This window comes from Homalodisca vitripennis, chromosome 2 (assembly GCF_021130785.1).
Source record: "Homalodisca vitripennis isolate AUS2020 chromosome 2, UT_GWSS_2.1, whole genome shotgun sequence".
Lineage (NCBI taxonomy): Eukaryota > Metazoa > Arthropoda > Insecta > Hemiptera > Cicadellidae > Homalodisca > Homalodisca vitripennis.
The window spans coordinates 20,767,383-20,889,278 of record NC_060208.1 but is presented as its reverse complement, the minus strand read 5'-3'; the positions used below and the strand labels follow the sequence as shown (position 1 = coordinate 20,889,278).

General features: G+C 36.8%; 2 protein-coding genes across 6 annotated transcripts; one reads left to right on the top strand and one right to left on the bottom strand.

Annotated features, from left to right (window-relative positions):
• Positions 1-10,323: 10,323 nt before the first annotated feature.
• On the bottom strand, positions 10,324-79,471 carry LOC124353659 (ADP-ribosylation factor-like protein 4C). 2 transcript variants are annotated; one of them, XM_046803602.1, is made up of 2 exons: positions 78,758-79,471; positions 10,324-14,582 (listed from the first exon to the last, which is right to left on the bottom strand). In XM_046803602.1, the coding sequence occupies exon 2, from the start codon at positions 14,553-14,555 to the stop codon at positions 13,935-13,937; it is 621 nt and encodes a 206-aa protein (XP_046659558.1). In that variant the 5' UTR covers positions 14,556-14,582; positions 78,758-79,471; the 3' UTR covers positions 10,324-13,934. The 2 variants fall into 2 exon arrangements, with proteins under 2 accessions (XP_046659558.1, XP_046659559.1); XM_046803603.1 differs by lacking the exon at positions 78,758-79,471 and adding an exon at positions 32,427-32,459.
• An 11,996-nt stretch (positions 79,472-91,467) lies between these two features.
• LOC124353657 (UDP-glycosyltransferase UGT5-like) lies at positions 91,468-108,124 on the top strand. Of its 4 annotated transcripts, none has more exons than XM_046803600.1 (6): positions 91,468-91,558; positions 102,327-102,574; positions 103,463-104,052; positions 104,156-104,375; positions 105,472-105,691; positions 107,810-108,124. In XM_046803600.1, exons 2-6 carry the CDS (start codon positions 102,334-102,336, stop codon positions 108,108-108,110), a joined length of 1,572 nt encoding a protein of 523 aa, XP_046659556.1. In that variant the 5' UTR covers positions 91,468-91,558; positions 102,327-102,333; the 3' UTR covers positions 108,111-108,124. The 4 variants fall into 4 exon arrangements, with proteins under 4 accessions (XP_046659556.1, XP_046659557.1, XP_046659554.1 ...); XM_046803601.1 differs by lacking the exons at positions 91,468-91,558; positions 107,810-108,124 and adding exons at positions 99,470-99,626; positions 107,023-107,140; XM_046803598.1 differs by lacking the exon at positions 91,468-91,558 and adding an exon at positions 99,471-99,626.
• The last annotated feature ends 13,772 nt before the right edge of the window (positions 108,125-121,896 follow it).

The following is a 121,896-nucleotide window of genomic DNA, read 5'->3' as shown; positions in this document are numbered from 1 at the left end:
ATAACCAAATAACGAATAGTAGATAGGGATAGAGTGGCCTCAGGGTAATTCTAAAGTAGCGCAATTATTATCTCGGGTTCTTTTAGTACAGTTTATTACTGATAAAATCATTTACTAATTTCTCGGTGCTAGTCCCACATTTCGAAATACATCCTGTATCTTAAATAGTAAAAATCAAATTCACCTTTGCCTCAAAATTTTTTTCCACCTTTTTCTGTACAATGATCTAAAACAACTTCATACATTTTAAACACTACTGAGAATCAGTTTTACGTCGTTATCAGTGAAACTATCAAACGCCTTATCGCTATGAAGATAAGGGACTTGCAACTGGACAGTTTGGAACTCTAACAATTTCTTTTGGAAAACATCTACTCAAATAAATTTATAATATTTGATTGCACTCTCAGACATTTCTGATCTAACCCTTTAGAATTATATTCTGTTGCGTGATAAGCCATCTTAAAAGGTGTTGCTGAAGGTGCTGTCAGGTTCAGGTTCACGCTGTTGGCCGGAGGCATTATTGTTAGACCTCGGAAACTAGAAACTCACTAATACTGTTCAAACAATCATAAAGACTATTTTCCTTGGTTTGAATTAGTATTTCTGCAATTTCAGATAGTCATGTGTCTACAGAAAAAGCTCAACATTTAAGAGCACTGAAGGAATTTATTGATACTGTGACAATTAATACACAGTATTTAAAAATGCGTTGTTAATCTAGCCCCCTCCCATGATTTATGGGGCCCAAGGTCAAATCTTAGATACGTCACTGTTAAAGACAATGTAGAAACCTAATGTCGAATGACTCATTTCTAAGACGCAACGATATCTTTCAGCACGTCTTCAGAACAAAAGCTGTCTGTCCGAGAACACTCTCTAAGGCTGAGCCCCAGACAATCATGAAGATCCTTAATTGGAGAATGGAAATGAGTTGGGCGGAAATCCTCAAACCCTTATAACGTAGGCTATAAGGAATCCAACAACACCATTTTGGGCGAGTAACAGATAGTAACAACTTGACTTTTCAAAACATACAATGAATAATTTTTGTTTTTCTTACAATAGAGAGTTATTAATTTCTTCATGCAAAATGTTTAAAGATTTCTGGATTTAAATTTAGATTATTCCTTTAAAAACAAATACAAACTAAACTCTCTTTCGGCCACTGTACCTAAAAAGCCAGTAACCGTACCTTACTAAGTAAATAATAGCTTAAAAATTAAAACTGCTACTCTCAATGTCCAGTCGGTATACATGAGTCATGTCGCAGTGAAGTAATATTTTTGGCTGTCACATTGGAACTAATCAATCTTTTTAAATGCATTTTTAAATATTTGTATATCTCAAGAACGAATACAGATATCAAACAACGGGGTTGCGGCATCGTGTTCAGAACAAATAAATACATTAAAATCATGCACTGCAAACATTACAATTTTTTATCTCATTTCGGTCCGATTCCGTTATATGCCCCCAACGCTTAAACATTTTTCAATGAACTTAGAACGTTATAAAACGATGTAGTTGAGTAACAGAACTAGCATTATGCCCCCAACGCTAATTTTTCATTCACGGATGATTATAATGAATTACAATTGGTTACTAGCTAAGAAAAAAGGGTACTTTACGTATTATATCGACCACACCCCTACATTTCTCCAAACACAAAAATTCAACAAAAACAAACATTACCTAACAAAAACTAAACTATTTATTGACAAAAAACACACAACACTTGTTTTTATGATTGATCACACTCCGCCACCCAAAATGCAAATGCCTTCGGCCACCGAAGGTGCTGGCTGCCCCGCGCTGATGTCGACGAAAGAAAAACATCCCTCGAGATAGTACGTATCAGTAAAACATCAAATTCTAGAGGGGCTGATCAGAAATATAAATTGAATTGTAATGGAAAGGCAATTATGTACGGTGTAAAAAACTTAAATAATCATGTGATGCCGCGCGGCCTGCCGTAATCGGGATTCTCGAGAAAGATAGGATAACAGCGACAACAATACCGACCGCAATACCTGGAAATGCTTATTGATTAATGGAATGTTAGTTCTGTTACTCAACTACATCGTTTTATAACGTTCTAAGTTCATTGAATAAAGTTTAAGCATTGGGGGCATATAACGGAATCTGACCCTGATTTCAATATGGCGGTTCCAAGATGATAGCTCAAAGTATGGACGTTATCAAAATGAAGCAGCGGTAGTCTGGAGCCAATATACTCGTATTAAGAAAATCTGGAAAAATTGGGGGAGGGAATATTTAAAACTCATTTTGTATGAAATGTTCTTTTCCAATAACACAGTATTGGTCTGTGAACGGATATGCTTAAATAACAGTGCAACTTCTAAATGGTCAACTGCGCATTATAGGACATGGTCATTACAAAGAAACACGGGTTATCGGTTTTCGGAGAAGGGGGAATGTAAAGTCTACCAATATTTTTACAAAAAATGACAGATAATAAGGTTTACTGCTTTATGAGGCGTCATCAGCTGTACAAAGTACATTGCCATACATTAATGAGTTTTATCACACTGATTCATTTCTGTAATTAATGTCTTCTTTACAAGGCTTTTTAATATGAGATAAATTAACTATCAAAACAAGTTGTACATATACAAGGTAACTGCAATGATTTTGGCCTATATTACATATGTATTTTTGTAATCTACACTAACAACGACGATTCATATTTATTTTTCTTACATTTTGCTTTTTAACGTACATAACTATTGAACAATTCAAACTGTAATTATTTTTGGACCTCGCCTCTGGAGTCGAAAACAGACTTTTGCAAGATTAATGGTCAAGGCCTACCACATTTACTTGAATTCCCGTCTAAGTACGTATTCTTCACTTACAACCAGTGGCGTATATAGAAAGTTCTTTTTTAGGGGGCTGACACAATGGGTGGTTTAGGAGGTATAAAATACCCTTCAAAAAGAGGGAATCAGGAACTCATCTTCCAGAAAATTTGTGAACTTTAAGATCTTATAAATAAAAGTTTGTTATTGTTCCTGATGATTGAAGGTTTGAATGGGTTGTAGGATTTCGGACATTTACCATCGTTATGTGTTACCATTTTTTTGTAACAATGGCAATTTTCCTAAATCCTACTATCCTAATAAATATGTTATAGTTTAAAAAAGTACCGGGTGCAATTTTAATCTTTGTTTTTCTAATTTTAATCTTTGTTTTTCTAATTTTCGATGCGCTTGATCCCCCTGAAAACCCCCCCCCCCCCCTTATATGCACCCATGCTGTTGACTCCAGAATTTTTAGTTTTGGATTTTCATGCTACTTAAAAATGAGGGGTTACACCTCTAGGAATAGAAGTATCTTACCAACACCTTGTTACTCTTAATTAAAACAAACCGTATCAAACAAGGTAGTTTGCCTAAATGAAGCTGAAGTTAGCTAGTTTATTATCAGTATAAAAGACTAAACATTAAAATACTTTAATTTGACGAAAACACACAGTTTGATAAATGCTAGTGTATTCATTTATATGTCTAGAAAATTTAGATAAATTCGTGAATACAGTATATATTTTACAAAAATCTTGTGTAGTCAAAGCGCTAAATATAACAAAAAGTCAAATTTTATTGGCAGTTTAGTTTTAATTTATTTTTTTGAAACAAAATCTATTTGTGGTATTTTATGTTAGCTACTATGCAATTTTAATTTCTAAAACAATGACCGTTTAAAGAGCGAACATATGTATTATTAATGTATGGACACCAAGTTAAAAAATTAACATCGATTTGTAGAATGATCTATGGTACGAATACCTATAATTATAGAAGAACTACAACTATCTCTGATAATTTTAGTGTGGGCTAGACCAATTTGACCCATTCTTCAGAAGTTTATCGATAGTGAAATTGGTTTCAGTCCCTTTATTTCAATAATAACATGTTATTAGACCCACCTCTCCGCATCTTTTATTGGTCTGAATTCCTTCGCTCAAAATCATTGCCGGTATTTTAGTTCATAATTAAATTAACTTTTTATATTACACACTTACTTATATGTTCTATTTTCGTGATATTAGCAAAAGTAACACTAAGTTGTATCGTCTTTTAAATTCAAAAAGAAAATTAATCATAAACAGTTTAAAATATTATTAAGTAATGGTTTTACCACATACAAACACAAATGCCAATATTCACTTACCATTTATTTCTTTGTTGGCTGAGCGTTAGCGAAGCCTATTTCTTGAAGCCTTCTTCTAAGCTTGAAATTCGACTCGTAGATTGCACAAACCTTCATTTTTACATAATAAAGATCGAAGTTCTATGAAGTCTTGTGATGGCGACTGTCCCTCAATGGGATATGGATGAGCTTTAGCAAAGCCTATTACAGACGGATACTTTAATAATGACTTGAAATTTTGTATAATTAATTTCTACATAGGTAAGATCGAGTTCTATGACAATGCATGTCCATCTCGGTAAACTGACCTAACGTGGACTGTAGGTCCACGTCATAAAACTGCCGGAAGCATTTCTTACCTACTTCTTGAGGGGTGGACAGTAGGTCCACGGTCCCGGCCTGGGACCCACTGTCCGACTCACGGGTTTCTTTTTGACGAGGGGTTGATAAGGGATCGTCGTACTCACTGTAGCACTTGAATGGATGTTTCGAGATCCAAACTCTATATCTGCTAAATACTTTTCAGTACACTACATAAGACAGCTGCAAAAAGAATGAAACGAAATTATATACATAAAATAAAGTCAGGTTAGTTACGCCATTTCTAACTTAAGAATGTCTAACCATTATAGTGTCTACTGGTATATGCAGTATTATACAAACGATGGTCCAATATAAGGAATAACTAATACAAACTTACTGTAGATATTTATGATTCATTAGGACAATGCCAAATTAATCAGATAGTAATATAATGCTATATGGAATTCGTTAAGATATAATCCCTATTAGTAATCCACTTCATATGTGATAGCTTGAGTAAACTGTTGTTAATATTTGCTGCTTTAGCAGTACGCTGTGTCCATCTCTGTGATGCCTCTTGTTCTATGATCCATGAACAGAATTACACTGACCTAACTTGTAGCTGTTATTGTGTTTGGTAAATAATGTTATCAAGTTCTGTTATACCTATTTTATTTATGCTACTTTGGTAACTACCTTACTTTACTACTATTATATTTTCATATAATACCGTATGTGATTATAAAACCAAGAATACCAATAGGAACACATATGTGTTGAGAGAGTTTCCTTAATAAAATATTAACTCTTTTGTTTTATTGACGAGTACTAAACAAGAATAAATTATTATGAATAAAATAATTACTAAAGTACCTAATACACTTTATACTATCTTTACTCTAAAATGTCTTATAAATTTGATGCACACTGAATAGATCTGGGAAACTATTAAGGCATACAGGAAAGATTAAATGGACAAAGTTTTACGTAATGCCAAGACCAAAGAAATAATTTGCTCAAGTTGATTATTGTTTACCTTCTTCAGTCGCTGCGCTCTAAAAACTGTTTTTGGACACATTTTTTTAAATGTCACAGCAATAAATTAAAACGTTTTTCACATGAAATCTGCTTGAAATGTCTTATATTTTTAAATATTGTAATGAAAAATTGATAAAGACCCGCAAACAAGAGGCGTACGGTTCGAGTATATGTTTTTTAAAACGCAACGACCTATTTTTTTATATGATGAAAATAAATTAGATTTCTTACTGATTTTTGAAATACCATATATGCTACACTTTCCTCGTGGTTTTCATCAAATAATTCATATAACTTTTAAATGGTTGTGTGAAGGTACACAGTTCTTTGATCACAGCGAGTGAACGACACAACCAATAATCATCTCGACCACATTAATTTGTTTGTCATGTTATTGCGCACAACTTTGTCCATTTAATCTTTGCTGTAGCCTATCTTTTACAGTCTCCAAGATCCCTTCAGTGTGCATAAAATTTGGAACACACTGAATATTCAGTATTAAGCAACGCTTCTACATTCAGATAAGATAAATGTTCGTTGGATACAACACAATTACGATTTAGTAATGACATTTATATAAGACTACTCTTATTTAGAGATTTCATGAGAAATGAGACCACAGATAAGCGTGCCGATAAGTTATCTATTCCTTGATAGCAGTGAGTCATTAGATATACGCCATTAGTAACTATTAGTGTATTTTATAACTAGATAAGGAGTGGAATGATTCTTGTGGCTTTTCCTTGAATTTAACACGCATTTCCTTGGTTAAGCAACGTTTCTAGTGATAGTATAATTATTACCAAACTCCCATAAGGAAAACGATCCATCAGCGTAGTAACATAAGGCTCGGGGGGTAAATTTGGATTCGTCCTAACCTATAGAAAACATTTTGAGTTTGTCTTTGGGAAATTTTTGCATCGACGAAGCAGACAACCTCCCTCCTTTCTCGGAAAAAATTAGCAGCGATGATTCTGTCAACAGTTTAAAAATGTTAACTGTCGCTTAATTTTTGGTGCTTTATCTCGTTTTTTTACGCTGATGCAACTATCATTACAGTCTGACGATTAGTTTTGAGTATTTCGAGTAAAAATGACTGTAAAAAAGTATCATTTCATAACTCCAACCAATTCGCTACCTCCCCATTCAAACCCTCCAACACTAGGGTACCTGACGGTCGATTTATCTTTAGGTGAAATTTTACGAAGTTATATTTTATGAAAGACTAAGTTCTGTCATCATACAATGCAAAACAGGTATAAATGCAGTGGCGTACCCAGGATTTTAGTTTGGGGGGTCCAAAGGTATGAATTCATTTTAGAATGGTGGGGATATGTCGATCTTGCCTTTTTTTAACATGATTTATTATTCTCAGTTTAAAGTTTGTTATTGAAGATGGAATATTTGAAAGGATGGGGACACATTTGCCATCGTTATGTTACAAACAAGTACAACACCACGTTTCGGGAATTGAAATCTGCCATCTTCCTCAGGTTAAAAGACCCTAATGCATTAAATACAAAACCAATGTGGCAATGCACTACAACTAAAAATAATTGATACCTGAACGCGTGCTTCACCTTCGCTAGTTCAGGTGTGACTTGTGCTCTTGGCTCCTGTACAGTGACATCACTTGGGTTCATTCTCTCCAGTCTGGACTTCATGCAGTTCGTCAGGTATCACTTAATTATTTTAACTTTGAGTGAGTCTACTGTCACATTTTTATGACCTCTAGGCTCAAAGTAGGTGAGCAAAACCACTCCACGGTTATCTAAATATCTGAACAACATTGAGATAACAATTGAGTTCAGTAGTTTCTGGAGATTCAAAATGGTCAAAGTCCTTTTAAAACTAACCAAGAGATACGTAAATGAAATTCTCAGCATCAGCCTATCATACGAAGACCTATTCAAAATTGCGACTTTCCATCTCTTCCTCTCATTTACTAATGGTAATATAACCAACCATTAGCAACCGTCTGATAGTTTTAAGTGTGACAAGTGAAAGCAATGTGATCTGAAAAACTACTGTTTGATAAATTTAACTTGGACTTGCTATGTCCAAAAAAAAAAATGACTAAAGAAAACAATGGCTGATCATAAATTTAATCGGGATATCCTCCTTCGATCTCAATAAAACTAGGTTGTTTGCTCACCCAGATCACCTAAGCTCGTAACAATGGTAATTGAAAATACTATACAAATATAGTATTTTCCTCATATTCTGATGAATTAAAGCAATTGATGAATACATGAAAAATACTTCATAAATTAGTATTTTGTTGAAAAATAACAATACAGTTGACAAGCTGGGAATGTGTTGTCACTAAATTATAAATATGTTCCACTTCAGTAGTCATGAAGGTTTTCAATAGAACGTTTGAACAATGGATCCTGGCAATTGGAGTGGTTTGATTGGAATATCGGAGAACTGCTCTTGAACCTCTGCTCAAATGCATTGTGTTAAGTCTCATTAATCAGGGGTTTGAATACGAGCAAGAATAGGATACTCGAATGTATCGTTCAATACAAGTTATAATGCTGAGCGCAAGCGAAGCCTCTTCCATAGATTGGTTGGACAATATTAATTTTGGCACTTGAAATTGTAAGAATCTCACAGTTTACAAAGAAAGACAAATAGATTTTGTTGAATGTATGCAAGATCGAGTTTGGCAGTGGAGACAAACCTTTAATTTCACATTTCGGAGATGTGAGGTAGGTATATACATTTTTTTCTTTTTCAATATTATTTTTAGCATTTGGGCGCAAATGTTTAGTGAATTCGTATTTAAAGATTAATTAAATATTTAGTATATTCATTTGAAAAATGTTCTCTTATTATAAAATATCTTCTCAATATATATCCTATGTAACGCACATGAATATGTATCCCTATTAAATTTCTTTTAATGAATACAATGATATAATTAACATATCTACTTCCCTTCATCTTATATAATTTGCGATCATCGGAATGCTAAGTAAGGTAAGGTTCCTACTGTAATACAAATCAACATGTGTAAGTAAATGAACAATATAAGTACACCTTTGAAAGTTATCTCAGTCGGTTTAGGAGCCTCGAATGTTCTTCATTAAGTACGCCACTGTTCCAAATAATGTACTCTATTACCAAAAAATTTCACATTACATCGAAGCATTGCTAACACAATTAAAATCATGAGATATTTCGGTCCACTGTGGATCGTGGATCATCGACCGTTAAACCAAAACTGGCAAAGCCAGTAGTGTAAATCCTCTCGTAAGTGGTGATTTGCTGAAACTGAACCAATCAACGATCACATTGATCACCTATCAAAAAGCTGACAGTCATTGATAAAAAAGCTACATTTGTGCGTAAGGCACGCAGATATTGTTCATAACATTTACATTCATATGGTTGCTGGGACCAACGGCGGTCTCTATCAAATACTATACAACTGTAAGGCCCAATCTTCAATCTTATGGATGTGTTTGAGATAACAAATTTTTTATTATTTTAAAGTTTACCGGTCTAAAATTGTACGATTAAAAAAAAACAACCTACATTTCAGGCCGTTATTAATCATAACACAGAATACAGAGTTTACAATCGTTCCCGAGTATCTCCAGCATGAATACATACAAGATTGAAAACGTAAAAAAAGTATTTTAACCCTTCCTTAGGGTAGTTTAATTTACAGAAACCCCTATTGGGCCATATCCTGTTGAATTGTAAGTATCAAGTAAGTAAAGCAAAATTATAGCAGAGTTTTCTTTTATAATAGGATTGTTCTCTTAATATGTCAAGCGATATTTCAGGTTACTTGGGTAGTGTTAAGAGGTTAATGTTGAACATTGATGATATTGAAAGTCTATTCAAATCTCTAATTTAATTGTGGCGTGCGTGTTTTACGATTAATGTTAATGATTTGTACAAGAATTGTTAATTTTCTTTAATAGTTTTGAATTATATATGAGGAATTTAGTAGTGTTTGGTCTCTCACTTGGATATTGTATAAGCTTATATGAAAGTAGGTAATAAAATAGCATGACTTTATGATAATGTATGTTAATGTGATATATGTATATCTAAACTGTATGTACGTTTTGGGTGTTTTTAAATACTTTGTGTAGAATGGAATGTTCTTTTGCAGTTGAATATGCATAAGCAGCGATTTTCATATATTTAATTTAATATTAACTTTTTTATGTACATATAAATGACAGTTGGCATTACTTTCCTCATTAGGATTAATATTATGAAGGTAACCCTAAACGGGCTAAGCCTAGGGGAACCGATTATTTATCGAATTTAGTGCAATAATGTAATTAAAACTATGTAAATTGATGTATAACATTCATTTTGGTAAGTATAGAGGTATTGTTATCATACGAAAGAAAATAGAGATAAACAACCAGTTTTGTGATTTATCAAATTTGTGTGCTTCTGTCTAAAGCACAGCACTACTGTCAGATTATGCACAGTTAAAAATAGTATTCCCGAGATTTGTGCATTAAAAGTTTATGACTGTCATGCTGTACAAAGGTTTAAAATTTCTCCCACAATCATTCGATGTAACTGATTTCAGTACTTTTCTTATTAAACGGAGGCCACATATTCAAAGCACGCTACGGCTGTTGTGGTTAGGCGATTTAGGTTTCTAACCTAACCGTTAGTATTTATTGTGTAACTGCCCAACAAAGTTACTAAATCCCGTTTATTATCGGTGGCCTCCGTTTAATCAGAAAGTACTCTGATTTCATGTCTTCTTATACCTCTTATTTTGATTTTGATCCCTCCTTTAGAGCCACAGGGTTGAATAAAACAGCATTTAAATATAGACTTTTATTTTTATAAACATGATAATTTTAAGCATATTAATTACAAAATCTACAGCTAAACATGTACCACTTTGGACAAGGGCCTCTTTGTCACAGGCGGAAAATGAGCAAACATAACTAATTTAAGTCATAATATATACAACAAAATGTACAGTAATCGAACCAAACATGACTAGACCGCGGACACTGCAGGCCACGACATGTCACAACATGCCGGATCCGGCAAAGGATGCAACACACAACTGAACAGGACGATTTCACAAAAGATGAGAAGCTAAATACGTATCAGTCATTCGTAAACAAATACATTTTATATAAAAATAGATATGGCTAATTTTGATTGATACAATAAAACTCCTCATGATATTTTCGTACTTAAAATTAATACATATATATACATATAAATCGATAAATACCTGAACATATTTAATTTTTGGATTTCTATTTCAAAAATAGCACTGAAACTATATGAAACACCTGGATGTAAACGGATACCATTGTATAAAACTATAAAAACAGGTTATATGCCTAAATTCCGTCAATTTATAAAATTGGCATTCTTGAAATCTGTTAGCTCCAATCATTTATTCCAGACAGCATGAGTTACCTTTCCGGAAGAGCAGAAGAGTAGAAAAACGGAGGAAATAGAGCACAAGAGAGAGACGGCGCAGAGACAGAGAGGGGGAAAGTAAATCAGAGCTGTCTACAGGGTACGAGCGGAACTACATTTGAGCGCGAAGTTTAAAATAATTCACCACAGACTTAATACGCTGATGTAATTGGACTTTTAAAACCATAGCCTAATGTGAGATTAGGCCTATAATTTGGACTGCAGAACAACAGGTATTCATAGAAATCTAATTCAATAAATTCTTTACTTTCACAAATGATATTTTTGGTTTTAAATGAGCCAAAAGGATGGATCCATACACGACTATCATAATGAATAACATCCCCACAAAAATACTTGTTACAATTTATAATTTAATTAACCGTTATCGAACTATTCAAGGTATAAAGAATCGGAAGGTATAAAAAAATGTTGCCTCAACAATCTTGGTAAAAAGGGCCCAAAAATTAATCTCAAAAATTTAGATTGAAGATCGAAAATTAAAAACTCCTATCCTTACAGATATATAGAAATATAGGATTTAAAACGCCGCTTAAAACTTGTTCTGGAGGTTAGAATCGACATAACCGAATTCAATTCACCCTTTCGAGCTTGGATGTCACACCTCCTGGGTTACTTCGAGAGCGACTGAAATTCTCTCATATTCCTAATAAGATTTGTCTAACGAGTGACAGAATTTTTGGCATAACACCTATTTTTATACTTATAACTTCGGTAGATATACTTAAAAGTATTTTAGAATTTTTACGACTGCTATTCTGCATGTAAAACTGAACGCAAAGCGAAATGTTGCGCGTGACAGAAAATGCTACCCCTATGTGCTACCTATGTCAAAGAGAAGACGGTTTACCGAGTACTCGTTATTGACGTAACCGGCCGATTTGTTCGTACTGTTGAAAAACCGTGTGTACCTAAAGTCGACTAAATTGATCCACTATGTGTTCTATGCTCATCAGCTAAATTGATCTAATATGTAATGAAGGTTATACTCATCCAAGCAAAACGAGTAGTAAACGTTTAGTTTGTTTCTTATACGGTATTTCTGTAATTTCACACAAGATTACACCTTTGTTTTGCTTAATATGGATGCGTTGCTGCACTTTAAAAATGTTCCGTAACGTTTTCAAAACGTACACACCAAACGGCGGTATCATTAACATTTGTACAAGAATTGCAGAGAAACAAATGATAGCATTTTGTTGCTAGGAAATGGAAAAACAAAACTAGCAACACTGTGGGTACTCTAATAAACGATATAGGAGGCAGTAAGAGTAAATAAAGAGGATAAATTTACTCTTAATTACATAACGTAACTTAGAGGAGACAATCGCACCAATGAAAAGATGGTTGAAAAGGTCGGCAGGGGTACTTACGGTTATGCAATATTGTGTTACATAAGAGGAGAGATTTCCCACGAGTACTAAGCCCGACACCCCCCCCCCCCAACATCTTTCTCTCTTTTCAATTCGTGACCTGATATCGATTCGCTTCTCGGTTCGCATTGCCTGGACCCGCTGTTCCACTTCCTGAACGGTTTCTCCAATCCGGGGAACATTTCCGGATCCATTTGCCAACCTAATCAAAACCTCTCCTCCCCTTCGGTTCACCACTTCGCTCGCGTTATTTGCCACCCTCGCTCGTACTTTGGTGCTCAAATTAAAACTAGCTAAATCAGCATTATATGACAGTTTATTGATATGAACATTTGAAATGTATATTAATTATCACAAATTTCAACTCAAGTCTTACACTCGCTAGGACTATAACGGAAACAAACATTTATTTTACGCAAAAAACCCGAACAAGTTACGGTGTGAGATAATTAGTGTATGGTTAATAGTATTTCGTATACTTTACAGTAACGGTTTACCGAAAACAAATTACTTTTTTCGACGCAAAGTCCGCATTGATCATTTATACTTCTTTCCTTTTAAGGCACAAAATTAATGAAACTCCCCTAGAAGGTTACTACATCGATGTCCGTTTGGGAAACAAAACAACGTCGGCTGTTGATGAATTTTCGATAACCCGCGTGAAAAAACATGTCGCCCTAGCATATAAAATTGGTCTTAGACGGTTAGGTGGGTGTTTCGAGTACACAGTCTAATATATGTACTTACACTACATATCAAAGAAATATTTACAGAGACAGTAACTTCATATACACTGTACACACACAGAAGAACGTGGGTAAGGGTTGAGTTGGCAAAGTGTCTGTGCAAACGTTTACAACAAAAAACGACAAATTGGAACAGACCCGAGACAGAGTGAGCTGTGCAGAAGTATTGCACGCGATAGTGCAGTGCTGTGCAGATGACACACACGCTGACACTGAACTACATACTGGATTTCTCTTTCACAAGTTTCGGTTTCCCAACACAACCTCAATGGTATAACTGGCCTATTTCTCAAACCTACAGCTGCGGTGGCGTGCGAATCGAGTATAACGGACAATGTTGGTTTTTACGTAACGCGTGGGACAGTTCCAGATCTCAATTTACAGGAAGAGACCACAAAATCGAGTAAAATAATTAGATATTTGTAAGTTACAAAAAATAAATATATTCCAATACTATATAATCACAATAGTATAGCTTTAGATATAATTATAATAGTACAAAACATAAAACAAGACTCCATGTACGATAATAAAAAATAAAAATGGTACTCCATGACAAATTTTCCAGTTCAAAAGACGCTGTTAATCCCAGCCACTCGGTGTCCCATTAACAAAACATTCTTATATTCGTGTTTTAGACACTTTGCCAAACGTGAAAATTAGTCAACAAAACGTAGCAACATTCAATCGTATAGGTAATTCCGATCTAAACATCTCTTGAGGATCAACAATAACAAACGCAATAACTGAGCTCAACCAACAAAACGGAGGAAAACAGTCGAGAGAAGAAAATAAAGATTTCACACTGTACAAAACACTGCTTTCAGCGAAAAGCTAACTACACAAGATTTTATCTGGTCTTCTTCTTGCACTGTTTCGCCAGTTTCCGTCTCTTGAGGATCATCTCGTAGAGGGCCTCCATGCCTTCGTGGAGACCGTCCCCTGTGATGGCACAGGCGGGCTGGACGTGCCACATGTGCGTCTGGGAGGAGCTCCCGCCCAACTCGTGGAGTCCCAGGAGCTTCTCCAACTCCTTGGGTTCTCGGGCGCCCGGAAGGTCCTGCTTGTTAGCGAGCACCAGGATCGGGACTCCCGCGTTGTCCGGGGACCTGGCGGTCCTCACAAGCTCCATCTTGGCCTCCTCCATCCTCTCCACGTCCACAGAGTCCAGCACGAACACGATCCCGTCCGTACACCGGGTGTAACTCTTCCACAGGGGGCGCAGCTTCTCCTGGCCCCCCACGTCCCACACGAGGAAACTGATACCCTTGGCGCGCCCCAGGGTCCCCTTCACCTTCTCGCAGTTGAAGCCGATGGTCGGTACGGTGTTCAAGTACTGGTCGAACTTGAGTCTGTACAGGGCCGTGGTCTTGCCTGCGCTGTCCAACCCAAGCATCACCACGTGGAGGGTCGCCTGAGTCGACGGCAGAGAGTCCAGGAAGGAGGAGTTCTTCCCCATGTTTGCTCCCATGTCCTGCGCCTGCGCGCTCTCACATCACTGCAACATACCACCATCGAGGACATTAAAACAAGGTTTTTTCAAGGGCAAACTAAGGCTACATTTAAAAAAACACACAATGACAAATTCGATTAACCAAATGAAAGATAACCCAGTAGAACAATCCTAGTCTAAGTATTGAATATAAATTTAGGTTACACAGGTGAGGTTTGGGAAATTAATTTAAACTCATTTGGCATTTCGTCCAAACCCAGTAGTAGACTATGCTAGTCTATGCGTTGAATATCACTTTAGATTACACAGGTGAGGTTTGGCAAATTAATTTAAACTCATTTGGGATTTCGTCCACATGTTGAACGGCCAAAACGTAAATAATTCCGGCACGTGCGACAGATTCTGAAGCGAGAGCAGTCCTAGATATAGATAGTCTGGCTGCGGTGGCAGTATGCCCAAGGGACAGTCCGATCTCAGTCGTAGATCCTCCGACGCGGCCGGTGGCGGTGAGTCGTGACATACCAGGCCGTGCCAGGAAGTAATCCATTGCGGCTCCATTGGCTGCGAGCGGTCAGTGAATGGAGTACAAATTACGGCATCAGCTGACCGACCACTCATTCACCAGTTCGATCCGGTGTACCCTTGCGCCAGCTGCTGGCACCATGCTGACAGTATGGACTACCGCAAGAGCCATTGCTAGTGACAATGTTTTTTCTTCAAAATTATATTTTAAAATTTGTTATATTGAAACTGTTTACGCAAGCAAGCCTAAAGAACAATCAGACCATCCTTAATGTCAACCCAAGCATTTAACTTATCACAAGTGAGACATACTTTACTAAAATAATTATGAACAAAGTGGCGTTGTTTCTTGAAGTTTTTAGTACATACGAAGACTTTGAACTCATTCACATCACTTATAATACACAGAGGTCGTAATATTATGCAGCCTATTTAAACAAACAAATGTGTAGTGTACCGCAAAGGAAACACTTTACCTCGAACTGTTACGTAATGCATTCTTAATCGAATGATAATGACACGGTTGAGAGGCATTAATGTAAAGTTGGGTTATGTAAACAATAAACACGTGTTTACGACCCTGCAATAAACCGATATTACAGGGTAACGATGTAATCAGCTGATCGTGACGAGCAGTAGTAACCCACAACAGCTGATTTACCACAACAGCTGTTTTACCTCTAGGAACGTATACGGTGTACTGTAGTACTTTTGAAGCGACATATACAAAAATTGTCTTTCTTCGCAGCCAAAGTATACACTACACCAACTGGCGTGATTACGCTTTTACGACATCTGTATATAAGCGACGGTAAGAATCGAACAAGTATTAAAATTCGTCTATTATTTTACTATTATTATTCGACATTTAGGTGATAATCGATTTAACGCTTAGTGCAACGTCTGAAATCTGACACTGTCACAAACTTAACTTGGATCTGGAGTCCAAGTCCGTCCGAAGAGGTCCAAAAAAATAGGCGAAGAATTCTGCAACTAAGACTATAAATGAGTTTGTCTAGTTTATCCAGCAACCACCGAGTGTAATCTAGATGAAGAGGTGTTCTTATTACCAACGGATGGTGAACTTGAAATAAACTCAAAATGCACGTTAAAGTAACCCTTCCCACAATAGCTGTGTTATCTAAAACCATAGATCAGGACAAAAAATATACAAAAAAGTAATTGATAGAAACAACTAACTAATTGAAAGTCAGATCAGCTTTGTACCGTACATACAAGCTGGAACGGTCCAAGTTTACTTAACGTGATTTGATCACCTGTGTACTGAAAGGTCGGTGTTTAACTAGCTCTGATCAGGTGTACTCCATAAAGGGCTGATCAGGACTGTTTCGTTCCATTAGCTGATCAACCCAGTTGTTAATTCAGTGATGTGAAAGTGTACAGGGAGTTTCTGAAACTATTTTACAGCTCACACGATCGTGTTTTAGGGAACGCAATAAAACACGATCTTCTAATGAAACATGACCACAGTGTCCCCAATTGAGCGTACTTTAATGTTTGCTCCGTTCGAAAACCATTGATATTGTGAAAATCATAATCAACATGTGGCAATATGTTAAGCCAAAAGCAAGATTTTACACAAAAATATTTATGTCACCTCTTTAGAAAACTTTTTGGGGTTTGTTGTGATTGCTGAATAATTAGGCTACAAATAACTATTCAGGACTGATTCACTTTATTTTACTGAATGCATACTGAAAGTTCAATTTTTATACGTTTATTTTTAATGTTGTCCTAATGTATTTTATGAAAACACAAAAGTTTTATTTCCAGATAATTTTTCAAACAATCACCGTCTTTTAAACAACGATGCATTTAATAACACTTCCTACATTGTTACGGTGGATAGATTGTTAAGGTGGTGCAAACGGAGATCAATTGAATTTAGTATTTAACAAAAAATGGTTTTAGCTAATGCACTCATACCTATTCTGAAAGCAAGATTTAATCCGTATATACAAACAAAATACACAAAATTTTTGCAGTATGTATATGGAATAATGGAATGTTTTTTTCTATATAAAACAATATAATTTAATTAAGTAACATTTTCTTTCAAACATTTAATTCCTTCAATTACAGTGTGTTTCATAAATTAATTTCCATAGGTCTTAACTCATTAGAAGATACGTCATTCCATCATATACATTACTGTAAAAACCACATGCGTTTCCAGCTACAATTAATCTGGTATGGTTACAAATGCCGGAAAATTCCTATGCCTAAACTATTCTTATAAGGAAAACAAAAATCATTAAATATTTTTGTATTTATAGAAGTAATTTTAAATGAAAGTTAATAAAAGACCGGACTATCCAATCTATAACAACAGCACATCTTACATTCACCCTCACTGAATGTTACAAAAGCAGAACACTGTTTCGTAGATTGGAATCTATTCTTTCTCAGATGTCAAAAAATAATAAAAGGCATACGGATAAGCAAGCACAATAGTCCTAATTTCCATAATTGGGTTTGACTTTCTTTGATTTCAATCGTCAAAACCATATTTTTCCATGGAGATTTTCCAATACCGATATCACCCTTAAAGGAGAAAATTCTAATTATTTCTTTTCCTGACTAGTATCATAATTGTTTACTCTTCCAACAATACACAAATGTGTTATCCGTCGATGTTGAATGCAAATATGTTTGTATTCAACAACATCGGGATCTCCATAATCTAAACCGATCGAGAGAAGACGAGTCTGTCTCTAGTGGAACACGACGGACTGGTAAACAAACTATTAATATCAATGATGAGACGCAGTGGTGTCTGCTTTGAGTCATAAATCTCTTGTAATCTGTTTGGACGGATTTAGGATGATTCAGTCATCCAATAAAGGCTTATCCCCTCCCGAGGCGCACACTCGGATCCTGATATCGACTACGCCATGCGGGCACCATCATATCACGGGGCACAAAACGTAGCGGTCTGTAACAAATTTTACTCTATACAATTGTAATTGAGGGGGGGTATCCAGAAAATTGATTATTAAGTGAACCGACTAGTGCGTTTGATTCTATTTAATGAATCTTGGTTTACGCTATTCCTGGTTTATAGAACCTACAGCATTTTTCATGAAAATCATGACCGTTTTACATAATACATTAAAGTAAGATCATCATTAATGTGAAGTATACGTACATTCTATGCAGGGTGAGTTTTCTCTCTTTGTATTTAAAAGAATTGAGCAAATTTTATGCCTATAACGGGCTGACTCTTGAGAAAGAAATTATTGACTCAAAATGCCATGTGAAATTCGTCTTCAAGTAAAAAGTCAGTATTTACTAATTAACAATTAGATAGAGCATGTATATTTGGCAAATAAATCCATGATCTTATTGTGCCACCCTATGGAAGACACATCTATTTCAATTCTTCCACAAGATGAAGAACAACGTTTCCTAAGGCTCCAAGGAAGAAGCTTCCAGAAGTCAGATTGTTCTTCATATATTATGTTCAGAACTAATGTACTCTTGTAGTATACTGTTTTCTGGTTGCAAAGAGACTCAAGGAATTGCCATGCAGATACTTTGCCTGACGATTTTAGAAATGGCCGTGCCCATTGTCAAGTGATGAAATCTGAAGTAACTCCTTACTTGCCTAAAGACTCCAAAGAAGAAGCTTCTATAAGTCAAACTGTTGTAGCATACCTCATGTTCAGAATCTACTGTACTCTTGTAGCAGACTGTTTTATGGTTGCAAAGTGACTTAAAGAATTGCCATACAGATACTTTGTCTGACGATTTTAGAAATGGCCGTGACCAATGTCCAGTGACGAAAGCAGAAGCAACTTCTTACTTGCAAAACAGTCTAAAGAAGAAGCTTCCAGAATTCAAACTGTTGCAGCATACCTTATGTTCAGAACTAATGTACTCTTGTAGCAGACTGTTTTCTGGTTGCAAAGATACTCAAGGAATTGCCAATACAGATCTCCACCTTTGTCTGACGACATCAGAAAGAGCTGAGCCCATTGTCCAATAACGAAAGCTGAACTAATTACTTATTTGCTTAACTAAGACCGAGCAAGATAAGTATTCCAAGTCCCAAGAAATCTCTTGCTAATTCTGCAACCTAATGGCAGGCTACCTTCCTATGACCGACCCTTGATCAACAAAGGATCTAGGGTTCATTTTAGCCCAGAGACAAGCCTTGTCATTGTCTTCAACTTCACTCCGCTCTTGGAGCACCTATTTCAGCTGTCGTCACATGACAATAGTGCTGAAATAATCTGTAACAATCCCAGATTAGTTTCAAGGCGATTCCGTTGGACTCTAGCCCCAGCAGGATAGCCAACTATCATGGTTGATTACGATGCGTTTATGAGAATGTGGAAAAAAGAGGACTAAATCTCTGTAAATTTGAGAAAGACCTCGGATCTGAATTCACCGTTACAGACGCCGTTTTAAAGAATGCTGCACATAAAGTAAACTACTTGTTACTTTGGAATTTCAGATATGTGTTATAAATTCAGTTGTAAACGAGTATAAACGTTGATGCAAAGCAAGACATGTCATGTCTAATACACAATTAAGGATAATTGCCCTACAGGACAAAGCAACTCCATGTGGCAGATGTTGCTGATCTGTAAGTGACCGTCCTGACCACCACTTTGGCAGAGAAAATACAGCAGCAGGAGTACTGATGAAGGCCCAGAAATACTAGCACGGATCAGTCAGTCTTAGAAGGGTTAGTAAGTTCTCGCCAACATTTACCTAACACCAATGCGCTGTAAGAAATCTGTAGTCTGCTAATTTAAGAATAGTTCTAATTGATAACAGCAGCGACCATACATGAAGAACTGCTTTGCTTTATTCGATAAATGATTATAGATGTGACAAATAATTTATTAGGAAATGAGCACGATTAATACCAACAAAACCTTTCTCTTCATTACACTTATTAATACCGAAAGCACAGAAATGTCATTATCAAGAAAGCACGTTTTCTATCAAGAAAAACAACTATGAACAATGCCATTTTGTTCCTCATACTCGAGAAATCGGTCATATCAGTTTTTCAAATTATATAGAAATAGTAAGTAAGCAGCCAAATAAAATGTGATACTTCGTTTAAAAATTCGAGAGAATATTTTGGGATATTTAGTGACACACAGAGAACAACACAAAAGTCGATAAAGCAGTTTTTAATAATTGTGACACGAAATTCAAAGTTCACAGGTCGTATCGAGGTTCCCTGCCGAATCACCGAGCTCCACTTTGTTAATTGCAATTTAACATGCAAATGCAAGCTCTGCCTTGCAAACAGCCGCTGAGATAAAAAGCTCATTATAAGACTGTTTACACCTACTTCGCCTTGCTCAACGACGAGAACACCTCTCTCTCTCTCTGTCTCTCTCACACACACCCAGCGATGGTTGACGCCCACTTTTCGCGGCAGATTACTAATTTACTTTCGCAAATAGCTCTCACCTGTGAACGCTGATGAGTGTGTTCATATCTCACAGGGTAAATAACAACTTTACTAAACTCATCTCACACTCACAACGGGTGTTTCGCAAAATAAGAGGGTTGGTATAATACGAAAGATAGATGAATAGTCATGTACAGGATACATATATCGTTATAAAACCTGACGCCTTTAACTGCACTTTCTAGGTGGTTTCTTCCTTCTGAATATTTAATTTTACTTTATATTAGACCTACACTGCTTCCAACACGATACTGATAACTTATCATTGCGTAATTGTAACTTTTATCCGTCAGACTACACAAACACTGAAAAAATCTGCTCTTAAAATGTTCAGTGCCACGATTTTGATACTTACCAAGCTTACAAATTCAATGCTTAGTTTGGCTTGCTTGTAGATTTTCTTACTCTTAATTACTACTTAAATTAATTATTGGTATATTCAAAGTTTGTCAAGAAAGCATTTCACCAGAAAGTTTGGCTCTTGGAGACAGAGGTTCGTAGGCAACCACCCCTAGAGACAGATCAGGACTGCAGTGATTGGGAAGGAACTGCTTAGAGGGAATTTAGTTTTCATCTATGCTGTCCATGTAGTGAACAGCTGTACTTTAGGTTTTGAAGCAAGGGGGTGAAAACGCGTGCTCCTTTATCAATTTCCATGTCCACAATAACTGTTTCCCATACTAAATGTGTGATGTTTTCCATGCGTAGTACATCAAATCACTACGTCCTCCATTTGTAAAAGTTTACACAGATGGGTTCATAACTTTTTAAGTCATAAAAATCTTTTAATAACCCGTGTTTACACGTTCGGGAAGTAACTTTGTGAACAATTCTGTTCAGTTTTAACTAGAGACAATACACACCCGTTGTACACAAAAACAGTCATTTAGAGAGGATGAATGAACCGACCACATCGATTTCTAGGTTAGGAATCACAAGTGGGGCGGCCATAGCGCAATTATCTCCTGCGTACCACCGACTATCGCTAGATGACACCGCGCATGCGCACAAACACCGGCCAGTTCGCAATCAACCACATTCCACCTTACATTCTCGCGCTGTCTAACGGTAGGACCGGTCCCTGCTCGGTTCTGGCCCACTTCCTTCGCTCGACGCACTTTCCACGCGCATTCCTCATTCACGCAGCCCATTTCCTTTCACGTGATAGCCCTACTTGCCGTTATCGCCTTAACGACCTTTCCCTGACTGACACACCCTTTGTTTTCGAGCATGAATGGATCGGTCCATTATTCAACTTTCGTTCCAATTCGTGAATGTTCGGCGATCAGCCGAGTACTGAATGAGATTTGGCATGCATCTAACCATTTGCACTGTAAATAACAATCACATCTTTCGTAACATTTAGAACCAAAGTGGTTTTTTAACTGACTTCGGCTATGTTAGTTGCCATAGAAGTTTAAAAAACTCAACAAAATATAATTAGTAATGCACTTCTGTAGTTGCATCCATTCAGAACTAAAATCTAAAAATAAACTGAAAATAATATGGGGTCCCTCGAGGTTTTGAGATTGCCCCGACTTTTTTATATGCTTCTCTGGTATTTCATGTCAGTAATTTTTTATAATATTGACGGCATCATTATAAGATTCTATAGAGCTTAATTGGCCGAACTAAAAAATGCATATACCAAATCAGACGACACTTAAATCTAAGCTCATTGAAAATTACTAATAAGCTTATTATTACAAATTGATTGTATGATACGAAAAAAATCGTTACTCTTAGAGTATATACGGAGTATTATAATCAAGAGTACTATCAGTTGAACAAAACATACTCGTTCAATGCCACATAAGAGACTAAAAATCATACGGCATTCTTTACACCTTTGATGAGATTCAATTAATTGTTACCTATTCGTAAAGAATATGTAATTACATTTATTCGGTATATACGAAATTGTCATAATATGTCCTTATAAACCTATTCTTCTTCACTTAAAGCAACAACGGTGAAGAAATTTCTCTTGTGCTGTGTAAAATTATTATTGTTCAATAGAATTACGAATCTAAATTATGAACTAGAGACTAACATTGAAAAAATAAGCACTTTAGAAGACGTAAAGGTCTATCCATGGATGATTGTAATAATAGTGGGTGTAACCATGTAACTAGCTAATATTGAGTGTCCACAAAGTGTCAATATTTAAAATGAGCAATGTATTTACATGGAATCCGAACCACGGAGATTCCGAACTCGGATTGCTAATATTCAGATTCCCATGCGGATTCTATTCCTACAGAATGTCGACAGCTTAACGAGGCACCTTGTCAATGGAAGGGTTATTCCTAACGTAAGATAACACAGGAAATAGGTTTTCAATATGCCCTAGCCTCAAACCATACTCAGTTCCAATATAGTCTAGCCTCAAAACGTCGTCAGCTCGATTAGGAAGTCAGTTCGATTACATCATATCCTCAAACCATCCTTGTTTCAATACATCCAAGTCTCAACGCATTCTCAGTTCCAGTACCTTAGCCTCAACCCATCCTCAGTTCCAAAACATATTAGCCTCAATCCATCCTAGTTTCAATATACCCTAGTCTTAAAACTATTCTCAACCCCAATACACCTAACCTCAAACCTTTCTCACTTCCAATACTCCTAACCTCAAACTATCTTCAGTTCCAATGCACCTTAGCCTCAACTCATCCTCAGTTTAAATAAAACATAGCTTCAAACCATTTTCACTACAAATACTCCTAGCCTCATACCATCCTCAGTTCCAATACAACCTAGCTTAAAACCATTATCATTTCCAATACTCCTAACCTCAACCCATCCTCAGTTCCAATACAACCAAGCCTCAAACCAAGCCAATACCCTAGTCTCAACCCTCAGTTCCAGTATGACCTAGCCTCACACCATCCTGAGTTCAAATTAAAGGACTTAGTGATGGAAACAAGTAAGACTAATCACTCTCTCTTCTCGCTTCCCACCCACCCACACAAAAGTCCAATCAGTTCCTACTGAGCTGTCAAGAGCACAGGCATCCTAGATCTAGCCGTCCTTTGTCGAAACGTATTCATTAGCCTCGCATCTCCCTTTGAAGTCACTTCAGGCTCAGCTATCTTCATCAATTGTTTAATTACTCTTGCACGTCGAGATGCAGTTACACGTGTTATTAACCAATCCTTGTTTCGGCTATCAGGTTGTTATTAAAACCTCAGTTTGCTATCGTTTAACAACAACGTTACTAATGCCTCTGTTACTTTGTGGGGAAAATTCTTGATTAAAATTAGTAACGTAGCTAACATATTTTTACTTAGAAGATCAGTAAATAAACTATTTATATTATTGAACACGTATACTTGAGCGCCAAGATACACTGCAATAAAAAACATTAAGTGATGGCTAATATTAATTGATTATAAACACAGAGTCCAGATTAATTTAAATAGTCAACTTTAACAGTCCTCAATCATTCATACTTTAATAAATATTTTCCACGAGGTCTGACATAGCTGTTTCTTAATTTTTGAAGATACCACTTCTAACCGAATATAATAATTTCTAATCTTTTAAAACCCGATATCTGCTCTGGCTAACTTTACTACGCCTATATGAGAAGTGCAGGAGGTTCCTTTTACTGTAAGTGTTAATGACTTGGGTGAATTAAATGGTACCAGTCAATAGTTCATTTTCAAAAATGTTTTACAATTATTTAATCATAGTATTCGTTATTTCAGTACAAAAAGCCCATTTGAGTACTAATTACATCCTAGCCTGAAAACCATCCTCATTTCAATACTCCCAGCCTCAGCCCATCCACAGTTCCAGTACCTTAGCGTCAACTCATCCTGGTTTCAATACTCCCTAGCCTCAACCCATTCTCACCTCTAATAATCCTAGCCTCAACCCATTCTCACCTCCAATAATCCTAGCCTCAAGCCATGCTCACCTCCAATACTCCTAGCCTCAAACCCATTTTCAATTCCAGTACTCCTAACTTCAAACCATCTTCAGTTCCAATACATTTCTAATCAAGGCAGCTAATAAATTACGACGGTGCACAAAAGCTAGAAATTTCACAATTTGACTTTTATGTTTAATTTCGACTTCAAATTTATTACAATGGTTTTCATCACTATATGACCAAAGACTGTACATTGAACAAATATATCTAATTTTATAGCGGTATCAAACTGTCCTCAGAGACGACCTTGGGACGCGCAGATTTCCCGGAAACATTCGACAATGGCCCGGGCGAGAGCTGAGGTGACATCAACAACAATACAGGTGACGCGCAGGCGCGCAGCGAGGAGGTTATGTCGCGCGGGGAAAGTCGCGCAGGAATGCGCCGGCGCAGGACGTTCACCTGGGAGCGGCGCCTGCGCAGTGCAGGGAGTAACGGCAGAGCCCGGGCCCGGTCGACCCGCCAAACTGACGGTGTACTACAACTACGGGTATTACAGCTGACTGTAATAGCTCGGATTGAAGACGGCTATTACACCGGTGGATTGGACAAGGAGACCGGCGCGATCACAGTTATCCGAGCTATCTAGGTTAGATATTGCAGCACATCGGTAATTTTTACGGTGTCGCAGATTAGAATTATTACCAATTACCGGCTGTTACGCGTGAAAAGGTGAGGTGTAGTTTCTTTACTAGCCAAGATCAACAATCTCTCAGCAATTGTCTTTGATTATCATTGAAAATTATAACAACAACAGTTTCATGTGGATACCAAATTATTTAGTTCCGATTTTGGTATAGTATTGCTAAGCCATGGAAATCCAGCTACCAATGAGCAATCCTTAAATCTCAAAGTGAACAAGGACATTTCCACGGCTTAATTTTTAAAACATCCTAATCTCAAATCATTTCAAAATCTTATGTCACACGATCTAGACTTCATATCCAAGACTTCAGTAGTTGCACAACAGAAGTTTCCATCAGGGCCTGGCATTTTGAACTTAAAGATAATCACACGATAAGATTTGGTTTAGATGTATGCATGTAATTTAAGTTTACAATAAAGGCGTCCTACGAGACTTGATTTCTACTGGAATGCTTTGCACCTACAGACGTGCAGAAAGATGCTATAACAAACTCGAAGTCATCGATTCCGACCCAGATTTCACAGTCTGAGCTTGTCTTTACGCAATGGCAAACAGAGCGAAGCACTGTCACTATGGAATAGTGTGGTGAATCCAGTCATGGTCCAGTAGTCCGGGACTGAGCGGGACGTGACTGGCAGGGGCGTAATGAGAGAGGGCTCGGGGGGGGGGGGGGCATGAACCGACTCTCCCACACAAGCAAAGGGCTAGGGTTGGTACAACGTCTACACTCCCAAAAGAAACATGGCGTATATTTCAAGTCTCCTCTTGCTTTTCTATCTAAATTCGGATGCCATATTATCCGAAGCAATCCAAAAGCAAAGATCTCTATCAACCTCTCCATCCAGGGGCCCACCCATCTCGTATTAGTCACAACGAAGGAAGACGGACAACGACCATCAGTAGCTGGTGAAGTGTAGCAAACCAGAGCACCAAGTGATCAGGAACTGAAAAATGCAGGAAGAGAAAACAGAACTAGAGGTTTTAACGGTTTGGTGGATGCATGTTTTCTGAGCAAGTTAGTTGCGTTATTGGGGAGCTTCGATCTTCAGTATCGAAACGTAAGGACGTTCTGACTGCAGTGTTGCCTGGCATAGTAAAGTAAACTAATGTCTTATTTTACCAGGCGAAGTTAGAGCTAAGAAGCCCTCTCTAACACTTGTCATGGGGACTAAAGGCTTCCTGAACCACCACCAATGAATGGCCGGGCAGGCGGGCTGCTTGCAAAGACAGGATCGCTCAGCGATCACCCATCCAAGCAGCAGCCATGGTCGACGCTTGATTTGGTTATCTCGCGATAACCTCCGTACCCGGTACACTACGCAATTGAAATAACATGTATTTGGAGATTTGTGATGGAACTTTCTCCAACATTTACGGACACAACCAAAGGTGGGGCAGAAACATTTGAATCTCAAGTCTTCCAATGCTTGTGTCTTTAATAATCCAGTTTCGAAAATGACAAGTTTGTAATTTTTTTATGGTAACTAAAGGGTAACACGACCATGTCAAGAACAGCCGACCTATCACTGTAATCCAAAATGCGTGTTTTCCACAAAATAGAGTGCGGCTCTAATTACAAAATTATTAATTTAAAATGTTATCACATCAAATTACATTACTACATTTTGGATTTTGCCAAGATTGATACAGAGCTATATCGAGAAAATATTATGGGATAGAGCACTTTAACTTTAAGTGCTATATGTCTTTTAACAAATAAAATTTTATTAGATGAAACACCTGCTAAGAAAAAAGCGTACCAAAATATTCTCTAAAACCTCGGATATTAAAAACACCCCGTTATCCACATTTTGCTACGCCCCTGTTCTTCTCTCGTACACGTCAACTGTCTCTGAACAGCTGTAAACGGCTGTTATTGACATCCGCCCCTAGAAGGATATCCGATCCGACCACTGCCGCCATCAAAGCGGTCGACGCATGCGCACAGCCGCACGGCTGACTTTGATGGCGGCCATAACTCTTCCGCATAAACAGCCAGCTGATGGCTCAATCAATCCTTGACCTCTGCGATCAGCTGTTTGCGATGACGTCACGACACTTTCTGTTTATCTCATGGCGTCTATTTACAGAGAAACCCGATACCGGGAACTCTCGATAACTTAACCAATTATCTCGATTCTCCGTACAGGCGAGTCTTTGTATAATTAATTGGAAGGGTCTTCTATAGCAGTATTTTTGGATCTGGCGTCTGTCAAATGATAATTATCTTCATTATATGTCAGATTTCTCAGTGACCTTATCCAGCATAGTAGCTCATTGAAAAAGCAGACGAACCAGTACGAGTGGAGACGTAACGTAACGGCCATGCACTGCGAAAAGGAACAAAAAAAAAAAAACACTTCTAAAGTTAGATTTTGGAATCCTGAGGGAAGAAAGTCACTACTACTGGCCAATCAGTGGTGAAGTAGACAAAAATTGAGAGCAACCACATAGATGCCAGATAGAGAAGAAGGTGGAAGGCGATTGTTAGAGAAGATACCCTAATTGAGACATAGTACACGTAATAAAAGAAGAAGGTGGAAGGCGATTGTTAGAGAAGATACCCTAATTGAGACATAGTACACGTAATAAACACTATTCGTTTTAACTTATAAAGACTCTGGGCAATGCCAGCTAGAGGATGTAATTTCAATGAAGAAAACATGATGATGCATTTAAAAATTGTTACCACCGATGAACAGGGAAAATCAGATAAAAACACCTAACTTCTATCTATGCATTGGTGCCTAGAAGGGTAAACTTCAACTAGGCTCACAGCAGATTCAAAATGGAAATTTTTACAATATTTGAGATATCATGAACTCCAATATGAACTTTACAAAGCATCATTTTTTTACAAAGAAGACGTATCTTAGCTAGGCTGTTGTTTTTCTCTGTCTTCTTTTTATGTGAGTGTATTTTTATTTTTGTCAACGGGCCTTGTATGCCAAGTTGTGCTGTTTGTGTAGACCATGTTGAATTTAGACCATGTTGCAGACCCTAAAAAGGTTTACAACATATTTTAAAGACTTTTGAAAAAAAAAAAAAAAAAAAAAAAAAAAAAAAAAAAAACATAATGTTAGCTGATATTTTTCAAGGATCATTTTTAAATTAAGGAAAAAACTAGACCAACAGTTTTAAACAGTCTTTGGAGTGCTCAATAAATCCCAAAGCAATCCTAGTTCTTTACCACTTTTACTATTTAAATTCAAACTACATCCCTTCAACTTTTAGTTTAATAATAGCCTAACTCATTCCCGTCATGTTTTTGTTGGCTCGCGATCAGTTCTTGGAGATCAGTTACGGTTGATCCAGTAGATAAAGAAACCTGTTAATGATGCCGCCTGTTGTGAAACAATTGTTACGGCAAGTGAATAGAAGGGTCGGCGCTTGATACGTCACCTAAGGCCTTTCCTGGAACTGTTTGCTTGTTTTTGTTTTATTGTTGGTTAATAGTCTGAAATGCCATATTTATTTGTTCATGAACGAAATAACAGTTCTGTTTTAATTTGCATGGCGATTGTAACATGCGCCTTTACAGAAAACAATCAAAATTGCGCCACAAACACAATATGGTGTAATCATTGTGTTACCTTTGTTGATTTTATGACCAATAACCTTGAATCAGTTCTCCAGAACAACTCCCGAAACTGAGTGTCCAAATTGCCTTGAGGCCCAAGAATGGGAAAACACTGAGGCCTCACTTGAAACAAGCTGTGTGCGAGAGAAACGTGAGAAACTAAATATCCAAATATCCCGGAGGCCAGAGAATGTGATAACATAGACCATCCATATTATCACGTAGATGATCCATAAAAACATTATCTAAGTAGCTTTTTAAAAATAACACATACTTTTAAGTAGTGTTTGCAGTGTAACTAAATATTAAAATAGAGACTAACAACAATCTCGTGTAAAACAAAAATGCACCGCGGAATTTTCAGACCTTTATTTTGTCCAGTTAGATCATGGCCATTTACAACTTAAAAAGACACAGGTTTACACTACAACGACGAAGAGGTCACAGTACGCTTTGCCCATCCGATACACAATCGAACACTAGCGATTTAGGTTTTGTGCCAAATACCGATGGCACTCTTCCAAAGTCTGTTGTCATTTCAATAATTATTTATTTGCTAAAATTAAATTTCAGGAACTCGTCTTTAGTCAGATGCAAGAAATGTGTCACTTTTCCAAAGTATCGATACGTAATTTTGTCACTCAGCAATGGGGACCACGAAAATCAATGAATCAACTACCCTTACCTATCCAAAACCACAAGGGTGTTGAGACTGTGTAACCCTAAGATGAAAACATACCAAGGAACTCGAAATGTACCATGAAACTCGTGTGGCAGCAGGTTTTGTCCACCCCAACACCCAACGTAGGGCCCCACGCCATTGCCAGCGTGCGCAGCAGGTAAGAATAACTTCATTGTGCATGAGCTTGCAAGGGCAAATCATCTTCGGCTTCGCGACCTCAAGGCCAAATCTCCGCACATGATTAGCAGAGGAGAGTCTGCCGCCGGTTCATCACTATCATCAAATAACCAAACCGCGAACTAAGTATTATCAAGGTGTTAATTTTATAGCTGGGCACAAACAAGTTGACGAAATTGCACAGAATCGTGATGTTATTTCCTCGGAACATCTGAAAAATTATGTAAAATATATAAATAGTGTGATGGGAGGGGAACATTTTTAACTCTTACTCTGATCACAGGTACTTAAAAATTGGTGTTTACTTGTACATACTTAATAAATTACATTGTTCAATTGTTTTAAAATTCAAATAGCTATAACTACTGAATGAATCCACCTTTTGAAGTCCGGTTTGCGGCATTGTACTCTGCTAAGTAAGACCTTTAATTTGATACCAAACTTGACCTATGCTGCTATTTAAGAATTTTGCCTGACTCCTTGTGGACCGTCCCCCAAAGGGATTATCCGGTCGGTAATTGGGCAGATGTGTGCGTTACTATCACCAGTAAGCACGTGTGAACTTTGGTATTTCTTTCTATTGTGGTTCAAAAATTAAAAAAGAGGTTCCAGACTTAATTGACACCCTGTATACGTATAACGTAAAAAACCTTAAAAAAAATTTGTTAAGCTCTGCGAAAGCGAGATTTATTATGCATAATCTGTTATACCTACTTTTGGGATTAATGTAGTTATAATCTTTAAACTAATATAACTATTAGTTATGTCTGACTGATCGTCGTCTATCAAGTTACATCAACCATAAGACGATTATAGTGTGATATTGTATCACCTTCGGTACTTTACCATTTGAACACTGCCAGGACGTTGCTGACGATTTCTATCTCTGATTAAATCCCTTTCGTCTTCACGAAAAACCTACATTGTGTACTTACATAATAACAGTAGGCCCTCGACTCCCGAGTAAGAACGGGTCGTTATTTGTTCAAATCTTCTCCCCTAACACGGTGTACTTTATCGGATTCTTTAGTTGTATCTTTAATTCCTTCGGGTGCACCTAAAATTTCGGCCGTTCTTTATAAAAATATGTTGACATTATAAAAAACACATTTATTATGATTGCATTGTTACAGAGAGAATGTGTAGGTTTAAAAGACACGAAGTGATAGTTTCCACAAGAATTTAATACATACTAAAATAATTACTAATACAATTTTAGTGCGAGTCACAAAAAAGGAGACACACATGGAATATAAAACTACCGTCCTATAATATTTCTAGCAATTGCGTGTATAATTTTTATAATTATACCCGTCCTGGAACTTTGTGGACACCTTGTACACTAGATCCAAATTTCAGTCTGTAAGACAGGTTTTTTTTAAATTAAATTTTGTTTTGTTTTGTTCTTCAACATTCCAAGTCTAAACCAATCATCGTAAGACTAATATGTGTTTAAGAACTCAAATTATATAACGATAAAAAGAGTTTCCAATCAGGTTCTCTTCTGAATAACGAAGAAAACGTTTCTGAATTTAACTAGCTACCAAAATATTTAATAAAAACTACAGATCTTGTTGTGAGCTATTATTTACGACAATGTGTGGAGACATCGGGTGGAAAGACGTGAAAATATTTGGGGTCATTAGCACTACAGAGGGGGCCGTGCCGGACCAACACGTGTCGGAGGGCCATCTGGTCAGCGCTGGGGAGCCGCCCACTGGGAGCTGGGAGAGTGCACGTTGACATACATAACAGGCTGATGTCGGATCGCCACCGCTCTGATACTTCGTGTTAATGTAACAGTTGCGGTGGCCGGCTTCGTACCAGAAGGTTTTGGAACTTGAATTTGGCACAAGTGAAGTAGGTCGAAAGTTATACTTTTGGTCTTAAGTAACTCCAAAAAAAAGAAAGATGATGAAAATCCCCAAAATTCTTACTCTGACATTCTTCTCAGAATAATATCAAAAAAGAGGGATTATCTGAGTTGGGGTCTTCCTGCACCTCTCAAGGAAGGGAATTGGGAGTAAAGTACCTCAAAAGTGAAATGCACCAACAGAAGGACTAATACGACTTGATTTTTTCTATTTGCACCCGTAAAACGATAAGAGTGGAAGACTGCAATATGATATTATAACTTAAACAAGACGACTATTACGTTGTAGTTAATCAATACTTATAAAATGTAAAAAATATCACGATATTTTGATAACTTTAACTGTCATAAAGTTCAATCTCACAAAGTACACAATAATTTTAACAGAACGAATCTCAACACTGAACACAGAAACAAAAAGAATAAAACGGACAATATTTGTCCTTATATTTGCACCAATTGTTGAGTAATATAATATATTACTGCATATATATGCAAAACATTAGGCCAGAGAACAACGGCTAAAGCGGAGAAACTCTTATAAGGTGTTTTAAAAACCACATTTTTCTGGGATCTTCCAAATATGCAAGTAACAATACTTCAGAAAAGCCTGCTTTAAAATTCCAATATAACCGTAATCCCAGATGTAGATGTTAATAATCTGTTAAGAGTTTTTACTGCATATTATCAGCCTTTGTTTGTCTAACTTTCAAATTTACAGCACTGCACTCCGATTTCAATGCAACAACAAGTCCGCCTGTCATACTTCTCCATCATTTGAATTTAAAATCACTTCAATTCATTTGATATTCATGAGTCCAATGTCGAGCCCTAATGCTTTGTCCAATTAGGAAAAGAATACATTAAAATGTATCCTGCTTAATTCACTGAAGGGAATGGAAATTTGTATTCGTTATCGTTAAAGGCTTCCACGTTTTGTTTACAAAACTGGAAACCTTGTAGCGTACGACTAGAGATAAAATGATTATAGAAAATTTACAAAACTAGGTTTACCTTACAGTAACCAGCATTTTCTCCCACCTGAAACAACATGAATTATTATTACTAATTGCATTATCACTAATATTATCATTGTATTAACTGCAGTATACTATTATAATATCTGTTTATATATGTATATTAAAGGCACAGCACTTACTCACTCGTCGCTATTAATTCTGTAATTTCCAAACAGCTCAAAGAGTTGAAATTTAGCACACGTATGCCCAATGACTTGAATAGCAAAAGAAAAGTGTTTTATGAAAATAAAATGTCCAAGTGGATTGAAACGGCGTTGATTTACTAATTTATTTTTTCAAATTCATGATGTCTCAAAAAGATGAACGATGATTCTCATATGCTCATTAGAAAGAGTAAAGATTACTCATCAAGATCAGCAACTCTTAGGGTTTGAAACGTACTGGAACTCCTAGAAGATATATGCTGTTATTTTCCAACTTCCCTAAGAACTCGAAAGATAAGATTTGACAAATGTTTACAAAATGCTCTGAAAACCCCCTAATGGTTTCTCAGGAGAACCAAACACCCATAATGGATTGATATTGGGTTGCAACGGAAGTTGATTACAAAGGAAGGAGGTTGATGGTCTTTGACCGAAGTAAGTATTCCAGACCAACTATAAGTAAATATATATATATATATATATATATATATATATATATATATATATATATATATACATAAGGAAAAAGTAAGCGCTCTGTGGTGTAATGGTAGCACATTCACCCGGCAAGTCAGAGATCCGGGTTCGACTCCCGGCGGAGCAAGTACTTTTTGCGATTCAATGTTTATTGAAATTATATATATATATATATATATATATATATATATATATATATAAATTTCTTGATCGGGGGAACAAGGCAATCTCAGCTGTGGAGTAGGAAATATACTCTTCTTACGAGCTAAATCTGAAATTAAAGCCCAGTCAAAATTTTGCTTATCCTCACTTCCTCTTAACTATGAACACTAAAACTATGAACTATGAAATAAAAAGTACCTGATATATGCGAACTTCCATTTGAAAAATATCTTATATTATATTATAAAAGGAGTTCTCACAAAGAAAGGTACGGAACTCGATTTTGAAAATTCCGTTCGAAGCTAGATTGTAACTGCTAGTATTTAATAAATATCCTGTATTGGTTTCATATAACCTATGTGTATTAAACCTCCGAATTTCAAAGACTCTGTTTTTATTAATAAATATTTTCTGAAGAATATGTATTTACAATATTTTTAAGAAGGGGTTTTAAACAATGACTCCTTGATAGAATAGCTTCACTGCCGGTACGGAAACTCATCCGCCTCCTGTGAATGGAAAATAATACATACAATATTCATTGAATATTCTGTTTCATCCAGTATTTCTGAAATAGCGCGTTACAAATTAACCAGTTCTGCGCTTACTTCAGAGAATGTACGTGTACAGTGCAAGAGACTGTGTGAATGAGCAGAGATAGAGAGTAAGAGAAAGAGAGGGAAAATTGCGGCGCTCCAAGAAATGGAGAGACAGATGTACTAGGAAGGAGTGAGAGGGAAAGTAGGTTATCAGCGCTATTTATCGAGTAAACAATAACAACAAGTTTCGGGAGGTTGGAAACAACTGATTAGATAAAATTGGGCCAGCGACAAATCGAGGTACCAGGTATTCAAATTCATAGCGGTTCGGGCCAATTTTTCAGCCAGGAAACGAAATGAAAATAAAAGAGAAGAAAAAACATGTCACTCACTGAAGTTATACCCCATGTAATTATTGTTGGAATGACACATTTTATCTTACCCATTATTATCTGGGTCTGATAACGAAGTGGCCTAAATTACCTACTTTACACGCCTGTAATTCCCGTTGGTGATGGAAAAATTGCTTTTACATTTCCTGTATTCAGGGGCTACGATTCCCCATAAACAATATTTCCTAACCCAAAAATTAATTACACCAAAATAACCATAAAGACTCTCGTTACCTTACAAGTGATACCTATCATATTACAACATGCGTTCCATTAGATTAAATCCAATCCATTCCCACTCAGTGAACCGAGTCTGTTAACAATCTGCCCTGATTTCTCCCCGTAGCGAGACACTGTTAACTCTGCAATCAGACCATTATCGCGGACAATCAGATCCGCGGATAAGTGTCTTGTGTGCGGTTGGTAGCGGTAGGAGGGGGGAGGGGTGAATGAGTCTTGCCTTGCCCAATAAGGCGAGGTCAACATTGGCCAGGACAATGGCCAATTAATTGTCATTACCTGCTAATTGGCGAGGGGGCAATGGGTTCGGTTTTGCTCGGGTATTTCCGTCAGGTCGTTCAACTCCTCGGAGGCTACTTTCACCAGTTCAGGCGCTGTGCTATGATACTGATGAGGGAACGAATCTTCAATTCGAGGGAGGGCTTGTATAGCTCTAAATTGTGGGGAAGGGGGGGGGTCTAACCATGCTGAAAGGCAAGGGAAGTATGGAATAATCCACAGTAAACAAGAGTACTGGGATACGTTATACAAAAACATAAAACTCAATCTTTATTTTTGAAAAGCTAACAAATATTTTCTCACGTTAATTAATTAAATCTTAATTTTTTAATTAAGGTCTTAAAAATAGGTTGGTAGTTTAATGTTAAGTACTAAAAATTGTAAAATTACTATTAAAATTATTTCAACAGTTTAATGGTAGGCTGTAAAAAAATACATTTTTTGAAAAATAACCCATAAAGTTGAAAATTTCTAGAACTAACGATTTACCTACATATTGCAAAAGTAGAGCACATGTTTCCGGATGTTGGTTGGATCCAGAAGAAAATGTGGTCATCATTACGGACACCAAAAAGAATCGGAATAGTACTTCCGGGGGCAGAACCAGCTGGTACGTAATAATTCATTACCCACCTCCTGAACTAACTGCTACTTTGAAGATTTTGCCTGTCATTTTAATTTACAATTGTTATTGATACTTGTTACTTAAAAAGTTTACTCAGTCGCTTGCATTTGAATTTTTGTAATGTAGGCACTTATAAACTAATTGGTCCTAGTAAGGAAGACGTAGATCTTGCCGACATATGGCGAAGGTGCATGCGCGTGCGCGTGTGCGTGTACAAGACTACACACACTGTGGCATCTCCCGCAGGGATCTGGCATTGGTTCAACATTTACAGCTAACAACTATCACTAATACATACAAGTTCGATTTCCCCTCCTCCCATGGGGGATTTTCCTCCGAATGACGAATTTAATTTCAAAGTAAGGATTTTAGTATGACTCTAACAATATTTGTATACTTTAACAATAGGGCTATGGAGTGAAAATTTGAAAAAAAACTATTGATGAAACTCTACACATTTTCATAGGGGTTTCAGTTGTAGTTTGAGTTTTAAGAATATGTTAAAACGCCTTGCACAAGCCGGGAGCAACAAACAACTGATACCAATCAACTGTGACGTGTTTGGCGCTCCCAGCTTGTGCAAGCGTATCTTTAAAGTGGTCATGCTCGCTTAGGCGTTGACGGATTTCGTTGAAACAAGTATCGTTGGAATTAGAATAAAATTGTTGAAATAGTTGGTGTCTAGTAAATTTTTTATAACTATAATGGTATCTTTGTTATTTGAATATTTAAATAGGAAATGGCCTGGAAGGACATGGACTCCTAGGAAAAATGACATCATTTTAAAGGCATTATGAAAAGAAGAAGAATGGCGCATACTAGAAGTCTCTAATGTTACTCTACCAAATTTGGTAGGGATATTAAAGTTTGAATTGGTTTATAAAACCCCAACAATTCAAGTTACATTTAAAGTTATGCTAAGGCAGATAAAATATTAACTCACAAGTTACTTTTAAAAGCTACGATACCAAAACGTAATTATTACAAGAATGAACAAATATCAAAAACCGTAAATAAAGTACCATTTATGAGGTTTTTGTTTTATCTGACCGACGTACCGAAAATACCGGTGGCTACTTTTGCGAAGTTATCTCTTATTGGTTACCAACTACTATGAGACACATTCAGTCCAGTTACTGTCTTCTGGTAACCAATAAGAGATAATATGTTGGTAACTGTTGATATTGTTTTGGAGTTGAATGGTAGGGAGGACTCAATCTTAACTCCGTTTTATTTCATTTTTAATGTTTATTAACTTTTCACGAAACCTTCACTTCCAATACTTTCTCTGTGCATAGCCAAAATACACGGTGTAATTCTAATTTCATTGTAGGAAGATAAAATAAGAGGAGTTCAACAAAGAAAGTGTATCTATTTAGTGACAACACGTTCCCAATTTCAGAATTTTCTATTTTTAGATGATGAAAACGCGTTCAGAAACGCGTACACAAATAGCATATTGTAAATCCGTTTAGCCGCATGCTCCCAGATAACGAGGGATCAGCGTGACAAGTAATTAGCGACAAAGACGCGTTGGATTTAGCTGCAGCCGCGCGACGCGTCAGAACTCATACTGGGGTCTATTTCTGCCCGACTATTTCCGTGGGGTCGTCGGTCGACACACAGTCAGTGACAATGGCGACTGAACTGTTTGGGAAGCCCCACGTAGAGTTCCAGCCAAGTGTTTTACCCATGAATTCAGTGGCAACGCTAGGGAATCATAGAAAACAAAATTCGTCCGCATTTATTTTGTTGACATCCACATTGACTAATCATCCTTTCGAGGATTTTGAGTTTTAAACCATATGGTCTCACGCAAAGGTTCAAAGATGAAACTACCAAAGGCAGTAGGAACTACTTTATAAATTTCCTGTTGGACAACACTATCCTTTCTGTGGAATGGTGCCACAAGTATCTCACAATCCCTGACGTAAAGGTGCGTCCTCCTTTCCTGGAAGGATGGATGACCTTACCTGGAAATTCTTGACAATCAGCGACCCCAACAAAAGCAGATAAAGTAATCTGCGCGTCTGTGACAAATTCACCGATAACATCTTCAGCACTCTGCAACCAGTCAGCCCTACCCACATAGTCGCCCTCTCTCTTTCTCTCTCCTTCTCAGACGCCAACAAGCTCGCCTTGAAGGTAAGGTCGACTGACTCGTAATGCCTACCGGGGTATCGGCCGACAGTTGCTGAGCCGTGGGAAGACGTGGGAAGAGGACGTGGTGAGTCACCGCAGAGGAGAGGACATCAACTCTGCGATCTTCCACCACTTTCCCTGCCTCTCAATGGGCTAATCTGAAAATCTTATTCCTTTTGTTTGGTGGAGCAAAAAAGAGCGCACTTCTTAACAAGCATGCTCTGTTGTAGCTAAGAAGTCCTTGACTTAATGATGTCTTTACGCTGTGAAAGTAGTACCTCTACGGCCACGATGGGAATCGGAGTTTCATTACTTCCTTGTGCTTGTTCGAGCTTTCGTCAAGTAAGCAGGAGTTGCATTGAATCTATCTATTCGTTTATGACCTAGCGAATGGTTGATATTGCTGTGTTTACCTAAGTGGGAGACAAAACACAGCTAAAAATATTTTGTTAAGGGATTTCCTTTGAAATCAGTTTTATACTATACTATTATTGTCTTAAAACTAATAATTTTCAATAATAGTTTAACATTTACAGTGACTGTAATTTATAAATTGTACTAATGTTTCTAGAAACAATTATATTTAATTTTTTAAAAATGCTCACAAGGGTTTTTAAGCTGAAACATTTTTTTATAAAGAAAGTGATAACAAACACTATTATTTAAATAAATGAAAATAGAAAAGCGTCATTCACGGATTAAGTTCAAGTATGTCAAAACAAGGATAGGTAATATATCTGTTGCAGTATTGACTCAACTCCTTGTTCAACAGCGAAAGTGCTATTTCCTGTAAACGGCGACCTCCAATGTCGGCGATGAGGCCAATTCGTAGAACCCGAGAAAGTAGAATATTCTTGCAGATTTTCCGAAGCCCTAGTTTATGACTAACTGCCTGTTTTACACCGTACCTGACGTCCACAGTTCAGCAAGGTACCTAGGGGCTCATTATAAGACCCGAAACGTTTGAAAGCCTAAATACTGAGAATTTTGCCTAGTCAGGCGTCCCCTAAGAGCTTTTTACGTTCTACCTGTAGAGAGACAGTTGAAGGTTGGGGGGGTTCTATTGAAGAAATGAGTTTTCCGTGACTTTTGTTGATGGTGCAGGCACCATCCAAGTTGGTATAATGCCATGCTAATGTCTTCACCCATTCCCATGAGTTGTCCACTACCTGAAGAATATCTTTTCTCTAACCTGGAGATCTCTTAACTCCATGTTAGAGTAACCAATGTTGCAACGCGAATTTAGAGACGACCCTGAAGTGAGTTGGATAACGAGAGAAACATTAAGCAATTTGAGGTAACGTGTGATATTACTGCCACAACGTTGGCCCGCCCCGAGTCAATATTGACACAGATAAACAGGCGCCTGGGCACCGGTGACCTTGACCGACCCAACTAAGCACACACCGCACAGACGGTACTTATTGACCCTGGAGTTACTCGACCTTATTCAGTAAAACGGTTCAGTTGTTTATCTGCTATCTTTTCTCCTAGAGAAAAAGTGTTTCCTTCCTGCAGGATACATAATTGTTTGTTGAACGGCCGCGTACCATTATACAATATGCTCTGACTCTGATGTAAGATACCTGAATCATGATCATCAAAATATTGAATACCTACGTCTGAACAACTGAAAATCAACGCTCGACTGAATGTCCTGGTTAATTCTGAAACCTTCCAAGGACATTTTTTCACATTTTCTTAAGCCACTATCAAGAGAACCTTTTGTTTTAGCAAGGTTTGGCAATTTACAAAGTTCTTGTCAGATCAATAACATCAGCACTTTTCAGAAAATCTCAATTATCACGATTTTTTGTGCCTTTTCACACCTGAAAACAACGCTCAACAGACTCCCCTGGTTATTGTTTTAGCAAGGTTCGGTATTTACACCACTATTTTCAGATAAAAAACATTACCACCTTCCAGAAAACCTTAATCCTCATAACCTTTTTGTGCCTTTTCACAACTAAAAAAAAACACTCAACAGACTCTCCTAGTTAATTCCAAAACCTTTCCTAGGACATTTTTAGGCATTTTCTCAAGCTACTATCAAGAGAACCTTTTCTTTTAGCAAGGTTTGGCAATAAACAGCGTTCTGAATCAACTGAAATCAACGCTCAACAGAACCTCCTGGTTAATTCTGAAACCATTGCAAGGACATTTTTCCACATTTCCTCAAGACACTATCAAGAGAACTTTTTGTTTTAGCAATGTTCGGCAATTTATACTATTCTAGTCAAATCAATAACATTAGCATCTTTCAAAAAATCTTAATCCTCACAACCTTTTTGTGCCTTTTCACAACTGAAATCAACGCTCAACAGAATCTCCTGGTTAATTCTGAACCCATTTCAAGGACATTTTCAAAAATTTTACAAGCCACTATCCAGAGAACCTTTTGTTTTTTTAGCAAAGTTCGGCAATTTACACCGTTTTTGTCGGATCAAATACATTAGCACCTTTCAGAAAATCTTAATTCTCATCATATTTTTGTCCCTTTTCATATGATTTTGCAAGAAGAATTCATAAGAAATCGATAATTACTGTACAAAGAGATGCTTAAAATCTATATAAAAGGAATTCTTCAAACGTCCAGAATGGGTTTAGGAAAAAAGATGAATTTTCATGAATTCAATGGAAATTCATGAAACATTGTGTAACTAATATAAAGTTTTCTCTTGGACGTTTTAAGACAGATTTGCAAACTGTAGATCCTTGGAGATTAAAATAAGCATTTCCTTTAATTATCTGCACATGTTTGAGTGCAAAAACGATTTTCCAGTTTGGCTCACAGAAACAATTTTAAGGCCTGAAAGTACTCCAGCATTAATTAGTATTCCTACTAACATATGTCTCTAGTTCAAGTGTGCAACGTTATTGTAACTAGGGCGATGTGGAACTAAACCCAGCATTTGCATAAGTAGCTATTGCTGATCTGTGATAAAAACCAGCTCAGCCTGTATTCCACTTGATAGCCGCTATAATCCAGTAACTCGAGACTTGCTAACCCTATTAAAGTTGCAATGCTGTCTTGTTCAATCCAGCGCATTACTAGTAAGCAGGTACTTGCATAATTGTCACTTGATATCTTCGACAGCTGATGGCAAGATACGCGTTTTGCTCACTAATGTATATTCTGTAACGATTTTTGTATGCCGATGTTGATTATTATCAAAGAGACCCAAAAAGCAAAGTTTACTATGGCTTTAACCTTTCGAGCGTCCCTCATCAACAGTTTTACGACTCGTACCTTCACTATACGTCACCATCAAACATTTTAACGATAAATATCCATCTCTTTAAATCTGGAAGCTAATACCGGTCAAATCCCATTATAACCTATACCACTCGAACGCCCATGAGTTTTTCTCTATGTTAAGTGGTCTTTGGATTTCTCGTAGTGTGTAACGAACATTTGTCTACATCGTTTTCATCAGCTGTTGATTCCAACTTATGCATTGTTTGTTGTTGCTCAGATATGAACGTGTGAATTTCGCTATTTACAGTCTATTTTGTGCTTGTTTTCTTTACAATTCGTTGTTATATAATTACTAAAAATGGTATTATTGTATGTAAATATTGTTTATGATTTTCATAAAAGATAATCACTATTTTGACTTTCCTATGTATGTAAATATTATGAATTCCTAAAACAAACTTACAGCAATGTATATTTCTGTGATCATGGTAAAATTTGCTACTAGTAGGCTATTCTAAATGTTGTATTGCTGCTATAATTGGTATAATATAAGGTAAGAACACTGTTTATCAATGTGTTATATAACTACCGCAGGTAGGAGGAACAAATTTCAATCAAGTTTGCAATCTTTAATAAAAATATCTAAAAAGTTTTTATTAATATAAACTGTTCAACATTATACAATTCTCTTATACAAGTCTTCAGAACAAAATTTCTTACAATTTGGCTATTCTGAATTTGAAATATATATGTATTATTTTAAACACAAGTGCATACCCTTTGCAAATTGTGTTTTTCTTGTTTTTTAATAATTATTTTACTTCTAAAATAAGAAATTTGTTTTTATAACTTCAAAATTACACAGTCGGAAAGAACAGGTCACTGCAAAAAAGTGGTATATGACAGTTTATATATAAGTTACTGTTTAGATTTATTATAAATTGTACAAGGAGAGCCTGCAAAACCTAACAAAACGAGTATGCATTTCACAAAATATGATGTACGCTTGGGGGGTTAATTCAGCGCATTACAAGTAAGCAGGTACTTTGTCACTAAGCTTTTTGCTCACTAATATTAATGCCGATGATGATTATTTAAAGAGATCCAAAAGGCAAAGTTTGCTATGGCATCAAGTGTATTAGAAATTTTCAATTCATCCCTAACACCTGGATAACATCTTCCCTCACGGGAAAAACAAATTTGAATTGAATCGCCAATTTAGAGACCTTTCCAAAAGTGAGCAGTGTGTTGGAATGGAATTCTACAGAGCGTGTCCAGTATTGATTTTGCTGGAGCCAAGGAAAGGCAACAACGGCTGTATCATTGTCTGAAACCTTTTCAAAGCCAGGAGAGAACCCTTCCACCGCGGCAGGTAAGTGGGTCCGACCAAGGGCACAAAAACCAGCAGGTGACTGAAGCTCGGGTTTCCATTGAGGCCCGCAGGTTGCCGCTCCTCGGCTCGTCTGGCAGGAGAGAGCGTCGTGCTACTTTTTGTCCTGCCGCAGACTTCCTCGAGCCGACGCACTGGTCCATCGACACACTTCCACACCAGTCATCGATGGGCTTGGCACCTGAGACGGTGACGTAACCCGTGCACCTTTGTCTTCACAAGAGGTTCCAGATGGAAAACAAAATTTTGGGAATTTTTTGAAGGAAAGCAATTACATTTCTGGGTGGTCTTGCTAACAGATAGTTTAAGGACGTGTTCTATAAATTAATAAATTCTGTAAAACTAAAATTCTCTAAATTTATATCGTAGCGTAGGATTTGAAGATTTGCCGCGCGTGGGCTATCCACAATTTGCCTCCCCCTCCCCACCAACCGTGTAGGCTTACTTACCTTGGTACCGCGGTGGGTCGACGCGACGTCGGCGGCAGCGAGGCGGCCACGCTAAGCTTGTAATAAAACTCAAATAAAATAGGTTGAATTTTATCGAAGTTACGCTTCTTATAATTGCAATTATTGTTTGGAACAGCGACGGCGCATGGCACATGGTGGTTGGTACCGCGGATCAGATAGTGTGGGGGGATGGCAATTAATTTTCTTCAAAGATTTTTAACTTTTGAAATAATTTATTTTTTACCAAACTTTGCCGGCCCCTGAATTTTGAAGCCCTGGTAGCTTCCCAAAATCTCCATCATGCCCTTTGGCGATGGACAAAATGTTGTTGCAGGAAGCAAATAACCTAAATCCTAAAAAAAGATTTTTGCTACGAAATAGTTTTTAAAAATCAAGCCTCATTCTATCTGTCTAGTGGATCCCTTGAGAAATAATAAAAAAGCAACGGCCTCAGATCTAAAGTCCTAAACCTTAAGCCTCATGTTAGTCAGTAGTCAGGTATACGACCCCACTTCTTGAGGAATTGTTTGAATAGGCTGTAAAAGAATGTTTGTTGCATCTTATTCACACCAACTCAATCTTGTCTGTACATGATTTGAACAATTTAACACACACATCTAAATATCTTTTTCACTAAAACAGTCGACCAGATTGCATGGTACAGTCTGTAAAATTAAGTTCGGGCTCAGACATATACTGTAGTTTTATAACAGAATTTGTACTTTTTTAGCATACAATCGAAATCAAGCGCCTTTTATTGACTATATTGTTTTCCGCGCTTAACAATAGGCCAAGGTACGATTACACCACACAACGAGTAACAGGTTTCGCTGAGGTCGCATGCTCAATTTCAATTCTATAGCTCACTTCATTCTCCAGCAGTCCTGCAGACCATAGCAGAAAGACAATCCTATGAAAAAGAAAGTTAATACGAAAATGACGCACCACAAAACCCATTGTTCATTGTTGAAATGAAGTTTCATGAACATTTTAAAGCCTACATATGTTGCCACATGATACATTCAGTGTTTAAATAATAAAATGCTACACACCAACACACTATAAAATTATGTATGTGTCGGGATAAATAGACCACATTAATGTGTCACATGTTTGAATCTCTTATGGGTGTATTGATTTTGTTTACAAATTTATTTATTCTGCTATTTTCTCCTTGCCATAAAGATTACCCTTTAAACCAATGTAAAAGTATTTGCTGACGCTCAGCCAAATTCCATGGATTAACCAACAATTTTAAGTTTTAAGTCTATAGGTCAGTTCGATTTCGAGAAATCGTGCGGACAGACAGACAGACAGACAGAAATGAAATTGTCCATCCCCACGAGTGGCAGGCTTCGCTAAAGCTCAGCCACTAAGTATTATTTTGAGATGTATTAATCTATTTACAAAACAATACGAGCATTGGCAGTTCAGCTAGCAGAATTTCATAATTCGATTAATACAAAAAAGAACAAATGAAAAAGTACTTTACAATTTGCAGTACACGCAAAACTCTTCATCAATCTCCACAGTTTCTTGTCGGATTTCTAGACAGGTACGTCAATGACTGTACGTACGTTACTCTAGAGTACTATTATGTGCTGTACAGGCTGATCAATCATTTGAAGGCCACGCGAGACCAATATCGTGAAGGTTAAGGATTTATTTTCAACCTTAACGTTTCACTTTCATTTTTTTACGTTTTGTAAATGTACCCATATAATTTCGCGTTCATCAGAAAAACTGACGTTCATATAAATGTTCCGTTTACGACAAAATTGAGAATTTGAAAACACCTCCTTATAGGCAACACGTATTGTTCAATGTATTGGACAAACAATATTTACATTCACATCCTCTATTAACTCTGAGAAATGCGCATTTTTATCGGTATCACCCGGTACATACTCGTATATCATTATTTTGTGTGCAGTCCCGTTATTAGTCAAGGTCAACTGATACTCAGGAGTTAATTACAAACACTAATATACCTATAGTTCAATGGACGGATATAATTATTTAGATATGCCTCATTATATAGACTCGTGTTTTGCTTTAACCAATTTGTTCCTAATCAGTAAGTAAGATAATTTAATCAAATTTATGCTGTGGTAAGTGGCATTATTGATTGATATTTGAATTAGCAACCCTGTTTACTTCGATTGCCACCATGCAATTGTCACTGTGTTTTAATATTTAGCCACAACAAACTTTTATGACATGTATGAGATCCAAACTTAGATATAGTAAACAAAATAGCACTTTGTTATAATTTTTTTAATAATAGTAAATCAAACTAATGTAAAGGGCTCTTTCATCGAGTGTAAGTTATCGGAACAAATATTTAACCGCAAGTCTTCCATTTTTCTTGTGATAAGATATTTAATAATTTGTTATCTAAAAATCAGACAACTTAGGATTTATATGCGCATTAAACTCCCAGTTTACACACAGTGTTCTCAAGTTTAGGATAAATGTTTAAAACAGCAAAGGGGCAGACGACAAACAAACACACATGAAACCCCATTTTTGACAACGTAACGTTATTCTTTTCTTTGCCAAAGTGTGAACTTTATTATTTTAGTGTTGATTTCAATGTAAATCCACATCGGTAGAAAAAGGAGAATTTTATTGGAAATCTGGAGGGAATACTCACGGCTGGAGAAATAACGAGTCTGGAAGCAATGGTCCGTTGGTGGCGATCCAACCGCAGTTTGTCGCTCCGCCGAATCCAGCTTTGTGGAATTTACCGACGTGAAATCTCGTTCCGACGTATTTACTCGTCGGGGTGCTGATTTGCGTTTGAGAAGTGGAAGCAGTTTCGGAAATAATCATAACAACAAAATATACGTTTACAAAAGTCGATGTTTTTAACGAAAAACCATCCTGTGTTTTGAATTATATCTATAACAAGAAAAAATAGGATAGATCTGATTCAATCATCCGGTTCGCAACAGCAACTACCGACTTTGCGAATGGTTATTCGATCATTTCGTAGTTCTTTATTCCGAGGCTAGTCTCAGATAATTATTTGCAAAAATTCCAAGCCCAAACTTATTTACTGATTCAAGATAACCTCTTCAGCAACAATCGATTTAAAAACAAATTGCTTTAACACAAATTAAATAAACACAAATAACCGGTAGTAAAACAATCGGTTATATTATACAGTTATCGAATTTACACCAATCACAACATTCCATCGCTCACACAACAATCAATAGAGGAATCGATAATGCAGGCTGTACTTAAGACAATCGATTAGATGCGCCATTACCGTCGGGATTGTACAATGCACTGATATTCGTTCGGTATGACAATCGATTCTAGCTGTTTTGGAGGTTAACTTTTCAACTAAAAACGACGTCTTACATAATCATTGTCACACAATTCTTAAAATAAAATGACCTATATTATGAGCCCCAAGTAGGTAAATAATGACATGGCTTCAATCGAACCTTTTGTCACAGACATATGATCGATTCAAAAGTCATAACAACTCATTGACACCGAATGCTAACTCAAGTATCGATAACGGATGACAAACTAAAGCATTAACACAGAGTTATACAGTTATTGACAAAAACATTGACAACGGATGACAAATTAACGCATTGTCACACATGACGTATGTATTGACAGACACACTGACGAACGGTGACCAAAGCATTGATAACGGATGAAAATAGTTAAGCATTTGCAACAAATTATAAACTTGTTGACGAGCAAATAGCCAATAGAGGCGTACTAACATATCGACAACAAATGACAAACATACGTACAACTGATGTCAACTGATAACGGGTAAAGAAATAGATGAAAACGTATGGAAGGCAAATGTACGACTGAACACGTTTATAGTACTAGGACTTTTACGAAGAGCATTGTCAGTCAGGTGTTCATTTAACTGCCAAATCTTATTACTTCATTTACAATTCATAAAGTTCTTATATGAGGCTAGTAAAACGTAAATGTGAGATTTTTCCCAAAGAGCGTGTTTTGAGCGCGTGATATACAGTCGTCTGAACATCTGCGGCGGAAAAGATAAATCTTCCTTCTTTTCATCCCAAAATTAGTGGGTGCTTCCATCTCCTACGACCCACCCGCCACCACCAATGCGGGCTCATATCCCCGGCGTCTCATTATATCCAGACACCTTTTTGCTTTTTTAATTCCCTTTCAAACTCGCTTTTTATTTAGCCTCGCTTGGGTGAACAGACCATTTATTACGTTTTTGTGCATTAAAATGAACCTCTCGCCTGGGACCCGTTTAGGTTTTTGTTGGCTTATAAAAAAGTCTTGCAGATTTTCTCACCACTACGAAAACAAAGGCACTCAACCTTTTCAACGGTAATGGAAGTTGTTGTAATGAAAGAAAACACGGTAAGTAAATAAGAAAGAGGACAACTATATATTGAAATGAATGTAGACTTTATAATATGTCCTATTATGCTGTAAAAATAACAGTGTAGGGTGAACTGCAACTTAATACGCTGTTCAATTAAATTCTTAAATTGTATTTTTCCTTGTGAAAATAATAAATTTAAACTCAATATTATCGCGTAAACCTATAATTCACATAGACTCCTCCGATTCAAGTAACATTTCCAAAGCGTTAAAATAAATATCTAAAGTTAATCGTATAAACAAGATAAAATTAACGGGAGCTACTTTTTACTCAGCATCTCCATTGTAAATTTCACTGCGAGAATTAACTGAAGACTAATTAGCAAAATACGCTTTGATGGCGTTTCGTTGCTAATTGGAGACCGGAGACGAGAGGGACTCAAGCCTTAAGGGCATCTGATCTGTTGCATGTCACAGCTGCTCTTTATAACGTCTACAGTATTGTTCTTTAAGGGTTTTTCTTCACAGTGCACAAAATTAAAACAAAAACACCTATCATGGTTGAACTATTTGAATTGTTCTTTGATATCATAAAGGGGCACAGTTACACTTTTATTGAAAACTACAGCACAATCTCGTTTATCCGGATCGGCTGAATCTCGTTTATCCGGATAGACTAAATTTCGTTTTATCCGGATCGGCTGAATCTCGTTTATCCGGATAGACTAAATTTCGTTTAACCGGATCGGTTTGGAAAGAGTATAAAAAATTATAATTAGACATATTTATTTAAGGCATATAAATCTCGATGGAATATAACCGAATAGAACCGAATATACGCCCTACTTATTAAAATTCGATTGCGATTTCATTGCAACGAGTAAAATATGCAATGCAGTAGAGGTGTCGTATAACAAGGCAATTTGAGTTACAACATACGAAGAATTGGTTCACCTTATCACACCGTATTCTCGCCATGACGTAGGTTCACATCCAGGTCAAGAAGCGGAAAAGAAGGCGGCGGTATTAGAAGAACTTTCAGGATTCATAGGACCTTTTATAGATACAATTAGACGGTTAGCACAAAATATTTTCACTATATGTTGCATTAAAAATATTAAAGTGAGGTTAAAAATGTAAAAAAAACTCCTTTAAATTACAATAACCCCTGATCCTTTCAAAGATATACGTACGTTATCGTAGCACATTTATTTTTTTCAAAATATTTTTCGTAAAACTAAAATGTCTTAAAAATTACTCCATTTTGTTTGGTATAAATAAGCTACTACTATATTCATACCATGCTAATATAATATCTGCAGTCGAAATAAGTCAGAACTTACAAAAACTAGTAACGGTTTAACAAATTGTAAGCGATCATATGGCACATGTGTATGCTGCCTGGATGAAACGCAAATAGGATTCCAGTTGCAACCGATACGACCGTGTAGCGCACATAAGATAGTTAGTGTACGTTGACATCCTATTGTGGGCTGGAAAGCTGAAATGTGTCCGACCCGGCCGAAGCCCAACAACAACGCTATTGGTCTGTAGATCTCCAATACTGCATGAAAACGCAAATAGGATTCCATTTGCAACCGATACGACCGTGTAGCGCACATAAGATAGTTAGTGTACGTTGACATCCTATTGTGGGCTAGAAAGCTGAAGTGTGTCCGACCCGGCCGAAGCCCAACAACAACGCTATTGGTCTGTAGATCTCCAATACTGCATGAAACGCAAATAGGATTCCATTTGCAACCGATACGACCGTGTAGCGCACATAAGATAGATAGTGTACGTTGACATCCTATTGTGGGCTGGAAAGCTGAAATGTGTCCGACCCGGCCGAAGCCCAACAACAACGCTATTGGTCTGTAGATCTCCAATACTGCATGAAACGCAAATAGGATTCCATTTGCAACCGATACGACCGTGTAGCGCACATAAGATAGTTAGTGTACGTTGACATCCTATTGTGGGCTGGAAAGCTGAAATGTGTCCGACCCGGCCGAAGCCCAACAACAACGCTATTGGTCTGTAGATCTCCAATACTGCATGAAACGCAAATAGGATTCCATTTGCAACCGATACGACCGTGTAGCGCACATAAGATAGTTAGTGTACGTTGACATCCTATTGTGGGCTAGAAAGCTGAAGTGTGTCCGACCCGGCCGAAGCCCAACAACAACGCTATTGGTCTGTAGATCTCCAATACTGCATGGAACCCACAAACGTAATTGTCTTACTGAAATCCAATAATCCGCAGACCACAGCGTGGGCGGACTCCGGGTGTTATCCGGGTTTAATTTACATACCTGGTTCCCTGTACAAACATTCATCATTGCAGAGGCATTAGGCTTCAACAGTTGAAGCATTTGCTTTGTGTAAGACATTCGTCTTATCGCTTAATCTTGCAATGCTTTAATATTATTATTAGGCAACGCTAAATTATATGTTGTATGGTAGCAAGGTTAACCCCAGCAGGGATCACTTCTGGCTGGTTTATACCTACCAGTTGAACCCACCACTGGGCACAGCAAAAACCGATGTGCCACTTCAATCTGGGCAACCTTATGGATGTCCAGTAGCGGCACATCACTAACCGCAAATGTTGAGATTCTGGGGTTCATGGGCAATTCGATAGGTCTAGTCTACTGTGGAAGATGACTGTTGGAGTTGGTGGGGTTTGTTCCCTTACCTCAGAGGCTTCTTGTTAACCTCAACAAGGGTGTGCCACCCCCTGCCTACTTTGACTGGAGAGGCTGGTTCAGAGCTGGCCTCCCCTTCATTCCGTGACTTTGAGATGTAGTGCCCTAATTCTTCCTCATGGATCTCAATAGGAGGCGGCCTCTACTCCCTAACCTTACCCATCCTGAATATCCTATCACTCTGGAAGCAGCGCAAAGGTTCTTACAGAACTAAGTCAGTGCAATTTATAAGCTTTTTGTCCTAAGAAAAAAAAAAAAAAAAAAAAAAAAAAAAAGGTTGCAAGGTTCCAATTGGAAAAAATTATCCAAACAGTTTTTGTTAGTCAATCGCTGACTATATGAGCAACTGGGTACCATAAACTCTTGGGAGGACGAATCCAAGAATTGTATGCAGATGGTTAAATACAATAATTATGGATATTCTATAATATTAAATTCCCTGTACTTTAGTAGCAAAGCATTATTGTTCGGCAACTCTTATATTTAAAAATTTCGGATAACGGATAACATAATCTCGGTAAATTGGGAGTTAACTGAAAATCCACTATTACGTCAACTCACATAAAGTGGAAATTATTAAATTTACTTTTTTGAATAAAAGCTTTAGAGAATTAAGTCAGGAAAATAGCGAACAAGTCTTTCGTTTGAGCTAATACGTCCCAAATTCGAACTAAAATACTAATAGAAGATAAGTTACAATCTAGAAATAAATGTGCTTTAAAATTACAACACACTAAAGAGTTTTGTACATACTGATAATGCTCATATTCGGACTAAAATACTTAGAGAAGGCAAATTACAGTCTAGAAATAAATGTGCTTTCAAATTATAATCCAGAACAAAAGTCTTGCGTTCATGCTAATAAGGCTCATACTTTACTAAAATAATTACAAAAGACAAGTTACAATGTAGAAATAAATGTGCTTTAAATTACAACCCACTAAAGAGTTTTGTACATACTGATAATGCTCATATTCGGACTAATATACTTAGAGAAGGCAAATTACAGTCTAGAAATAAATGTGCTTTCAAATTATAATCCAGAACAAAAGTCTTGCGTTCATGCTAATAAGGCTCATACTTTACTAAAATAATTACAAAAGACAAGTTACAATGTAGAAATAAATGTGCTTTAAATTACAACCCACTAAAGAGTTTTGTACATACTGATAATGCTCATATTCGGACTAATATACTTAGAGAAGGCAAATTACAGTCTAGAAATAAATGTGCTTTCAAATTATAATCCAGAACAAAAGTCTTGCGTTCATGCTAATAAGGTTCATACTTTACTAAAATAATTAGAAAAGACAAGTTACAATGAATAAATAAATGAGCTTTAAAATTACAACCCACTAAAGAGTTTTGTACATACTAATAATGCTCATATTCGAACTAATACACTTAGAGAAGGCAAAAGTTATTACAACCTAGATAACCAAAATTTAACTTAATTTCTATTGACAAATTATACCAAATTATAACTATAAATGAATCCAAATAATTCAATTTAACCGGTACAATTTTAAACCATCTAAATAAAATCAATGCTGACAAACATTTTACAAAACCTCTATTTTTAGACAGTCGGCCTTCAACAGACCAAATCGTGCCGTGAATAGCTAAGAGGACACTCGACAAGTAATTATTAAAAATAAATAACCAGCCTCAATCCCACTCACAACAAATAAGCATCAATTAAACTCCCCCGGTCGTGGATTGATGAAAGCTGTTCAATTTATGCAGACGGCGGCGTAGGCTGTGTACAAATTGGTCTGTTAATGGAGCAAGTCTATAAACCGGAGCTTTAGAAACCAATATCAGTTCATTGTCGTATCAACTAATTCATGAACCGATCTGTGCATCATAAAGCTCTGAAAATTATTCTGATCATTTAAAATTTGTCACAATTTAAAAATTTGTAATTACTGTAATTCGCCTTCACTACATTCATTGTTAGAAGTTTATTTTTGACGATGGAAGGATTGTGAAAGAAACAGGATTTTTCCGGACATTTGCCATCGCTCAGTGAAACAAAAAATCAGTAACACTACGTTTCGAGATCTGCAATCTGATCTCTTCTTCAGATAAATAACTAACCAAATACATAATACATAACCAACCACCTATGACTCTAGGTGGTATTCGTTGTGTATAGTTTTTTTATTAAGTGCATGTTTTAGAGTTAGTGAAGTTGACACACATGTTGGTTTTGATTCCTGACAGGCGTGTCAGAACGCTTTGGTATGATTTGTTTTTCTTAACCTAGTTTGTAATTATATATTAGGTTAGTTATTTACCTGAAGAAGAGATTAGATTGCAGATCTCGAAACGTAGTGTTACTGTTACTGATTTTTTGTTTCATTGAACAAAGGCAAATGTCCGAGAAAAATTGCTGTTTCCTTCACTACATTCATGTGCAAAGTCCTACTATACAATTTTTTGTCTATGAACCGAATAAATGGACAGTACTAAAACATGAATGGATGACTTCTAATGGGCATGAAAATATTGCCAAGGTATGGGTGAAGAACGACTGGCGGAAGATGGTGGATGATCTTTCCAAGAAAAGACGGAATGGAAAATTAATGCCACTCAGTTTTAACCATCCCACAAAATATCCCTTGTTCCCACAAATTTCCTATTCCCTACTTTATCAAGAGAGATTGCATGACGTAATGTATCATAGGATGCAAGAGTAGACTCTGAAGCACGAAAGTGGTCAATTTGATGACTGAATGCTGGGAACTCTTACTTACCATCATCTACCCCATACGGGGGCGTAACCGTTGAGGCTTTTTCTACGTCTCAGTACGCTTTGCTACTTCATATAATGGATGAAATGAGTAAAACTGATGATAAAAAAACGTCAATCGTTCACTACCTATTACAACAGCAGATTATTACGAACATTTCAGACATCAACACTGCAGCCTCTGGTTAGCCAGAAAGTTCTGCACCCTTCTGCATCCCAGTAAAATGCGTGACATCCTCGATTGTACTGTGAACCGCCTCGTTCTGTGGCCTCGGTCACGCTCTGTGGCCGGTGCGGCCTCGGCCTCGGGTATCACACCGTGGCGTATCGTCAAGGATTGGAGACAAGGGCGAGGTCTAACCCCTGTTTGATCACGCACTCACTGTCTTTACTAGGGCGTTTTTTACTGTTCGATGCGCATGAAATAAATCACCAATTGGGATCCAGTTAATTTTCTTTCGGCTTTCAAAAGAGAAGTAGATACGTGAAGGAAACAAGATATTCCCGGACATTTGCCAACGTTCAGTGAAACAAAAAAATTAAAGTAACATTACGTTTCGAGATCTGCAATCTAATCTCTTCTTCAGGTAAATAACTAACCTAATACATAATTACAAACTAGGTTAAAATAAACAAATCATACCAGAGCGTTGTGACACGCCTGGTATATAAGTTGGGTATTTACCTGAGGAAGAGATCAGATTGCAGATGTTAGTTTCTGGAAGAGATCAGAAAAGTAATGTTACTGATTTTTTGTTTTACTGAACGATGGAAAATGTCCGGAAAAATCCTTTTTCCTTCACAATCCTTCCATAGTCAAAAATAAACTTCAAACAAAGAAGAAGTAAGTATATTTTACCTAAATTATAATAACAACCATTCAAACTGTCCAGAATTCTAATATTTTCACTCTATGAAGAGAGAATAAAAAAATTAAGTTTTTAAACTCTGAACTGTCCTCTCTATTCTTATCCATTTTTAAATTTCTTTTACATTTCTAAATATAGCAAGGCAATTACAACTAATTATTTCCTTAAGAGAGAAATCACTAAACCTTTACAGACATCTTACAATTTATCGGCTATTCGTAGCGCAGTGCACAAACACAGTTTTAAAAGGACAATTTTTATTACACACGAAAATGTAAAAAAATTAAAGCACATTGGCCTTAACTGGAGGGATTGGATTACACGTGGGACAACAGGACTAAAAGGATATGAATGAAAGTGAAAGTGTAGTGGGATAAAACATGACAGCAAATGCTAAAATAACAGAATGTGATTATAGTGAAATATGTGAGAAAGACTGTCCAGAACAGAGGACATTAACATGATGGCATATGTAAGAGTAGAATTGAAGAGACCCAAAGTGGATGGAAAGAACAATACTGGGATGAAGTAGAATCATGATACGACCAATAAAGAAATTGGACCATTTTTCAACAATTTGTCTGCGGGTGGAAAGTTTCTAAATACACAATTGTACTTTGTGAAGATCGAAAGACGAAAGATCTGCAATGAAGAGGCTACTGGGAAAACCCAATATTGACAGAATTGTTTTCCAGCGTCCATACTTTTATTATCATCACGACCTTATCCTTTTGACGAACACTCCACTTAGTTTTCATTGCACACTTTTGATGTCTACAGGAACTAATTTCAAACCTGACATCAATTCTTCATCTACTTTCAACAATATAGAAGTATTAATAAAACTAAACAACGGAGTATCACTGAACCGTCAAAACACAAGGCAAATCTATACTGAGCCGACCGCAACTTTTCCTCGGATCATTGCAACTTTGCTATGGGCACTACTTTCTGCTCTCTCAAGATGACTGATAATCCTTCTGAGAAATGGTCTAGTCACTAGTGAATCGTCTCAGTTTTTTTCTTCTTGCCAGGCCGGTTGACGTTATTTGACCTACTGACTCCAAAATCAGGGAGAGTTCTTCCATGAATCATGAGGATCCTATGTTAAATGACCTTTCCGTCTTACCCCATACAATTTTGAGAAGGACATGTCGGACCCTTGATGAAATTAATGCTTCAGTTGTCCAGTAAGAGCCAATGGGAGACTAGTCTGAATTGAGTTGTGGAAATCCATCCTGCACATTACACTAAAACTGCCGGAGACGGGGGCTTCCACCGGGCGGGGCTCGGAGCTCTGCCTCGCGGCTTCCCCGCAACCGACCCCCCCGCTATGTCTGGTCCCCCGCAACCCCCCACAGGCCCCCCGGCTGGAGGGTTTATCTCCTTGGCCTCAGACCTTCCCGGGGCCAGCAGCAACGTGTGCTCCGTCTGAAGACCCCAGGTGCAGGCTTCCCACTGGCTCTTGTGTCGGAAATCATCATCAGCAATTCTGTGACCTCAATAAAAGGAACCAAATAAAAATCTTAGTCTATTCTGCTTGCTCACAACACGGAAGATCCTTTTACTAACAGATTTACACACCTTAGTTTCTCTGCCCTGCCCCTTTCTCCTCTCCATGGAGTAAGCACTGGTCCTTGTTAATTTCACTTTTTGTCATGAAATTAATGTACACCTTCATGATGATGACTTGGAAATACCATAGAGATGTGTACAAAGAAGATGACATTGCGTTAACTAAGTTACTGATACTAAAAACTAAACCATAAAATTGTCTTTCTCTTAGGATTAATTCCGTTATTTTGTTAGTAACAAACGAATAAGGATGCTTAATCCTCTAGATATGCAATTAATACATGTCATAACCTGTTACAGCTAATTGCAACAAACAAAAGACGTAACTAATGTGCATATCTGTCATTAAAAGTTTCAATAAGTTGAAACACACGCTTCAAAGGTTTATGCAGTCTATATCGATTCTACTTAGTTACAGCCACGAGCAGCACTTTCCGAGAAAACCACTCGAGACCACTTGATAACGATTCCGAGGCTACACTTGACATCTGACTTTGTTCTATATCGGTTATGCTATCTCGGCATGGAGTTTTTCAACTGAATCCATCGTTCGAATAAGTTGAACAAGACGCTCAGTTCAAATTAAACGATAAAGAATGTACAATCTTTCAAGTCTTTCCTTCTTAGCCTTAACCTGTCTATTCTTCAAATATTAGAAGGGAAACTGTAGTAAGGGCCTATTTCGGTTTGATGTTTCAGGGTATTTACAAAGAACATAAACTAATACTACTACTAATACTGGACTGGTAAACACATTCACGCTGATAAGGACATCAGCAATACTGACAAAACCCACCCACACTGATAAAACTCTACCAATTAGAACACATTAAATTTGTACTGATACAAATCCAGGACAATGATAACGTACGAGTTTTTTTTTACTGAGTCAGATTCCGTTATATGCCCCCAACGCTTAAACTTTTTTCAATGAACTTAGAACGTTATAAAACGATGTAGTTGAGTATCAGAACTAACATTCCATCAATCAACAAGCATTTCCAGGTATTGCGGTCGGTATTGTTGTCGCTGTTATCTTATCTTTCTCGAGAATCCCGATTACGGCAGGCCGCGAGGCATCACATGATTATTTAAGTTTTTTTACACGGTACATAATTGCCTTTCCATTACAGTTCAATTTATATTTCTGATCAGCCCCTCCAGAATTTGAGGGGATGTTTTTCTTTCGTTTCGGAGGCACTCACATTTTGAGTGGCGAAGTGTGATCAAGAATAAAAACAAGTTCTGTGTGTTTTTTTCAATAAAGAGTTTAGTTTTTGTACATAATTACCTTTCCATTACAATTGAATATATATTTCTGATCAGCCCCTCCATAATTTGAGGGGGTGTTTTTCTTTCGTTTCGGAGGCACTCGCATTTTGGGTGGCGAAGTGTGATCAAGAATAAAAACAAGTTTTGTGTGTTTTTTTCAATAAAGAGTTTAGTTTTTGTTTGGTAATGTTTGTTTTTGTTGAATTTTTGTGTTTGGAGAAATGTAGGGGTGTGGTCGATATAATACGTAAGTACCCTTTTTTTCTTAGCTAGTAACCAATTGTAATTCATTATAATCATCCGTAAATGAAAAATTAGCGTTCGGGGCATAATGTTAGTTCTATTACTCAACTACATCGTTTTATAACGTTCTAAGTTCATTGAAAAAAGTTTAAGCGTTGGGGGCAAATAACGGAATCTGACCAAAAACTGATAATAAATTATTTTTTTGCCACCAAGACTCACTAACACTGAAAATCCTCTAAACTAATACCTATAAAACTCTACTAATGCAACTAACAAATACTAATAAATCTCTAGCGATACTGAAAACCCCCAAACCAATACTGATAAAATCCTACAAATACCCATAAAATCTCCACCAATACACGTAAAAACCCCACCTATAAAAGAGATCAGATCAAGCCAACGTATTTACCTCCAAGCCTTAAAATATAGTAGCCAATCACAGCCACTAGCTTTATTTTTTTCTGAAACACATAGATTTACTCTTAGTGTTTGTTTCTAAATGAGATACCAGTCATAAAAGTGTATTTCAATAAGTTTATCAAAAATCTGTTAATCAAGGATAAATTTTATATTCAAAATCCATTAAAAAAGCCCCTATCAGCCATTAAAAACAAATAAATGGAATAATAAAATATTATTATATTCGCTTTTTGATTTTCAGGTTTGACTTTGTTTTAATGATAATCAACGTTCGACGCCATGTAAATTATTACATACGATAAAAATTAAATATACGACAAGAAATTACAAGGCCAATCCATAAGACGAATATCGCCCTTAATTTACTCATCGCTAGAAGAAAGCATCTGTTTATAGAGGACGTAGCTGTCAAAAAAAACTACTGTTGCAATCGCAATCAAATCACAGGTTCACATTGAAGACAGCGTGTCTGGTTTGCGGAAAAAGTGGAACGCACGTGCGCCATCGATGAAGACAGGCCGCACAGTTGTTTCTCAGCAGTCATTCAATGAACTAGACAGAGGAACGGTGGACCAGAGGAAGATCTGGAGGAAGGGAGAACGGCTCTTTTCTTAGAAATCGTTCTCGGCCTCATTACAATGCAGACGTTAAATCCGATTAGAGCCCAGATCACGTGACTCCGGCTTGTGTTCACCTGGCAGCACTGTCACGAATACCACCACTCAGTCATACCAACTGACAAATCGTAAAATCACAACGCTCACTCAATATATATTGTGTAGAAGTCCTTTGACTTTGACTCTTTGTTGATCCTATATGTTTTCGAATTAGCAGTTAGAATAATTGCAATAATTCAACGGAGAGAGTCGTACAGACCAGTATTCAAATATCACAAATTGTTGACGATTCTCTATCTCTGTATTCTGGAAAATTTTCAAATCAAAATGCGAGGTCATAAGTAGTGACATATGCTCTTATGACACTAGAGGCAGGAAGACATCCTACCGTACTGGAAGACACAGGACAGTGGCTTATGAACAAATTCGATCAAAATTGCCATAATGCCTAAGGCAATAAAAACTCGTCTGAACAATAAACACTCGTTGATATCGGAAGTGTTTCATAGTACAGACGAGTTCGCGACACAAAATTGGGGGAATGACCATGTGATTGAACGAGAATCTGAGTGTATGAAAAATTATAAGTCTGAATGAGAGCCACTGTAACGAACAAATGCAAATTTTTCTTTAATGTATATAACGATTGCAATGTAATTTATATGGTCTATTGTGCTATAAAATATTGGATTGAATTGAATGTTAATTTGTTTGCACTTACATCCCAGTTTCGGTTAATAAATATTTAGTACAATCTGAACAAATAACTGTACATCCATTTAAAATTAAAAAAAAATTTAAAATACATTGGAGTTGACAAATTATTGTGGCTCTAGAATATTAATATGTTAGCTGAGACTAATTTTATAAAAGGTTAAAGTCATACATCGTTGTTTTGTTATTAATAGTATTAATATTCTCTGTTAAGCCACACTGTGAGGTGGACTCACATTAAATATCGCCTGTTTCATACTTGACGTGTGTATGAAACAATCACATATACGAAATATGTGACTCCTTCGAACGTGACTACTTGAGATTGGAGGTTATGTCACGTCCGAGGTGACTCAAAGCTGGTTTGGTTTGAGAAATCGACGTTAACTGACTACTAAGGTATTGCTCATACCCTTCTGAGAAATGGGCTAGTGAATCATCTCAATCTTACCTTCTTACTAGACCAACTGATGTGGATTGCTCTAGAACCTCCAGGCATCTAAAATACAGTGTGTATCAAAATGAATGACCTGATTTTAAAACTCAATATCTATTGCTAAAAAATGTACTACAAAATAATATTTATTGCAAAATACTCACAAAATCTTAAAGTTTTAGGTATGTTATTACAAATGTTCTATACGTCCACCAGCAGCAGCACGAACATCATCCAGACGATAGCTAAATTCCGCATAAACCTTACACAACGTATCTGCGTTTACAGACCTTATTGCGACAGTTATTCTGTTCTTTAGTTCTTCGATGTCATGAGTTAGAGGGGGAACAAACACTTTTTCCTTCACATATCCCCACAAGAAAAAGTCGCATGGGGTCAAGTCTGGCGATCTTGGAGGCCAAGAATGAAGGGCATTGTCTCGAGGTCCCGTGCGCCCTATCCAGCGGTGGGGTAGAGTGTTGTTGAGAAGCTGCCGAACATTGTTGGGCCAGTGAGGCGGAGCTCCATCCTGTTGGAAAATGAACCTAAAACTTTAAGATTTTGTGAGTATTTTGCAATAAATATTATTTTTGTAGTACATTTTTAGCAATAGATATTGAGTTTTAAAATCAGGTCATTCATTTTGATACACGCTGTATAACCCTACCTATTATTATAGTACAAGGTATGACACACTTCGTGTCACGTAACAGACCGATGAGGTTGTATGTCTTGTTCCACGTGTCACATGTTGATTTTCCATGCTAAGTTTGTTCACAAATTTATTTCTCCTGCAATTTTCTCGTTACCATTACGGTTAACATATAAGACCGTTGTAAAAATGTTCACTAACGCTCAGCGAAACCACATTGAGAGGATCGAAGCTTCAGAAGAAAGCGATTAGTCATTGCCAACACGAATTTCAGAGTCTTGACAACTTTGCAACTGTTGACTCTGCCCAGTCTCTACATCCTGGAAACAGTTTCACTCTGTATGTCAAAATGTACCCTGATAAGAGACCACCCAATTTGAAAACTGACCGTGGCGTTGAAGATGGTGAAAATTGGCGAGTGACTGTAATGAATGAGTGCAAAACTTGTATGTGTGGTGCGAATGTTACACTGTGGTGTAAATTTCATGTTACATGCCTGACCTTTGCTATATAATGTATATTGTACACGGCAATAAATGATTTGGATTTTTTGAATGTGAATGGAGTGACGTGCACCATCATCAAAATCGATGTTGCCTACATAGAAAAGAGGCTTTGTGCAAAGTTTCAAGTCTATAGCTCGGTTCGTTCGCGAGACAACGTGCGGACAGTCAGACAGAAATACAATTTTCCAGCCCATAGAGTGATAGGCTTAGCTAACGCACAGCCAATAACCAAGAAAACTACACGAAGCGAGGGCTTGTGGAACATTTCCAACTTTGCATGCGCAACCATTAGTTCTGTCCTTATCATATAGGAGGCGCTGATGATCTACTTCCCCCTGCACACCTTTCGTATTCTTTATCTTTGTCACACTTTAGGGCGCCAATGTTTATCTTCTCTGTGTGTACTTAGGGCTCTCTCGACTAGCGCACACTGCCTACAGAGGCGCGCGAACTTAGTGGAAGGCTTTTATCACAAAACTGTTATTTCTTTAAGTAATTAAGTCGGTAAGTATTTGAATGTCGAATCAACCCTTCCTACCATAACTACATTACTGTGTGTGTCCTACCATAACTACATTACTGTGTGTGAACATAACTTGGTTGGTCCACCGTGCTTAGAGATCGTGTCAGAAATATCGTAGTACACTTAATTGTGCATTTGCTACGTTCGGAGCTTCTTCGTCATCGACTTTCTTTGGATCTCTTCAGGCGGGAACATGACTCCAGATTCAAAGAATAAAACCTGAGACAGCGTCAGATATACCAGATGCTGAATAAAAGGAAGTTGAACTGGAGCTTAACTGAACATTAAAATTGAACCAACTCTTCCTTCAATAGCTACGTTATGTGTGATAAGTATTGTTACCACACGAAAATAAGTAGAAATATCGCTACACCAAAATAACAATTAAAGTAAGTCAAAAAAGACGATAACGGTATTTTTTAGGGCAAAGTGGCAATGGCAGAGTTTAGTGCAAGCGAGGCAATGATGGCCTGAAGAGCGACGGTGGTTATGAGGAAAGCAAAGTTAGGATTGGAAAACTTTCCAAACTACTTTTCCACGCCGTAATGAAAACGTTGATGGTCAATGAAAAAACTTATGGCAGAAGGTTCGTATAAACAAACAATATTTTACTATGTAGAATATTATATAAAAATGATTATACGGGAAATTCCTCTAACTATTTCACAATCGTTTGCGATCACGAAAACTGGATTGCGATCTCATATGAAAATTTGACTCTAGCCTCCTGGACTATTAGAATCATAAAACGGAAGGTTCTGATTTAAATTGCGTTAAAAGCCAATATGATGAAACGACGTTGAGTTGTCCCCATAAGAACAACGCCTTGCAGCATTTTTAGTATTTATTTTTGGTTGTAGCATTATGGGAGGTGTACCTTTTAAAGGATTTTATTAATACGCAACTAAAGGCTTGTTTAGTTTTGCTGGTAAGGTTAATACTTATTTATACGGAGATTGATCATTATTCTTTGTCGTTTTAGAATTGATCTAAAATTCAGATGGCCACCATTACTTTTGGTTATTGAAATAAAACATAATGGCTTTTGTTTGTTCTAGGAGATAGTAAAAACGAATTATCTTGCTTCCATTCTGAATAATTTACATGCTAAAATGTATCCTTTTCAATGCAAGTGGCTTTTTTCTACAGCTATGTTTTAGGAAATGGCTATGGTTCACTTTACGTAAACCATGACTTCTTTATTTCTTTCTTACAGTTTAAGCAAATACAGTATTCAATGAAGTTAATTAAAACCTATAAAGCTAGCGAGCGTAATGGCTGGATCAGTAATTTAGAACCAGCCCAACAAATATCAAACATCTTCGATTAATAAATGTTGGGGTTTACATTAAAACAACTGTTACAACCACATATATATTCTTGTAATTTGGTACCAAATCTACGAATGGAATTGATACCTTGGGCTTTAAACTTCTCAAGTTAAAATGTTAATAAAATTTCAAAATAAAAAATTGTCTACCAGACTACTTGTAGCAAAAGTTTGTGTCGAATGCAAAGAGCACACGAACTAGGCTCCAGACGGTGTTTTTCCCCAATTTCATTAAAGTAAAGTAAAGTAGTCTTATTTTACCAGGCGAAGTTAGGGCTAAGGAGCCCTCTCTAACACTTAACCTGGGGACCAACGGCTTAAGGTGACTACCGAACCACCACCAATGGCCGGGCAGGCGGGCTGCTTGCAAGGACAGGATCGCTCAGCGGTCAACCATCCAAGCAGCAGCCACGCTCGACGTTGCTTGATCCGGTTATCTTGCGGTAACCGTTGTACTACGCCATTGGCAAATTAAATCAATTAAGTAAAGATAACTCGGCAAAGTGGCATGTTTCATCACAGTCTATAAAGGTCAACACAAAAGTAAGTGAGCAAAAACATTTTTCTCACAAAATAAGAAGCGACTCAGGATTAGATTTAGAATTGACAATTTCGACAGTGTCAGGCCGAGATAATGCCCAAGAGCAGAGCATAGGTACAACAGGGCCCCAGGCTGGTCCGACCCGGTCCCAATACCAATTTCGCCACCAGACAAGGTTACACTGATCTTGTGTTGCGCAAACCTGCGAGCCTCAGGGCTGTAGTGACGCAAACCCTTTGGGTCGACGCGGCGTGTGACCTTCGACCCAGGAGCTCGACTCCAACCTCTGTTGGGCTGGAGCTTGCAGTTGACCTGAGAAAGTGGTGGCAGGCCTGCAACTATTGAAAATGCCAAGATTTCATTACGCAATTCGTAATATTCCTGTTTGGATTCTTCCATCATTAATCTTCCACTGTTAGAACCGAACCGACCGAGTAGGTCTGGTTACTGGTCTTTGGTTGCATCATTGGTGAAATCCGTTGGAAAATTGAACAGCATTACGGCAGATTCCGATTGCACACTTTATTACTGAGACTATTGTTACAGCTGCACCCCAATGTAATACCTTATACAGTTTTATGCAGTTATTTTTGGCCGTATCGCTGTCGGAGATGTTTGATTTTTAAAGATTAATATTCAACCGATTTGTTTTTTTTATTATATTTTGAGGAGTGCTTTTTGAATATTTAAACAGTGAAGTACAATGTATGAGATTTTGTCTAAATAACCAATTAAAATATCGAAACATCCAAGAGTTTAAATTTGGATTAACTCATTCCTTAAAATAAGATATCTCTCAATTTTACGACTAAAAGAAAATAAGTCCGTAAAACTGCGCGAGGTTTAACATTGTTCTTATGGGGAAAACTCAAGTTCATTTTACTAAAGATGGCTCTCTTAGGGCCATATCCGAGGTAGAAATAATAGCATATCCTACGCAAGCCCACGATATGCACAAAGTAGAATAAAAATTGCTTATAGAATACTATCGATGAACACATCATCGACGTGTTAAGTAAACGTGATTTAAGACTTCATTACGGCACTAGTGCCGTAATGAAGGTTACTACGTCACTGATAAGTATAGGATTTAAAATTTAGAATTATACAAGATGTTAAATGCTATATAAAGTTCTCGTTCTAAGATTATTACACTATCGTTAAAAATGATAGACAGCTGAAACGTTAAGTAAACGCGATGTATGGACTCATTACGGCACTAGTGCAGTAATGAAGGCCATTACGACACTGGAAAGTACCAACATTTAGGAGATGTGGCCTTCTTGATAAACAAATGTTACGACGTCACATTTTAATTTTACAAAGAGGCGAAATGTGTCAACTCCGCCGCCTTCCCAACCCACAACCGCTGCCTACCAAGTGGGTGAACCTGCCCAAACAGCCGCGCTTGTAAACAAACCCACAACGATCGAACAATGGCCGTACCTTGACAATGCGTTCTTGCATCCAATGCCGTCTCTCATCTCTCGGAGAGTTTAACTACTCGAGGACGTTTAATTAAAACTGTAGATTGCGCCCAATTAGTCGTCCTCCCAGACGGCGCCCGTCTGTCTTCCGTTTACTTTGCACGTTTACTCTTTAATTCCGGCGAATTAGATGTAAGCCGTTGCGTCGTCGGATGAGACTCTTAATTAATAATATTTGAGCGTTTTCACTCTGGCGGGTATAAATGTTTAACTAAGCCCCTTCCCACACAAGGGATGTTGTTGATCATGGATATTCGCCAACGAAATGAATCTTAATCCCACAGGTAGCTTTGAAGATTAATTTTGATTAATCTCGTGATTCTACACTTAGCAACTTCTAGGGATGTTGATAATGGATATTCGTCAACGAAATGAATCTTAATCCCACAGATCGCTTTGAAGATTAATTTTGATTAATCTCGTGATTCTACACTTAGCAACTTCCAGGGATGTTGATAATGGATATTCGTCAACGAAATGAATCTTAATCCCACAGGTAGCTTTGAAGATTCATTTTGATTAATCTCGTGATTCTACACTTAGCAACTTCCAGGGATGTTGATAATGGATATTCGTCAACGAAATGAATCTCAATCCCACAGATCGCTTTGAAGATTCATTTTGATTAATCTCGTGACTTCTACACTTAGTAACTTCCACGGATGTTGATAATGGATATTCGTCAACGAAATGGATCTCAATCCCACAGATCGCTTTGAAGATTCATTTTGATTAATCTCGTGACTATATACTTAGTAACTTCCAGGGATGTCGATAATGGATATTCGTCAACGAAATGAATCTCAATCCCACAGATCGCTTTGAAGATTCATTTTGATTAATGTCGTGACTCTACACTTAGTAACTTCCACGGATGTTGATAATGGATATTCGTCAACGAAATGAATCTCAATCCCACAGATCGCTTTGAAGATTCAATTTTGATTAATCTCGTGTGACTATACACTTAGTAACTTCCAGGGATGTTGATAATGGATATTCGTCCAACGAAATGAATCTCAATCCCACAGATCGCTTTGAAGATTCATTTAGATTAATCTCGTGACTCTACACTTAGTAACTTCCACGGATGTTGATAATGGATATTCGTCAACGAAATGGAATCTCAATCCCACAGATCACTTTGAAGATTCATTTTGATTAATCTCGTGATTCTACACTTAGCAACTTCCAGGAATGTTGATAATGGGTACTCGCCAACGAAATGAATCTCAATCTCACAGATCGCTTTGAAGATTCATTTCGATGAATCTCGTGAAGCAGCTTCAATGAATGTTGATAATAGATATTCGCCTACGAAATGAATCTTAATCACACAGATCGCTTTGAAGTTTTATTTCTATGAATCTCGCGATTCTACGCTTAGCAACTTCCATGATACTTAGTGTATGATAGTAAATCATAGGTATGTTTCGAGTAAACTAAACGACACCAAATATATACCGTACTACCTGTTTATTTGATAAAGTAAGTTCCTAAAAGGTTTCCTTCTTTTCCTTTTACAAAGGAACCAGCTGTTTTGGCGGCCATCTTTGGGTTGAGGCCCGCAAGGACAATGTTAAACTGTACATCATTTGTTCTCCATTATTTCCGGTCATATAACATTGTAAGATGTCTATTCATAGCTAGTGAACAAAATAAACCTCATTTCATAAATAAAAACAAACATACCAATGCACTTATAAAACCCGTTGACACTGTACTACTTCCCAATGCTCTAGTAGGTTATAATTCACTAAGCGAATGAAACAATAACCGATATAAAAGCTGCGGTCCACTTGGACAGAAGCGGCTACGCGTTATCTAATCGCCGAGTGACGTAAACCAGTTCATAACCTAACCTAACCAGTTCCCAGGCTACGGTATCGCCTGTAGCCAGCACGACACGACTTTTCCCAGCTGATATTTTGTAAACAGCTGATTAATCCGTCTATTACGTCATAACTTGGAAGGTCAGTTGTATCAATTGTGCCGCACCGCTGAATTGTATATCGGTATTTAGTGGTATCGAAAGACTGATTTCAAATTCGAATATTTGAATTGTACTACGGTTTTTATTTCCTTTTATGACCCAGACTCACTTTACACTACTAACACATTTCGAAGGCCTTTTCTATGAAAGGCTCTCGTGCAGAATGAGATAGTTTACCCTGTGTAGACTACAAGCTTGTTGCGAATATTGAATCCAGACAATAATTTTAGCTCGGACACTACTTATTGTATGCATTGTTACAAATAATATTTGAGGTTTCAGGAATTCAGACTATGGTTTAGGTTTAATAATTGTAATGTATTTATCGTTTTGTTTAATTTCCGATTTACGCAAAAGCCAAATAAAATAAACACTACGAATTATTCGAGATATATTTTTCATGAATATAAACAACACGAAATGAAAACAATTCCCCCCCTTTTTTTCAAACAATCTTAACAATTTGCTTTAGCTGTTGCCAATGTTAAATGGATAGACTTAACTAATGTTTGGTAAATGATACTGTTGAGTCTCTGTATGATTTTTATTTCATTTAGTTTTTAAAATACTACATTTTGTAATGTACTTCTGGCAATAAATAACATGAAAAGGTTTTAAAAATATATGGGATTCCAATCGTGTTAAATTTAAAACAGTTTTTATACTTCAACAACGTGTCATTAACAATACTGAATTTAAACTAAGACTTTAACAGTCATACAAAATATTTTCCATAAACAATAACATATTGACCCTCCGTTTCAACCATATACATTTTCTGAATATTTTGATTTTGTTCTTCTCAAAAACATCAACTAATCCATTCCCGTAATTCAATAAATAAAAAACCACAATATAATCAGCCAAACTGTATGGAGCAGGGATTGTATTAGTAGGAATAAAATTAACATAACTACAAGGATCTGTGAAAAATTAACGCTCAAAACAAGGACTATTTTGTAAGTTACAGGTTCACATCACGTCAAAAAGATGCACACAAAATTTTTAGATATTTCGGCTTCACTTTGGAGAGACATCTTCAGTCAAAAGGCATTACAATTTAAAACTAACTATTAGTGCAAAATTGAGGCAACGTATGAAAACTCCTTCAAATTAACGTAATTTAATAAACAATTCTTGAGTTTAGCTTCATGTGCATTATGGTGTTTTTAAATTGAAAGAGAGGAGCTTATTGTACAACTTAGGACCGAAAGAAAATAAGCTCTACCGCACAACCTACAGTTTTTTCCGGAAAGAACAATACACTTCTATAGCCAGTTACGTGCTTAGAGATCTTAAATGTGAGCCTCTCGCTTTACTTAATACTGATTTATCTAATCATATCAACCTTTATCCGTACAAATGATAGTACATACTCAACAAATACGCTGATTAGCAGAGAAATAATTCATATTTTTCTTGTAAAACTAGGAAATAGTTTCATCTGCTCTGAGAAACATAGCCACTCTTTTCCTGTTCATTTCACCATGAAAATATTCAAGAAGAACCAATATACAAGACATAACAATATCTTCCGTTTCAGGTTAACGACCCATCACATTGGCTGCCCATTCTTTTGGACATTGCATTACAGTTAAACAACCCAGCACTGATAACCCCATAGGCCCCCACGTTGTCTTTCAAAGTACAGGCAGGAAAAGGTCGATTTTCAGATCGGATTCCCACTCTATTAAATATAAAATGTTCGTTTATATTTCTAATAATTTTATAGCCTTTATTAATTTCCAATTTTTTCTTCATTTCCGAGCAAAAAGAAATTTCTTTGTTTTTTATAGTAAGAAAGGATATATTTAATCTATTATATAAAAATGAAACTGTTCGTGTGTAACAGCATCACTCACAAACGGCTGGACGGATTCGCCTAATTTTTTTTTAATTTGTTCGTCTTGATCTGTAGAAGGTTATAGGATACTTTTTATCCCTTTCCCGATTCAGGATTCCGCCCCACTGGTTACAGAAATACCCGTAAGAAATGCATTGCAGCAAACATATGTTATTAAGTGAAAGAGTCTTTTCAAATTTTTAATCAGCTGTTCTTTGTAAACATATATAATGCGACAAAAAATATATTTATATATAAATTTCTTTACACTTATAGTTTTAAAGCATAGAGTAAGCTTAAGAGAAACGACAAATTTTGTTTAAACTGTTTCTGCAATTATAATATATAAAAATGAATGTTTGTGTGTTTGTCCTTTATAGACTCAGAAACTATTGGACCGATCACTATGAAAATTTGTATTTTTCTATGTAGAAGGTTTATACGCAATGCCCATTGATGTAACTAACCACCAGGCTGTACTGCAAGATATAAAAGTTATCAAAGCGCCTGCACATTATAAACTGCAATTACAACACAGTAGTTACGTATATTAAAATATCCAAACACTATTTGAAGGCAAAGAAATATACGGGCAAAGCTTAAGAGACGCGTGCGAAGCCGCGGGAAACAGCTAGTATATATATAAATGAATTAGACTTGTTCTTTATTATAAGAATTATTTACTGCTAAATCAATGTAATTAATCTTATGTAAAACAATATGCGTGGAAAGTATATTTAATATAATCAAAAGAACTATTTTTGTTTTCTACAAGAATATGGAATACATTACGCCGATGTTGCAGTTATATCGATATTACTCCTATACCATCTACAGCGACACTATCGATACCATCCTATCCGGTACCATCTACAGCGACACCATCGATGAACGTAACATAACAAATTGCCATTTCACACTCGCTTCCTGAATCCCGCCAAAACCGAGCGGGAAGTTCGAGTTTTCGGCGCGCTTTTGTCGCCGCGGTTGATGACCTTGAGTACGAATCGGTTAGTTGCGGAACCGTTCGTTGCATGTTACCGTAATAAATCGATTGCGACTTTCGCGTTGTAAACAAAGCTCCAAGGATTTCATGACAGAGTTACGTCGCAACGTTCTCTCCACACATTGCCCTTGTCAGGACAGTTACGCCACCTCCCTCAGTTAGTGAAGAAATTATGAAATTAACATGGATATTTTGTAATACAATTATTACTAAATTTAAGAGAAAATGTTTTAATAATGAACAAAATAATAAAAAATCAGTTTGATACATTCAGTACACTAAATTAATTGAATGCGTTTTACAAAATACACACTTACTTCAAGTTATTATTGAAACAAATACATAAAATATCCTTTTCACTATTTTACAGGATAACAAGTATCTGAATGTTTCTAATTACATAATGAAGACCTGAAACTTCTCTATAGAGAACTGTATACATTAATATGTACTGTATATTTCAAATAAATATGTTGTTCAGTTGAAAAATTATTTTGCTATTTGACTGCGCTGAAAAGCTGCAGTCTGAAGCTTAATCACAATAGATAGTGTTGAATAACTATTTTCTCTCCCTCCCTCACCCTTCTCTCTAGCCTCTCTATTACCATCTCCCCCATCTTCGTCATCGACAAAAGTCTTTTCATGCTATGGAACTGTTTAATGTTTTGCGATCTTATGCGATAATTTCCTGAACATATCACTTAAAATAATTAAAACCACCTTTGAGCTAGGAAACACATTGTCAACACTGTTTTATTATTATTATGCGTGGGTGTTCTTTTTCTCCTGTTTAGTCTCCAAGCAGTTTTTGGATATGTTTCATTTATTTTCTTTCTCATTTTTTCCCTCATTCTTTTAGTAGCAATCCATTGCCATGCATAGTAACTCTAAAGTACAAGTATATGTACTAGTTGTCTTCTCACCTGACGAAGAGGATAGATTTCAATCCTCGAAACGTTGAGTTATACATTTTGTAACACATTCCGATGGAAAATTTCCGAAATACTATCATCCTTTCCAAACTTTTACCTTCAGTAATAAACTTTAATAACAAAGAAGGATAAGCTGATTTGATTTTGACCACCAAAACGTACTTGCACCGTACACGTAACGAACTCACCTTCGGATGCCGATCAACATTAATGGTTGACCCAGTTTGGAATTCCACCAGTATCGCATTAGGCTACGACACACGTGCAGACGCGTGCTGGGTCAGACGCTGATGTCATGCTGACGCAACTGTGCGCCCGCCGGTTGCTGAATGCCGGTCACACTCCGCTCGGCTGTTGACGTCAACACGTGTCGCCCTACGTCAGCACCGGAACACGTGTAGTCAACTGCGTACGTTACAATCGGATACGACAGATCGAATGAAACAATCGTTATCCTTACACGGGGTCTGAATCATATTTTTGCAATTGAGAATGGACTGTAGAAGTGTGTGACAAAATAAAAACAATACTATTTTTGTGTTTCACACCTTCAGAGCGGGGTTGATATTGAGCTGTGATATGTATGTTTATAAAGAGAGCAAGTGTACTAGAGCGCCTGCCGTTGGTTGTGTATTACACAAGTTGTTTATATTATCAACAAAAATTAAAAAAATAATACGTCTTTAGCTTACGCACGGGCTACTTGCCCCCATGTAGACTAATTTCCAAATAATATGTATAATACTTTTAGTTATTTATTGCGTATATATATATATATATATATATATATATATATATATATATATATATATATATATATTAATTATCAATTCAGATATTAATACTAATTATAATAGTATTGCAATTATAACTGAAATAAACGTTCTTTCATTTCATTTCAATTATAAAAATACAAGTAAGAATCGAAAGACAGGGTTGACGCTAGTACCCATAGTACTCCTGTTACAATTCACCCAATTTCCACGCGTGGGGCTCACGGAAAACTTAACATCGCGCAGCACCTGGAGCTCTGGTGACATTATACCACCAACAGAAATTCCTGAAATGAACTGTGGAAAATCCCAAAAAATCAGCATAAACTGGTCAACAACTCTCCAGTATCCTACAAGACGACCACGTCCCATATGACGTAATCGCACCCAACAAAATTACGTCACCCAAAAATGTACGTCATAGACCTACTACACATTTTAATACCGAGACAGAATCATCTTTACTGACTGACTACAGAAAATTGGAAAATTGCTTGAAAAAAATGGGTTACATGTATACCTTTTATAAAAAAACAATTTAGGAACACTGATACTCCACGTCTCGAAAAATTTATTCCGCTAACAATAAACTGAACCTCATCCCAAAGAACGAAAAAGGCCTGCGCAGAAATAAAGATTCATAAAAATTTCGAATACATAGCTCAATTCATAGTCAGGATATATTAGACGGATATAGAGACGGAGAAGAGACATTTTGTCAGCCCCCCCCCCCCCCCCCAACAGTGACAGACGTGTTTCGCTAACGCTCAGCCAAATCTCCGTCACTAAACTCGATCTCGCCTATAAAAGAGTTAGTATCTCGAGACATCCTGCGGACAAACTGAGATATCCAAGAAGGATATTGCCATCTACGCTATCTCACTGAGTGGTAAGCTTTGCTAACACTCAGCAAATAATAGCGTATTAACTGATCACAACAAAATTATTTTTCCTAACATATGGTTTTAATCGTTACTCTTACGTACATCCATACCAAGTAAAATCGTAATCCGTGTGTGTGTGTGTGTGTGTGTGTGTGTGTGTGTGTGTGTGTGTGTGTGTGTGTGTGTGTGTGTGTGTGTGTGTGTGTGTGTGTGTGCGCGCGCGTGCGTGCGTGCGCGTGTGGTTCTTTTTTTAAGTACTGCATATTCATGCCGCGACACATAAGTTGTTTAACCAGAATTGGAAAATTTAAAACGGCAAGTTTACACGAATTCATAATGATTTAGACGTTTTTAGAACTGTTTTACGCAATGAGAGCATGTAGGAAAAATCAAATTAACTGTCAAAAAATTTACATTCCACAAGAAAAGCAGGGCGCGGAATCCGGAAACATCGTGTTTCTTCAAAGGCGTTATGATAAATTCGCCGATTCGATAAATCCGTTCCGTGTGCAGACGGAGACAATGGCAAACAAAAAGAGTAAATTTCAGAGAGATCTGAAATCTCCGAACACAAAGACGGAACACGACTGTTCTTGTCGCCGCGATCGTCTGGAGAAAACCTCGCTCGCTTTGTCGGCCAAACTGAGCAAACTTTCTCGCCGACAACTGAGCAGACCCGGCGAACACAACCTTTCAAAGGATTTGAAAACCACTCACAGTATATCCGTAGCGGGGCTTCGGCAAACGTTTAGTCCGCGTTGGAATTTTAATTAAATACGTGACAGAGAGCCTATTCCGACGTAAGGCGAGCAAATCGAGTTGACCTGTTCCGTGGCGTAAACTCGAAAAATCTAAACGTATAAACGATGTTTCTAAAGGCCGGGACACACATACCCGCACCACGCCCAACATTTGTGTTCAGCAAGTAAAAAAGTAACTTTTAGTCATTTTGTAAGTCTTTTTATTATAACTGGTAAAACATATTAACTATATTTGTAAGATATATACTAGACTATGATGTTTTTTCATACTCTCAAACCTTATAACTGCAAATAAAATGTTTTAATTTAAAAACTGTACTGTAGTTTGAAGAATATAATAAATATGAAAGGTCATAGAAACATTTAAAATCTAAGCCCTACAAAATGCAGGAGAGATTTTTGACAAGTAATTTCAATACATTCAAAATAAACATAGTTTTACGCAAAATAAATAAATTCTTGTTATTTTTAAATACAAAATTAGGTATATTATTATATATATTACATTATTTTAATTAATTTAGTTGGTCTAAAATCATTTTATAATATTTTATTAGTAAACAAATTTCAAATGCCACCTAATGTGTTTTGTACTAATTTTAGCGCAGTAATAAATCATTACTAGTTTACTGAAAAAAACCTCTTCCTCACTTCTACAACAAACGTCTCTATATCCATAAATGATGTCGCTTTTAGAACGCACCGTGCCCGTCAAAATTCAAACTCCACGTACAACTGTATCGGTGACGGTGCGGCCACGACGGTCTGATGTCGGTGCGGACATGTGTGGACTTGCAGGTTGAATACTGCGCTGCAATTCTTTCACCATATGACGGCCAACACACACGGCCGACACACGTGTCGAGCACGGTGCGGGTATGTGTGTCCCGGCCTTTAATTGTATTGAATGTTCAGGTGTATTCGACGTGATCAACACAACAAAGAATAGCAATTATAGATTTACTGTATTTAATTAAAAAAAACATTTCAACGCCTTATATGACAAGTCTCTTTTATTTTAGACTAGCAGTTACCCGCCGCTTCACACGCAATTTCGTTGCGTTAACATTTTGTATGAGCACTTCTGGTTCGACTGAATTGCATAGTGATTACAGAAAATTTTTAAATAAGGAGTGTTGTTACTATCAAGCTTACTCTGTGCTTCAAGACTATAAATATTGAAACAAATTGAAATAGTGGTAAAATTAATTAAAAATATGATTGTGCTGTCATAAAACAATGTTTACACCGTTGGTTGCATTTAACAGGCTTTTTTCAATTTATACCATTAGAAAAATCTGTGACTTTTTCTATTTGTCTGAGTTTTTCACTGAACTTTTACGATATTTCAATAGTTATTCTGCTATTCAGGGCGGAGACGAATTAAACAAATCAGAGGTCATTATAATTGGTACAGCCATTCTGGAGTTATACATGGTGTAACTAACCCGACTTTGTTTTTTGTATATAGATTTGTAATATGACTAATAATGAGTACCCATTACTTTGCCAACTTTTGAACGACAGATATTTATAACTCATTTAGTGTTTAGGGCTACATGTTTCTTTGCCGGTCTGCCTATTTCACCCTCTTTTTTTTAGAAAAAAAAGAAGGTAAATTTTACCGATGTCTATATTGACCTTAAACTAAATAACATCCTATTAAAGATTAATCTAAATGTAAACTTTATTTCTAATATTGAACAAATTATTTTAACTAGATCGCTTCATTATAAACACATTTTTAAACCATATAAAATAAGAAAGTGAAACACTGACATCTTTAAATTACAAATCCTAAACCGATTCCAATTTGGTTTAAGAATTTGTTTAAGGACCATTAATAACGTCTATCCGTACCTGACAAAAATAAATTAATTTTTGATTTTACATTTAAATATTCATTGAGGAAGGGGGGGTGGAACAATTAACAAACTCACCGATTTGAACTTAAGTAAAAGTTAGTAAACGTGAAGAGAAATAAAATCTTCTATCTTCACATTTTAAACTAAAGGGAAGGTGGGACTTAAAAGAAAATAGGCATTTTAACATAGGTCACTAAAACATATGAGTTTCAAAATTATGACACGATTTAGCTCAGAAAGTGAGTTAAATAATAGTAGACCACAACAGAATTCAAATTCAGCCCTTCTGGTGAGCGCTGAGTCAGCACTCAACTTTAACTCATCTGTTAACTGCGTACGTTTGTTGTTTAAGGGTGGAAAGGCGTTCCTGTTTTAAAACAGAGATTGTGTTATTTGTTTATACATACAATAAGATTAAAATGTATATACGACATTTCAAGGGAAATTGGCAAAACATTTAAGTTGTGTTCTTTCTTTATTTATACAAAAAATAAATATATAAAGTTTGGGGAAAATTCCTAGGGCGTATTTTTGACAACCCTTGAATTCAGTAAAACTGCCTTTAACGCCAAGGAATGTTTTAGTAAACAAGACTATAGGGACACCTCCCATTTCCAACTAGCTCTGACTCCATGAATGTACAATGTATCCATATGGAAATCAAAGTAAACTGTTTCACCAACATTTTAAACACAATCCGAAAATTCCAAGCAGTTTTTGGGTATGTTTGAACCCTTTTCTTTCCCTTCTTTTCTTATTTCTGATCTTAATTTTTGTATGTAATTTTTGTACTAATACCTCCCCCACCTGACGAAGAAGATAGATTCCAAGCCTCGAAACGTTGTAACCGTAACGATGGTAAATGTCCGAAATCCTGTTATCATGTCGCCTTCTTTTATGACAACAAATTTGATTTTTGTTTCCTTTTAATTCGTAAGGAAAATCGGTAATTAATGATAACATTTTAGTGCCAAGATAGATGGATGGCGGCAAATACACTTATCAGCCTGGAGGCGCGGCCTCTTTGATTTATTGTCTGGAACAGACGATGATATATAGTGAATCGTCACTCAATAATGACCCCGCCTATGCGACGTAATCTAGCTAGCGGTGGAGAAAGTTTACTCCCTCTAATTACATCTGGCCGTCATCATTTTCGGCGAAAAAATCGATCAAGGTCCAAGTTTCATTTCCGCCAATTAAAATACAGGTTGTAAGACTTACGTCTCACTCGGTGCTATTTGAACAAGCAAAGTTCCAGAACATTTATGTACGCCTACTGAATACATAAATCTTTGTGATTTACTGAAAGGCGTAAATCTTTGTTTTATACGTAGAAGAGGGACGGACTAAATGTAAGGTGTCAGATTTAAAGTAACATCTTAAGAACTTGTCGCTAGTGTTTATGAATAAATAAAAAGCTGACTTCTTTTCTTGTGATCTGTTTGCAAATTTTAGTCCAGTCCAACATAGTCCGGGTTTCAGTAATAATAAATTTTAAAAACGTCATACCTTGTTCTAAAACTTGATCAAACGTAACGTATTTATATTTTTTATTTATTTTTATTTTTGTATGAACTAGTAACTCCCTAACCTGACGAAGAGGATGGATTCCAATCCTCGAAACGTTGTGTTAACCCTTTTGTAACCATAACGATGGCAAATGTCCGAAATTTTGTTATCCTGTCGAATTTTCCATCGTCAACAACAAACTTTAAACAAAGAAGGCAACACTTTAAATTTAATTATCTACTAGTGTCGTGTTCAAAAACTTAGTGCAGCGTCTGAAATCTGACATTGTCACACACTTGACTCCTGGAATCTGGAGTCAGAGTCCGTCTGAGAATTTCCAAAAATCAGGAAAAGAGCAAATTGTCTCATTAGGTGCATAATTCATAGATGCACACACCTCTACGTCTGGAATAAATGTTTTGTAGCTAGGCGTCCCTTATGTCGAAACAATGTGAAGAGTTCGTTTGGAGCTTCTTCGTCACCGACTGTTTAGGATCTCTTCAGACGGGACTCGTGATTCCAGGAATCAAGTCTGTGACAGGGTCAGATTTCAGATGCTGAACCTGAATGCTGAAGTTGAAATGAAGCTGAACTCAACATTCGTACTAGTAGTCTTGTTAAATAAGCAATATGCGTTTCCAGTCGGAAGTGTACCCCTAATCCGAAATAGTTGAAGAAAACTGTAATTGTAACTTTCTGTCATTGAATGAGTGAGTGTCTGTTACCCAGAAACCTCGACGACTAGTGTGAAAATAGCGAGACATAACGTTAAAAGATTGTAAGGTAGGAAATGTTCTCTATATATGTTCGCTTTTTATCAAAATCTGTTTTGATAAAAGGTGCATTGCACTAAAGTGGGAGTAACCTTGAGATTCTCACTAGACTTTTTAAACAAATTATATACCGTTTCGTTTCTGTGATAAAAATGCAAATACTTTGACCATCACACCATCTCTGCTGATAGCTGTAGTAACAACTCAGTCCCGAAGAGGAGGGTTGTGGTTTTCAAGAATCGCAGACCCCATCTGCACGCGCCTAATGCCACTTCCGGTCGCCATAGGTGCAATTACCCATTGATTTTGCTGTGGGGTAGGCTGACATTAACCACACGACCCTTGAACCCCATCAAAACGGCAGTTAAAACTAATGGGATTCGGAGCAGAAGAAACTGCATCGAGCAGAATCCTATGGGTTGCCCTAGATTGAAGCCAGTGTTTTATAGCCAATCAAGTTGTCCTGAAGAGAAGAGTTCAGTTCCGTGAACCCTGCGATGTTTCAACAACAAAGAAGCTGTCAGACCCTTCACAAGACACTGGTCCTAAGCCATCTTCAGAATGTCAATGTTTTCTGGTAAAGGGACTAGGCGGTTTACTAGGCGCAGTAAACGAGGCTCTATAGAGGAAATACCTTTCATAAGTGACGTGGAAGTTCCCTTAGCTGGTACAGAAGATGTACAAAGAGTTTCATTCCCCGCTCTTTCAGGTCGTCGTACTGCATTTTACACTGTTTTCCAACAACAAAGAATCTGTCTGGTCTTTCAAAAGCCTCTGGTCCCAAGCCATCTTCAGAATGCCAATGTTGTCTGGAAAAGGGACCGCGGTTTACTAGGTGCAGTAAACAAGGCTGTGTAGAGGAAATGCCTTTAATAGGTGACATGGAAGTTCTCTTAGCTGGTAAAAATGATGTACGAAGAGTTTCATTCCCTGATCATTCCCTGCTCTTTCAGATCGTCGTACTGCATCTTCCACTGTTTTCCAACAACAAAGAATCTGACTGATCCTTCAAAGTCCTGTTCTGGTCCCAAACCATGTTCAGGATGTCAATAATGTCTGGAGTAGGGATTGTGGGTTTTCCTGATGCCGCAATCAAAGATGTACAGAGGAAATACTTTTCACAGTTCATGTAGACTTTTCCTTACCTGAAGAAGATGTAGAAAAATTTCATTTCCTGCTCTTTCAAGACGTCATACAGCATGTTAAGACTGATTTCTATGAATTCTGATAGGTCTAAGAATTTGGAATGATACTTTTTGTATGACCGTTTTCCTTATTTTGGAGTAAACATAAATTATATGGTACTGGCATAACATCTTTTTTCAACAGTTCAAATTACATGACTCTCTCTGTTACGTTCTCTGGCAAGAGCATTGCAACGAAAATTGTCGTGAACAATAATTTATTACTCTCCGAGTATAAAGCGCCCGTTTATAGCCGCCATAACTACCGTACGCGTGTTTTCGGGGGGCGGCGAGCCCAGCGTTGAGAAACTCTACACCAATAAATAAATCCTCCCGGTTTCCACACACAGGTGCAAGAAACTGCCAGTGCCAAAGAGCAAATAAAGAAACCGCCCGCGGCAGGTTGATAAGATAAGCTCGGTATCACATCCGCGTATGAGAAATCCGACGACGTAACCCTACTCTACTCTAACCGTAAACTGTGATTACCTCATTGCAAGTGTCAATTACACTTCATCTTGGTTGTCTGCTTTCTGGTTGCTGTGATAACTTCGGGGTTTAAATATGGATTATTTGAGTAGCAACCGTGCAAATACAATTACTATTATTGTAAATATACTGCCAGTGGTTCTTCGAACTGCAACAGGATCGTTACGCAATCTTACACGGCCGTTGCCAACGTTTTTTAAATGACCGAGCAAGTGGTTGTTTGTGCAGTGGTTGTTTGTGCGCTGTATTTTAACTTCACCACAGCCTACAATAACGAACAGCCAGCTCACATATTGATCTATTGCCACAATTTTTGGGACGAATCTTCCTCGTACATAGAGCAATATGTAAAATATTCCAATTCAAATAAGTCCAGTATCACTTTTTATAAAAAGATATAAGCTGCCAATAAATGGTATATATATATATATATATATATATATATATATATATATATATATATATATATATATATATATATACATATATATATATATATATATATATATATATATATATATAGTTATATATATATATATATATGTATATATATATAAATAATGAATCGCAAAAATTCGGCTATTGCCATTTATACAAATTTAATGAATGTATATATATATAACTAATTAAATTGTGTTAGTTATTAGGTCATGACTTTTATTTTAATATGGCTTGCAATAGAATTATTGTTAATTGTTTCCCTAAAGAATATTATTATTATTATTATAAGTAATTCTACAATCAGAACTACAACATAACAAATGGACATGGTTAATGGATTTTTATTAAATTAAAGTGGAATTTAGAACTATTCTACTGAAAGATCTATTGCAACCGTATTTAACGTTTAAGGCACAACATATTATATCTGTTGCAGAACATACTCACATAACCTAGAATTTATCAATAATCCACAATCCTTCATACATATTTTCTATAATAATATTTTGGAACACAATTCTTTGTTAAAAATAAACTAAATAAATCCAATTTCGTATTTCTACAAAAGGAAAAATATAACTGTATTTTGTAACCTTACAGCTTCTTGTTGAAACCACAATTGTTTTGTATAAGCTGAATTAATACAATAGGCTACTTATGCTACTACACGAGAAACTACTTGTCTTGATATCACATATGACATAATCTATACACGTCCCCTGCCCTGTTCGCAATGCAGCCAGCACCCTAAGGAAAGAGGAGGGTCAATCACAAAAGGACAAAGAAGGCATTGAAAGCCAGGACTTACCTGTAAACGTAATAAGTCCACTCGCGTCCGGTTTGGTGAGATTCGGGGACCACTCTTTTTTGTTTTCGAACGAACACCTGGTGACAGATTCCAACGGTTGCTCCAGACGATGGGTATCAGGCTTACTCATATTAATACTTCAAACTACTAACGGTGTTGAATGTCATTTAGATCCTCAAGGAAAAATCGCACTAAACTGATTTTTAATTAACACTTATAGCCGAACGTAGCTCCAACCTCTTCGAACTCACAATTGATTTTCAATACACTCCACTGTTAGGCTAGTGCTGTGTAGAAGTCGTTTATGTAAATACCTATTTACGTATTTGATTTAATTTAATAAATATTGTATTCTAATATATTAGAATAATTTACACTGTAGTCTATTTCGTACAGTATTAAATACTGCAACAGGAAATAAGACCAAATAAACAAAATTAGTCACTTCACTGTAAAACAGCTGGGTGTTTATAATTGTGTATTATAAACATCGGATGTAATGAGGTTCACTAATGGCCTAGAGGAAACTGCTGCGAAAACAAACACAACACAACCGAATTCACACTACACAAAGCTAACCTATCATCGATTATCAAAACGTAACGAACACTGGAGATTGAAATTCAAAAATCTGCAGGTCGTTGCAGCCAGCTCACTCGCGCCCAAGCGCCATAACCTCAACGGTTGCTCAGACTCGACTAAGCCTTGTCCGCGATTCAAATGGATTGGACGGTAGTTCCTTGTTCGGCCGCCGTACAGCGCCACTAGTCGCGTCGTAGTCAATCGTTGCACTGATGCCAGTTTTATTTGACATCATACCGCTCTCATATTTCATCTGTTTTACGAGCACCAATTATCTGGATATGGTCGAGAGTGGTTATGATCGATAAAATTTCTAGAAATAACTCGCCAATAATAAATAGGTTACTTAGTATTGATTTTTTTATCGAGATTATTTTCTGAATACCTACAAAAATGTCGAAAACACTGAAAAACGTTTGGATACACATTAATTATATACCGTACATTTAAAATGAGACATCTCATATTTCTACAACTAATATAAGTGCGTAAATGTATATGATGTTCTTACACGGCTGCAATCAAGATAGTCGTGAGTACATTCAGGGCCTAGAAATGAATTACAGTGGAGTCCCGCTAATCCGAACACGTGTAATCCGAACGTCGGTTAATCCGAACGGGTCCAGGAGGAATTATTTATAACGATAATGAACAGTTTATAGGAACTAATTTCATAAAAAATGAAAATGGGTGCATCATTTCGTACATAAACAAAGAAAACTTTAATTAAATAGACATACAGTATTTTATTAAGACAAATTGTGTACGGTACAGTACATAAATAATGAAGTTAAATACAGTACCAAATTGAAACTTATAGGTTAAGTATGAGTTAAATTACTGTATTAAGAAGTGAAATCAAACAAAAATTGGACGTACAGTACTGATATTATTATTGAGTACAATATTAATTGTTAAAAGACATAAATTCAGTTATTGTCTTCTGTCGCATTAAAGAGAGTCTATTGGATGACGCATAGTTTCGTACAACTATTGAACGCGTGGACCCGTACAATATCCAGTACGCTCACATTGCTTAACAATAGAACTGTCACAGTAAATACGGTAAATGTGCTTAGTATTCGCAAACACGTTTATTTGTCAAGAAATACAATGCAACAGTCAGAAAACATGTTTTAATAAACAATGTTGATAATTCTATAACAAAATAGACCCATTCTCAAGTTTAAAACCGTATTTTTCTGTAATTCTGGCTAATCCGAACAATCACATAATCCGAATAGGGCTCGGTCCCAATTAGGTCGGATTAACGGGACTCTACTGTATCGTGTAAGTTACACACAGCGGTAAGTGAAGTTAGAAACTGTTCAGCGACATATAACTACTTCTACAGTGTTGCTGAAAAACTGTCCATCTTGCTCAATCCAATCCAATTCAATCAGATCATAAATTTGGATTGTTCATTAGCAACTAAGGGGGGACTAATTCTGGGTAGATTACTCGGAATTTTCGGAAAACATGCATCTCCACACTGAGCAAAAAATATTTGAGAGCCGCCTTACAAAAAGATGCACTCTTTGCCACAAACTGAACACTGAACAGCAACAGAAAACATATTCATCAAAGGATGGAAATGTTGACAGTTTTTTTAGATACGCTCATGGCTTTAACTTGGACAAAGGGTTTAAATCATCGCTGCTGTTGACAAGGGCATTTAACAGTGACGTAGCTGTGTGAGGGGAGGGGCGAGAGGAGGCAGGGCACACGTGCAAGCGTGCGTATGTTTAGAGAGGGCTTGATCAGCTGGTAATAGGGCAGGAAGAGCTACATGTGTCTCATGGCCGTATCCGGTTCCGCTACGCATGTGATTCCAGCGGCTGTATGCACCATCCCTGCTTCCGGTGTCTGCTGCCCTTTAACCTAGGCTTGCCGTGCTCTCATGGGAATGTCGTGCTGTTTGATTCCCGCTGTAGAGAACTATAAGCCGATTAGCATGGTTACATCTAATTTTATAGCTGAAATATATTCCATAGCTTATATGCATACTCGTATACTAAGAATAATTATGAGAGATTTCAAAGACAGATCACAATAACATGGGCGTATATGAAGGAGAGAGCGAGGGGGGCATGACCCCCTAAAATTTTGCAAAGCAAACAATAGAATTTGACTGAATAGTTTTTTTAGGCTATATAACACATTAAAGGTCTTAAAGCGCAACAATTCATTGGAAAGAGATTCCTATGCTACCTACTTAACCATAAAGTGTTTCATATCACCGAAATAATTTTTATATACATCACCTGACCACATGTACACGGGTAAATACTTAACAACGCGCCCATTCAGGGGCGTGTCCTCAGGGAAGATATGGGGGGTCAGCCCCCCTCCCCCGAAATTACGTTTTTACCTTTTAAGAAGCTATTTTAGTCAGATAGAAACAAATAAATCAAATCAAAATTATGACAGTGAATTCATAAACAAAAATACATGTTTTAAATAATTATTACTTTACTCAATTCTAATGTTGTATATACGGCTGGATAAATAATACGGTGTAAATAATACCCGCTGGAAAAGTTATCCTAACCCCCCAATATAAATTCCTGTGTACGACCCTGCGCAGAATACAAATCTTACATCTTTCAAAACAGTAAATACGACTATACATTCGTTTTGGCACTCAATTTCAAATTGTTTGAATTCGATTAACTACTTGATTGCTACGATTCAAAACACAGAATATCATTTTATGAATTGAATCTGTTATCAAATAATATATGTCGTTTGATGAATAGAAACTTAGTTTAAGCTAGATTGTGTTATTTCTGTTGTTAAAAATATTAGGCCAAGTGATTTGAAAACCAACTTCATGTTCCGTAACCAAAACTTTTTAAGTTTGTTTGATCTTTTCTCCCGAAATCAATAGAATTCTTGCACCAAGAGGAACCAATGTACGAAGTAGCATCTATGTATCACGAAACAGACAGACGGACGGACAGACATAAGACACAATTTTAATATTGATTTTTCGGGACCTTAATAATTAAAACAAATTTAGTATACTTATCGTTAAATTGGTTTTTTAAAATTTGACTGCCTAGAGCCCCCTTATTCCAATTATGACACGGGGAGTCTACGTAGCTAGATACAGCACTGGAGAGGCGGAAGGGGTGGTAATCTCGGTCCACAATAGACAGCTCGGCCCAGGATAGCACTAATCCTTCCATTAGTCTGTAAATGGATGATCTGTTAAACTCGTGTAATTTCTTCCTCAAGAGGATTTGAAATGGAAACGAGATCTCATTGTTGGTTTCCCCAAGTGACGTAAACTAACGTTTTGTAAACTGTGAGTAAAATAATTTGCATCTATATAATTCCAGTTTGGGAGTGAACAATACAGCTACGACTCATTTTCATTTAGTATAACGGTATTACAATTGTCACAATGGAGATAAAATTGTCTATATTAACAAATAATCAAGATAAGATGGCAGGCCAAATCGAAACGATAATATTTTCTTCACTGGCCAAGATACTTTTTGGCTAGAATCAAATTTTAGTGTAATTTTTATTAAGAAACCAAGAATGTAATTTGTAAAACTAATTGTATAGGACAGACATCAAGAAACGTGACAAAAGAACATATTTATAACTATAAAAAACATTGAAAAATCTAAATTAATGGACAATTACAAAAAGGAATTATCTATAAAAGCCCTCGATCTGGGTAGCTTCCACTTTTTAAAAGAATTTAGTTTATGATATGTAGTGTCCTCTGAGAATGCTTGGACACTAACTTGCCAAAGACGTATTGTAGCGATAGCCGCATTAAACAACGTCGAGCGTGGCTGCTGCTTGGATGGGTCACTGAGCGATCCTGTTCTTGCAAGCAGCCTGCCTGCCCGGCCATTGGTGGTGGTTTGGAAGTCAGCTCTAAACCGTTGGTCCCTAGGTTGTGTTTGAGAGAGAGCTTCTTTCTGCCTGCCTGACCATTGGTGGTGGTTCGGAAGTCAGCTCTAAACCGTTGGTCCCTAGGTTAAGTGTTTGAGACAGCTTCTGCTTGCTTGACCATTGGTGGTGGTTCGGAAGTCAGCTCTAAACCGTTTGGTCCCTAGGTTAAGTGTTTGAGACAGCTTTCTGCTTGCTTGACCATTGGTGGTGGTTCGGAAGTCAGCTCTAAACCGTTGGTCCCTAGGTTAAGTGTTTGATAGAGCTTCTTAGCACCTAAATTCGCCTGGTAAAATAAGACATCTTAACTTTTGATTTTGACTACCTTCAGTCCAATACAGCTCATGACTCTTGAAAATGTCTGATCTCTATACTTTCAGAATCTAGAATTGTATGGATTTATAGTTTTACCAATTCCTGGATGTTTCCGATTTTTGAAAGCCCCGATCAAAATACTGGTGGTTGTTGAGTTCACCTCCATTTTACATTCCTCTTATTGATTTGACTCCTGGAATCTGGAATCATATTCGTCCGAAGAGATCCAAAAAGAATTGATGAAGACGAATTTAAAAGGAACTCTTTACATCGTTTGGACAACAGAGACATCTAGACCGCAAAATATAGTGCAATATAGGAGAAGATCATATTCTAGATTACTTTGTTGAAAACTGTACCATGTTGATTTATTTTTAAACAAATATCCAATAGCTTCCTCTTAGTGCAGCTTCTGGAATCTAACTCTGTCACACTTGACTCCTGGAATCTGGAGTCATATTCGTCTGTAGAGATCCCAAAAAGTTGGTGAAGACGAAGCTTCAAAAGAGCTCTTTACATCATTTCAACAACGGAGACATCTAGACTGCAAAATATAGTGTATGTAACCTAGAAGAAGATCATATTCTAGATTTACTTTGTTGAAAATTTTACCCCGTTAATCAATTTCAAAAAAGTATCGAATCATTTCACCGTTTACGCAGTATATACTCTCACTGCTATTAACTAACAGTAATGGTCAGGTGTTAAATTAGAATTAGATAATTATGATGATATAGAGGTGATGGTGAGATGATTTAACAATGCCAACAGCCCACCGCGGCGTGGTGGGGCATCCCCATGGGGCAATAATTTACTGTTACCCAGCTGCAGCCTTCTACAGTAGGGGCAACCCTTCCCCTTACATTCTTACGACCAAAGCGATTTATGTAATTTATTATGGAAATACTAAAGTTGTTGGATAACTATAATTATCTCTTGGTGACGTAAAGATATGGAAGATATTGTGAAAAGCTGCTCAAAATTATGATTGACAATTATGCTTGTGGTACGTTGTACAGGTTGTTGATGTAAATTAGAAACAATAGAGATCCGAGTATTGGTCCATGTGGTATTCCATTTCATTTCATCTTTTAAAGTAGCGTTTTGTCATTTTATGTAACAATGTACATCTTCATACTTCTCGGCACGGAATCACATTGCATCATATTGAAGAAAATTTTATTTTTGATGTCTAATAACCTTAAATTGGTTGAACACAATGTCATCATTCCGGACCGATAACAACGATCTTCTTACCCAAATTATGGAATATCTTTGTATGGTGTCAAATTAAATGCGAAATTTTGTACTTGATTTTATGCGGGTTTCTTGGTGTGGTTCAGTGTTTCTTTCAGCCATTGGCTTCAGACACTAGCATAGACACGGTTATTTGATTGTGTGTAATGCAAAGCTAACACATCAATTGTGCACCGGATATAACAGTAGTCTACGTGCAGAACAAGCGTACAGTATCAGTGTCAGTAAAGCGCATCAGTTCAGAAGATTGAATTGTTTTTGTTCATCGCCCGGCAGGTGATGGAGTTCATGAAGCTTCTCTGTTGAGTTCAGACGCACAGACTTGGAAAACACTTGTTTTAATGTGGTCCAATTTAAATGTTGGATAGATACAATCCGCAATATGTTAGTGTACTGAAACTTAATTTTTTGTTTAACGTTTGTTATTGGCGGTGGAAGGTTTGAAAGGGTAATAAGATTTCAGATATTTACCACCATTAGAGGTTACAAAAGGTATAACACAACGTTTCAAAGATTGGAATCTAACCTCTTCGTCAGGTGGGGGAGGTATTGTACAAAAATTACATACAAAAATAAAGGACAGAAAGAAAAAAAGAAGGGAAAGAAAAGGGTTCAAACATGACCCACCTGACGAAGAGGATAGATTCCGATCCTCGAAACGTTGTGTTATACCTTTTATAACCTAAAACTATGGGAAATATCCGAAATACTGTTATCTTTTCAAACCTTCCACCGTAAATAACAAACTTTAAACAAAAATTAGCTATCTGCTATCTTCGTATCATTTATTAAGATACTTCTGCTAGCAAAGGACTGATTAGTTTCCTGTTACCTTAACTGCAGTGTTAAAAACCAAGAGAAAGAATGTCTGATTTCAAACTGAATGAAAGGGTTAGGGAAGCTATTATCATATTCCTCAGTTGTGTCTACATTGCTCATAGGCTAGATAGCACTGAAAACAATATAACTTACACTTACTCCAATTTACGTACCGAGAACCTTTCCCTCTTTTTTAAAAACAACATGGACATATTTCAGAGTGGCGGAATGATATTAGTTACAGCGGTCCCATGAATAATAACATCTATTTCTCTCCCATGGTTACTGTGAGAGGCTGTTATCGTACAATGGCTGCAGGCTCTTTCCTCACTGCCTGATTGACAGCAATCTCAAGGTGCTTGGCGAGAGTTTTGATATACACGCAGTATTGACAATTTATATCTGATTCGTACGGTATGTGCTAACCGGTACTTCCATTCTATATTTACATATTTTACAATAGTTTTTCGCATATTGCATAAAGCCCATATAGCTTTTTATTGCATTAGGGGGTGCTCTAGGGGTTAAACAATTTAATTTTCGTCTTTCATGTTCGCACTATATCTCGAAAATGAACTCACCCATTGACTTAAAATTTTGCATCATTTCTATATAGGCAACATCGATTTTGATGACGGTGCTTGTCTCTAAATAGGCAAGGACGTAGCCAGCGAAGGAGTTCAAGGGGTCCGCCCCCCCCCCCAGTTTTTCAATTAATTTTTTAGTAAACGATTATTATTATTTTAATAATTCAGTATTACTGACATGTACTGCTGAAAGATGGTTCTCAACAAAGAAACGAGTCAAGAAATTTTTAAGGGACAAAATGGGGCCTTACTCTCTGTCTACTACGGGAAAATATCAGTTGTCTGGACACTCCAAAATGTTTTCCTGGATACGTTCTTGTATATAGGATTTCACTGAGCGTTAGTGAACCCTTTTACATTGGTGTTATGAGTAGTAATGATGGCAACGAGAAAATCCCAGAATAAATACATTTGAAAACAAATTAAGTAAAATCATAAGACATAATGACAAACAAGTGGCTTAGTAACACACATGTAACCCACCTATCCGCAAGGAATATCAAGAAAATTTGGCTTACAAAATTTCTAATTTGTGTGCAGAGTGCATGTAAAAATTCCTTTTCTATTTGATTATTTTCTGTCCAACTATGTGTCCACAAAATATTTCCAAAGTGAAATGAGCTTTAGGCTTGAAATTTTGCATCTAACCTCAACGAAGCCTGTCACAGAAGGACGATACGAAAATTAAATACTTGTTGATCTTTCAGAGTATGCTAAACACCATTAATCCTTCCAACTGTTCAAAAAAAGAAAAAAAGAAGTAGGCGCCCAACATTTGTCTAGAACCAATCTTCACTACTTCAGTGTTCCCACACGCCACTCTCCAGCCCACACGGACTCGGAACACATGTTACAGCGTACTCTAATTGGCACCCATGTCCTGAGAACTCCGGAGTAAATCCCGCCTGCGATGGAGATAGCCTAGGATGGAGATCGGTGGGCGACCAATTCGTGAAGGATGTCGAAAACGGCAAAGGCCGGCAAGACCCACGCTGATCCGCCTTGGCGAAGCTTCCATCAAGCATGGGTTTGGTGTGGCCAATCTTTCCGATAGGATCAGCAATTTATACCTGGAACTGTGTTTTCACTGGAGGGACATCTTTACTACAAGACCACTACAAGTATACAGGGTTGAAATTCCAGAATACTAATCAGTTTCTTTCGATTATTTCTTTTGATAGCTGTAATGGAATGATATCAAAATGTGTTAACAGGTTTAATAACGAGGTCCTCGGAATAATAATAATAATAATAATAATGGATGTTGGATCACCCTCAAATACACAATGAAATATGAGGAGAGTAGATAGATTTTACCCAACCCCTGGAGTATGAAACCTTCTCGTAATGTTAGATTATTTGGAGTACGTTTCAATGAATAATTTGCTGAAAATCTACTCAAATAATGGTTAGTGGGTAATAATGGGGTGGGTTCTCATGCACCGTAATAAAAAAAATGCATATATGCAAGAATGTGGCCAGAAAAAATATTTGGGAGGGCTTAGACAACTGATATTTTCCTGTAGTGAACAGAGAGTAAGACCCCATTTTGTTCCTTAAACAGTTCTTGACCCGTTTCTTTGCTGAGAACGATATTTCAGCAGTACATGCCAGCAGTACAGAACATTGAAATTGGAGGGAGGGGGTCCAGACCCTCTCGCTGGCTACGTTCTTTCCATATATCTGTTTAAAAATAACTTTTGCGTTATTTTCATGGGATCACATCTTCTTAAATAACTAGATAAATAACTTCAGGATTCGAAGAAAGTGGGGAGTGCCTTGCAGGTGATGGAGGAAGGAGATGGAGTCTGAGGCAATAATAATGGTTCTCACTTAACGTGCGACTCACGTCTTCCAGTCACGTGGGAGCAAGAATGTCCGTCATCGAAAGAGACAAGGATGTCCCTCTGTTGATGACAGACAGAAATGCCAGATGAAAGACAAGAGAGGTTTCATAGAATAACTGGTTCTAAGGAAAGTGACCAACAGAGGAATGCATTGAAAGAATGTAAAATTCGGTTTATTTTGAAAACAAGAGAACGAACACTATTTGCCTGTAGTTTTTAGGCTCATCTCATTTTCCTTCTCGTGATAAGTTTTATTTATTTATTTTTTTTTTTTTCAAGTAAATATATTTTGAATGCATTAATTTTACAAAGTTAATAATATGTCCGTTAATACCCATACATTACCTTTATTAAGACTTATATTTTATTAACATATTGTAAAAACTTTAATAGGTCTAATTTAGTAGCTTTTGCCAGTACATAATATTGGCCTTTTATTTGTATCCAACGTTTACACTAATTAAAATACTGAGATATTGGATTAAAATTATAAATAATTGTTTTGTACTGGTAATTTTAGAGACACGAGAAAAAAGTTTAGCAGAGACAGGTTTTTTCTGGTTACGGTTTTTTACGTACCTACTATTTTTTATGAAATATTAAATTAGCCCTCAGTGCTCCCAAACAAAAATGCATGTGTCTGTCATCTTTTTATATATTGTAAATTGTGTTGAGAAAATGTTTTTACTCGGTTCATAACTTATTTGTTTGAAAAAGATGAAAGCCGGTGTTACTGTAGGTCGAAAATGTAGTCGGTCAATCGCCTTTGGGACTAATTGAGAGCTTCGTAGAAGACTTTTTATTAGTCCATCTAATTTTATTTCATAAAGATCTGTACATACCAGAGGCTCATAAGAACAGACGAATTAGACTTAAAGAATACAGTGTTTACTTGGTTAATAAAATATGAACAATTATTTTTTCCCAATGTTAATTTTTTTAGGAGAGGCCAATCCTATTTTAAGCCTTATTCTGTCAGTCCTTATAGGCCACTGGCCTGTGCGAGGATCTAATCAAACAGAATAAGGGAGAGAGTCGATAAAATACAAGGTCGATGGTACTGATAAAAACGGTCACACACAGGATCTGAACCTGCACTATCTCTAACACAGACCCAAAGTCCAACGTCTTAGACCAATCGGTCATCGGCACTCGGCATTCCCAAGTATAACTTGTGTTTCTACTTTTTTGTAATTATTTTATTTCTAGCAGTAACATAATCGATCATACATTTAGTACACTAAAATTAATTAATTATGAAAGAAAATAAAAATGCCGGAACTGAGAAGCAAGCATATTAAATAATATATTTGTTATCCATGCCCTTCTTTTGCCGAAAAACCAAAACGACTCTTCACAATGTAAAATACAAAGAAAAACTTTTTTTCGAACATTTACGTTATCGATGTTACAAAATAGAGGATTTGAATCCGTCTTCTTCGGACATCAAAAACCTTTAAGCATACACAATGTTTAAGTATCTTTAAAGTTAAGAATATGCTTTAAAAATATGTGTATCTTAACCCTTTGCATGCTCAAGGCTGAAGAAGAGGATAGACACATATCCTCGGAACGTAGTGTTCTATTTTATATGTTCTGCTATCTATAGTCAGTAATAATAATTAATTATAAGATGAATTAGGTAATGTCTCGCCTGGCTGGAATGCCCACTTGAGGCAATCAATCAACGACACTGAGACGACGAGAGACTGTCCTCTTGTGGGCAACATTCATGGATCGCCTGGTCTGGGTGACCACTTCCAAGTCAGCGATGAGGCAACCAATCATCCAAATCAGTGACACTGAGACCAGAGCCTGTCTCGTGAGCAACATTCAAGAATTGCCTGGTTGGGGTAACCACTTCCAAGTCAGTGATGAGGCAACCAATCATACAGTCAGTGACACTGAGACCAGAGCCTGTCTCGTGAGCAACATTCAAGAATTGCCTGGTCAGGGTGACCACTTCCAAGCAGTGATGAGGCAACCAATCATACAGTCAGTGACACTAAGACCAGAGCCTGTCTCGTGAGCAACATTCAAGAATTGCCTGGTCAGGGTGACCACTTCCAAGTCAGTGATGAGGCAACCAATCATACAGTCAGTGACACTGAGACCACCAGAGCCTGTCTCGTGAGCAACATTCAAGAATTGCCTGGTCAGGGTGACCAATTCCAAGCCAGTGATGAGGCAACCAATCATACAGTCAGTGACACTGAAGACCAGAGCCTGTCTCGTGAGCAACATTCAAGAATTGCCTGGTCAGGGTGACCACTTCCAAGTCAGTGATGAGGCAACCAATCATACAGTCAGTGACACTAAGACCAGAGCCTGTCTCGTGAGCAACATTCAAGAATTGCCTGGTCAGGGTGACCACTTCCAAGTCAGTTATGAGGCAACCAATCATCTAGTGAGTGATACTGAGACCAGAGCCTGTCTCGTGAGCAACATTCAAGGATTGCCTGGTTGGGGTGACCACTTCCAAGTCAGTGATGAGGCAACCAATCATACAGTCAGTGACACTAAGACCAGAGCCTGTCTCGTGAGCAACATTCAAGAATTGCCTGGTCAGGGTGACCACTTCCAAGTCAGTGATGAGGCAACCAATCATACAGTCAGTGACACTGAGACCAGAGCCTGTCTCGTGAGCAACATTCAAGAATTGCCTGGTCGGGGTGACCACTTCCAAGTCAGTTATGAGGCAACCAATCATCTAGTGAGTGATACTGAGACCAGAGCCTGTCTCGTGAGCAACATTCAAGGATTGCCTGGTTGGGGTGACCACTTCCAAGTCAGTGATGAGGCAACCAATCATACAGTCAGTGACACTGAGACCAGAGCCTGTCTCGTGAGCAACATTCAAGGATTGCCTGGTCAGGGTGACCACTTCCAAGCCAGTTATGAGGCAACCAATCATCTAGTGAGTGATACTGAGACCAGAGCCTGTCTCGTGAGCAACATTCAAGGATTGCCTGGTTGGAGTGACCACTTCCAAGTCAGTGATGAGGCAACCAATCATACAGTCAGTGACACTGAGACCAGAGCCTGTCTCGTGAGCAACATTCAAGAATTGCCTGGTCGGGGTGACCACTTCCAAGTCAGTGATGAGGCAACCAATCATACAGTCAGTGACACTAAGACCAGAGCCTGTCTCGTGAGCAACATTCAAGAATTGCCTGGTCGGGTGACCACTTCCAAGTCAGTGATGAGGCAACCAATCATACAGTCAGTGACACTGAGACCAGAGCCTGTCTCGTGAGCAACATTCAAGAATTGCCTGGTCAGAGTGACCACTTCCAAGCCAGTTATGAGGCAACCAATCATCTAGTGAGTGATACTGAGACCAGAGCCTGGCTCGTGAGCAACATTCAAGGATTGCCTGGTTGGGGTGACCACTTCCAAGTCAGTGATGAGGCAACCAATCATCCAATCAGGACACTGAGACCAGAGCCTGTCCTCTCGTGGGCAACATTCAAGGATTGCACGTGAGTTTAGACTATTTCTTTGAGTATTTATCCGATTTAGAATGCCAAATGCAATTAGAAATAAAGCAAGTAATATTTAAGCTTAACAGTAATATTTACATATTAATGAGTATTTCATATTTTATACACTTTATGAAATGATTGAAGAGTGCTACAGTATTCTTGGATTGGGAATCTAGTTGTTATGATTGCAGTTTTATTTTACATGAAATCAAAATTAAACGTTTTTCGTAAGAACTACAATTACAGATGATGTGTAACTCACTTTAAACCATTTGAAGAGTTGTAAATAAATATAAAAATTTTAATTGAGATCACTAGATCTATTAATAAACTTTACCTTTTTGACCAATAGCTTTGATTTTTTACAGTAGATCGTGGTTAATCATTTTAAAAGTTAGAGTGCTTTAAAAAAATTAAATTATATGTAATAAAAATTTTATAATGCTCAGTCCATCTATATGAGCCCTATCCCTTGTCCATCAATTGCGTTTTATCAGAAATTAAAATTAAAAATCCATTTTACATTTTTAAGCGGCGGTGTTGGATGGAATTAGTCTAAACTAACTAGAGTAAACTGGCGTAAACTGGAGTAAATTGCAATTATTATTAAATTAACTACAAAACAAGCAGTAAGTGTGCCATTAAAGTTATTAAATGAATATATGAAAATAAAATTTGTTTAAACTAAAAACGAGTAAAAATTGTTTCAATGATTTGTTGAAACCCACTTTTGTTGCTCTAAATTTAGTTTTATGTACGTACAAATTGGATTGATATCTCTAATAATAAACGTGTTATAAACGTTTTTTATAAAAGTATGCCACTAAAAGTATGATAAACTTGTATGAAAATGACACAAAAAGCGCTCATATTACCTAAAGAATGAATTAATGAAAATTATAGGCACTTACATTTTTTAAGTATATAGTACACAATTAGAAAATACACACAAATAACAACTAACAACTTTTACGTAAAGAAAGAAAGTTGCGTAACATAATTGGTGAAAACAATTACGTAACGTCAAAGAGTAATGATATGTTATTGTTTATTTTTATTGATTGTTATTGGACCACACTATATTAAAACTTCAGTATTTAATAAAATGATGGTAAAAAACGTTATTTTGAATAATTTAGTGAAATAAATACGTTTTAAAGTTTAGGTTCGGTTAGGTTATGTTATAACGTGGACATGGCAACGTCCGCATATTTTCTCGGCAACTATAACGTCGGGGTTGAAAGGGTTTAAACCAGGCTGAAGGAAAAACTGCCGAAGATCTAGATATAAATGTTTACAGCATGTATTTCAATCATGTACGGCGTAAGGAAGTGATATGTTTCAGGATGAAATATATATTTTACAAGCTCGTCAGTTCGTTCAGTCTTATTTCATGCATAATCAAAGAATTCATATCCTCATGCGTTTGCCCAGGGAATGGTTTTAGGATGGTCCACATTACTTCTCCAAATACATATAATTTTTCCAGGAACAGAAAAAATGCTTTTCCTGTTTTTCCTGTATTTAGTGGAGTTATCTTTATGGTTTTTTACTGTGTTGTAATTATTCATTTGCATCACCTGAAGCCTTTATTAGATTACAAAGATCTAAGTTAATCAAATTAAAACCCTATATTAGATCCGGGTTTTATAACTACCTCTGAATGCCAAATTTAGACCAATCAGTCTACTGTTTAAATACGGCAGATGCTTTTACGAACTCTACGTTTCTTTCAGATGTTTCCACTGGAATTCAAAACCTTCCAACCAAAATCATAAAAATGGATAGAATTTTATATGCAGTTTAAATTGTAGTTTATCACCTGATTATTACCCATTATAAGGGTAAAATACAAATATCCACGTTTAAAACATTGGGTTACTCAAGTTCTGAATAAACTCACCAAGTTTCATTTTATTAAGTCTATTATAAACAAAACTATCTTTAATAGCACTACTTCAATTTTAAGCCAGAGACCCTTGATTATTAACCCGAACCAACGTAATGCGTATATTTTACATAACTCACCTCTACATATTGTATGTATCCATTGAAGGTGTTTATTCCTCGCTGAGTAAATCTTCCTTGGTACACAACTTATTTAAAGCAACAACTTTTAATTTAAAGTGCTTTATACTCCAAGTACATGTGACGCTTCTACATTTCTTGACATATCACCACAAACGTCGCGCGTTTTCTTGTGAACAGAACGAACACACGTAACCCAAGCAATCGAGCCAACAACGTCTTATCAGAACGAAATCGTTACTAATTCAATCATAAGATTAGTTCAAAACTGCATTTGAAGGCTTATAACAATGTCAATTAACAATGCTTAATTAACGCCTCTCTAAAGCATTTGCATGCCATATAAATTAATCTTAATTAAAATACCCGTGGAAAAAACAAAATAAACTTCCTTATTGGACACTTGAGTTTTGCGTTGAATCTGTTTCCGGTTCCACTCCAACAACACTTGCTGCACTCGACCACTGAATGACGTCACGGCTATTACGTCACCACCACCAGCTGGAGAGTGGCTCGGCCAATCATCTTCACGTTATAGGCCAATTAGAGCCACGAGCCACATTAATTGGATGTTGAACCTTTCTAGACCATTTCTTTGTTGGTGTCCGTAACACGTTTAGTGCAATCTGGTCTCTCCCCGCGAGATTTTGTTAGGCCAGATTATAGAGGCAGTTCAAGGCCATTTCAAAATGTTATTTTTTATTACAGACCGTAGACGTACCCTTTTAAAAATACATGTATTTTATCAATACTCAAGGTAATTTGATAAAATGTGAGTAATCATTTGAAAATAACAACAAACATTTTTGTTATTGGTGACAGAAGGTTTGAAAGGGTAGTGTATGTTACAAAAATGTATAAAACCGGTAGTACGTTTCGAGAATTGAGATCTACCCCCTTCCATAGGTGCACGAAATACCCTAAGACATTAAAAACTAAAAATTTGGCAATGGACTGCCACTCAAAGGTAAAATAATCAATTGGTACCTGGCGAAATACATGGAGTCCAGACTGGAGAGAATAAACCCAAACGACTTCATTGCACAAGAGCAAGAGCACAAATACGTCACACCCAAACTTGCCAAGGTGAAAAAATAATAACAAATAAAAAGTTATAACAACGTTAGAATAATGTTGATAGTGGTCAGATTCCGTTATATGCCCCCTACGCTTGAACTTTTTCATTGAAATTAGAACGTTATAAAACGATGTAGTTGAGTAACAGAACAAACATTATGCCCCCAAAGCTAATTTTTCATTTACGGATGATTATAATGAATGACAATTGGTTACTAGCTAAGAAAAAGGGTAGGCTACTTACGTATTATATCGACCACACACTAACATTTATCCAAACACAAAAATTCAACAAAAACAAACATTACCAAACAAAAACTAAACTCTTTATTAAAAAAAAAACATACAAAACTTGTTTTTATTCTTTATCACACTCCGCCCACCCAAAATGCGAGTGCCTCCGGCCATCAGCGCGGGGCAGCACCGAAGGGTTGATGTCAACGAAAGGAAAACATCCCTCGAGATAGTACCTATCAGTAAAATATCAAATTCTAAAGGGGCTGATCAGAAATATAAATTTAATTGTAATGGAAAGGCAATTTTAGTATGTACCGTGCAAAAAACTTACATAATCATGTGATGCCGAGCGGCCTGCCGTAATCGGGATTCTCGAGAAAGATAAGATAACAGCGACAACAATACCGATCGCAATACCTGGAAATGCTTGTTGATTGATGATGGAATGTTAGTTCTGTTACTCAACTACATCGTTTTATAACGTTCTAAGTTCATTGAAAAAAGTTTAAGCGTTGGGGGCATATAACGGAATCTGACCTTGATAGTATATTACTATTAAGAAATATATATAATTCCAATTTAACTAAATAATCATGTAGATCAATAATAATATAAAATATAATAAATATTAAATAATACAAAATAGTTAAAACATTAAACGTAAAGGCTCTGTGATTTCAGTTTATAAAGAAACAAACCACGTAGTGCCATTATAAATAATGTACTTTTAACTGAACATTTTGATCAAATATTGAGTATTATATGTAAAAGACAATTATACTATATAACTTTTAAAAAAATGTATTATGAATTTAAAAACTTATATAAAATCCGTTTTAGTTCACTTTTGACAACATGTGTTAGTGTTTAGCTATTATTTCTGAAGTTTCGTCGACTACACTACGGCTAGTTAGGGTTTTACAAATTTTATAGGAACATTTCATTTGTTGTGTGGTGGGAATTCACAGAAGAGATGAGAGAGATAATAAAATAACGGTTCCCCACTCTATGGCAAATCGCAGCAGAATTCTTGGCCAATGACTGTAATTTCTCGACCGCTGCTTCCTGCCTTCGAGATCGCACTGTGTTTACTTTCCACATCGGAAAATAAAAAGTCCCTGGTGAGACCAAACATTCTTGCAATTCTAAAAAAAATTACAAGCGTTGTATTTCTATCTAAATCTTTTAAATTTAATTTCCCTTAACGGCATTTAAACTGGTAATTTCCATTCATACCTGTATCTATACAGATGACATAAATTAGATGCAAAGCTTTATACTTGTGGAAGAAGCGGATATTTTTTAATGTTTTACGTATTTTAGGTTTTTTCCAAACAGAATTGTTGTGAGTCATAAAAGTCCAAACAAGCAGTTTCAAAAAGTAAAATTTGGATTCACTCATTTAAGTTCATGAAGTTCCAAAACTTGTATTAGATATGCCTTAGACAATTAATGTACCTAGAAACAACGGATTATTATTGAAAGGCTCGAGAAAACTTAACGAGATTTACTACAGATACGGAAAGAAGGAATGTATGCTCTTTTGCTCTTTGAACTTTCAGCTCCAAAATCAATAGGGTTCTTTCTTGGATTAAGAGCAAACTATGAACTGGTCGAAAGAATCGTCATTTTGTACTATGTTTCAAGTCTCTCTCTGTGCTAGTACGTAGCCAGGAAAAAAATTCTTGTTCCAGACAACTGATATTTTCCCGTAGTGGACAGAAAGAGTAGGCACCATTTTGTTTCTTAAAACTTTCTTGAACCGTTTCTGTGTTGAGAACGATATTTCAGCAGTACATGTCAGTAATACTGAATTATTTAAATAATAATTATCGTTTACTAAAAAAGTAATTGAAAATATAAAACATTTGGGGAACCCGGATCCCGTGAACCCCCTCACTGGCTACGTCCTTATCTCTGTGACCTTATTATCATGAGTTATCTTACAGTAGGGTGGACAGTCACCGGCACTATGTTGGATGCCTTCGAACATTCGAGTTATGACTTTTTATTGTAGGCCTATACACTTTCACATTCCAAATTTTACAACTGAAAAAAATATTAGATACAAGTTCTCGAAACGTCGTTTTAACATTGTCAATCGAATACGATTTCACGTATTGTACATTAGTACTGAAACATAAATACATTTCACGTATTGTACATTAGTACTGAAACATAAATACGACTTCACGTATTGTACATTAGTACTGAAACATAAATACGATTTCACGTATTGTACATTAGTACTGAAACATAAATACGATTTCACGTATTGTACATTAGTACTGAAACATAAATACGACTTCACGTATTGTACATTAGTACTGAAACATAAATACGATTTCACGTATTGTACATTAGTACTGAAACATAAATACGACTTCACGTATTGTACATTAGTACTGAAACATAAATACGATTTCACGTATTGTACATTAGTACTGAAACATAAATACGACTTCACGTATTGTACATTAGTACTGAAACATAAATACGATTTCACGTATTGTACATTAGTACTGAAACATAAATACGACTTTCACGTATTGTACATTAGTACTGAAACATAAATACGATTTCACGTATTGTACATTAGTACTGAAACATAAATACGATTTCACGTATTGTACATTAGTACTGAAACATAAATACGATTTCACGTAACATTACTGAAACATAAATACGATTTCACGTATTGTACATTAGTACTGAAACATAAATACGATTTCACGTATTGTACATTAGTACTGAAACATAAATACGATTTCACGTATTGTACATTAGTACTGAAACATAAATACGATTTCACGTATTGTACATTAGTACTGAAACATAAATACGATTTCACGTATTGTACATTAGTACTGAAACATAAATACGATTTCACGTATTGTACATTAGTACTGAAAACATAAATACGATTTCACGTATTGTACATTAGTACTGAAACATAAATACGATTTCACGTATTGTACATTAGTACTGAAACATAAATACGATTTCACGTATTGTACATTAGTACTGAAACATAAATACGATTTCACGTATTGTACATTAGTACTGAAACATAAATACGATTTCACGTATTGTACATTAGTACTGAAACATAAATACGATTTCACGTATTGTACATTAGTACTGAAACATAAATACGATTTCACGTATTGTACATTAGTACTGAAACATAAATACGACTTCACGTATTGTACATTAGTACTGAAACATAAATACGACTTCACGTATTGTACATTAGTACTGAAACATAAATACGACTTCACGTATTGTACATTAGTACTGAAACATAAATACGATTTCACGTATTGTACATTAGTACTGAAACATAAATACGATTTTTTCGAATCAATTTATTGTGACGCATACATACACAATTTTGTTGATGTAAACCACATTGTAAATATTAGTGATCAAAATGCTAGAACTCGAACAGTCTCTTTAAACTTTTTCAATGTTTTCCTTAATGTAATTTATAATTCGGAAATAAATTTACTCCATTCTAGAGTTAATAAAAAATTCATTTTGTATGAAAACTTCAAAACTGCACCTGATGTTACAATGAGTGTAGGGCCTCATTTAGATTACACTTGATTTTGTAGTCTAGGGTGTCCGATTTCGAAACGACGAAAAAGAGTTTTGAGCTTCACCGTGGCCGACCTTTTTAAATCTCTTCAGTTGTAAATGACTCTAGATTCCAGGAGTCACATCTGTGACAGCGTTGCACTAAGAGGAAGGTGGGCTGGAGCTAATCTTAAAATTTACACCTTAAAAGTGGTGGGATACGTATTAATCAAATTAAAAAAAAGAATACATCAGCAGGCAACAGTAAAATTGTAAATACGATATAACGTTAGTCTTATAGGTTATAATTGAAGTTCGTTTCTCTAAAACTGACTCTTAATAGATTTAACTGAAAAAAACGAACTTAGTGAGCAATCACTATTAATATCGCAACGTAAAAAGTGATTTATTTATTTATTTCCAACGGCAGCAGCCAATGTACAAAGACAAGCATAGATGGTAGAATACAGTGGAAAATAAAATTAATACAATCAGATGAAAAATCTACATAAAGTAACAAAATAGGTATACAAAAATTTGATAATAAATAATAAGTATCCAAAGATATAACAAGTTATAAATATCCAAAACATAACAAAAAATAAAAATAAAGATTAACAAACAACAATAATTACTCAAGTATTGTGCAACAGGAACAAGCAATCAACTAGCTAACGAAATTATAAGATTGATAAGAGCGAACATAAATAAATAGTGCTAATATAATATATAATATAAATTAGAATATAATATATAACATTTAACAAATAACAGTAGAAATTAAATAAATACAACATATAATACAATGAACATGCACAATTTGTGATTAATCAAATTGAATTAGATAAGAGTGAACGCCTCACGTTAAGAGTGGAGCCTCGTGTGATGAACTGAGTGACGAGCGCTGTTGTTTACCTCACGTTATCTGCCGGAGGGCTCAAACGACTGAACTCGTCATCTTGTACTACACAAGTCATCCGCGACAAATATGCAAGTCATTCACGCATATTTGAGCGGCCGTCGTCTCACACGATCTCCACTGTTGTTTTTCACTCTTAAGAGTCTATTCGTTGTTTGTTTCTTGTGTTTGGCAGATTGACTTGTTCATCACAGCTTTTAATCCGACACGTGTCGTGGAACGTAGGTAAGTCTTAAACATCTAAAACGTCAATATATTTTAAAAAAATTGTATCAACAGGGCCGAGAAATTAAAGTTGAATAACAAAGTAGGGATATTTCACATTTAAAATATTGTTACACTGGATCTGTTTACTTCGTTTATCCCATAATATAAAAAGGTAAACGTTTGCTGAAAGAGTGCCGCAAAGATTTTGGAAAGTTTATTTTTTATAGCATTGTACTGTTACAAAGTATAATAAAATCTTATCTTTTTAGATGCAAAGTAGATGTTATTTTCACTTTCCAGTGAACCATCTACCCTCATGTTTACTTTTCTTCTCTGTTGAGAGGTGTATTAGTTCGTTTGTAGAAAATTACAGACCTATATACGGTAAATGGGTGGGAATATTTTTACTAACGCCATTTCGTTAAATTTAGAGGGATCTATCTGTATTATTGCAAGTTGCTCATCTTATAGCAATACATTATCCTCTGTATACAGGGGAGGATTTTCTAATACAGTTTTTTTAGCATTTTCACAGTTCATGACCTGCAGGACCTTAAAATCACTGCTTTTCAATTTTTCTATTAATTTTCATGTGCATTCTTTGAACTAGTTCGTTAGCGAGTCAAATTTAACAAAGACGACCAAGACAGTTGCGGCCGTTCGTATTCGTGCAAAATACTTATCTCGGTTAATACAAAACCTAGACCGAACGTAGAGATTTATCGAAACGTTAATTTTAAGTTCATACCAACACAAGATATCAACTTTAATTCTCATTAGGTTACAAGCTAAGGACCATATAAGGTTCTCAATCTATTCAGGATATATCAGAAACAAGACAGTAACGATTGAGATTAACTTACTCTCATCAGTATTGCAGGCTTTAAGATTCAGTATTGCCGCTGTTAATTGGTTGAGCGTTAGCGAAGGCCACTCATGGGTCTGGCTAATTCTCTCTTTGACATTGGGATTTCTTGAGAACAAATTGAGTCAAGGACTTTCGTGTAACTTCATTTCTACATAAGCGAAATCGTGTTTGGCATAACAATATCTGCAGGATATCTCGATGATATCTATAGAACTTAAATTATGTTTGATATTTCATATTACTTCTGCATGGACAGTGATATAAAGTATATTGCGAAGAGTAATGGAGTTATAAGTATATCTGATCTTTAAGCTAGAAGTGATGTTGTTCCTAAAATTCCTAATGGATTTAAGTCAACTTTTCAATTTGGACAGTTTGAAGCAGTTGGAAATGTGTGTCATTTTGGATTAGGAGTGTTATTAAAGCTGAAGATGATGCAATATTAAAAACAAAAACTGGAAATGATAGGCAAGGTGATGGAAAAATAACAATTAATTAATTTTTCATTATAGCTCAAATGATTGATAATAAGACCACAAGGAAAATTCAGTTGGTTAATGATATTACAAAAGCTCAATGTAGTATGTGTAATTTTCTAGATTTGAAATGTATTGAACAAAAAGGAATTTCTGGAACAACGTATTTATTCATTTTACAAATATTTATATAAATATATTCAATTATAAAATTGTTATTAATACTTTTCAAATAGTCAGACAAAATAATCAAGAAAAATATCATAAAATAACACTCTGAAGACGTAACATAAATACAACCTTGATAAGGTGCTTCATTCAAAGTCCTCCATTTCATATTAGGAATTCCTGATGGACCCTTAGCGAGAAGTTATCCTAGTTATCCTTACAAGTTTCCTACGTTAAGAATCAAATAGTACGTTGAGGCGGCATGGGATTTCACGAAACCTATTAGCCAGAGCTAACAGTTAAAGAAGAAGAAGAAAATCAATATTCTATAAAAAATTGTATCTTATAAAAAATAAGAAATTCGAAATTCGTTGTCCAGTTTGGTACACCAATTCATATCAATATGGTAGCCATTCAAACTTTAAAAAAAATCATAACTCCGTTGATTATAAATTGAAAGTTTTCCAGAAATATCAAGTTTTCTGGAATGCTTATAACATTTCCCAAACTTTTTGTATAGACTATTTTTTTGTATATTGAACAGTTTTAAAGAAACTGATACAGTATATCACATGGAAATAAATTAATAATATTTTAATTATCACATAATCTACCTACTACTTCCAACTGAGCCGTAACGACTATTTTAATTGTTCTCGAAATGATTTTTGTGGATTAAAAAAAACTGTGCATAATATATACACATTTATTTAATAATGAAACTATGAAACCTAAAAAGTTCTAGGAGTTCAAATAATTTCACAGGTCCTAAACTTGTAAAAGTTGCGTGTCTTAAGAGAGCAGGGCTTTTAGAGAATGGAAATGTCACAGATTGAGAGCTCCTAGAGACTGAAAGCCAGAAGTAGCTCTGAGATGATGGAAGCACTTATAAATAATTGGAGATTTCGAAGGACCTAAAAATTAAATAAGCTTAAATCTTCTAAATGATAAGACCTTCTAGACGGTGTGTATTCCCATAAGCCAAGAGCTTTAAAGAATGGATGGATTATCATAATCCCAGAGGAACGGACTTCCTAAAGTTTGGGATCGCTCCAACAGGCGAAGAGCTCCAGAGGTCATGTATTCATACATTTTCAGAAGTCAAAAGTATGAATTGGCCGGAAGCTCTTAGAGTCGTGCTCATATAGCTTAGGATTTCCAATAACGAAGAAAATCATGAAACAAACTTTATAGGTTATGTTCCAGTTGGAATATGAGGCAGCTGCTGTCATGTCTGTTTATCGCCATTGTTGCCAACTGTGCGATGAGTGCCCGCATCCTCGCAGTGTTACCAATCGGCAGTAGAAGCCACCAGAACATGTTCCAAGGAGTCCTTAAGGCTCTGGCTGCCAGAGGACATCAGGTCGTCAACTACTCTCCGTATCCTTTGGAGGAAAAGATGACCAACTACACAGACATTCTCCTAGATGTTCCCTATGCAAGCGATATAATAAGTAAGTTACATTTGTGAATCTTACAGTACTAAACTGAATGATTAGGAACTTTTACATTGAATACACAATGTAACACATTTAATACGCCAATGGCGTAGTGTAAAAGGTACAACGGTTATCGCAAGATAAGCGGATCAAGCAACGTCGAGCGTGGCTGTTGCTAGGATGGGTGACGCTGAGCGATCCTGTCCTTGCAAGCAGCCCGCCTGTCCAACCATTGGTAGTGGTTCGGAAGTCACCTTTAAGCCGTTGGTCCCCAGGTTAAGTGTTAGAGAGGGCTTCTTAGCCCTAACTTCGCCTGGTAAAATAAGACATCTTTACTTTACTTTACTTTAAATAAGAATAAATAAATTGAGAACTGTAGATAAATAAACAAGTGTCTTTACATTTGAGGTTAATCTACCACGTACGAGCCTTAACATGTATAACAATAATATAATCGGAAGTAATAGTATTATATATTATATCGATTGCAGTATGTTGATATTACTGTGCAATATTATCAAGAAACGTGTGTACTTAAAACACTTCAACCACATTCATACTTTTGAGCAAAATTCCACATGAACACAGCATCAGATAACATTTAAATATACACAAATAAGTAACAATTTTGAAATAACTCCATGTATAAGAATTACTTTATTGATGTCATCTTTGGTGACCTTTTATTTAATTTAGCTTCTTAGCAAGTTATTTGTATGGCTAACTGGGTTATCACGGAGATTATTATGTGATACAAAAGTTAATCTTTGATATTGCCACTGATTTACCAATCACAATCAATCGAAGTTTTTTTGTAGCAAATGTAAGAAAAGTACTAAGGAAATATTTAAACGCGCTGTGATTGAAAGCTGGTTTATAAGTTATTTCTTGTTTTGTTTCTAGATTCTTTGAAAATGCTAGAGGAAATAATGCACACATCTTCAGCCAAAGGTGCAAAGTTCCTATGGGATTTCAGCATGACGATTCTGGAAAACCTCTTACATAACCAGAACATAACAAACCTCATCGAGTCAGATGAAAAGTTCGACTTGGTAGTCCTTGAAGCAATCTTTGCCCAGGAGGCATTGCTTGCGTTTGGGCACAGATTTAATGCGCCGGTAATAAACCTTCACACGTTTGGAGCTTTCAGTCCAATAAACGCCGTTTCAGGAAATTCTCTAGCATTAGGATACATACCGGACTACCCCTTATCGTTTTCTAACCGAATGTCCTTCTATGAGAGGATTCTGAACGTGTACTCAGCAACAACTTCTCTTCACTATTACTACTCTCAGTACTTGCCCGGTCAAGAAGCCTTTGCGAGATCGATGTTCAAGGACCCTTCAATGCCACCCTTGATAGAGCAACTACACAACATATCGCTGTTCGTCAACAACATCAACCCCTATGTGCACTACAGCCGGCCCTACACACTCAACATGGTCGCAGTTGGAGGAATCCACCTATCTTCGGAACGGAAGCCTTTACCGCAGGTAGGCTTGACATCATTTTAGAATATTCCTACAAATCGTCCTTTAGTAATGATGATTTATCTGACTAAACCTACATTCAAATCATATTTTGTGGTTGCTGCAGGTTATGAAGGAATTCCTAGACGACGGGAAACGAGGCGTTATTTACTTAAGCCTTGGCTCAATCCTTCCTGACAATCTTCTTCCTCAACAGTTCTTCGACAACTTCATCAACGCTTTCCGCAGACTGCCCTACAAGGTATTGTGGAAAACAAAAAGCAATTTCGCGAAGCTGCCTGGTAAAATATTTACATCCGATTGGACTCCTCAGCAAGATGTTCTAGGTAACCTTTATGATTTCATGTAGTGTTTAGAAGTTTCATTGAAAAAGATAAAGTAATGTAGCCAGCCATTAAGATATACTCAGTATTTATAATTAGCTGCCTCGTAGAAGAAACAAACACTGCACTTTAAAGGCAACTTGTGGATCTAACAACTGATTAATTTTCACATTGTCAACTTAAAGCAAGATCTTATCTTATCTTCCGTCAACATTCAGGACAAGTAAGATTTAGAGAGGTCTTTGCAGATTTCGGCAGATGATGCCATCACCAGAAGATTAAAATTTAGTCATGAACTGTGTTTGTGAAGATTTTTTGGAAACCGGGTTTACATTAAAATAGACGACTTTAGTGGCTAATGCAGTTTTTTTTTCGTTTTTAGCTCCTGATAATGAATCCTCTGTCGAACTTGGTTAGAAAAATGTACAAGATTTACTTGAGCTTAATGTTTTAAAATTAATAACCTGTTTTAAGTTTACTTATTCGGTTCAGAACAGATGCCAATAATTCAATGCTTTGGTGTTGGTACTTTACTCGGGCATTGATTGATATTACCCCAAACGAGTCTCTAATTAGGTGAGCTTTAGCGAAACCTTTCACTCAAGAGACTTTAAAAATTCTATTTCTATCTGTCTATCTAACTGTCTGTCTGTTCTATATATTTAAAACAATGAATTCGACGATGGTGCATGTAACTCTATGAGATTTAGCTGTGTTAGCGAATACTTTTACATAAGGTCTTATTGGTACCCATGGTGGCAATGAGAAAATAGTTGAATGAATCAAATTGTAAACAATCTGAGTACAATCATATGGGTTTTGAACATGTAACTTTTATATTTAAGTGGTCAAACAAGGAAAATGAGCTATGCTATGAAGATGAAATGGCTTAACAAATATAGTTATTTGCGACTGATTGTGGCTTTAATGGGCTGCCATTTCTAACTCAGTTGCCCGTTTATTAACTTTAGGTTTTATAGCTATATCTTAAATGTTTAAGAAAACTATATCAATCTCGGGACTTTTTGGACACCTTCTATTCATAGATATAGGGACACAGCACGTAAGGAATTACCTAACAGTATTGCATCTATTCCAGCTCATCCTAACGTAGTATTGTTTGTGACTCACGGAGGGATGATGAGTCAGCACGAAGTTATTAATGCCGGAGTCCCCGTGATCTGCATTCCTTTCCTGGGAGATCAACGAATGAATGCCAAATTTTACGAGAGTCAAGAGATTGGAGTTAAGATCAACTTCGACGAGCTTTCAGAAGACACATTTTATTCTGCCGTAACAACAGTATTATCATCATCTAAGTAAGTATGATCCATTCCTCTGATGTTACACTCGTCTTACATTAAGGCTTTGTGGAAAAATTCAAACCTCCAACTAAAATTATGGAACGATCGATAAAATTGTTATTTTTCACGATATATCTAAACCGAATAAGATTTTAAATACTACGGGGTATATAATGACTATTTAAATGAAATTTAATCAATTGTTAGTTGTGTGGTATATCAACTACTGCCTCCAGAGTATTAAATGTTACATATTTTTGTGTAATTAATACTATTCTCGTGGGATACATTTATAACAACCAAATGTATTTTAGTTTTGGAATTATTGAGACCCATTTGTTCAAATTAGAATATTTGACGCTGAACCTGTCATGGGACTTTGTGAGTGAATATGACACCCAATCGAATGCTCATGTCTTATAAAGTTCGAGCGTTGAAGTTTTTAGTTCTGGTCTTACCCCAAGACAGCGCGCCATTGTGTGAGATAGTAGACGAAGAAGAGGAAACAATAATAATAATTTGTTATTGCATTACAATTCACAACGCTAGATTGTCTCGCAATTGGTAATAAACTGATATAACGAAGTACCAAAGGAAGACCGAACGTAACGATTGAGTTATCACACAGACGGACGGACGGACTGTTCTATGATATTTTTGTTCTCAGAACAATAGGATTCTTCCTTAGACTAAGAGGAACTATATACAAAGTTCTAAGTCTCTATGACCTTTCTAACAAAAGAGTTTTCGCACGGAGGGAGAGGTCGAAGAATAACACGATACGGTTTTAAGAAGGCACTATAAAGTACTTAATGATTTTTATCAAAAAGGCAGTCTCTTATCTAGACACTCACACAAATTCAAACATTCACTTCTCACATTCTCTCAAACACAATCGTATTGACTTCAAATTCACTACTTCCAGACATTCTAGGGGTTAGTCATGAATAGATCAACAGAGATTAGGACAGCACAAGACATTTGAGACGAGTTTTAAATTGATTTTCCTTGCTGGAAGGTTCGGTGCGCTCAGAGAGCTTATTGATTGGTCGGACACCAACTTGTAGCGGCAGGTGTCGAGATAACGTCAGCCTGTATTGATGGGTTCGTAAGTTGTCCTTGCCTCTAAAGCATATTGATGATCACCTTAAGAATTTAGAGGCAAAGCAAAATCAATAGAGAAGAAGATGAGGGTCAGACATATTGGGACGGAATGATAAGAGAGGGCCATTTGAGTTATTTACCGAGTAAGAGCCGAATCACAGTTTGGAGATTGGGTTTGGAAATGGTAGAATATGATCCATATCAGCTTATATTCTTTTCATTACTAAGAATGTTCTGTCCAGATACAAGGATAACATGGCTAGACTATCACATATCGGGACCAGCCGTCATATCCTGCAGACAGGCTGGTGTTCTGGGTGGAGTACGTCCTGAGGCCTGGCATCTTCGTCCTGTCTTAACATTGCTGCTGTAGAACCAGCCATGCTGCCTGGGGCATGGCGTAGCTCTTCGTCCCGCTTCAGTAATGTAGAATCATCTAGTCTTGGTATATATTCTGTTTGTATTGTCCAGATACAAGGATAACATGGCTAGACTATCACATTTATACCGGGACCAGCCGACCTCTCCTGCAGACAGACTGGTATTCTGGGTGGAGTACCTTCTGAGGCATGGCGGAGCTCACCATCTTCGTCCTGCCTCAGCATTGCTGCCGTGTTATCAGCTGTACTTGATATATATTATGTTTGTATTGTCCAGATACAAGGATAACATGGCTAGACTATCACATTTATACCGGGACCAACCAACCTCTCCTGCAGACAGGCTGGTGTTCAGGGTGGAGTACGTCCTGATACATGCCAGAGCTCACCATCTTCGTCCTGCCTCAGCATTGCTGCCGTGTTATCAACTGTACTTGATAGATATTCTGTTTGTATTGTCCAGATACAAGGATAACATGGCGAGACTATCACATATATACCGGGACCAGCCAACCTCTCCTACAGACAGTCTGGTGTTCTGGGTGGAGTACGTCCTGATACATGCCAGAGCTCACCATCTTCGTCCGGCCTCAGCATTGCTGCCATGGTATCAACTATACTTGATAGATATTCTGTTTGTATTGTCCAGATACAAGGATAACATGGTGAGACTATCACGTATATACCGGGACCAGCCGACCTCTCCTGCAGACAGGGTGGTATTCTGGGTGGAGTACGTCCTAAGACATGGCGGAGCTCTGCATCTTCGTCCTGCGTCGTCGCTGATGCCATGGTATCGTCGTTACCTCGTGGACATCTTCGTGACGGCTGTGGTCACCGTCGTTGTTTCCATCCTAGCTTTTTACTTTGTCATTAAATCAATGCTGTCTTTAATATTTGCCATGAACGATAATGTCAGGACAAGTGCACATTTTAAGAAAATAAAATAAAATCTATAAATGTGTCTTATGTACATATAGTGGCTTAACAACTTAACCCTGTGATGCGATTAAAAAATTAGAATTAGAACGCCGCTAATTCATATAATTACTCTCATCGATTCAGAAATGGGGGGTGATCAATGAAGATAAAGCTTTCACATGTATTAAAGGCCAAAGGTATTAAAAAAGTAAAGTAAAGAAAAGATGCTTTATTTTCCCAGGCGAAGTTAGGACTAAGAGCCCCTCTCTAACACTTAACCTGGTCTGGGAGGCGGGCTGCTTGCAAAGACATGATCGCTCAGCGGCCACACCCATCGAAGCAGCAACCACGGTCGACGTTGCTTGATCCAGTTGTCTTGCGATAATCGTTGTACCCACTACACTACGCCATTGGCAAATGGTATTAAATGGTGAAAATGAAGGGTTTGGGTACTAAATTTCCTGTAATGTTACTAAGCATTGTAAATCCAAAGATACAGTTCAAACGGGCTTTGTGTAGCACTGCCAAGATATTCTGATGCATAATTCAAGAATTCATATGGAAAAAAGGAAATTGCTAAAAGAAATTAGGTTCTGAATGGGAATAAATATTTTTGCAACTCAGTAGGGATTCAAATGGTGCCTTCCACGTAAGGTTGAAAGACAATAGTGTTGAAGGGTAAAATAGTTACTGTAACACAAATATGTACTGTACACATAACGTAGCTACGATGAGAAGTCTATATTTTGTAGAAGTCACGGATGTAAAAGGAGTTCATTTTGAGCTTCTTCGAGCGTCTCCGACAGTTTTTTGTATGTCTTCAAAATACAGACATACAAAGACATACAAAATATGTCTTCAGACGAAATGAGTGCAGATTTCAGTCGTCAGGTCTGTAACCATCAGAAGCTGCACTAAAACGAAGGTGAAGCTGAAGGTAAACTCAACATTCACACGGCTAACTAATTAATGTTATTCTTCCGGCAGCTGTAAATCACGCTACGTCTGACATAGACAGAAACCCCGAGTGGTGTAGTCAGTTGTCAGGTAACAGGAAATGCGAAAGAAAGCGTCGTTGTGAGGCGGAATTAGTGAAAGTGTATCAGCTGTCACCGTGAGAACTAGAGATGACAGCTGGGACGTGCGGCTAGCTGAGCTTGCACTTGAGTGCACTACAGGTTGTACAGCAGCAATTGTTTGTTATGTAACAATATTTACTTTCTCGTAGTGGTGTGTCTGGGATTTGAGTTTCAGGGGATTACCTATATATACCGTATTCTGGGGGGGATTTATTAGATCGATCAATATTTTTTAGAAATATTTTCACATACTCAAAAATGCTTTATTTTGTTTGGGCCACATGGTCCTTTCTTACAATTAACCAGCATTATAATACAAATAAATTAATTAATTTTGTGCTATAAACTATCTATTAATAGTTTTTAACATCTATTAACAATGACAAAATTACACATATTATAACATGGTATGCTCATCCGGCTAGTGTGACATCAGGGTTCGAGTTCCTGTGGAGCAAGTTATTTTTGTTAATCAATATTTATTTAAATTTAATTAGTTTATTGACATTTTTATAAATGTTATTAATTTGAAAAAAGTCGTTTATGTGGTCTTATGTTAGTGTGTTAGATCATATGTTAGTTTGGTTATTTAAACACATATATGATAGAAACAATCAAATACAAAATAATTGAATTGTAATAAGTAAGGGCATTGCGGTGTAGTGGTAGCACGCTCGCCCGACAAGTAGATGATCCGAGTTCGAGTCCCAGCGAGGCAAGGTACTTCTTGTGAGTCAATCTGTATTGAAATAAAATAAACTTTTTGTTTAAAAAAAAAAAAACTTTTTTCGACAATATAAAAGTAAAGGGATTTATCTCTGAAGAAATAAAATTAATAAAAAACAATACTTATACATGCAAATATCCATAAATAGTACAGACCAGGGTACTTAGGATGGACCATTCAGGTCATACAATTTATTTAGCCCAGTCACAAACCGGTTACGACTTTCAAAGTATATAATGGAGATTGTACCAAAATGCAGGCAAATGATGAGGAATATGTATAAATACACGAGACAGAATACGTACTACTATTTTTCCAATGGCACAGTGTCCGAATCAAGAAACGTCGAGCGTGGCTGCTGCTTGGATGGGTGACCACTGAGCTATCCGTCCTTGCAAGCAGCCCGCCCGCCCGGCCGTTGGTCCCCGGTAATTTTAGAAAGGACTTCTTAGCCCTTACTTCGCCTGGTAAAATAAGACATTCTTTACTTTACATTAATTCTTTAAGTATCATAAGAAATTAATTAGAAATCATTTACGCAATGTTTTGCAAGTCTCTTGTTATTAATAGGAAAAAACTAATATCAAAATTGTAATTGAAAGTTGATATTTACGTTTTAAAACTGTGGCTACTCTGTAGTGGGTGATGTGCTCTTCAAATCTCCAATTGAAGCATAATGTAAACAGTAATTATGTGATGTTTAGAGCTTATTTCATTGATAACAGCGTTACAGTCGGTTTAAAATGAGGCGTAACAAGATTTTTCACCAAAATAAACTTTATTTCCAGCGGTAAAAAATTCGAAAAATGAATGCACTGCAGAGAAAACTCTATTGCGCATAATAGATTCCGCCTCAGTCCACGTAAGCGTAGAAGTAATTGCAAGCCCCAAAGTGTACTGGAAAATGCGTAGATCGTGCAGTTGGCCGAAAGTAGTGACAGCGCACTTAGAAATGTCAAATCTAATGTGGTTAGCTTCACGCAATCCAGGACACTGTTGAGGAGAGACTGCAGCCGAAAAAGTCCTCTTGATTGGATACCGTTGCAAAAATCTTGACGTCATCAGCGATGAGTAGGGATTCCACTGGGAAAATGGAAACTATGGAACAAATTTGATGAAATAAATAAGACTTGGCCCAGTAAGGAGCCTTGAGGAACGCTCGAGTTTTGATGTAACTCATTGGATAGTGATCCTGGCAATTTCACTCTCGAGCGTCGACCCTGCATGTAGTCACTTACTCAAGAGACTAGTATCCGAGCTAAATTAATTATGCAATCTTACGGCAGATAAAATGTTGACGTAGAAAGAGAAATGGTCGCACACTTTAGAGGTTAACAGATCCCGCTGTGAGATTGTACATGGCGGGATATTATAACGGTGCTGCAGACTAGCGGTGCGAAGAGGAACTGCTACTCTTCCATTAACTGGTTGTTACGGTTGCGACGTTTGATATACGATTAGAGTTGATTTACTGTGTCATAGTTCAGGAAGAATAATGTGACGCGAGATCTGCACCAGAGAGAATATCACTTGTGTTAGTTGGTATTGAATTTGTTAATACGGCCAGATACTGCAATTCTTATCTCTTATGCACTTTCACTTTCTCCATTCTTTACATTTCTAGAAATATAAACGGAAGGGAAAGTAAGAATACAAATTAGTTAATTTTAACTCACCCGATTCTCACCCTTTGAGGAGGTAACCGGATCACCTGACCCCTACAGCCCCCACAGCTCTGGTGGTCTTCCACCCCCTGAAGTTCTAAGTTTTTTTCGAGAACCCTAAACGAGATTTCTCCAAGCAGCCGACAAATTGGGACCAAAATCACAAGTCACTTCACTCTTTAAGACGACTAAATGTGCACTAAGTGATGGTGGACGACCGGAAAGGGTAAAAGGATTCCGGACATTTGCTATCATTGTGTGTTTCAAAAATATAACTTTGAGTTTCGGAGACTTTTAAGTCTTAAGACATGATCAAGCACAAATAAACGTACCAAATCAGGTTCATACACGCCTGAAGAAGAGGCTAGGTTCCAATCCTCGAAACGTAATGGTACATTTCTGTATACCTGACAATGGCAACGCTCGAAATTCTATTATCCTTTCGAAAATATGATGTTATTGACTTCAGCCTTGTATTTCCAGCCTTTATGGTTGGTTAAACTTGGCCACTATCGCAGGGTGCAAAACACTCAACAAAAGAACCGCCTCCTATTGCTGTTGCCAACAAAGGGATTGTAAGTATCTCTTACTCTCTCCGATCAACCGAGTTATTAGGGCAAAACTTCTCCGCAAAGTGACCGTGCCCAACAAGAAGAGTATTGACCTCAATATGGAAAGAAGTAATTTTGATGAACGATCATGTGATTTTCTAAAAATCTTATCATATGATTTTACTGTTAAAATAACTGTGTCATTCTGTATATTTTTACTTTTTGTTTCACTGTAGTAAAAGGAAATTATATATTGTTCATTGTATTGGGAATTTAATATATTTAATGTATTTTGCAAACCATTAATGCACAACCTTCAATCACCACATTAGACAATGATTAGACAGTTGACCATAACTAGACTTACGGAATTTTTCTTTAGTAAAAAGCGATTGTTCTTGAGCCACTGATCAGTCAGTATCTGATTAATCCGCAGCTATCAAGTCATTTAGCTACCATTTTTGCACTGAAAATCCACATGAATCTTCCTCTAGCCGTTCTTCGTTCTTGGGAGAAGGCAGATATTCGAACTTGTGCAACCTAAACTAGATTCCTGAGGTTTAAATGGAAGCAGAATTCACAGATTTGGAGGAAAGGGATGATTCAATGCAAATTTTGTGTTCAGCTCCTTCACGTCTTCCTTTTCACTTGCTTTGGATCACTTCTCATAGACGCAGACTCGAGATTCCAGGAGTAAAGTCTGTGACAGCGTTAGACTTCAGACGCTGCAATAAGCAGAAAGTGAAAAAGGGCTGAGCATTCGCATTAAAGCAATCCTTACCACCATACCAACGTTATGTGTAAAAATCTCGGTTACACATAACGAGATGTCCGCCATGCTGTTGGATCGTGTCTAAGACATCATAGTACACTCCTTGTGCACCTGATGAGACAATGAGAACACCTCTTCGTCTAGATTACATTTGATTTTGGAGTCTAGGTATCTCTGATGTCGAAACTATGTAAAACGTTCGTTTTAAATATTTTGTCACCTACTTGTTTTTGATTTCTTCAGATGGATCCAGACTCAAGACTCGAGGAGTCACGTCTGTGACAGTGTCAAATTTCAGACGCAACCCTAAGCGGAATGTTTAGCGAAGCTTTTGTGAGATGTTCGAAAGTCGGCTGACTGACCCGAGTTGCTGTTTTATTAATGAAAATCTCCTTACCAACCAAAACGTTGCCTAGAGATTCTTCCTGGGCCAAGAACGAGGTTCAATTATAACAGGCTAACATAGATACTGGACAGGCATTCCACTACCTACTTGTAATGCCATCTACTCCAGAAAGAAGAGGAGAAATCTTGGTGCCAAAACCTCGTCATAGGTCACTACAACCCAGAAGATGGAGAAATCATGCCTGCGAAGCTTCGGCAAACCAGCTGGAATGGGATCGAGTTCAATAATTAGACAACAAATTCTGATGATTCGCCCCACGGTTCATCAGAAATGTCCTTGTCCCTAAACGCACAATGGTGAAATGCTAGCCAATATTAACAAACACCTTCGTTTACTTATGCCCCCGCTTAGTTGTAAGTTTGCTTAAAAGTTGTCAGAGGCCATAGCGTCTCTTAAGCAAAAAAGAGCATGGATTTTAAGGAAGAATGAAAGAGCTAATTATAACAAACTCTTTATTTTTGTCTTATCGTAACTGGAAGGCGATGAAGGAATATTTTATATAACAACTAAATAACTATTTCACAGATTTTCAATAAGTAATGAAATACTTTATCAGCAATATTTTCAAATTGATTTAACGTACATTAGTGTTGAGTGGGAATCAATAAATAAAAATTAATCTCTACCTGAATCCGTAAGGAGTTAATAAAACCATGTATCTAATATTTGTTTCACATAGGTACTTTTTTCTTAGACCATAATAATCTACTGAGATTTTTCAGACTTCTCATGAATTGAAAAAACAACATACTTTATCTACAGCTCATTGAATTCCTTCTCATGTTAAGAAAGTAATAACAGGTTGATATAAAACACACGAACTTAAAGCAACGCACTTAACAAAAAACTTGAAAGTCAATTATGCTTTAGCTACATTTCAAAATGGAAAAAAGCAATAGTTTTAGTTTGTATAAGACTCCGTATTTGTCCCGTTCAATATTATCCACTTCCGATCGAGCACCACTAGAGTAATTAAATTAATTATATGATATTAATTACACATCTACAAATTCTATATGGACACTAATTAACTCTTTTACGCTAATTAATAATGTTTTGAGTACTGTACTAACACAGGTTTTTAAACCCGTCTATAGCCATAAAAGGCATACAATATTTCCCGTATTCAAAACCTCGATTTAACCTCATTAATTTAATCTAGTGGCAACTCCGTAATAATGATTGCACTAAAAAATAATTATATTTTGTCGTCACAGTACAATAATAAGGAACGGTCAGATCTAAGAAACGTTATACAGAGAATTTATGATGTCGGAATTCTTCTGTGTTTACCTTTATTCATATTCAGTACTTATGTGCCATTATGTTTTGGTTGAGGGGAGTTTTACATCTTTTTCTTGAAATCTCCTATCTGAGCTTAAAGGTCTTGGCAAGACGAGTTAGCATTTCAATTATATTTTAAATTATTTTTTACTATCTAGCTGCACGTGTCTGAAATACACAAGAAAGTTAGTTAATTAATTGAAGGTGGAAATTTATTAGTGGGCTGTAATTGGGCAGTAAATCGAATAATTGTCAATGGAGAAAGTGGAGAAGCTAGGGCACCAATAATTTATTGTAAAGATGCTTGCGACAACCAATTTTATAGAACCGACCTGGTGATTTAATTAGTTCACTCTCTCGCCCCAGGACTGTTGCAGCGTGCTTTCCAACGGCTGATTTGAGAGAAAGTCCGTCCTAACCTAACCTAACCTGGATTTGAGATCAGTTGTTATTGATTGCTCCAATTGAATGTACAGAACACTTGTGTGAATCATTCCCTGGTTCACTTTCACTCATACATCCCTTCATCTGCTAAGGAACGCTACATCAGTTTAACCATCTTTGCAGTGCTACGACTGTTAATTTATCATTTGTAACGAGTCAAGCTTTTACAAAATCAACGGTTTATTCGTCTTAGTACAGTAACTACTTATCTTCATCGATATAAATGCAGCAGCTCTATAACTAAAATATCTTTTTGGATCTTTTTGGGGCCGGCTTGTTAATTGGGTGTCAAGCAAGGAAAACTAAGCTGTCAACTAGAGTGAGAGTGGGTTATCCACAATATTAAGAGTATTGCAGAGGTAAATGATTTAAACATATACACGAAAGAGTTCATTTCTGCTTTGTGTACCTCTGTCCAATAGAAAGGCACTGACACTGGCAATCTAATAGACGATTTGGAGCGGCTTCAACCACAATTGTGGAGTTACCTGAATGGGGACTGATATAGGAAAAGGTAAAATTAAAGAATGTTTTATTTCACTAGACGAAGTTAGGGGTAGAAGCTCTCTCTGACAATTAAACTGGGGAACAACGGCTTAGAGGTGACTTCCGAACCACCACCAATGACCGAGCAGGCGGGCTGCTTGCAAGGACAGGGTCGCTCAGCGGTCAAGTATCGAAGTACCAGCCTCGATCGACTTTACTTGATTCGGTTATCTTGTGTGGTACGCCCTCTACACTGCAACACTAGCAATAGACATGTAGTTTGTTATTTGAAATGACATGAAAAATGTCTTTATTATAGGCGAAGTTAGAACTATAAAGTCATCTTTACCACTTAACCTCATGCACAAATTAAACTAACACACACAAACACACACATTATAACTAAACATAAACCCATTTATTTAAATTATATATTAAATGAACCGTAGCTTATAATAACAAGCATCAATAATTAATGTAACTTTATACATATTTACACTACTATTACAAGACACACACTCATTCATTCAACTTGCATTCGATTGCCCCAAGTACCACACTCCAAAGCCGCCAACGGCTATACCCCCTGAACCCCCAGCATCAAGGCCCTGATCTCCGCCCCGAAGCGAGCGCGCTTATCGATGGCTCTGGTGTTTACAGGTAAAGTATTCACATGTAATGTATTGAATTACAATAATAATTATAATAATAATTATTATACATATTATAAATTGTTACTGGCAAGTTAAAGCCACAGCCAAAGACCAACTGTATGATCTATGATGCTGTGACGTCATATGGGGTGATTAGTTTGAAATAAATGCCATTGGCTGTTCTCATCACGCCCACCAGATCGTACCACCTACCACTTTCCAGTGTCCTGCCCTTGTCTCTCTCTCTGTTACCCTCCAACCTTAACCGAGCACAGTCGATGATGTAAACTAATTCAGTCTTTTATTCCGATTCCCCGTAACCCGTACACAACAATTGGCGACGAGGTATTAATGCGATCCCGCGAGTGCAATGCAACCTGTTCGATTGTGCGTAAATAATTTTCTCCGAAAATTATAGTGGGAGGAAGTGTGTCTGTAGTTTTGGCGTCACGTGGACTCAAAATCGGTACATTTTGATGTTGGAAGACAAGGTCGTAAATTGGAACATTTCGTCTTTATTTTAGTGAAACAGTAAAAATGGCGGGAATTATTGGCGGAATTGGTGACTTCGACAACAGTGCAGAAACTTGGAATTCGTATGTTGAACGATTTGAATTATTTCGTTGACTGTAACAGTATTAGTGACGACAAAAAGGTTAGTACGTTACTAACAGTCGTGGGTGTGAAAACGTACAGTTTTGTTACGAGATTTATGTACGCCGGAAAAACCTTCAGTGAAAAAGTTTGATGAATTAGTGAAGTTAATTCAGGACCATTTTGTACCCGAAGCCATCATTCATAGCTGAAAGGTACAAATTCAGCAAAAGGAATCAACAGGAAGGAGAATCAGTCGCAGAGTACATCGCCAGCCTCAAGAAACTGTCTGCATACTGCGAGTTTGGCGCATCCCTCAACGACTATCTCAGAGACAGACTGGTGAGCGGCATCAGGAGTGAGTCGACCAAGCAGAGGCTGTTGGGAGAGACCACCCTAACCTTCGACCATGCTGTGAAAATCGTCTGCTCAGTGGAAGCGGCGGAGAAGAATGCGGCGGCATTGACAGTGAACGGCGCAGCCGGGTCCAGCGGATGGCAGCGCATCACCACCCACATGTGAGAGTCGGCGGCAGCGGTGGCAGCGCGAGCTACAACGCAAGGCACGAAGTCAAGGTGCAGTGTACGTGCTGTGGGCAGTGTGGTCACTATAGGAAGCAGTGCAAATTGTTTGGTGTTTGTGTGTCACAAATGTGGTAAAAGAAATCACATATCTAAGGTATGTCGATCTACTGAAATTAGTAAGTTACCAGACAATCAGCTTTCGAAAGTTAAGAAAGGTATATCTTATCAGTCTAATTTTCAAAACAAGAAAAACAAAGATTATAAGAAACATAATTTTGTAAATGATAGTTCAGAACTGTCAGATTCAAATAATTCTAAGAATTATGTTCAGAGAGTGATGAAAATCTTGAGAGTTATGTCGAGGACATACAGAATTTATTTAAAGTAAATGAAACTCACCGTGAAAGAATTAGAGTTGACCCAATTAAGATTAAAGTCCTAGTGCAAGGTCGAGAAACCATATTTGAAGTTTGATACTGGAGCTAGTGTCACAGTGTGTAGTGAGGATTTTTATGAAAATAATTTTAGTTCTTGTAAATTGTTAGAAAACGACCTAACTTTGAGTTCGTACACTAATGAACCTATTATACCTGTGGGCAAAGTTAATGTTGATGTTTGCTATGAGAAAATACATAAATGCTTAGATTTGTATGTGATTAGAGGAGGTTCACATCCTTTAATGGTCGTGATTGGCTTAAAGTACTGGGAGTTGACATTTCGTTTAAAAATAACTTGTGTGTTATAAACAGACCTATAGATAACAAGGCTAATTTCGAGACAATGACGTCCGAGCTAACTAATCAATTTCCAGAAGTGTTCACTGAGAAACTAGGTCAGTATACAGGCGAACCAGTATTAAAAAAGAACGGTGAAATTAGGCTATGTGGAGACTTTAAAGTTACTCTAAATCAGTATCTAGAAGTAGACAAGTACCCTATACCTAGAATAGAAGATTTATTTGCAAATTTACAGCAATGGAGAACGTTTCTCTAAAATAGATCTTAGTCAAGCCTATATGCAATTAAAGTTAGACAGTGAGTCACAAAAATTATGTACAATTAGCACGCATAAGGGTCTTTTCTCATATAGTAGAATGCCTTATGGAATCTCATCAGCCCCAGGCATATTTCAAAGAGTTATTGAACAATCTTTGCATAATTTAGAAGGCATATCAGTGTTTCATGTATGATATTCTTATCACCGCACCTAATAACGAAACTCATGTAAGTAGGTTGCAAGAGGTTTGTAAACGCCTGAGTGAAAAAGGATTTACCGTAAAGAAAGATAAATGTACATTCTTTGTAGACAAAATCGAGTAATCTTGGTTTTAGTATCGATAAAGAATGGACTGCATACCTCTGAATCTAAAATTAAAAGCTATAAATCAAGCACCTGTACCTAAATCTGTCACTCAAGTCAAAGCTTTTATTGGCTTGGTAAATTATTATGGAAAGTTTATCAAAAATTGTCAAACAATCTTGAGTCCGTTGTACAACTTGTTAAAAAAGGACGTGCCATTTGATTTTGATGAAAAATGTCTCAAATCATTTAGCCATGTCAAGGATGTTTTGACTAAAGCAACACCAGTTTTGGCGCATTATGATTCAAAGTTGCCTGTAAAACTAGCAGTAGACGCAAGCTCGACAGGGCTGGCTGCGTACTTAGTATCATAACCCCTGAAGGCGTTGAGAAACCTATTGCATACCACTCTCGTACTTTATCACCAGCAGAATGTCAATATTCACAAATAGATAAGGAAGCTTTAGCAGTAGTATATGGAGTAAGGAAATTTCATCAATATTTGTATGGCCGAAAATTCACATTGTGTACTGATCACAAACCTTTAATTAGCATATTTGGACCGAAAAAGGGTTTACCCTGTTTTCGCAGCAAGCCGATTACAAAGATACGCATTATTTTTAAGTGGATACAATTTTGATGTACAGTATGTAAGGTCAGAAAAGCATGGTAACGCAGACGCATTATCACGCTTACCATTAAGCACTAAACACGTTGTAAATAATAACAATGAACCAAGTGGAAGGGTACCTATTTACACTGTATCGCTGAAAGTTCAGTACCTTTAACTTTTGAAGATGTAAAAAGCTGAAACCCAAAATGATCCTATTAATAAAACAAATACATAACTATGTGATGTAACGGATGGCCAAATTTTTTGTCAGGAGAGAATAGGGAATTGTTACCTTATTTCCAAAGGGAAGGACGAGCTAACAGTTGAGCATGGCATTGTTATGTGGGGATATAGAATTGTTGTTCCTAACAAGTTGCGTAGCTACATATTAAATGAGTTACACGCGAGTCACTTGGGAATTGTAAAAAATGAAGTCAGTAGCAAGATCCTATATTTGGTGGCCAAATATAGATGAAAACATTGAAAGCCTAGCGAACAATTGCTCTTCCTGTCTTATGGAACGTTCTAGTCCTAGTAAGAGTAATCTACATGTTTGGCACTATCCATCTATGCCATGGGAAAGATTGCATATTGATTACTTGGGTCCTTTCAAAGATAAGACCTACTTGGTAGTAATTGATGCTTACACTAAGTGGTTGGAAGTATTTGAAGTAGGCTCTACTTCAGCTAAGCTAGCTATAGAAAAGTTAAGAGAACTATTTTCTAGATTTGGATTACCTGTCACTATCCATAGTGATAATGGACCCACCATTTACCTCAGTTGAATTTAAAAATTTCATGCAACTTAATGGTATAAGACATACATTTTCACCAGCTTATCATCCTCAGTCTAATGGTCAGGCTGAGAACTCAGTTAAGTATGCTAAACGTAAAATAAGATTGGCTTTTCAAGAAAATATTGATACTAAAGTAGCCTTGAATAGGATGTTATTTGATTACAGAAACTCCGTTCATAGCACTACTAACGAGACACCTGCCAAATTTAATGTTTAATAGACCACTAAGATGCAGGCTAGATTTACTCAGACCTAATATAGCCAGAACTGTGCAATTAAAACAGGACAAACAAAAAGAATATTTTGGCGGTAGAAAAACGAGAATTCTATTTCCTAATCAATCTGTATTAGTGAGAGATTATCGCTCTAAAGACAAATGGATAGAGGGGCATTGTAATAAAAACAGTTAAATAATGTGATGTATTCTGTTATGACAAAAACTGGTCTAATTTGGAGTAGACATATTGATCAGCTGATAGGACTACACAGTAGTATTGTTGACAGTGACAGTCAAATTCCACCATCTCAGGACCGTACAGTTGCGGAGCGTGAGACAGGCGCTCAGTGTCCGCCAACTCCAAGCCCAGTCAGAATTAGTAACACTGACCTCACTAGATCAGCTGGTCTCTCTCCCCCCTCCTCACCGCATCATACCTCTCCATGTCACATCACTACCCCTCATTCTAGACCACGTCTTTCTCTACCCTCAGCTGTTCCTTCTCCTGTCACTAGAACAGCTGATCATACAAACAGATACCCAACTCGTATTAGGAAACCTGTAGAGAAATTAAACTTGTAAATAACTTACAGTACTTAAGGATGACATTTAATAATGATATGTGTTTATTTATATTATATGTGTTTTATTATATATTTATTATTACACTTGTATTGTTTAATTTATCTATGACTTGTGTGAATTCTATTTATTTTGAAATTTGGAAGGGAGGAAATGTAATGTATTGAATTACAATAATAATTATAATAATAATTATTATACATATTATAAATTGTTACTGGCAAGTTAAAGCCACAGCCAAAGACCAACTGTATGATCTATGATGCTGTGACGTCATATGGGTGATTAGTTTTGAATAAATGCCATTGGCTGTTCTCATCACGCCACCAGATCGTACCACCTACCACTTCCAGTGTCCTGCCTTGTCTCTCTCTCTGTTACCCTCCAACCTTAACCGAGCACAGTCGATGATGTAAACTAATTCAGTCTTTTATTCCGATTCCCCGTAACCCGTACACAACAATCGACAGGTAGAAACTGTGAACGACTTACTAAGAGTTGTTTGATGAATTGGGATAGATAATAAGGACGTACCCCTCCTTGTACTTCGTTCACTTATTTCAGAAATAAATTGGAAGTTGTTTAATAGATAACAGGAACAATTTGTATTTAAAATATTTGTATTTAAAATATTTGTATTTGATGATTGTCATTACGATATTGCAATTTAGATGACAAATAACAGTGAAAAATAAGTATCATTAACAATGTTCATAAAATTCATTAAAATATATAGTTTGTAATCAGATTTTCAGTCGATTATACAACACTAACCTAGTTTTAATTATTATACAATTTCTGCTTTTTACGTGGACCGCCGAAGTATTCGACTCAAACAATGAATCGTCTAGATGACGGTCATGTACTAACTCGCCCTCCTGCTCGACTAAAGTAAATCAGGCTTTAGGATCGGCTTAGAGATGGCGCTTCTTGATTGAGAATCGGAGGGGAAGACGGCAAGAGTCCACAACAATAGTTCGTCAGCTGTTGGCGGGAATCTGAAGTAGACTGGTCGAATGCGATGCAACAAAACGAGTAGAGAGGCTGGACTGCACAAACATGTCTTCACCGTCTGACGTCTGCCGCCGAGCTCAGCTCCAGTCTCGGCATTTCTTGTCTTCCA

What these genes read in the sequence shown, in the direction of transcription:
- LOC124353659 (XM_046803602.1), bottom strand. Translation starts at nt 14,555, where the DNA reads ATGGGAGCAAACATGGGGAAGAACTCCTCCTTCCTGGACTCTCTGCCG.
- LOC124353657 (XM_046803600.1), top strand. Translation starts at nt 102,334, where the DNA reads ATGAGGCAGCTGCTGTCATGTCTGTTTATCGCCATTGTTGCCAACTGT. An exon ending in AACGGAAGCCTTTACCGCAG is followed by an intron (nt 104,053 to 104,155) that starts GTAGGCTTGACA and finishes TGGTTGCTGCAG; the next exon opens with GTTATGAAGGAATTCCTAGA. An exon ending in ACAGTATTATCATCATCTAA is followed by an intron (nt 105,692 to 107,809) that starts GTAAGTATGATC and finishes TGTATTGTCCAG; the next exon opens with ATACAAGGATAACATGGTGA.